This window comes from Anolis sagrei, chromosome 2 (genome assembly GCF_037176765.1).
Source record: "Anolis sagrei isolate rAnoSag1 chromosome 2, rAnoSag1.mat, whole genome shotgun sequence".
Taxonomy (NCBI): Eukaryota; Metazoa; Chordata; class Lepidosauria; order Squamata; family Dactyloidae; genus Anolis; species Anolis sagrei.
This window is the reverse complement of record NC_090022.1, coordinates 238,566,019-238,710,197: the sequence shown is the minus strand read 5'-3', so window position 1 is coordinate 238,710,197 and position 144,179 is coordinate 238,566,019. Positions and strand designations below refer to the sequence as shown.

At 39.1% G+C, this 144,179-nt stretch overlaps 2 long non-coding RNA genes across 3 annotated transcripts; both read right to left on the bottom strand.

The window, feature by feature from the left end:
• Positions 1 to 53,663: 53,663 nt before the first annotated feature.
• On the bottom strand, positions 53,664 to 70,582 carry LOC137096435 (uncharacterized). The gene is made up of 2 exons (XR_010909471.1): positions 70,121 to 70,582; positions 53,664 to 54,190 (listed from the first exon to the last, which is right to left on the bottom strand). It is a non-coding gene; the product is annotated as an uncharacterized lncRNA (long non-coding RNA).
• A 714-nt stretch (positions 70,583 to 71,296) lies between these two features.
• LOC132766437 (uncharacterized) lies at positions 71,297 to 122,116 on the bottom strand. 2 transcript variants are annotated; one of them, XR_010909321.1, is made up of 6 exons: positions 121,757 to 122,116; positions 119,143 to 119,294; positions 100,991 to 101,067; positions 81,825 to 82,042; positions 75,650 to 75,871; positions 71,297 to 72,519 (listed from the first exon to the last, which is right to left on the bottom strand). It is a non-coding gene; the product is annotated as an uncharacterized lncRNA (long non-coding RNA). The 2 variants fall into 2 exon arrangements; XR_009630477.2 differs by lacking the exon at positions 75,650 to 75,871.
• Positions 122,117 to 144,179: the final 22,063 nt, after the last annotated feature.

Genomic DNA, 144,179 nt, shown 5'->3' with positions numbered 1-144,179 from the left:
TTCTGATGGACCAGTTCCACAGCTTCCATGTGTTGGGCTGAAATTATGTAGGAGAGATATGGCTTAATTTTACACTCTCACTGAGAGCTCAGAGAAGTAGTGGGAATTGTGGTTTCAAAAAAAAAAATGTTCTAAACCCCATGCAGTTTAGAAGACTAAATGACCATTATCTGAAATTATGCAGAGATCCTAAACTACAGCAGTATCTGTGCTAGAGAAGCTGAGAAGAATTTATGGCTCAGCCTCCTTCCACACAGCTGAATAAAATCCCACATTATATACTTTGAACTAGGATATATGGCAGTGTGGACACAGATAACCCAGTTCAAAGCCGATATAGTGGGATTTTCTGTCTTGATATTCTGGGTTATATAGCTGTGTGAAAGGGCCCTCAGTGGCTTTTTGGAAATGCAATGAAGAGGTAGTATGGTTGAATCTTTATCCCACTCCCGGATTCATTCAGTTAGAATCATTTATTGGGAACAAGTGAACACAGAAATATTTTTCATATTTCATGGCTATTTGGACCTACCCTTTTTTTGTTTTATTTGGAGAGAGAAAGAGAAATCTTATGAGTGATCTTCTTTGAAAGTGCAGTAGGCTTTTTACTTTGTAGAGGTTAAAGAATCCCCACAAAAGTGGGGAAATTGTTAATAAAAATACTTTTTTATCCTTATAAAACCCAGCAATCTCAAGTTCGCCAGCATGACTATATGGTCAACTTTTGACAGGCATTGACCACAGAGTTTTCCTGGAAGATCTAGATTCTTAGAAAGAACATATTAATCAAAACTGCAAATAAGCAAATCCACAAAAGTTAAATACATGAATGTGGAGGGTTGACTATATGTCAAAGCAATTACAGATACATTACTCTTTTGGTATGTTTACTGCTTTTGCTGGACAAACTAATCAAGGCAATTGTACTTGTGTAACGTTGTTGTTAGAGTGTTAGATCTGGGTTCAAATCCCTATGAAGTCCACTACCTCCATTCATTTAGTTGCGCTTGCTTTGACTTGACTAAAAGGGTTGTTGCAAGAGTAAAAGCACAGGGGAAAAAACATATCAATCAAATCAGAAATTAGAAAAAAATGTTTTTGACAACAACTGGCAGCATCTCCAGCTGCACATGACCATTGGCAATTGTAATGGTCATGTGCAGAAAAGTAATTTTTCCCAAGTTTTGCTAACTCTAAACTTCTGAGAGGAAGTACATAATAATGTTTAAAGAACACAATGTCATTGCCACTCCACACAAATAAGATTCTACATTGTTCTACCATGATGTAAGTCTCATCAGCTGATAAAATGTAAGATATCTACTTACAAGGTTTCCTCTTTGTGTCCTACAGTTTTAAATATAGTTGGAGGTTTTTATTGTTCAGTGAGTAATGAGCTTCCATGCTCTGCTTCCGGAAAAAAACCTTTAATGGTTTCTGTTCATTCCATATGGCACTCTGATGAGCTTACACTCTGTCTTAAGTACTTGGGTATAGCAAAACAAGAACAAAGCTGAAACAAAGTGAGTCATATGTGTTTGTCTTTACTTTCACTGCATGAGATAATGTGGAGGTGTTAATTACAAGACTTCACTGAGTCTTGACTAATAACAGTGTGCAAACAAATGGATGTCAGCCTCAGCTTCAGAAAAGCTTCTACTAATAAGGTAAAACTAGCAATTAGAGCTGACAATGAAGCAATACTTTCCTTGAATATTCATGTATGAAGTTCTCCTTTGATTTGCCTCTGCCTGTCCAGATGGAAACTAAGAATAGGAACCCACAGTTGTTCACTTGAAATGATTTAAATATCATTTGGTGAGCTGGCACATTGGATTAATTCCCCCTTTGTGCAAATGCTGTGACCCTTGGCATCAAAGCAGACCTGTACTGTTCACAAGGATTTCCCAATCAGTGACCTTGGCATAAGAGAAACAAATTGAATTCCTGCAAGAAGAGAGACAGCAGTGACCAGATAAAATCACTGACTACATGTCTGAAGCACTATTGGTTTCATTTAAATTCTAGGTTGACACTGCATAGAATATAAAGAGCAATGCTAATGATGCCCCCACTAAATCTGTTTCACTTACACATAGCCTGTGTCTGCTTTCCCACCACACCTATCAGCTCAGGTTTTGATGGGCTACTGGACATTCACAAGTTGTATTGTCATGCTGAGTGAACCAGCATGGTGTAATGGTTTGAGGATAGGATGAGGACTCTGGAGACCAGGATGTAAAAAGTATTTATTTATTTACTACATTTAAGAGAACTCAAAGTGGTTTCCAACATTACAAAGCAAAATTCAATGCCGTACATACATGTGAAAACCAAAAGATAACAGCAAGACAATAACATGTAACTATAAATTAACCCAACCAAATTAAAACATAACATAAAAGAACATTTAGACATAAAGCATAAAAAATTAAACATATATAATATTTATATTAAAACCCACTGATAAACAATACGATTTAAAAACAGTTATTAAAATCACACAATTCAAAACTTATCAAATTTATCAAATTACTAATTTATCAAATTCATACTAGTTCAAAGGAATCTATTCTAGCTGTATTTAACAATTGTATTTAGTTCAGTATGTACAAACTGATATAGATGTGGGATAGATACAAAGATCAGGCAGCTGTATTGGTTGCAAACTGAATGTGTGAGAGAGCAAATAGAGCAGGAATGGGCAATTGGATGAGCAATTGGGTGGGGACAATTTCCCACCCCTAGTCCATGTCCTTGTGGGCTGCACTCCTCTCACACCCAAAAAATCTCAAGTTTTTTTCAAAGCCCTTTCCCAAATGGCAATCAGAAGTGATATCATTTCACTTCCTGTTGGCATTTTGAGAGGAAATCTAATGGAAATAGAGGTAATTGGGGGTGGCTGACCGTTTAGCACATTTAGGGGGCTTTCTGTATGTTTTTAGAGTGAACTTGACTAATAATTATGCTGATCCTCTCAACCAAAAGATCAAGGATTGGGAAGCTTTGGGGGATGATGAGGTGTTTTAGGAAGCCCAGAAGTGGGATTTGAGCTTGACAAATTCTGCATCAATAAAGTAGAGAAAAGGCTTAAGGAATTTTGAGAAGTTCATATTAAATTCATTCTACCACTTTGAACTTTATAATAAACCATGGTTTAGCATGGGGGAAGGACAGAGAGCAGATCGCCATTCAACACAATTGGCCTTACCCTTCTGCCATGCTGCTGAATTTTGCAGTGATGGGAAAAATGTAATTATAAATTGCTGCCATGTATTGAAATTGTGGTTAATATGGCAGAAGGTATTAATGAGAAAGAACAATCAAGCTAGGAGAAGCTGCAGTAGCTTGCTTTCGCTGGAGTACAATCTCACCTGCTCCTGTCTCCCATGTTGCTTGAATTGAACACAGTTACTTTTACACTTTGAACTTTTAGCAAGAGGAACTGGGACATTTTCCAAGCAGCTGAAAAAAGTGGCATGACAAAGGACTAATTGGGATTATCCCTGCTATATTAGGAGAACGGGAGGCTACAGCATACAAGGATGTCTAGGAACATACCTGTTGCCATATTTTATACAATTATATTCTGCTTTTCTGGTTTTAATTTGCCCAGTAAATGAGTTGAGCATTCCCAATCCAGACCTTTCTGTAGCTTGTTTTTAAATACCCCCTCTCCCTGAAGAAGTTTTTACGACTACACACAGCAAAATGCATTATCCCCTTTTCTGCTTTTTTTTTTTAAAAAAAACCTTTTGAGTATCATGGGAAGTGTCTACTTTTTGTGTTTTTTTCTGGGGCAATACTTTTCAAATTGATTTCCAAAATTCTGAAACAACACATAAATATGAGGTGATAATATAACCAAAGAATATCAGAACAGAGGAGCATTTTAAAAACCTCCTGCTAAACCTATCCACAAAATGAAACATACTGAAAAGTCTGGGCCTGTCACAGGAATGTTGATCCGCATAATAGATATTGGTTGTCATAGAACCAAGTAGATTTGCTGAATGTGGCACCTAAAATTTAGTCCTCCTCCAAATGAATGAACGCCAGCAGCGAATATTAAACTGAATGCAGATTTTTTTTAAAGGAATAGCTCTTCTGTTAATTATATCTTACAGCAGGTAAAAGCTGTCAAGGTAATGCATTACTATACTATTTGGAAAAACTACAGTTCTAATTAGATGAGCAAATAAATGTTCAGTTCAATTTATTAATATAGCTGTAGGCCTTGTTGCAATTTATCTCTCATTTCTGAGACCAATCCATCTCAGGCTGGAAATCATTGTGGTGAAGTAACAGGCTTTAATAATGGATACCAGCAGTGAATTATTCATGCAGGGGGAGAAAGCCTTGATGCTTTCCACTCACTCCTTTAATTAACTGTGAGATGCTGACGTGTGCCTAAGCTTTCTAGGCTTAGCTTCCTTGGAAATGTGATCTCTTGCAGCCACAAAGAATATTCTGTTTGTCAACAGCTTAATCCACACAACACATTCTTTATGAAACAGCTACTCTGCAGTAGTTGCCCCCCCCCCCCCCGCCTTGTATTCCAAATTTACTTGCTGCTGATAAGAATGTCTCATAAATGTGGTGTTTAATGCTATTCCAGTTTTACATTAAGATAGTATTGCTGATTGTATTAAGAAATAAAATAACATGGTAATAAGTATAACTTTGTTTTGATGTGTTGGCACAATTGAGCAGTACCAGAAACTCATGGTCTCCTTCTGTGTATAGAAATCATGGTGTCTGTAAGGCTTTCTCCAGATTTGTAAACTAGGGGAAAAGTTTAGAAATTTGTATCTCCCAAACTTGGAATATTGTGGCCTATTTAAACTATGATTTTGGAACAAGCCAGGTTCTTAAACTGTTTTTTTTTATGGCTTGATCAGAAGCAAACCATAGAATCACACTGGAAAACCCAAAGAGGCTCACAAACATCTTCAGGGTGTGGGGATATTTTTGGAGCATGAATACGCAAAACTGTGGGTATCAAATCCATGGATAAGAGGGTTGTATCATATAAGCAAATAAAATAAAATAATTAAAAATACTATATAGTACAAAAAAGTAAATAAAAGATTAGTGTAATGTTAACCACATATCTGAGGTTCTTTGGGTGGATCAAGTGATGCATTGTCATTTTGCATCCAGCCTCATGGACATAGCTGGACACTCTGCTCATTCTCTGCTCTCCAACTAAGTGACCACATTGATTAGGAAGTTATCGACAACAGATGAATCGTGAGGTAATAAGATGTTAAGTGGTAATGACCTTTCAGTGACTAGAAAACACTAGCACGTACCATATACAAGATGTCAACCAAAGTATTTCTAAATGAAACCCTAGATTCATTCCTAGTGTTCCCTTTGCAGCTATTTTCAAAGGATGGAAATCCCACCCTTCTAGTTATGGTAATTCAGTCTTGCATCTCTGTATTTCTTATGAGAAATCCGTCGACAAATCCATGCTTCAAACATTATGTTAAATTTGTTCATTTTTCCACCAACAAATTTATTGCAAGAAATACAGGTATTAATGTGTGCATGTGAAATAGACTCAGACAAATGCATTTTTCTAAGACTTTCTTCCCTGATGTAATGAATGACTTACTGCAGACACATTAGCTACATGCTTTGAAAATTGATCATCCTTTCATTTTCTGGCAAAGTGTCTGCATGACTCCTGTTTGTTTTCTAATACACAATTTTGTTGAAATAGAAATGTGGGTACTTTTATTACAGATGGCATGGGTTTCTATGAGTTTTTTTTTAGGCTGTATGGCCACGTTCCAGAATAATTCTCTCCTGACATTTCACCCACATCTATGGCAGGCAAACTCAGAGGTTGTGATGTCTGTTGGAAACTAGGACAAGTGAGGTTTATATATCTGTGGAATGTCCAGGGTGGGAGAAAGACAACAGGCCCACACCTAGTAAAACCCAGATCTTACCTAAGATCTGCCTCTTACCACGTGTTTAATTAATTCGGAACAAAGCAGGGAACCCCTGCTTTGTTCTAAATTAATTCGGTTTAACCGGAGGTGTCGTTTAGATGCCTCCAGTAAAACCGAGATAGTCCCTGGTTTTTTGGTCTGTCAGGATGGACCCCCAGACTCTCTGAGTTGTTAGTCTAACATTAAAACCAGCACACCACACTGGCTCACAGTTGTAAGATTCCATCCGAAAATGTAGCATTAAAGTTTTATTCGGGAAAAAATAGATCAACTGAAATGCCGGAGCTTGAAATGTATAATACTAATGCATTTCTGTGCTGATTTTAAACTTTTAAGATATGCAGGACTCCCATCTTTGCTACCATCACTAACACAAATATTACTAATAGTAGTAACAATAATGGCTTCACTTTGTTTTCCCCTCCCCTTCACATACTTATTTATTGTCTGGCTCCATTATACTAATATTGCTCGACCCATGGAGTGACTTGATTTTGAGTATTCTATCTATCATATTCCTGAAGGGCATCAGACAAGATATGACACCATAATATTAATTAAAGGGAAAACAAGATAGAAAATCTTGCTTCATAGGAAAAATGCTTGATCAAGATTCTCAACAGAAAGGCCTTTCATATTATCTGTTGTAGGTGTGATCCTGCTGTCACAAATGAACTGGCAGTGGCTCAGACGTTAAGTAATCATCATACAATCAGATAAAAAGTGATAATACAAACATGTTTAAACCAGCTTTTGGAGGACATTCAAGAAACAAGACAAAATACTAAACCCAGCTAAAGCAACAGATGGTCTAAAGCACACATGAAGAAAATATTCTATAAAATATCATGCATTTTCATGGTTTCCCTTGGCCTTTTTCTTCAAAAAGAAGGTCTCTGGAGATGGAGTGTGCCTAAGAACAGTGCGGGGAAGCAGAAGGACTGGAGTGGGAAGCAAAGGGAGGGAAAGGGGAGAAATTAATACTGATCAAGCAGCGTGCTAATGAAACATTTACACAAGCAGTTATGTGGTAGTAATAAAAAGGCATCTTTCATCCCACTCTTTCATTACTTAGCACAATCCTTAAGAGGATTAACTTTTGGGAGGCAAAAAAGAAAGGGAGAAAGAATGAGATATGGGGAGGGAGAAAGAGAGAGAAGAAGACAAATAAGAAGAATGTGCTTATCTGTTGAGGCTCAGCATTGGTAATGCTTAATAGATTGCCCTGGATTGAGGATTACTGCCTTGCATATTCTTTCAGGCGTTGCTACAGAACGGGATCTTTCCCCTCCCCTCCCTGCCCCATCTTGCTCTTCCAAACGAAGACTTTGTAATGAGATGACCAGTTTAGGTATATATTAATCCTATCTGCTGAGGTACAGCTCACATCTTTTCAAATGGAAAAAGTGTGTTTGTTTGTTTTTTGGGGGAGATGGGAACGATTTGATGGAAGATTGCACCAAGACATGAATTAATTCCTCAGATAATCTGGCAAAAGGCTGTTCAAAATGGTATGGGGATAAATGGCATGATGGCAACTTGCTGAAGTTTTCCATTCCACTGGGCACAATTCTCAAGATTGGATGCAGATAGTTACAATAATTCATTAAGTGCTGATTGAGAAGTGTTTATTTGTGGAACTGGTATAAAAGAGAATTCCTACCTTTTCCTGAGCCAACAATGTGGTGCTGCAGCTAAAAAAGCCAATGGGATTTTGGCCTGCATCAATAGGAGTATAGTGTCTAGTAGGGCTGGGCGGTTTTGTTTCGTTAATTCGTAATTCGTTAATAATTCGTTATTTTTTTCAATTACAAAATGATAACGAACCATTCTGGAGCAATTTTTTTAAAAAATGAATTTTTAAACACGTTTTGTAAATGCTTTGTATTTCGTTATTGTATTCGTTTCGTTATTGTTCTGAGGTCGTTTCGTTATTATTTCCGCATGTCTGGGGCAAGTTTTTTGTTTAATTAGTGAAAAAAAATTATAATATCACACCAACAGTCAACAACAGAGGGAGAGGGAAGCTTCAGAAGTTTTTGGAGGTTTTTTAGCGTATTTCGCGGTCGCGTCCGCCATTAACGAATCGATTCGTTATTGTTTCGGAAATCGATTCGTTAATGTTTTGTAATTTTTTTCACATTTACGAAATTTCATAAATATCGAACTTTTTAAAAGGAAAATTTTGTAATTATTTTAAATATCGAAACAAAAAAAAAACCCCAAATACAAATCGATTTTAGAAACAAATTTTTCCGTTGTTACCCAGGCCTAGTGTCTAGATCCAGGGAAGTCATGCTACCCCTCTATTCTGTCTTGTTCAGATCACACCTGGAATATTGTGTCCAATTCTGGGCACCACAATTGAAGAGAGATATTGACAAACTGGAATGTGTCCAGAGGAGGGCGACTAAAATGATCAAGGGATCTGGAGAACAAGCCCTATGAGGAGTGGCTTAAAGAGCTGAGCATGTTTATCCTGCAGAAGAGAAGACTGAGAGGAGACATGATAACCATGTATAAATAGGTGAGGGGAAGTCATAGGGAGGAGGGAGCAAGCTTGATTTCTGCTGCCCTGGAGACCAGGACGTGGAACAATGGCTTCAAACTACAGGAAAGGAGATTCCACCTGAACATTAGGAAGAACTTCCTGACTGTGAGAGCCATTCAGCAGTGGAATTCTCTACCCTGAAGTGTGATGGGGGCTCCTTCTATGGAGGCTTTTAAACAGAGGCTGGATGGCCATCTGTTGGGAGTGTTTTGAATGTGATTGTCCTGCTTCTTGGCAGGGGGGTTGGACTGGATGTCTCACAAGGTCTCTTCCAACTCTATGATTCCTGATGCTGGGATTGTGTGCTCCTCTGAGATAAGAGGATATACTGACAGCAGTTGTGCTGTTAGTAGGACCTCCTATGTTGCATAGGCTGTTGCTGGGGGACCAGGCTAAGCAATTACAGAATGGCAGAAGTAGTGGAGGGTGACAGGGACAGAGAATATGTCAGAGACAATAGCAGTGGCACCATATTGAATGTTAGTTTGTACTGCAATCAAGAAGCCAATGATAAACCTCATCTGAAGCCTTGGAAACCCTTACAATGAGACTGTCCAAAATGAAACAAAAGAAAATATTAGAAAATGATATTTACAAGTCAGAAGGCCCTCAACAAGCTTCTGGAGAAGAGCAGAGGACAGCTACTCATAGCGCTGCGACTAGTGACACAACCATGACTAGTGTTTTGTACTTAAATTGCCATTTCATACTATCAGGCTACCAGTGTTGTTCCTGTACAAGGATTTCTTGTTAAAGCCATACTCCAAATAGCCACACACAACATACACAGTACTCACTATATTCACATGCGAATGTTTTCCTACTTCCCAGAAATAGAAATGCCCTATGCATGCCTGAAACTGTGGATCATGACCATAATTACGAATTGATTCTCCCCCTACAAGGATAATAGCTGCCCTATTTTATATTGATATTTTAATAACAGTATCGTAATACGGCCTCTAAGGACATTAAAAAGGGAACAATTAATGACCCATTTTAAAACATACTGTTTTCCACCAAGATTTTACAAGACACTTTGCATTTTGATAGGTAAAGGTAAAGGTAGTCCCCTGACAATAAGTCCAGTCATGTCTGACTCTGGGGTGTGGTGCATTTTGATACCTTTATAGAAAATACATCATTTACTGCTCAATCATGTTCTACTTTCTGGTGAGTTCTTTAGTCCATCTTCTTAAATAAGCCTGGAGCAAATTCCCCATAAATAACCAATTCTTTTATTATAATTTCTAACAATATTTTCAGTTCTTTTCTTTGTGGGTAGAAGGGAAGAGGAAAAAGAAAAGTCTTGCCTCAAGGAAGACATGGAGTGAAGAACACTGAATATGTGCATGTGTGTGTATGTGTTTTATACTGATATGGGAGGTCTTTACTTAATGTTTTTATCTAGCAGCATTTTGAAAAACACTTTTAAGGCTCATGCATGATAAAAGTGCAGAATATTTTTCTAGGATTCCATTATTCCACAATATGGCTCAGGGGCCCTCAAACTAAGGCCCGGGGGCCAGATAAGGCCCTTCAAGGACATTTACCTGGCCCTCGCTCAGGGTCGACCTAAGTCTGAAATGACTTGAAAGCACACAACAACAACAACAACAACAACAACAACAACAACAACAACAACAACAACAATCCTATTGCATCAGCCAAAAGCAGGCCCACACTTCCCATTGAAATACTACTAATTTTTTGTTAAAATTGTTCTTCATTTTAATTATTGTATTGTTTTAAAGTGTTTTTTGCACTACAAATATGATATGTGCAGTGTGCATAGGAATTCATTCATGTATTTTTCAAATTATAATCTGGCCCTCCAACAGTTTGAAGGACTGTGACCTGGCCCTCTGTTTAAAAAGTTTGAGGATCCCTGATATAGCTTATCAAAATACAAAAAGGTCAACCAACATATTTTTTTTTAAAAAAACAACTCTCCTAAATCTTTCTACTTGTTCTATAGAAAAATATGATGGAATATTAATAACAAGATATGTTTCTATTTGGTAACAGTAAATTCAATTTGGCTGCTTAGGGGCATGCAAAGTGGGGACTAGGGTTAGGGTTACAAAAATACTTTCTTTTTGGTTGCATGTTGTTAATTTTTCATGTTTTGTAAGGCATTGAATTTTACCGTGAATATGCTGGAAACTACTTTGAGTCCCCCCGGGGGCGAGAAAAGCGGTATATAAATGAAGTAAATAAATAATTATAATAATAAAATAGTCAGTTGCTCATGTTCAGATTTAGCCACATATGTGTTTTAAAATACTTTGTTAAACCACTTTGGGTACTATCTTGGAAGCAAGCTGGCATACAAGATAACAAATAAATAAATAAATATGCCACTTTGCCAGTAAGATGCCACCCTTAGAGGGAACAGAGGAGTTTGGCTCAAAAGAAACCCTTTGAGGCTTGCCTGCTAGTAACCTGCCAACGTGACCCTTTAATGCAATCTTCTGTTGACCAGAATTATATATGGCAAATTATTTTGTTTGTTTGATTAATTTAAATCCTGCTTTTCTCTTGAAGCAGACTTAAAGCATCAATATGATGCAAAAATATCTGGGCGAGGAGAGAAATGCATATGAAGCATATAAATGGATGGATCAAAGAGAGCTATTACTCATGGATGTCATTTCATAATTGTACTACTTAAACTGAAAAGCTTGAAAACCAAATGATGAGCTGCAACCTGGCAAAGTATTTTGGTGACTTTCAAAGAAAGACTATTATGGGGCAGTGGGTAGGAAATAAATTTTGCTTTGGAGGGAAGAAGAAGGGGATAAAACCCTAAGCACAGAAAGCAGCAATGGAGAAGTTGCTCTATGTGACATTGCATTTCTAAGCAGTTTGAGATTAATACTCTTGCCTGCATGTCGTGCATTACAATTCCCAGCTCTTCAGCAAAGAAAAATAATGTGCTCAACTCATTCTTTATTGCATAAATGTTATACAGTGTAAATGAGAAGCTACACTGAAGCCTTCCTTCCTGCTAAAATACTAGTGTAAGGACAGAGAGATTGGCACATTTTTCTGCCTACGCCTCTTTGAAACAGCTCCATTCTTTATAGTATTTTTAAAGTGAAAATGAGAGACTACAGTTGTAGAAATATGTATGATTACTTGGTTGTGAATAGTTTGAATTGCATTTTCTTAAAAAAAAAAAAACAGGCAGCTGCCTTTCTTTTATCCAAAATCACAGAGGAAATAACCAGTGTGTCAGCAATTCACCACCCATTGCATAGCCATTAAAAAATCACCACCCAAGTCATACTGAAAGATACTGTGAAGTGCAAACCTAGGCAAACTTGATCAGAGCTAGCCAATCACAGCCTTCAGAGCTGGGAAAGTAGTGGATCTTTTTGGGAGGCAGAGGAATAACCTAGAGATTTGTCTCTTCAAAAGCTAAATATGGATAGGATGAAATAGAGTAAGTAGGGGAGTCAGAAATAACATCTGATGTCTAGTTCAGAGGAGGGGAATGGAGAAAATCTGAATTACTTGCTTAGAAAGAAAAGGATTGCTGTGTATGTGGAATCAGAGAATGCCCAGAATGGGGCTTCTTAAACCTTTTCCCACTCTTAACCCTGAGAAAATTTTACATGACCCCAACATTTAGTGACAATAAAGGCTTTCTAAACAGACTGATCTTCCTTTTTATGAAGTACAGCTAAAGCATTTTCTGCAGAGTCCATTGTAAATACTGCATATTGATGCTAACAGATCTTTATAAATGGATTGCACTATTGCAATTTTTTTGTGACCCCAACATTGAGCAAAGGGGCCCCCATTTCGAGTCAGGACCCACAGTTTTTGTCTGTTTTATTATGTATGTGATGCATTGTATTGCATATTTCTTTGAATATGCGGCATTGAATATTGCCATACTGTAAGCTGCTCTGAGTCCCCTTCTGGGTGATAGAGAATAGGATAGAAATATATTTAATAAATAAATAAAATAAATGTAAGAAGCAGTGCTCTAGATGGTTATTTTATTTGTTTTATAATAAATCTTTCAGGTTTATATTTTCTACAAATGTATCTAATTGCTTTCGTGTAAGAAGTGAGAGACAGAAATAATCATGCTTTACCACACTGAACCCACTGGTCAGTCGGCTTGTGCAGTAATCCATTTCTGTTTGTTTCTTCCATAACCCCCATATCTATTTTCCAGTGCCTCCTGAAAGCATGTGCACTGCAAAATAGGGATTTTGTTCAGCATCCGAAAAAAAAAATTCTTTTTGGCCCATTGGCAGCAACAGAATTGAGAAAGCATCTATTATTGGGGGCGGGGGGACTTCCCACAGGCTCCCCTTCCATATCCTTCATTAAGACCTGGATTTTAAAAAAGTATCAAAGTTACCACTCTTTCGGGATCCTTTCCCTTTGTAGAGGAGACCGGGTTTAATGCCTTTTAAAGCTGTTCTATTCTAGAGGAGAGGCTGGAAGCAGCTTGGGTTTGAGGCTCTTGCTGCACCTGGTCAATTTCCCCGAGAAAGGGGGGGGGGAGCTGGTTATCGGCTTCCGCTAGCTTTCATGTTGACCTGATTGTTGTACCGGGAGGGGGCTTCCTGTTTGGTTCTCCCAAAAGAAATGAAAGGAATGAAAGAATGAATGAAATGGGAGAAATGAATTCCGTGCACAACTCTACTGGTCAGCATTGCCATTTCGCCAATGTAGTCACCTTGAGGGTTGAATACCAGATTCAAGGAGTGATATTGAGGATAGATGGCTAAGGGGCTCAGCCACAGATGCCTCTAATCATCACTATTAAATCCTGAAACTGAGGATATATTAGACACATCAGTGAAGTTTTTTTCCCTTCTGCAAAAACTTGTTCTTTCACAGCCAGGGCCATATGCCTCTGTCTGATACAGATGCTACTTCCTCATTAGGAACTGTAGCATGTTTGTAGGAGAAAGTATTTCAGCTGTGTCTCTCTGGCAAAGAGACAACAATGTCATTTCAATGGAAGAAGTGACAGTCATGCTTGAGAGAGTTAACTGTTGTATGGATCAGACAGTCATTGATTAATTTGTTATACCTAGGCTGAAACGAGCATGCTTCAAGATGCAGAGTCAGGATGATGAAGTGGCCCAGGTTTTTTCAGTGCCAAATAATTCCTTTGGGGTAGAATGCCTTCTTCACATATCTCCTGGTCTATAAATGCAGCTGTTTTCATAGCACCAGGGATAGCCTATGGTCCTGCACTCCATTTAATGAATTAAAAAGCTGAAACAACAATAACACAATCATGTGGGAGTAGTTCAATCTCGAGTAAGGTTTTTTTTCTTAATGCTGGATAATATTGAACATCATGTGAGTAAGGGCTATGACAAAACACTATACGTAGCCATATAACCTGTGACATTTGAAGCATTCAGCACATGGTAATTGCACTGATAATTTTAGTAAGACTAGTTTCTTTTGGATTTGGCAATGAGAGTGGGGAATGAGGACATTGGCCCCTCCTAATAAGAATATTGCCACACTAAATGATTTTTTCTGGCAGTCCCCAAATTTCTAGAAGAGCAAAGAGTGAGCCCAAAAATTATTCATATCTAGAAGGCTTCCATTTGGTGTATTTGCCTTCCCTTCATAACTTCTGAACCATACAGGGAGACATTTTGCCTGAAGAGTAGAGTATAAATACTCAAAATAGCACAAGGATTAAAATGCCAATACAAATACATATATGCATTTTGTGGCAGTGTGTTTTAATGTATGCATTTATGCTATGTATTTTATGGTGATGTGATTTAACAACATTGTACCCCACATCAAGTCAAGGGGACAGACAGGTAAAAAAATAAGTAAATAAACAATAATTTTCTGCCCCTTTTCTTTAATTACTGAAACTGTATTTTTAATGCACAATTTACAACCTCATCACTTGATGGGACACTTGCAGCACAGCTGATCAATACAGCCCCATGCCACCCATCACATGACACAGGCTGACTTCTGATGGGGCTCAATTGGTGAACTGGGATGCAAGCATCCTAGGACGCTTGGCCCAGAACACAGGAGGCCTCCCGTGTTCCATAAGGGATTGCCCCGTAGGCCTGCCAAATTCACCACAGAGACCGGCGAATCAATCCGGGCGATGAGATCCTTAACTTTTTAACTGCTGGAACAGGCCTGTAGCCAGGATTTCGATTGGGGGGGGGGGGCTGAGTTTGTTTGGGGGGGGGTGAGTTTGTTTCGGGGGGGGCTGAGCCTGAGTAAAAGAGGGTCTACCCTAGCAAACCTTTTCTATCGTTACCCCAATACCCCCATGCATATAAGATATATTGAGTATGGTGATCAGATCATGATATGAATAAACATAACAGTTTAAATAATGCACCAGTAAGGCCTTTTCGCGAACCATCATGAGAATTTCGGGGGGGGGGGGTGAAGCCCCCCAAGCCCCCCCCCCCCCTCGGCTACATGCCTGTGCTGGAATATTAGGAATTTAGAGGATGGAGGAACATTTCATGGGGGAAGGACAATGTCATCTTTTACTCTCATTATAGCTATACCCATGAGCAGAGTTTCACAAGGGTTATCTGAACCATCCACATTAATTAACATCATCACCTTCTGAAACCTTCTCCCTTATCTTTTTTTCTGATTTCAGGAGGATAAGTGTCTGGAAGAACAGCAGCTAAAGAAATTCTAAGTAATTCAGCCACCCCAATCTGGCAGTTTTATGTGAAAAATATAATCATGGTTATTAAGCTTTCCAGTTCCAAAGATATATGACTACAATACTTCAGCAAAAGGTTTAGTTGGCACATGCAATGATGGATGTATTAAGGATGTATTAATCTACCAGGATGTACTAACCTAAGGCTGTGTGCCATTTTGGGTCCCAATCCTGGGAGAAAAGCAGGGTTCAAATAAATATAGTAATGATAATATCAACTGCACTTGCTCTGAAGCTCAATGTAATAGATTTAGGACTTGGTTTTAAGGGTCAGAGCTCTGAAGAATATAGCATATTCTGCGTAACTGTTTTTAATGCTTAATTTGCCATGCTACTAGAGGCTGCACCTTGTGGCATCAAAAGAGGTCTTAAACTTCATCCCAGGTTTTCGCCCTGGAATCCCAGGCATGGAAGAGTCCTGGGAAGTGTCAGTTGTAAGGCCTCAGTAGACTTCTCACTGGGAACATAAGCGGGAGGGTGCTGTTGTCTTTCTGTTTTTCTGTTGGGTGTTCCATACTCACCTGGTTGAACACTGTGGGGTTGCCAATGTAAAATAGCATATTTTCTGCCAGTTTAATACCATGCCATCTGCTCTCCTTCTACTGGTAGACAAAGCCCTTTTCCATACAGACAGGCTTTTGGTTATTAACTGGTTGGGGCAGAAGGGTCTTTTAACGCAAAGCTTTTGTACTTTAATCATTGTTTCTTTGTTTTCAATGCTTTTAAATTGCTTTAAATTAGCACTCTTTTTAACAAGACAGTTAATTTATTTGTTTTGAACCTTTTCTGATTGTGTTCTGTTTTAATCTATGTTGTGAGCCATCTAGGTTGGGTATTGGGAGAAAGGTAAGATAAACATTCAGTCTGTCTATCAATTGACCATATTGCCAGTCCCAATAGGATGATAGCATTAAAAAAATACTATTAAACTTACAGATACCTTAGGGAAACAGTGAGGAACATATAGTATGCCACTCTGTTGGACTCCAATGTATTAGCGCCGAGGAGCCTTGGTGGGTCCCGGATAGCCGGGCCGGCCGCCCCCCCCGGGGGGAGCCGGCCCCGGTGCGGAGAGCCGTCCGTCTCGGGAGCGGAGCGCGGCCGGAAGGGGGCCGCCTCTCTCCCGTAGCGCAACGCACGTTCGTAGACTATAGTTAGTGATTATATTTCCTGTAGACTTGTCAAATCTGGAAACTACTCCAGAACTTTCTTAAAAATTCATTCTGATACACCAACATAAGGTTATATGAGTGACCATCACTTATAAAAACATTGAAAAACACAGAAGGGACTTAAAAAGCCAAAAATATACATTACAACACATGCACAAAACCATATATATATGCAAACACACTTATACACAAATATATACATACATATATACACACACAAAACACATGTACACAGATTGGGCCACAGCAACACATAGCAGGGGAAGGCTAGTGTGTGTGTGTATGAATATGTGTGTGTGTGTGTGTGTGTGTGTGTGTGTGTGTGTATATATATATATATATATATATACACACACACACATATATATAGTTCATTTGTGGGACACACATAACTCAAAAACCACTGGACAAAATGACACAAAATTTGGCCACAAGACACCTAATAACCCAAGGAGTGACCATCACTCAAAAAATCACCAAAAACAGTGAAAAGAACCTCAAAATCCAAAGAAAGATAGAAGACAACACAGCACATGCATACAAATGAATTCCATGGACCTGCCCCCTCCTGTGTGAGGACGCAGCAAGCATAAGAGGCACTGCTGACCATCCTCCCTCTTCCATTCAGAGTAAGAGCTAGGAATGAACACACAATGGTGGGTCGGGCGAGGGGGAGAGCCTCATCTGCTGCTGGGGAAGGAAGGAAAGAAGGAGGGAAGAAGGAGAGAAGGAAAGAAAGAGAGGAAGAGAGAGAGAAGCAAAGAAGGAAAGAGAGAAGGAAGGATGTAGGCAAAGAGCAAAGGAAAGAAGGAAAGAAGGAAAGAAAAAGGTAGAGAAGGAAGAAAGGAGAGAAATTGGAAGGGAAAGAAAAAGGGGGTAAGAGGAAGAGAAGGAAGGAAAAAAAGAAGGAAAGAGGGAAGGAAGGAAGGAAAGAAAGAGAGAAAGAAAGAGGGAGGGAGGGAAGGTTGACCACAGCAACATGTGGCGGGTACAGCTAGTAAGTATATAAACCCGTCCCAATACATGGGCAAATATTTCCAAATTTCAGAATTTTCAACAATTTGATCCAGTGTCAATTTATCTTGAAGTAAGACCCTCAGATTTTCACAGGACTTTATTCCTGGGTAAAAACTTTATTCTTGAGTAAGAATGCATAGGGCTGCAGCCTGTTCATTTTTTTTTTCAAGGCATAGTCTTATAATTAACTTTTTGTTCAAATAGTGTTCAGTAACAAACTTGAAATGTTAAGCACTGATTGGTAAAATCAGGAAAATGAAAGGCAAACCTCTTTAATACATTATTTGAGCTGTGATAAATAGAAAAATGAAAGCGATCTGCAGGAAGCAAGAAATATGCAAGAGAGAAGTTATAGGTTTACCTCAGATTAAGTTCAATAATAAAATATGCCTGCTACTTCTCAACATAGAAGTAACTACCTTTTGTTGAAAGTTTCCTGTGACTCTCAGTGTGTTCCTAAAAGAGTTGGGAGTATTTTGTAGAACGTCTCAGTGACATGCAGTTTATATTGCTCCTTTACCTTCAGGCTGACCTCCAAGTTCAACGGGAAGGGAAAGCAGAAGACATGGGGTTATGTTGTTATATACTACACAAACATAGAAAAATAGAGAAGGTAAAAATGCCAAAGCAATGGAAAAATGGTATGACTATTTAAAAGATTATATGCTTCAGGATTACATCTATGAGAGAAATAAATTATAAATCAGTTTCAGAATGCAGATTAATGGCATTGAACTAGATTATATGTCAGTGTAGACCCATATAATGCAGTTCAATGCAGTTCAATCTGCATTATATATAATGCAGACTGAACTGCATTATATGAGTCTACACTGCCATATAATCCAGTTCAATGCATTATATGGCAGTGTTGATGGGGGCCAGAGCTGTGAGATGGATCACTGATCTACATGAGACTTCCTATAGAGTTGGCCTGATATAAGACAGAATGAGGCAACTGCCTCATATGAGAGATGATAGAGGCAAAAACTAAGGTTCCTCTGCTTGCGCCTGTCAGCCATTCAAGGTTGGATTAAGGCTTTTAGAAACCCAAAGCACTTAAAATATATATCTAATTCAAAATATAAACAAATAATAAACTGTAAAATAACTCCTCCGCCATCTCTACATTGGAGAAAAAAATGTTGCTAAATACCCTTACCTCTCATCAAAATGAATGCAAGGTTTAAAAGACTAATGGTTCGATTATTCCAGAAATGTCCTGTTGGAATAGATTGTACCCAAAGAGCCCCATAAGTGATGGTAGTACTAAACCCAAAAGGGCAATTATAGGGGATGGTTGCTTCAGCCATAAGGATGAAAGAGGAGGAGAAAGAGTTAATTTTTATAGCTTCAGAAGTCATCCGCCACTGAGTTCTTCATTATTGCATGAAGTGACAATTGCATCATCATCTGTGTGATTAGGAGATCAACCTATCCAACAAAAATACCCCTTAAATATATACCTATCAACAACAAAAAAGCCACATGATAAATTACTCCCACACCATGTTAATCTTTCTCAGTGGGAGAGTCTTGGACCACTACTAACACCAGAACAGAAGGAACGATGCACTTGATACAAGCAGCATCAGCTGCAAAGAAAGGGCACATCTTTATAATAACGCCCCAAGGGTGAAAATTGGTCAACTGGTGTCATCATTAATCTTGTAGTGCAGTCTAAAATGGCACAGTCATTTAGTCCAAGAAAACCTTGCTTAACAGCCAGAGTACATATTTGATTTTGATCCAGTGACAAATGTGTTTTGAAGGCTTCCTGGCTGGCCAATGACATATTAGATCATGTCTGTAAGGCAAGATTTACTATAAGAATAGTCAAGTAAGAGTTCACAGTATTCCTCCTCATTCCAATTTCTTTCTAGGAGTTGAAACAAAATATATAGACCTTTTAAAACAAAACTGTGAATCAATTGACGGCTGCTGCTGAAGATAGGATAAAAATATGTATTATTTAGTTTATATTTTATTGAATTTTCCCCATTTTAGGCACAGTATGTACAACTAGCAGAATCAACAATGAAAATGTTTTTATATTTATAACATTTACTAGGAATAATAAGATTCAAACAGAGTTAGGATTGATTATGTAAATATTTGATAATGTAAACACTCCCATTTTTGTCCAGATTTCTGCCACATTTCATGCAGTTCTCATTTAAACATGGATGAGCCACAATAATTCTATTTCTTCTAGTGAAAATATTTCTGTCTTTTCTTTTCCCATACGTTAGACTATTTAATTATAAATTAAATCTCTTCACTTTCCTAGATGCTCACAAAAAGATACACACAACAAAATGAATCTTTCAAAAATGGTGCTAGTGAATTCTGTACCATGATGGAAACAAAGTGCTGGATGCAGCTGACAATGCCTGGAGCAACACAGTTAGATTCAAAACAGCTAGATGTATGCATTCCACAGGATAGATGCAGTCTGGTAGTTGGTTCTAATTATATTATATTAATTAAAGGTTATAAAGACTGAAGGTGGTAGTAGCCATTTTGAGAATGGCACTGGTTAACCCGGAGCACAGATGGGAAAAGTATATCAAGGTGCCGGGAGGGGGGTACATGGAAGAGTTGTGAAGTTTTATTGCTATCAGACAACCACGACCACTTCTTGTATGTTTCTGGATAAAGGATGCTTAGCCTGTATTGAGAACCCGTGACTGCAAACATCGTGATCTTCATAATGAGTCACTAGAATATATTCAAAAGTCACAAAAGTTTTGAGTATAAGCTATATCACCTCGTAGTACTAATGGGGTCAATTCCCTACACAAGAATATTGCTGATGCAGTGTCCTTTCCAACTGACATTCTTCTCCAAATAACCATGTTACTATTTAAAGTGGAATTAATAGGAGGTGGAGGAGGAAAAAGAGGAGGAGGGCAGCGGTTCTCAGTCACCTCATAGATTACCCACCAAAAAGTCTTGGGAATTCTTCACTCAGAGACACTGAATACCACTCTCTGCCTTTCACTGGAAACAAATGGTCCTCTAAAAGTGTGGTTGCCTGCCCTTTGGCCACATCTCATAATGTGGGATGGCATGATATAAAATATACATAAGACATTTCACCACAGTGTCAACCTATGTAGCATATCCTGTGGTGTTGGGTGGGCAGCGGGGAAGAAAATGAGTCCGTAAACAGGAGCAAAAGTATCCTGCTACTGAACAAGTCATTCACTGTAGTTTATAACACTGCTTTAGCTGAAATATTTACTTTGTTGTGGGTTGCTAAGCATGGGTGCACAAAACTTGTGGAACTCATAAAATGCATTTGGGGAGCACTTTGAGCGATTGCATGGATAAGCAGTTTTCAGTAGCAAAAACTGAAACTAATTCTGTTAGCTTTAATAAAACCATCTGTTATAGTAACCGCCACTCTGTGGACTGAGCTGTAGATTTCTTTTTACATGCTTTCCAAATTTGATCAGGGATATGTGCATACTATGGTAAGCTTTGTGTGACATGACTGGCAATGTTATTTCTGGGACAGAAAGAACTTTAATGTTGGAGACACAGACGCTTCACAGAAGGTACCTGTCTTGTGAAGTTTGCACACTGCCTTATTCATGAACATCTTAAGAGTGACACCAGCTCAGCTTCAGCCAGCTATGACTTGAAAGACCATACTTTTGGAAAATAACATTATTTATGTTGCACATGAATAGGTACACTTTGTGTTTTAGTTTTGAAAGGCTTTTTCTGGTTATGCACCAACTGGAACATGGAGCATATGATATTCAAGCTACCATTATGCATAGTGGTTCAAAATATACCTTCAAAAATGTGGGACTTTCTTGTGAGCCCAACAGATGGTGTATTTATTCATCTGCTCCTAGGCTGAATGGAGAATACATGAAGACTGGAAACCTAAACCATGCACATATTTTAAACAAAGTCTGCAAAATGAACTATAACTGAAAAGAGCTGTCGAGGTGATGTAAATACCACAAAGCTGGAAAAAGTTACTTTTTTGAACTTTACTTCCAAGAATTCCTAGCCAGCATATTTTTCTTCAAAAAGGTAACTTTTTAAAGTTCTGGAATGCCACAATTTTACAAGAAACAACACAAAAGCTTTGAAAAAGTGAGTTATATGTAAAAGACTCAAATCTATCCGAATACATTTATCCACCAGATCTGGTTATACATTCAAAATCCTGGGTTTGAATGTCTATGTTAATTCACTGCCATTCTTATGATTCATGCATCTTCAAATCTATATTTATAACGGTTGGCTTTGTAGGGGTTTGCTAATGGCATGTCCTCTGCAGTGATAAAACTATGGCTGTGGGGACAAAACAAAAGGAGTTCAGTGACAAATAGTTTTATTATAATTTGTCAAAGTGCCATGGTTTAGCCTTGCTACAGGCAGACTGAGGCAGTTCCTTCAGGTAACAAATACTGAGGGGCAGTGTCAAGGTTTTGGAGAACATTTCTTAGTGTTATGTGTTTTGTTCTGTGCACTCTAAACTAGTCTGCTGCCTTCACATTTAAGCTCAGAAGTGAGGAATTACAATTGACAGTTACTTATAACTAGTTGGGTTTTTTTTTAAAGGCAACTCTCCAAGTTCTACTTCAGGTGCAGTGATGGATGCTGTCAAATCATCTATGTTGAAGAAAGATTTGTGTGTGTATGTGTTCATTTATTTGTGCTTTCAAGATCCCCACTAACATTGTGCCTCTAGGCATTTAGTAGAATTTTTTTAAAATCAAGAAATACTCAGATGTGGTTCTTTCCTCTGAAATTTAGCCTAGAGAAGCACCTGGTATTTATTGGTGGTCTCACATTCTGACAGCTTTGGTCAAGGCTTGTTATTCATCTTAGGCAAGTCCCAGGCTCAACCTGGAAACAGCTAGCCCTACAATCCTTGATCTGTCTGCTTGAAGATTCAGTGTGGTAGCTGCAGAAATTAGGAAGAACAAGCAAAGTGAAAGATCTGAAAATAGTATTAATTGACATATTTACTGGATTAATGCCTTTTCTGTGAATGGAAAGACACAAATGGGAAAAATTGTGTGAAAGGGTAAGAAATCTAAAGGAAATGAGCTGTAAAAATATGAGACAATTACATTCAATATATCCAAGAATTCTAGTTATTCAACTTGGATCTCATTGGGTCAAAGGAAATCTTTTTGCCCAGGTTACAAAGGTCAATGTTTAGATCTAATGAGATTTCAGGTCTTCTAAGGATTCCATGTGCCACTGAGATGTGCCTTTCATATATATTCCATGTCTTGTTTGTTTAATGAAATGGTGAGGGAGGTTAAATCACTGCCATTTTTGCAATGTAATTGAAACCACTGGAGGAGCAAGAATCCTTCTAAAAGCACACTGATTATTGTAGAGCTTCCTTTGCACAAGAACGCTATCTGGCACATATCAGCTCATCCTACTATCATTTTTAGGACATGTGTAGAGTCACCCTCTCTCTTTCTTTTGTTCTTCCTCCTTCTTCCTCCTCTTCCTCTTTCTTCTCCTGTTCCCCTTCCTTGCTTTTATCTTCCTCACTTCTAATTCCTTCCAGCTCTCCCCTCAGCTCCCCCCCCCCCCCCCCCCCCGCTCCTTCTCTTTCAGACCCTTCTCCTTTTCCCTCACATTGCTGGTGAGATCAGATAAAGTGCTACATGGAATTAGCAGCTCAGATAATAAACACTGCAAGTGAGTGTTTTATTGGCTCTGCATATGTTTCACTTCCAAGCAAGCTGCCACTGAAATCTAACACTCAAGCTTGTGTTTTAAAAAGAATCAAAGCACTCTATTTTCTATGTATGTTTTTAGGTGTAACTGTCTTTATTTCCCATCAGCATTTCAAATTTTGCTTAAATAAAAGCTTTTATATTGAAAGATATAACAGTGCAGATACTGCATGGAAACAATGATTCAGAGCTCACCTTGACCAAACATGACACATGGGAGACCAACAACAAATACCAGGTGCTTTTGGTGCTGTTGGATACATTTCAGAGGAAGAGGGGGCGGGTTAAAAATAAAGTTTTATCTTATTATTATAGTTTTAGAATTGTCAAAACCACATCTGATGATTCCTTATCCAAGAAAACCCTATGAAATTCATGGGGCTGTTATAAGTTGGTAGCTGACCTAAAGGCGGACCTCATCACAATAGAGAATGAATCCACTTTAAATCCAGTTGCTGCCTCCTGAAGAATTCTGGTGTTTGTAGTTTAGGAAGAAGCCTTTAACAGCCTCACTAAACTACAAACCCCAGAATTCTGCAGAAGGCAGAAACTGGATTTAAAGTGGATTCATTCTCTAGTGTGATGAGATATACACAGCACACATTTAGTGTATTATTGAAAGGATATGTGTCATCTGAAACTTCCAAGGCATTCTTTTATGAAGTGATATTTATTCACTGTTATCTTTATTACTGTTATCTTCCTCCCCAAGAGTTCAAGGCAGTTCACCTATGACTCTCTTCCTTCTATATTATCTTTTTGATAATGCAGGTCCAAGGGCAACTAGGCAGTTTCATGCAATTTAATCCCAAATCTCTGTCCACCACTTTATCTACCACACTGCCTAGTACATTTATCATAATTACCATTCCTTGCCATGCTATAATTTTTTCAGTGAAGGGCAATTACTATTCTTTTTCCAAAGAACCATTAAGAACTCAGGGTGGTGGTGTGTTGAATTATAACTCTTGAGAGACCATGGTTCAGATTCTTTCTTAGCCATGGAAACTAACTGGGTGACCTAGGACAAGTCACACTCTCTTAGCCTAGGAGAAAGGCAAGAACAAACCTCCTCTGACTAAGAAATCTTGCCAAGAAAACCATAGAAGAATGTTCACACAAGTCAGGGTTGACTTGAAGTTGTGCAACACAACAACCTATCACTTTGCCAGCACTGTCTACATTCATTCTATCCAGTCATGCATATTGTATATATACCTGAAAGTCCATCCTCCAGGAAATAAAGCCCGGCTGCTCATTGGAGGGAAGGATACTAGAGACAAAGTTGAAGTACTTTGGCCACATCATGAGGAGACAGGAAAGCCTAAAGAAAACAATTATGCTGGGGAAAGTGGAAGGCAAAAGGAAGAGGGGCCGACCAAGGGCAAGATGGATGGATGGCATCCTTGAAGTGACTGGACTGACCTTGAAGGAGCTGGGGGTGGTGACGGCCGACAGGGAGCTCTGGCATGGGCTGGTCCATGAGGTCACGAAGAGTCGGAGACGACTGAATGAATGAACAACAACAACAACCTGAAATTCTGGACAATACTTTATGCATCCTCTAAAATGAGCTATACTTTACAGAAGTTCATGCAAAATTAAATGAATTTATTTTTAATGTGCTACAGGAGTTTTTGTTGCTTTCCCTTTAGGTTTGTTATCAGAGGCACGTGAACCTGCAAGACCAGAATAAGGAATTTCATGACTACTACAGCAGTAGTGAATCCCAGATCTACAATTAATATGATGATGATATTCCAGACTCTGAAATGTGAGATTGAGGCTAACCTCTCCAAGCTTCTTTCAAATGACTACTGAACACAAATAACAATTGTCCCTCTATATTTCCTGTTTAGACTTTTGCAAAATTTGAATATTCACAGACGTTTTTAAAGTGTTCCCGATAGGACCTAGAGATTTCTAAGGAGATTGCCTTTATAGGACTCATTTGGTCCTCCAGTGTGTTTCTATAGCCGGCTTTCAGTCAACCACAGAGTCATGCAGCAATGTCTAGAAATTTCTAGAGAAGTCTTCTCTCAGGGGAAATAATAGCGATTTCTTTATTTGTGTGTGTGTTTTTTTACTTTCACAGGAGTCCTAATCCCAGCAAATGTGGAGGGCTGACTGTAGCTTCTTCTCAAGATCTTTCTGCACCCTTGCTGGACCACAGTACTGCCTGTTTGGCTTTACAGGTCGAAAGCTTCATATCAGTCATGGGAATGTGTTTTTCATAAAAATGCTTTTCAAAGAACCTTTAAATCTCATTTGTTCAATCTGATCTCCATTTCAAAAATTATACTGCTTAACTTGTTTGCACAGATTTAGAGTTCTTTTATGAAATGGTAAAAATATGAATCAATTTCCTGTTGCACAAATGAATAGTTACAGGGCTCAGAGTCTCACACTGTCAGAGATAAGTTCATTTTGTTTCAGCCCTAATAAATTCGTATTTGTTAGGATTTTCCCTTGTCTGCTCCTCAATTGTTTAATACCCACCATATTTTAGTCTGCCTGCATGTAAAACTATTTGTTCCATCTGAAAAAGCAACATAACCCATTGGAGAACAAATACATAGGATTAGCACATTATGAAGAATAAAGAGCAGCTTTCACCACTCTACGGTAACTGGTGTTTATCACATTTTTCCCCCACTCAGCTTCACTAACGCTGGAGAGATAAAGGAGACTGAATACATCTACCATAATAGAGTCTTTTACAACAGCAACAACTGGAGGAAGCATAAAAGATGATGCATGTCTTCCCATACTTCTTTTTCTTTTCTTTCTGGATTTAAAAAGAAGGAAGAAAGTGCTCACATCCCTCTTTTACAAATGTGAGTTAGGAGGTTTTTTTCCTGTCTGCTGTGTTAATGTATTCATAGAAAAAGCTGGTGCTAAGGGTGTCTCTCCAATTAAGACAAATGAGGCACATTGAATAAGTCCCCGAGGGCACAGTAGGGGTGCTGGCAAAATCGACTTTATTCTTTTCTGTCAGGGCTGAACAGGGAAACAAAAGCATGAAAATGCAACACATCCACTTACAGAATAATAAAGGCTGTTGTTTAAAGCGTGAAGAGTTTTGGCACCCTTCTGGGGCCATATGCAAATCAGTCTGTTCTCCAACCCTGGTACCAAACCATCGGTCTTAGAAATTAAAGTCATACTTGATCCGTTAAGAGCTGAAAAGAGACACACAGCCTGCAAGTCAATTAGATATGTATTAAGCAAATAAATGAGGACTAACTGATATTGGCTAAACTAAAATGCCTTCTTATAGGCTGTAAGTAATTCCAGTTTGATTGACAAATCTGGGCAGCATGTTATTAAGCATAAATAAAAGATGGGAAGGATCCTATTATTTTTAGAGTTATTTTCATACAAGTATAATCCCTCACTTCAAGCCAATCAACAAAGATCGCCCATGCTGTGCTCACAATTGTTTACCCAACAATCACAGTTCATAGGCTGAACTGTGGGACAGATATTCCATCAAAAATCCAGATCAAAGCCATGCTGAACTTTACAAATGAGCACCAGCACTTTGAATTGTGCTCAGAAACAGATGAGGGTCTAGTAGAACTCTTTAAGTACTGGTGGCATGTATTCTGACCATCTGCTTGCTGTTAGTAGTCTAGCAGCTTTGTTTTAAACTAATTAACATTGTTTCCATGTGATATTCAAAGGCATCTAAACTAGACTAAGCTTATGGAAAGCTATGGAGAACTATGATCAGCTAGCACAGTCCAGGAAGTTCTACAACCAGTAGCTCCTGGAGGGGCTCCAACTGTTAGTAAGAAACTAATATCACTTAGGTCTATTGGATAAAGTCTAAATATCTCAAAATGCACCAGATCCCAGTCTGATCTTGGAAGCAAATAAAAATACTGAACAAAGTCACAAGTCTCCAAAAAGGACTCCACTTTTTTCCATCTGGACTCATGCGGGCATTATGGATGGCCCTGACTATGTGAGAGCATTGGTCACTTGTTAAGAGAATTGTTCCTCTCACTTCTATTCCTTTTCAAGGCTAACTTCCCTATTATTCTCTATTCTTTTTTATTCTTTCCAAAACTAGTTGCTCTTCTGTTCCACAGGTCCAACTGTCCGAGCTGGATTACCTGCTACCAGCTATCTTCTCAAAGAAACCACAGCAGAGAAGTACTAAGTGTCATGATTGCCTCAGCTCATCTCTGCTATTCTTCACTGGAGAAGCAAGAGTTGTCTTGGAAGGGAGCAGTTTCAGCTCTAAATTTGAGTTGATAAAATAAGTTAAGGCAGATACCTTTATCCATCTTAATGGAGTACTTATGGAGTGTTATGTCATCCTGATTTTCCATCTATTGAAGCTATAAGAACCCTGCCCCATATCCAATCTGCAACCCAAAGACACATCCAACTAAAGGAAAAAGGATTCATCCTCATTCACCCCATCCCAACAACATAGAAATTGTCATGTTGAGTGTGTGGGAGGAGCAGCACTGTTTACAGAGTGAGTTTGGAGGGATTGCTTTGGGAGATGTAGTTACAGAGAGATAGCTACATCTCCTGATGCAGGATCTCAGTCATGGTGCATCTAGGCATGATACAAAATTCCTAGTTAGATCATTCTAACAGATGATATTTTGTATAGAATAATTTTTATATAGACTAAATTAGGTTAGTCCATACCAGAAACAAAAAATCTTGGGGCTGCTCCAAAATTTACTGGGACAAAGGATCAAAGGGACAAATAGTTGTCATTTATTATTTATTTATTTATTTATTAGATGCACTTATTGACCGCCATTCTCAGCCCTTACGCGCGACTCATGGCGGTGTACAGTACACATAAAAAGACAGTTACAGAGGCCAGTATCAACAACATATGACTATACAACAAACACAAACTACATAAAAATCCGCTTCGTCTCTTAGTAGAATCATAGCCAGTCTCATTTTCCTTATACCATTCCAGTTCTCATTACCGTAATGTTGTTGCTTAGCACTTAATTAAATGCCCTCTCGAACAGCCAGGTCTTAAGGCTTTTTCGAAAGGACATGAGGGAGGGCGCCTGTCTGATGTGTGCCGGGAGAGTGTTCCACAGCCGGGGGGCCACCACCGAGAAGGCCCTCTCCCTCGTCCCCGCCAGCCGTGCCTGTGATGCAGGCAGGATTGAGAGAAGGGCCTCCCCAGACGATCTCAAGGTCCTCGTGGGCTCGTAGGCCAAGATGCGGTCAGAAAGGTATTTTGGGCCGTTTAGGGCTTTGTAGGCCAAGACCAGCACCTTGAATTGGGTCCGGTAGCAAATCGGCAGCCAGTGAAGCTGGGACAACAAGGGCGTTGTGTGCTCCCTGCTACCCGCTCCAGTTAGCAACATGGCTGCCGCACGCTGGACCAGCTGAAGCTTCCGGGCCGTCTTCAAGGGCAGCCCCACGTAGAGAGCGTTGCAGTAATCCAGGCGGGATGTGACAAGAGCGTGTACCACCGTGGCCAAGTCAGACTTCCCGAGATACGGGCGCAGCTGGCGCACGAGCCTAAGCTGTGCAAATGCTCCCCTGGTCACCGCTGAAACCTGGGGATCCAGGCTCAACGATGAGTCCAGGGTCACACCCAAGCTGCGAACCTGCGCCTTCAAGGGGAGTGCGACCCCGTCCAGCACAGGCTGTAACCCTATATCCCGTTCGGCCTTGCGACTGACCAGGAGTACCTCTGTCTTGTCTGGATTTAGTTTCAGTTTGTTCGCCCTCATCCAGACCGTTACAGCGGCCAGGCACCGGTTCAGGACCTCGGCAGCCTCCTTAGTAGCAGGTGGGAAGGAGTGACAGAGTTGGACATCATCTGCGTACAGATGACACCGCACCCCGAAACTCCGGATGATCTCACCCAGCGGCTTCATGTAGATGTTAAACAGCATGGGGGACAGTATGGAACCCTGTGGCACCCCACAAGTCAAAGGTTGTGGTGCGGAACAGGAGTCCCCCAATGACACCTTCTGGGTGCGACCCTCCAGAAATGACCGGAGCCACCGCAAAGCAATGCCTCCAAGACCCATTTCCGCAAGGCGCCCCAGAAGGATACCGTGGTCGACGGTATCGAAGGCCGCTGAGAGGTCCAGGAGCACCAACAGGGACACACTCCCCCTGTCTAGCTCCCGGCGCAGATCATCCACTAAGGCGACCAAGACCGTCTCGGTACCATGCCCCGGTCTGAAACCAGACTGTGCCGGATCCAGATAATCCGTGTCTCTCAAGAATACCTGGAGTTGTGAGGCCACCACGCTTTCCATGACTTTGCCCAAAAAGGGGAGATTGGAAACAGGCCGAAAGTTGTCCAATTTAGTGGGGTCCAGTGATGGCTTCTTCAACAGCGGCTTTATAATAGCCTGTTTTAGGCTCGCTGGAATCTTGCCTTCCCGAAGGGAGGCATTCACCACCACTGTTACCCACTCGGCCAATCCCCCTCTGGCCTCTCTCAGAAGCCAGGATGGGCAGGGGTCTAGGATGGACGTGGTGGGCCTCATTCCTCCAAGTATCTTGTCCACATCCTCGGGTTTCACAAACTGAAAAGAATCCAACAAAATAGGACAAGCAGGTGCTCTCGTTACATCCACAGAGTCTGCATCTAACGCGGCGTCCAGCCCAGAATGGATCAAGGCGACTTTGTCTGCGAAGAACCGAGCAAATGCTTCACAGCGCGCGACCGAATTGTCAGGGCTCCCACCTGCAGAGGCGGGAGTTAAAAGACCTCTGACAATCCGAAACAGCTCCGCCGGACGGTTCTTTGCAGACGCAATAGTGGCCGCAAAGAAAGTTTTCTTTGCGGTCTTTATTGCCGCGGCATATGCCCTAAGAAAGGACACAAACCGTGCTCGGTTTGACTCGCTCGGTTCCGAACGCCACACGCTCTCTAGTTCCCTCTTCCTTCGCTTCATAGCTGCCAGCTCCTCAGTAAACCAAGGGGCTGGTTTAGCTCGGCTACTTGAGAGGGGACGTTCCGGAGCAATCATGTCAATAGCCCTGGTCATCTCCCCATTCCAGAGAGCCACCAAGGCTTCGACATGGTCACCTACCGAGGTGGCGGGAAAATCCCCAAGAGCCGTCAGGAAGCCATTCGGATCCATCAGTCTCCTGGGGCGGACCATCTTAATGGGTCCTCCACCTTTGCGGAGGTTAGGGGGCGCAGTGAGCCTAAATCTGATCAGGAAGTGGTCGGTCCATGGCAACGGAGAGATGGACAACTCCTCCACACCGCCACCCTGTTCCCATCCCTGGCAGAAAACCAAATCCAATGTGTGTCCAGCACAGTGGGTGGGGCCAGATATTTGTTGGGACAGCCCCATGGTTGCCATGGCAGACATGAAGTCCTGAGCCGCGCCTGTGAGGGTCGTCTCGGCATGGACGTTGAAGTCTCCCAGCACAAGAAGCCGTTGAGACTTCAATGCCAGGCTCGAGACCACCCCCGCTAGGTCAGGTAGGGAGACTGTAGTGCAGCGAGGTGGACGGTACACTACTAGAATCCCTATACTGTCCCGGTCACCCACCCTCAGGTAGACGCTTTCGAAATTTGCGGTCTGCGGGATGGGGCACCTGGTCAGATGGATGGAGTCCCTATAGACCACTGCGACCCCGCCTCCCCGCCCTCCGGATCTAGGTTGGTGCTGCACGGAGAAACCCGGAGGACAAAGCTGGGTCAGATTTACTCCTCCAGCTTCATCCAACCAGGTCTCCGTGATGCACGCCAGATCCGCCCGTTCATCCAGGATTAAGTCCTGGATCCAGGTCGTTTTTCCGTTGACAGATCTGGCGTTCAACAGCACCACCTTCAGACCGGAGGGTCCGCTCACCTGGTTACACCAATTTACCTTAGGAGACCGATTTGGAATTTTGATTATAGATAAGTGGTCCGAATTTGGCCGAATTTGAGGTCTCCTTTTCCCGCATCTCCTCCTTCCCACCACGACCTCTATGGGGGCCCCTCGGCTAGTGGAACACCTCCCCTCCTCCATGCCGCTATTTCTGGCTAAGGTCTTAATCACACTTTCACCAGCTGTTTGGGATGTTGGTGTTTTATCTTGCCAATTGTGCTGGCCTTCTTCATCCCCCCTCCTCCCCTCATTGTTTCCCACAGGTTCCAGCCCACTACCTCCCCTGCCCCTTCCACCAGATAATAGTGACAGAGACAGTAAGCATAGGAGGGTGGGGGACCACATGGATGGAAATGGACACTTCAGTAGATGAAGGGTACCAGAGGCAAGCGTTAGCCGCGAAATAGGATGGTCCTTGAGTACTAGAGTCTTAAAGTGCAAAGTGCAAGGTAAATTCCGCGGCTACCGAGTAATTCTTAAGGTGCAAGGTTTTTAAAGTGCAACAAGATATTAAAGTGCAACAGCCTCAACAGAAAATATTTGGCCCTCTATACTACTAAAGTGCGGCAGGAGGAGTTGGGAGGGGTAAAGTGCCACAGTTGGTAAAGTGCAAACAGTTGGCTACGGAACAGGCGCCACTAAGCGCTATATTATGGTCTTATTACCACATTAGCAGCAGAGGTAGGACGGATTATACCGTGCAATGTTCGCAAAATGTACACAGTGGTCAGGAGACTGGCAGTTAGTAAAGTGCTATGATTCAGATGTAAATAGCTGACGTTTGATGTAAATTGGCGGATGGACCTCCGGAGGTGGTCGACACGGTGGCGGTCAACTCAGATGGGGGGGGCCGCCACTTGGCCGGTGGTGAGGGCCAGATGGAAAGGCAGTAGGGCCCGGGCAGAATAGGCAAAGGTGGAAAGCCTAGTTGGCCCAGCGGCTGAAGGAGACAAACAAGTCCAGATGGTTAGGCCGCAGGCCGAAGCCACCCGGCAAGGGACCGTCTCTCTTCGGCTCGATTTGGCCAGTTGGCCCGTGGCCCAGCAGCTTGCTCCGGCCCCTGGAGGAATCCTCGCCGGCAACTGGGACAACAAGGGCTTTAGCTATGAATAGCTCAGCAGATGGAAGAGCTGGCGCGTTGGTAAGAAGGCCCTATGGAAAGTAGTCCAGGGCAGCCAAGCTGGATGGAAGGATTCAGGACCCTGTGGCAGGAGCAGCAGCAGTCTGAGACTAGGCCAAGGCAGGTGCAACACAGCTTTATAGTCCCTCCCTCCTTGGAGGATTGCTGAGTCGCACCCAGTTGGAAAGGGCCTGGGGCTTCTCCTACTCACAAGTAGTCCAGGGCAGCCAAGCTGGATGGAAGGATTCAGGACCCTGTGGCAGGAGCAGCAGCAGTCTGAGACTAGGCCAAGGCAGGTGCAACACAGCTTTATAGTCCCTCCCTCCTTGGAGGATTGCTGAGTCGCACCCAGTTGGAAAGGGCCTGGGGCTTCTCCTACTCACAAGTAGTCCAGGGCAGCCAAGCTGGATGGGAGGATTCAGGACCCTGTGGCAGGAGCAGCAGCAGTCTGAGACTAGGCCAAGGCAGGTGCAACACAGCTTTATAGTCCCTCCCTCCTTGGAGGATTGCTGAGTCGCACCCAGTTGGAAAGGGCCTGGGGCTTCTCCTACTCGCAAGTAGTCCAGGGCAGTCACTTGAGAATATAAAATTCAGCCCTTTTTTGGATATGTCATATGCTGGAAAGGGCATGGACTACTCATGTCAACATATGTATCAAAATATAAGTGAAGCTAAATCATGCCATTCTTCCTAAATAAGTTATTAAATCACTTTTACACTCAAATAGGTATTTGAATTTGTTTTGAACCCATAACTTGAAATGGATTAAAATGTCATTGCAATCTTTAAAAATGATGTATTTCATTAGATAGCTAGGTTCTGATTTGAAGATCAGTGTCAGAGATGCAGACTAGATAATTTTACATATGCATTTGCAAATGTCTCATGCATCCCTAACTCAGCAGAATGCATTTTCTTCAACAAGACAAACCAGCACTGCGACCTCTGTGACCCTTAATATCTGCCCATGGTTTTCTTTCTTTCTTTTCTTGTGATTCACATGCTAATATTCCTTGCAGAAGTCATTAGTTTTGGGGGTACTTTCAGTGTGATCTGGGTTCATGGCCCTTCCCAGCAGGTTTTCCTCCTTCCATTCATTCAGTTGGCTGTTTGGGGTTTTGTGGCTGTCAATGTTAACACCATTTCATGGTCAAGACTACCTACTGTTGATGTTCTGTGTTTTAATCTCCCATCCTCCTCTCCCTACATGACAAGCAACCATGACTGTGCTGTGATCTGCTGGTGTGGATCTCTCCCAAGGCACTCTTGCTCTCCTGCTGTTTTGCAGTTTGTGCTATATTGAGTACCAAGAATAAATCCCATCATCCTTGCTGGTTTTCTTTGTCCAAGGCTGGGGTAAAGGGCACACTGGCTATGGAAATTCAAGTGGCCTCTACTGTGTGACCAGATTCTTAATGCATAACATAATCACCACATCACTCTCCATTGTCCCCCTCACCTCTAGGAGATATCTGAAAAAGCTACATGTAGATGGTCAAATCCTCCCCAGGATCACTCCTACCATGAGGTAGAATAACAACCACCTCACATGGAGATATTGGGCCCAGAAGTAACAGTCACACAGCTGTTGCTATTGACCAGTGTCTTGTGTTAGAGGACAATAGCCTGGTCCTGATCAGCAAAATGTATTATCTTCTGTCAAGTTTGGGTGAAATGGATTTTCTATCCGCAACAGTGAAAGAAGGCAGCACTCCAGTTATCTTCTTCAGGGAGGACGAGTGTAGGCAAGGAGGAATGCCTCATGTGACCAATGGAACACACTTTTGCCATCTGTGCTTTATAGAGTGCTGAAATGTCAGGGAGAACTGTTTCATTTTTGAGGAAATATTTGATTATGATGTGCTTTAAGATCCAATATCATGTAGGTTTGACTAACCTATGCTCACTATCTATTTTGGATTACAACTCTCATCAGTCATAGAGGTGATAGTAATTGCAGTGTAAAACGTCTGGGAAGCATCAGGTTGGAAAAGGCTTATGCATGCTGTGCCAGAAGAGAGAGTAGACCCCTTGAGTGAACTGCAGAAATACATAGGTTATGCTTGTATGTGAATAACAGCTAGGCATATTATAAAACACTATTTGATGAGAACCATAAAAGTGGTTCACAAGATGGTTTTATGATGTAACCGAAACACCCACATATACACACAGGCTTATTATTCACAGCCTTGGATTATGTATCTGCAGAGGATTCACAGGCTTTTCAAAAGGCTAACATGTCAAAAGCCTCTTTGCCTCAAGCTTTCCTCCTTTTTTTGTACAAGTCTGCTGGCAAGAGATAACATGGAGCAAAGAGGGAAATAGTATGCATGAGAAGGAGTGTGGTGGAGGAAAGATGGAAAAGATGTTGAAGATGTTTTTTTCAGGTGTGATTTCAAGGCTGGAAGACTTCCAAGATGACTCAGAAAACACAAATCACCACGTTTCCCCTCTATTCACAAACTACACAATGAACAGATCTGGGCCACGCATATACACACAAACACAGAACCCACTGGTGATAGTATTAACTGAGCACAACTAGTGCTAGAAAGACACACTCCTACTCATTATTAGTGGTGTATTGACAGCCGAGGCATCTGAGGGGAACAAGTTCAGAAAAAAGAAGTGAAAGCACCTCCCTCCCTCCCCCCTCCCTCTTGCTTTCCATTCCATTCCACTCCCTCCATTCCATACTCTTGGAACCATACAACCCCCCACCCCCCACAGATACCTGACAATGTGAATAATATTGTGATTATACTTGGGCTAAAAGTGTATCATAAAATTGCACTGGAGGACCTAAAGAGGCCTAGAAACATTTTGGGATTGTGTATCTGTTGTTGTTGTTATTTTTATTTACCGATTAGGGCCAGTTGATCACTGCGGGAATTGCATTGTAGTGCACATATACAACAGGAGGTCTTAGCATCCTATCCTAACATGGAAATAGCCCTGTATTTGTAATGCTTTAAGGCTAACTCTGGATTCATCTTTTTAAGAGTCTATAGAATTGCAGTTTTAACTGCCTTATAGTCCCAATATGAGAGACAGACAGGGCCATTCACTTCCAGGTTAGGGTTGCATGGGGAATAGTTGTGTTCTAATGAGTTTTCTGTTGGATCTGCGGCTTGAAAATAAACAAGTTCATTTAGTAAAATAGCAATTAATGTTAAGGGGATTATTTCTGCCTATGGGGCTTTGAGGGATTCTGAAAGATAATCTAAACAATTTGTTTTCTTAAAACAATATCATTTTAGAAAGTACATTTATGTTTAATAGGTTGAAGACTTGCAATTTGAAGTAAATAATACAATAATATGAAACGTGGGAGACCCAACACTGCTCTTATGATGGTATAAATAATGCATGATTTCATGATTACATTTTAATGTAATCTCCCATTTTTGAGCTGCGAGTCAGGCTACTGTGGAATCTCATCTATGTTTTATACATTATTCCTCCCAAATATTCTTTAATTTCGCAGCCAGAGGTTTATGAAGAAAACTTTTATGCTTAATTTTTTTCAAATTAGCCTTCTGTAATATGAATATGGAACAGGAGAAAACTAAAAAAAAATGAGTTTAGCCCAGACTACCTCCTTGAAAGCAATCTTAGTGAAATTTGCTAGGCTACAATCATATACTGGTATTACATGAGAGCAAACATCCTCAAACCCATTCAGATATACAAAGGATTGCAGTGCTAGATTGGTTTAGGGCTATTCCAGAGTGACTAATTTATAAATAATCTATCCAGTGTTTCCCAAATGTTGCTGGACTACAACTCCTATCAACCTCCTCCACCACAGTTAATAATGATAAATTATGGAGATTGTTGTCTAGGAGCCCCTGGGTCAGGGCCTGGAAAAGTAACTTTCGGAGACCACAATTCTGGAAACCTTAATTCAAAACACTTTCAAACTTGGATTTGAGCCCAAAGACTAGGAATGCACAATTATGCATGAATGAGTGACATTTCTATTTTCTTGCTGAACACAGCTGATCTCCATGATTTAAACATCTTCCTCACATATGTAGAAAACATGTTTTGAAACATTTAGTTGTTCTCCATTATCTCACACTGATGAACCCTTTTGATGTTTATAATAACATAACTATATCTTTCCTCTTCTGATCCTTTAGATTCCATCATAAACCAAGTTCAATCAGTCATTAGAGTCCACTAGAGAAGACTGTGTCACGAGATGCCTATTGTGCATATGGCAATCATATGACTTCTGTGGTTTGCAAACATACAAAACTGAAGATCTGATGGAGTGGGGAGAGCAACTGAACCACATGATAAACATATCAAGTGATAATAACTGCCACATGAGACAACTGAAAACAGTTCCCATTTAGTTACCACAACATATCATATTGACAGCCATAAACTCTTTATATTCTACTGTTATTCCTATGCAGCATTTTTTAAAGACAACATTTGACTTATAATATTCTAGATGTTATGCACATTAGCGTTTAATTTTTCATACCTCCCTAAAATGAATGTTATTTTAATCATTGGTGGGTTTTTGCAGACAGAGCTATTAGTGCAATGGCATCTGAGCTCAGTTTTTGTTAGGCAAGTCAGGGTAATGTCATGAGTGAAAATGACATGTTTTGATAGCCATTTGTTTAGAAGATTAGTTCTACTTACAAAAAAGCTTTTTATAAGTACAGACTAGTTGGGATAGATTTAAATGTTGTGTGTTGATTTAATGAATCAACTGTAGCTTGATCTAGCCAAGAGGAATCTAGCAGTCACCGTTTTGGAACAAGAGTTAGGGTGCATCTACACTATAGAATTAATGCAGTTTGACACCACTTTGACTGTCATGGCTAAATGCTATGGAATCATGAAAGTTGTAGTTTGGTGAGGCATCAACATTCTTTGGCAAATAAGACTAAAAACCTAATGAAGCTACTACTTCCATTATTCCATATTATTGGGTTGTTGTAGGTTTTCGGGTTGTATGGCCATGTTCTAGAAGCATCTGTTGTAGGTTTTTCGGGTTGTATGGTCATGTTCTAGAAGCATCTAGAAGCATCTGTGGCAAACATCCTCTGAGGATGTTTGCCACAGATACAGGCAAAATGTCAGGAGATCATGCTTCTAGAACATGGCCATACAACCTGAAAAACATAGAACAACTCAGAGATTCCAGCCATGAAAGCCTGAAAATTTGAAAATTCCATATAATTGATTGCATTAATTTTGCACCCTGCATTACCACTTCATCACATGGGGCTTGGGCTTTGTCCTATGACACTGCCAGAATGGAGACCATCACATGACACAGGGCTACTTCTGGTGGGAATCTGTCCTGGCTTCATCCTGGAAACATCTAAAGTCAGAGTCCTGAGAACATGGTTGGCTACCTGTGTTCTCATTAAATAAGCTGGGGAAAGCCAGGCAGTGGTGGTTTCTCCTGAGTGATGGGGAAGGGGGCTATGTGGGGCAGTTCCCTACAGTTTTCCCCACTGCCAGCCAGATTTGCCCTGTTGCCTCATGGATGCTCTCACTGTTTCTCAGCTTGAGGACCTCAATGTGATGAAGCCCCTAATCACAGAATGTAACTGAAACACTGAAATACATGTGATTTACAATAGCCTGGCTACAATTAATTTTATTATTGATTTCAGTGGGTTCCTTCCAAGTGTAAGGCTGAATGAATCCCACTCCATTATGTCTTTCATTGTTGTCCTGTGATGAAGCCACACACACAAACATGCCCACAAAATGCATGCAAGCAGTTGCCAGCAAGTATTTATAGAGTTTGGCTCCAAAACTAAAACAGCCATAGCTGAATTGCTCCCAAACAGAACATTGATTCTCAATTGTTAGTGCCTATTACCATTCAGTTAAAATTGCTTCTGGGCTGTAGCAAAAAAGAAGGTTCTTTTAAATAAATGCAATAATACTTCAGGACAATACCTTGTCAAACACTACTCTGTTTTCTGTGGTTTGGGACAAAGCCAAGGTAAAATTTAGATTCCTTTGGTTTTCATAAAGGCGCTCTACAACAAACAAAACTAACTCTATAAAAGCAGCTTGACAATGCAACAATTGTGTAGAGTTCAGCAAGCCTATAAAATATTACATTTGACAAAATTAAAGCTGCTGAAAGTACATTCTGCCAGCAGCTCAGATAATTATAAGGGAAGGCAGTTCGTAATGAATTCTTTTACACAGAATTCAGATCTCGGACTGAATGTTGCCCATTATTACAGTTCAAAGGCAACTATCTCTGGAATTGTTCTTTTAATGTTTGCTCGATGGTTTTAGTTGTTCTTTTCTTGTAGGCGCACAATTGTTGTCTTGATCATTGCGATAAAAAGAGCTACATTGCAGCTTTGTAGTGCATCCAGTTGGCTTGGTAATGTGTTCTTTGAAGAATTGCAAAGTAGGGGAACAAAGGCGAAGGAAATCGAGGGCCCAGAGCTGTTTGTTCAGGGCTGTGGGAATCTTACACAGCCCAATGAAACCAAGACACTCTCCATTACAGCCACATTCATACGTGATTCCCTGCCCTTTTGTGTCTTTCCCCCCTGACATGCTTTAAAGGATACAGCTTCTTTTGTAAACTCTCCTAGTAAGATTCTCAGTGCTTGATAATTCTCTTCAGGTTATATCCCTTGAAAAACTAATTCAGAGTCACAATTGTTTCCACAATAACAATGCCATTGACTTATGAAAAGGCTAAAACTTGTTTCTGTTTGGCTTCACAACTGTGAAGGATTAATTGGCACGATTGTTTTAATAAAGCTTAGCAATACATTAAAGTCTGGGTTCAGATGTGTGAGAGGGCCAATTACATGTCCATTGACTTTAGAACCAAGAAAAATTAGAGCCACAATTTGTATTACATTGAACACACTGCACAACTAGGAACATTACCTTTTTGGACCACAGCTTCCAGAACTCCCCCAGTCAACATGAAAGGTTTTCTTAAAAAAAAAAAAACCTACAGCCACCATAATCTCCTGGCTAACTGCACCAGTAACTATGCTGTCTGGAGGAGTTTAAGAAATGTAGTCCAAAAATTGACTTCCCGAGCTCTGATACATAGTCTATTGCTATTCCCAGTTACAGGTTACTATGCATTGCCACCATGTAAAAATGTTTCTGGCTCATGATGAATGTAATATGAGAATCACTGAAACTAAAACATGGAGGATGATTTATTGAGGATGACTTATTGAATCCAGTAGAGGTTCTGCACAGTAACACCCTTTGTTATTATAATGTTTCCTTTGATTAGTACATTCATTTATCTAAGGCCCCCCCTCCCACCGTTTTGGCACTATTAGGTCATAAGAAGAATTATATGCAAGACCCAACACATTCAAATTTTACAGAACCTTATAAATAGTGTGCCATTAAATGTTATTAACTTTGCTGGAAACCTGCCATGAATAAAACATGTTAGCAGTTTTATTTTGTTGCTTGATGTGTGTGGTGCAGTTGCTTCATTACTAAGATAACCAATCATGTTACCATTTAATGTGTAAGCCAAGAGTGCCTAGAAGAAACCTGGGAAATATTAGGACTTTAATTTTTAGCTTAGAGGATGGCGTGCATGAAAAGTATTCCTCTGTTATTTTATTTATTACAGACCTTAAACTTGAAACCCCATTTTTATTTACAATCATAAACAGCCATTCAAATTGCTTATGATCAGAACTTGGGAAAATAGTCCTTAAAAGTAATTTTACCAAATTGCTTTTGATAACCATTTTGGATGGCTATTGATGCTTGTCATTAAAAACAAGTTGATGTTCATGCTGGCTAGGGGATTCTGGAAGTGGGAATCCTACTTTTTCCAAATTTGATTTAAACTATGCCTTGATAGAACACTTAGTAATCTTCTGGTGACTGCTAGACAATATTAGCAGGGCTGATGACAGCAGGCTACAACTCAGTAGAGCACATTGGTCTTTGAATTGTATCAGGAAACAGACAACAGCCTATTGAGCTGCAGCTACAAGGGAGTTGTGTGTTACCTGTAGCCAGCTCAGCTATTGATTTGTCTGCAACCCTTTGGACCAGTTGAAGTTTCTGAATATTCTTCAAAGGCAGCCCAATGCAAGTTTGCTGGGTTTTTTAAAAGTGGGACAAAAATTCCCAGGACCCAACAGCAAGACCACATACTGATCTGTCAGCACTGGGAAATGGTCCCCCACTGTCCTCACACATTCCTTTGAAGCAGATCAAGATGGAGGGGGGATGGGGGACATCCAGCTGAATGTTTTTGTATTACAATTTGTTGATCTGTGTTGTTTTGGTTGCTTTTATTTCTATGTATATTGTATATTGTATTTTTGTTCTAAGCTGTCCTGAGACCCTTTTGGGAGAGGGGGTAGGAAACAAAGAGATTATTATTATTATCATCATCATCATCATCATCATCATCATCATCATTATCATTATTATTAGAAACACAACAAGATGAGTCCACAGCAGACAAGATCACTCTGCTGGCTGTTGTATTGGATCACACGTCGGACACTTCCCAAGTGTCTAGGACAGTGTGATGTATCGGCGAATGATGCGTGCAGATCCCAGTAAGTGGCATTCTGCAGCTGGCAGATGGCAATTTTGTCAGCGCCAATTGTGTCTAAGTGCAGGCCAAGGTCCTTGACCATTGACCTTGCAAAGGCATTCGACACAGTGAATTGCAGTACCCTCTGGACCATCCTCCAGAAAATCAGGTGCCCTAACAAATTTGTGAACATCCTGCGGCTCCTCCATGATGACATGATGGCAACAGTCTTGGACAGCAATGTCTCCCAAAGTGACCCATTTAAGGTAGAATCAGGTATCAAACAAGGATGTGTTATTGCCCCAACTTTATTCTCCAGCCAACCCCAACCGAGACCGCCTTCCACCTGGAAACCAATGCGCTCACTGTGGGAGAAGATGCAGGTCAAGAATAGGGCTCCACAGCCACCTACAGATCCACAAGAATACTGATCATGGAAGACTATCCTACTCATCCAACGAGGGATCGCCTAAGTGAGGCCAAGGTCTTTAGGCACTGCACCCAGTGTGCCGATCACCACTGGGACCACCTTGAATGGCTTGTGCCAGAGTCTTTGCAGTTCAATCTTTAAATCTTCATATCATGTCAGCTTTTCCAGTTGTTTCTCTTCAATCCTGCTGTCACCTGGGATTGCGACATCGACAATCCATACTATGTTTCTTAACACGATTGTGAGGTCAGGAGCATTGTGCTCCAGAACTCTGTCTGAATTTGGAAGTCCCAGAGGAGTTTGATGTGTTCATTCTCTGTGACTTTTTCCGGCTTGTGATCCCACCAGTTCTTTGTTGCAGGCAGATGGTGATTTCCATGACTGCATGGATATACAGTCATGTGTAAGCGCACATTTTGGGGTGGAATTGGGTTCTAAGCTCACCTTTAAAACACATTCTTTTCAGCTGTTAACCTTATTCCATTCGCGCTTTCCCCAAACGTCATTAAGTCCAGCACCCTTTTATCCTGGTTACTTCCAGGTTTTATTGCATGTGTATAAGGGCCTTTAACCTGCAGTATATGAGTATACACTGACCATATAATGCAGTTCAATCTGCATTATCATGGCAGTGTAGATGCAGCCTCAGTGATTGCCCCAGTGCTCTTGATCTCCTTTCCAGAAAAGTTAGAGGGCACTGTCCCTCCTCTCTTTTCAATGACACGTAAATACTAGGGCTGTCCAAACACGGAAAAATTTGTTTCTAAACTCGATTCGTTTTTAGGGGTTTTTTGCATTTCGTTATTTAAAAGAATTCCGAAATTTTCCTTAAAAAAAGTTCGATATTTACGAAATTTTGGAAATCATAAAACAATTATGAAACAATTATGAAACAATTATGAATCGATTCGTTAATGGCGCCGCGATCGCGCAATACGCTAAAAAAACTTCTGAAGCTTCCCTCTCCCTCTGTTGTTGACTGTTGGTGTGATAATTATATTTTTTTTTCACTGAGAAAACAAACAGCAACCCTAAAACTTGCACCAGACATGCGGAAATAATAATGAAACATTTATGAATCAATAACGAATCAATAACGAATCAATAACGAAACAATTACGAAACAATTACAAAACGAATTGGAAAAATTCGTTTCGTTTTTTAGTTGCTCCTGAATGGTTCAATATCGCTTCATTATAAAAAAATAACGAATTTTTAACAAATTACGAAATTACTAAACGAAACCGCCCAGCCTTAGTAAATACTTTTCTATTCTGATAGGCATTTAATGCCTAAACAATGTGCTGGATCTTGCTAATTATTGTGCTGGTATGTTTGTTTATGGATGTTTGTTTTATGGTTATTTAATCTCATTTTTACTTTTGTATCTTGTAAACTGTTTGAGTCCCAAACTGGAGAAAAGCCAGGATGATGATGATAGTTTTTGTCAGCTTCTGCTTTTGGTGACCCTATGAGTGACAAACTACAAGGCGCCCTCATTCATCAACAGATCCCGAAAAGCTAAAAAGTCCATGGATTCTTTGACTGAGTCTTACTTTTTTCCTCCTGCTTTCCACTTTACCAAGCATTCTCATATTTTCCAATTAGTCATGTCACCTCATGATACAAGGTGTGATAGCCAATGTTTCGTCATTTTGGTTTAAAATGAAAGTTTATGCTTGATTTGCTCTCACACCCATTTCTTTGTCTTTATGGATCAGAAGTATCTGCAGAACTCTCAGGCAACATAATTTAACTGAGTTGATTGTCTTCCTGTCAGCTTTCTTTACATCCATACAAAGGAACTGGGTAAACCTTTCCTATGCAATTCTATATTTCTACACTCTAGAAGAGGTACAAAAGTAACAATTTTTACACAGTTGACATATTGAAGATTTAAATATGGAGATATCAAGTGAAGCATGTATTCTGTTTTGCAGAAATCAAGCCTTATTTCCTTCATTAACCATACATTTCTCTTCTACAACAATGATTATGTGAGCTAATAAGGCTCCGTTGTTTCTGAGAGGGAGAAATTCCATGAAATGGTGCCAACTGACATTCTCAGTTCACTTAATCATCTGCATGGTCAAAAGATAATGGTACCCCCCCCCCCCCAAATACTACATCAGCTAGGGCTCAGAAGGCGAGTGGACTATATGTAGCAGGTACTTACCTAAGGATATTTGGAGATCACAATGTAACTATGAATCAAACTATACAAGCTTATTAATTTGTTCATATACAGAAATCTCTTCATGAGAAATTTAGTTGATGGTCCCAATTAGAGTAATCCCACTGAATCAGTGGGATTTCCCTTAGTATCATCCAGTGGCGCAGTGGGTTAAACCCCTGTGCCGGCAGGACTGAAGAGTGACAGGTTGCAGGTTTGAATCTGGAGAGAGCGCGGATGAACTCCCTATATCAGCTCCAGCTCCTCATGCGGGGACATGAGAGAAGCCTCCCACAAGGATGGTAAAAACATCAAAACATCCGGGCGTCCCCTGGGCAAGGTCCTTGCAGACGGCTAATTCTCTCACACCAGAAGCGTCTTGCAGTTTCTCAAGTCACTCCTGACATGACAAAAAAAATGTAACAACTGCTTCAATTGTTTTCTTCTTCTGTTCTGGTTTGAGCTAACAATGGGATGTAGGCTATAAAGGGCACACGTAAGAATAGAACAAATGTGCGCTATACAGTCCAATAGTTGTCTACTAAGAAAAAAACTCCATGTGACTTATCATTGGGTAAATGTGTGTAGGACTTCAGCTAAGCAGGATAGTTCCAATTAACACCCAGTGAATCTAAGGGTCCCTAGGACATCCTCCCTGGAATCATTGCAATGTTAGTTATGATATTTTTGGGTATTGTTAATTTAATAGTTGATGTGTTTTACATCCATTGAAACAGTTCATACATTTCTACTAAATTACTCATATTTATAAAGTGAGACCTTTGGGTCTGTGGGGGTATGTTCCTGGCCAGACTGGGCATGCATGACTAGGCATGCATCATTTCCAGTCCCAGCATACCACAGAGTTGTGTTGAAGAACTTAGAGTGGTAGTCTCTCTAGGAATCTGCTAGTTCCTCTAACACAATACTATAGGACTTCCAGGTGAAGTATATTATGGAATTGCCTGGAGGACCTAGTGCAGTGCTTCTCAACCTGTGGGTCCCCAGATGTTTTGGCCTTAAACTCCCAGAAATCCTAACAGCTGGTAAACTGGCTGTGATTTCTGGGAATTGTAGGCCAAAACACCTGAGGACCCACAGGTTGAGAACCACTGACCTAGTGGATTTCTTGAAAGGCTATATTTCTCCCAGGCACAGGAATAAAGTCATGGCTATGGGTTCTGCTGTTATAGGGGTCTTACTGTAGTTAGTGTTCTTATAATCTTAATCATGTATTTTCAGGGCTGGTCCAAAATATTTTTTTCTGATTGAGGAGAAAATAATGCCTCATTCCCAAATCAAGATGCACAATATATAAAACTGTGCAAGTCAATTTGGCAAATAGAGCAGAAAATCACCTGCATTCCTGCTGGCCATGAATTAAGTAACTCACCATTTACTTCCCTTTCTTGATGTCCAGAATTTGCTATCTGAGGCTGCCTCACCTTGCCTAACAGTAGAGCTGGCTCTTGGTACTATGCTAGTACTGTATTTAAATTGACTGCATCTTGTGAACTGCTTTGAGCATACTGAATTGGTGGAAAAATCTGGAGTATAAAAATATCCTCATTAGGTTTACAACTGTGAGAAAGACAATGTGTACTTGATGAAAATAAATGCACATATAGATGAGGGCACATAAATATCTGGATCAAGATGATACTCTTCAAACTACTGCCACTGTATGGCATAAACTGCATTCTGGTTTTTTTTAAAATTCTAGGATAAAATAACCTTCAAAATAGGAATCATAATTGGATAATTATAATAGCTGTACATTGGCAGTATAGCAGAGGAAATAATCAGTGACCTTATTAGCAACATTGATCTTTGAAATAATGTTAGAAAGAGAACATATTTTGTTGCTTCAAACCCAATATACATTTTATTATGATTTGTATAAAAAAAGAAAACAAGCTAAACAAAGATAGTGTCACAAATCCAAACTGACACTTAGCATAACCCGTGGCTATGAAAAAGCCTTTTCAAAAAAGCATTAGAATAAGCTAATTTCATTTCTCCCAGCTGCCTGTCTTTCAGTTCTTTATCCTTGCTATCAGGTTGGAATAAAATTCATCTCTCACAGTAGAAGTAATGAGCAGGCAATGACTTACCAACCAAAGAGACCAAGCTGAGGCAGAATTAGAATACAATTTTAATGAGACGGAACAGAGAAAGTGGAAGTGTTACTCATTTGACAGACTTGGCAAAATACCCAACATTATTTCAAATGCTTTTTCCTCTCTGTAGAGAAACTGTCATGCATATATATGTCATGCAAAGCATATGCAATGCTATGCTTTTAGAAGTATATTGTTAATGTGAGATAAGTTAAAAATAAATTGTTCAGGAAGATGCTTTGTGGTAAATGTGACTGTAATTAAACCATACTCTGGGATTCAGTAGATCAAACTTCCCACACATTTGTTGGAATAAATTTCTCATCCATAAACAGGCATTGTGCATGCTGGCTGGGGACAATGGATATTATTGAGTATAGGATGTCTGAAGGGTAGAAAGCTGGGAAAGCATCAGATAGCTATATGAAGATATGCAGCTTTTTGTAAGCCCCAAATAGAATGGGCCTATTGAATTAATTCAACATACTTAAGCATTCATTTACTATGTACTCATTCATTTAGTAGGCCTTCTCAACCCAATACTAACAACTGGACTTAGGTATAAAACAACATTGAGCATTTTCTTCAAAAAGCAAGAAACATGACTTTTCCTAACGATTAAGCAGAACATCTTACCATAAGACTTATTTGATAGTGGAATAGACTGACTTGTATGGTGATGAACCATATCTCAGGATTTATCTTGTTGTATGCTGTATGCTGTATTTCTGCATGGCAGGGAGTGCTTGCAGTCTCTTCCAACTTTACAATTCTGTGATTACTTAGGAGATTCCAAATAGTACAATCAAGAAACACGCTTTGTACAACCATGCTGAATGTTTTTTTTTTTCCAGGTTTGATGAAGAACAGAATTAAAATTGGGCTTTTCCCACCTTTTCACGAATGATTTGCAAATTCCTGATGTAGTAGAAATAAATAATCCTCTACTCCCAAATGATTATAGGATGTAGTTCTGTTGGAAGTCATTCCTTGTGGGTCCTACTGACATAAAATGGGTCCCCAGATCCTCCAGGATTGGCTATCCCTACTTCAGTAGCCATTTAATTGTCTCTTGGGCTGTCATATACTTACTTAGGCAATCCCTCAGAGTCTGAGGATGATGGTCCCCCAAGTGATGTGTCTTGGTGGTGGGTACATAGGTGGCTGTGGAGCCCTATTCTTGACTTGCATGTTCTCCCGGAGTGAGGGCATTGGTTTCCAGGTAGAAGGTGGTCCCGGTCGGGGTTGGCTTGATGCACCTTTCTCTTGGCACGTTTCTATCTTTCACCCTTCATTTGTGCCTCTTCAAATTCTACAGCACTGCTGCTCACAGCTGATCTCCAGTTATAGCACTCAAGAGCCAGGGCTTCCCAATTCTCAATGTCTATGCCACAGTTTCTAAGATTGGCTTTGAGCCCATCTTTAAATCTCTTTTCCTGTCTGCCAACATTCCGTTTTCCGTTCTTGAGTTCGGAGTAGAGCAACTGCTTTGGGAGACAGTGATCGCTACATCCCTGAATATTCCAGTCTGGGGTGCAAATTGTCCAGCCCTGTAAATGATGTTGAATTGGTTCTACCATTGGCCCTAAAGGGTATAGCCAATGTTCTTCTCAATTCCAATGATCTACAACCACTTTCCAAATCTCAATCCACTATTCGCTGTTATGTGAACATAGCATTTTGGTCACCTGTTTTGCTTTCTTCTTTAAGTCATGCTTTGTGTCTATTGGATTTTACTCTATTCATGGCACGTATTGTTTAATTCATTGAAACAGTATAGCATCTCCACAATTTGCTTTTAAAACTTATAAGTCATTTTAACCCATGTCCCAAAGAGCTTTTTCTTTTCTGATTTTTTTTATTTTACAGAAAGCTACCACTTGACTTTTATGTTTGTTAGTAGCTTCTTTATTAGAAGAAATAACTACAAAGTAGAGGTGCTGGTTTGCTTTTATGTTAAAAGAAGAAATGCATTTCCCTCACTCATTTCCCTGTTTAGCTTGTCCCAGGAACATGCTTAAAATAAATTGTTTATTATATGCCACCAAGTCCCAGAAAGGATTATCTTTATTTATAGTGACATGATTAGCTAAACCGGTCTACTTTATAGCAGGATATCACTTGAGAAGTTAGCTCAGCACTGTAGGTTATCGCGAGGAATGGTGTGTGCATTTTAATTAGGGCCACACTGAGCTCAAACTCAAGTACCAGCAAATAAGACCACATGCTGTATACTAGAGAAATTAGAGATTAGAACAGTTACTTTCTGTACTATAACTCCCACTATTCTCCAGACAATTGACATGCTTAAAAGAGCACCCTAAAGCTACAGCCCTCAAATTAACTTTTACTCAAATCTGGAAGAAACCACATCTACCCTTCAATAAGCAATTGTTGTACTAAATCTGTTTCTTGTATTTTTATGTAGACTTGCCTTTCTTTCTATTGGTGTGTGCGCCTTTAAGTCATTTGTTGATTTCTAATGGCCCTGTGAATATCTCAGCTGTGGAATATCTCAGAGCATGCACTGTATTCAACTCTAATGCCTAAATGCTGGGCCTTGCATTTAAGCCCATCATGAAATTCTATTTATGGTACTAGTTAATTGCAGTGACTCATTAGATATTTGCAGCATATGCACATGACATGATGCAGAAGATTATCATCTGAGGATTGAGGCACATATCAGCAGTTCCCTAACAATGAATGGAAATGCTCCTCATCTCATGACATCATCTCATACTCACCAAACCAGTTTGCAATTATTGTTAAGTTGTCCTTTTCTATATGTGGGGGAAACTCATTTTTAGGCTGCAGAAAACACTTTCTTACAGTGTTGAAGTGGTGTGGTAAGTAAAAAAGTGCTGCTGCAGAGGGTTTGAGAGAATACATATTACTGTCATAGGCATCACTTCTTTTTGCTTCACTTCCTCATTCCCAACTATTCCTCATTTCACTTCTGGTGAACAGCTGGAGAGGACCTTCAGCTGCATACCTATAACTTCCCATCTCCATGCAGTTCACTTTCTGTTTGATTTTTTTTTTTCAAAATTTCAGTTAACCGCTCAGTTTTGCAGGTAACTCTTGGCACTTATATAGATTTCCTTTGTTGAGTAATCATTTCCTCATTGAGAACTGGGAATTGCAAAATGCATTTTTATTGTGCGCACACACACAATGTGTTTGAAGAGACAATGCTTATGTACTCAAAAAATGAGGAGGCAATTTACTGCCCAACTGAAAACTCCAAAGAGATGAAGCCACAAAAAGACAAGGTCTTATGAGAATGAATCAGATCTTGCAGTTGTGCAATTCTTCCAGTAAATTAAAAAAAAATGGTGCACAATTGCAGACATGGACAATGAAGGGCAGTGCATGGGTTGGGAAGAGTTAAGGTCGAGCTGATGTGCTGGACTGAAAGCATGACCAGTTTTTTGAAAGCACTTTTAGCCAGATCATGTGACAGGATGAATGGCTCTCCTGGCATATTCCAGCTCTCTGTAAGGATAGGCTAGCAATCCTGGTACATGATTTTAGGTCCTTGTGTTCTCAGCAATTCCAGAGTATTTCCCCATGTTTTCATTAATACTGACAGCCTTCTGTGCCTGAAAGGCCACATAAGACTCCAGATGAAACAAACATGGTACTTGGGCTGAATGTCTTCAGCTCTTGTACAATTCCCTGTATTCAAGTATATGATATGATGAGAACATATTCTAAAATAAAACTTAGATGATGGAAATGGATCAGGAGTTGAACTGACAGACATTAATTATTATAGTTTTAATTGGTTTTTATATGGATTTTTATTATGTGATGTTTTTAATTGACATATATATGTATGTTTATGGCATCTAATTGTTGCCAATCTGTATGCCACCCTGAGTCACCTTTGGGCTGAAAAGAGCAGTATAAAAATGCTGCAAATAAATAAATAAATTTAGATAATAATAATAATAATAATAATAATAATAATACTTTATTTGTATCCTGCCCTAGATGGTTATATACCACCACTGGATACCACTGGATTTTGTTCACCTTGTGCTTTCTTTAGTTGAAAATTTCCACAGGTTATTTATTTCTGCCAGTTGTTTCCATCAAGTAACACTTCTCTGATTTGCTAAGCCATCTGTATTTGTGCTGAGATACCTATAACAGGTGTCACTTTTAAAGAAAACCGTAAATCCATAAGTGTTATTCCAGACCTTAGAGGGTTATTTTACTTCTGAAGGGTGTTAAGAAAAGTTTTATGGGGATCTCTTATCCCTCCAACATCTTAAAATAAATTCAGGTATTTTGTGAATATGTATAGACATTTGGAATCATAATGGATTGGATTAAAAGCAATTTAACTGAACTTAGATCACATTGGAATTAATATGTCTTCCTGAGTAATGACTAATTTTTACTGTTAAATGTAATAGGACTAGAGCACAACTAACCTAGCTTTGACCTCATTTTTAGAGGGTTCCATATGGCTACTTACTCTTTCCCAAGCTTTTGAAACTACAGTGTATGTCGGGGTTGGACAACAAACAGTTCTTAAAAGAGGTACTATCTTATCATGGGGTTTGGGAGCTGCTGATGATATAATGCAGTGGTTCTCAACCTATGGATCCCCAGGTGTTTTGGCCTACAATTCCTATAAATCCCAACCAGTTTATCAACTGCTAGGATTTCTGGGATTTGAAGGCCAAAACATCTTGGGACCCACAGGTTGAGAACCACTGGCTTAATGCTATAATCACTGTTAATCTTAAAAATATCCTGCTAGGCCACTTGGACACAAGTGAGATCAGCATACTTTGTTTATGGACTGACAAAGCCAGGCATGTTGAATAAGCACATTTATAGTGCTTATTCAAAACCTCTTCCTTGAAACCTCCTTAGAAGTTGCACTTTATGACAAAGATCTGGTGTTGAAATATTTTTATTTCTTATTTCGGTTGCTTCTACTCCGCCCTTCTCACCCTGAGGGGGACTTAATAGCCCTTCTCTTAATAAGAACAGATTTCGGATATGAATCTACAAACCTGGTGTTCCTGCACTCATAGGTAGGTAGTTAGTTATACATGCCGTAAGTTTACTTATTTCAGTAGGACTGAGCCCAAACTATATGGTCTGTTTAGATATCTGGTATAGGGGGGAAACTGAAATATTGAGAAGGGGAAAGGTAAAATATTCCCATCTTTTGCTACTTTTCTGCCATGAATTGAGACAGGTTACCATGACACGCACTTTGCCAGGATGTCTGAATAAGGACTGCAGCCCATGTTTGGGATTCTGATAAGGAAATGTAAAGGACCTAGTTTATCCATTCCTTTCTTAATTAATGTTTCCTCTGAGATATGTTTATCAGAGTTGTTAAAGGTAGTGCATTAAAAACTTCTTTAATTTTTTAAAGAGGTGTTTATTGAACTCTCTTACGTCTGTCCTTTCCTTTCCCCAAAAGCAATTTTTATTACATTATGAAAACCAGTGCTTTGAAGCATGAAAGTCTGTGCACTGAGTCAATACTATAGTTTATGTCTACTAAAGTGGACCCTAATTGTTCTCCCAATTGTCTATAATAAGGCAAATTTTGGAAGTGCTAAATATAAAACCATTAAGGAATCTCATTACATACTTACAAAGTCTGGTGTCTTTTTTAATGCCTGGGAGGAGTTTTCTTTTTAATGCTGCAGTTATATATAATCCCCAGTCTTTCTGATAGGTTGGAGATATATTTTGAGACACAGAGGCCATATGCTGAGGTACAGTGTCAACTGTGAAAAATACACAGATATGTAATTACTCTGTTTTTCCCCTCTTCTTGGAAGATACATAAATGCAAATAAATGCTGGTAGAGAAAAGGATTTGCATTCACTTCCATGTAGTTTAATGACAGTGTTTCAGGTGTATCTACACAGCTGTAACAGACTTTCAAGTATGTAGGTTGATGTTATTGTTATATTGTTATATTTATTCATGTCCCATCTTTTTCTCAACTTGAAGCTCACTCAGCTTACAACAGGTAAAACAAACACAGCTAAACATTCAAAGGATACCTTGAACTGGTGCTTGGCCGCTGTGTCGGACTGGATGAGAGCTAACAAATTGAAATTAAATCCAGACAAGACAGAGGTCCTACTGGTCAGTCGCAAGGCCGAACAGGACATAGAGTTACAGCCTGTGTTAGATGGGGTTACACTCCCCCTGAAGATGCAGGTTCGCAGCATGGGAGTGATCCTGGACTCATCGCTGAGCCTGGAACCCCAGGTCTCGGCGGTGGCCGGGAGAGCTTTTGCACAATTAAAACTTGTGCGCCAGCTGCGCCTGTACCTTGGGAAGTCTGATCTGGCCACAGTGATCCACATTCTTGTTACATTCCGAATAGATTACTGCAATGCGCTCTACATGGGGTTGCCTTTGAAAACTGTTCGGAAACTTCAGTTAGTCCAACAGGCGGCAGCTAGATTAATCACCGGAGCGTCATACAGGGAACATAGCATCCCTCTGTTATGTCAGCTCCACTGGCTGCCGATCCAGTTCTGAGCAGAATTCAAAGTGCTGGTTTCGACCTATAAAACCCTATACGGCTCCAGCCCAGCGTACCTGCCCGAACGTATCTCTTTCTATGCCCCACCTCGGAGTTTAAGATCGTCTGGGGAGGATCTGCTCTTGGCCCCGCCTCTATCACAAGTGAGGCTGGTAGGGATGAAGGACAGGACATTTCCCCAGGGAAATTAGGTCATCAGCATCTCCTTCAGAAAGAAGCTGAAAACATGGATATGGGACCAGGCTTTTGGGTAATCTGGCAGACAAGGTAATGACGATCACAATTTGGAAAGGACTATGGTAATGCTGAATGGACTTATGGATTTTAGAACTCGGTGAACGTTTGGTCACTAGATTGGTTTTCTAGTTGTTATTGTAGTAATTGATTGTTTTTAACTATTGTGGCTATTGCGGTTATGTATTTTATCTGTTGAATTGTTGGCATCGAATTGTGCCTGTTGTAAGCCACCCTGAGTCCTCCCTTGGGGGTTGAGAAGGGTGGGGTAGAAGTGCCCGAAATAAATAAATAAATAAAGAAAGAATATAAAAGTTAAAAAGCAATTTAACCATGGTAAAATTAAAACCAGTTAAAAACAAATATGTTTAAACAACAAATACAAGTCCAACACAATATAAGAGACCTGTTTAACTGAAAACAATACTTTTTCAAAGACCTGCCAGAATAAAAAAAGGGTTTTAACTATTCAATGAAAGATTAGAAGGACAGTGTCAGTCCAGGCTTTCTAGGAAGGGAGTTCCAGAGGATGGCAGCAGCCTTGGTGAAAATCTTCTCCTGTGTTCTCTTCAGATGTATCTGGGAGGTTCATGAGGCAGATAGAAGGAACTCCCTAGAAGACCTCAAACATTAGCAGGTTTATATGGAGGATAACATTTTCCACTAACCTGGACCTAAGCTGTATATGGCTTTATAGGCACTTTGAATCTTCCTGGAAATCGATGGGCACTCAATGCAGCTGTTGCAGCAAGGTTGGTGTGTACTCTCTGTATGATCCAAAATTAACAATTTAGCTACAGATCTTTGGGCTATCTGAAATTTGTGAACAATTCATAGGGCGTTCCATGAATTGTGAGTAACATTGATCTACAACTGAATGAACAAAACAGGATCTTCCAGAAAAATCTGGTTTAATCTACTGTGTTGTGATTTTCCTTAACCGTATCCTAAAAAAATATTCTTAGTTACTCAGAAGTTCAGCTAAGAATATTCTGTTGAGAATTTTCCCTTATTTCTTGCAAATTTTGAATAGTTCAGTAATGTGTTAGCATGTCACCAGCCACTGCATTAATATTATCCATCAGAAACAGTGCAAACATAGATAGCACCATGAAGGTCTGGAACCCTGCCTAGAGGAGAGCTTAGACCTATGGTCTTACTTCCAGGAAGAAGAAGACAAAGACTTGAATGAGAGGCAAAAGCTCTATGTCCTTACCAAACCACAAAACACAGGATTACAAAGGAAATGGAGCCATGGCAGCTAAAGTGGAGTAATACTACTATAATTATGTATTGTGGTCCCCTAGTACCCTTCAAAGGCATTGAATTCTTACTGTCATTCATATCGCATAAAGATGATGGTTCAGGAAATCAGCTTTTCATTAGAATTAAATTACCAAGTAGAATAGGAAAAAGGAAATCTTCAATAAACAGAAAAGTGAAAAGATGCTATTTGTACTAACATTATTTTTTGTCACTTAAATGCATTGTTTTACATCAGCTTACCATTTTGCGCCATTTATTTCTAGTAAGTCACTTTCAACATTACATATCACCTTTCCAGGAAAACGATTAAAAATGTCCTGTGACAGGAGACCTCATAGAGCTTAAAACCAAGTCACCAGGGCAGAAGAAAAGCGCCGTTCTCAGGTTTTGTAAAATCATATCAATCTGACAAGCTAAGGTCATTGAAGTTCAGTTCTGAAATGTTCTCATCCCTTAGGAGAATGGGACATTATTAATATTTTTGTAGAGAAGAGCTCATGAGTGATGCAGTCTCTCTCAATGATGAAATGAAAAGGGTATTCCACTGTGTACTGTGAAATATATATCTTCCACATAGTTGGTTGGGGATCAACTGCCAGTTTCTTCACGGTGTGAGCTCCTGATTGAAGTGCCAGCTGCGTTCCCGGGATTGAAAGAGACCTTGAAAATGGCAAAGCAAGGCCTAGAATATCGAGCTGACAAAACAAAACTGACAAGAGCAGCAATAGCTATTCTTTCTGAGTACTCATCATAGGAAATGTCACTGGAAAAGAGAATGAAAAAGAAGAAAGAAGGGGAGGGAAGTAGAGTAAGGTTTTTTTAAAAAAATAAAATCAATGACTTATATAGGATTGCTTATTTTCTTTACACATTATTAAGGGTATAAACATTCAGTTGCATTTTTATATTTTGGAAACCATCATTCAGAAATATTAAAATGACATTTCCCCCATTTTTGTCACCTAAATACAGTAAGAGTCATTTTCTTTACGGATGACACAAATGTTCTTCATACAGTGTATATTCTTGCTACGATACTCCTCCAAGAAAGACTTTCTTAAGCCTATTGATTATCTTTTGGACTGTCTATCTCGGAGCAATGTTTTCTAAGTCCCTTGTATGTTTATTTTAGGAGGAATCTCTTTTCGTGTAATTTTAATCCATTGTTCCATGTCTTAGTTTCTAGAGCAGTGGTTCCAAACCTTTTTTTTTTACTAGGAAGCCCTTGTCAAGGGATGGAGCCCCTGGTGGCCCAGTGGGTTAAACCCCTGTGCCGGCAGGACTGGAGACTGACAGGTCACAGGTTTGAATCTGGGGAGAGGCAGATGAGCTCCCTCTATCAGTTCCAGCTCTCCATGCGGGGACATGAGAGAAGCCTCCCACAAGGATGGCAAAACATCAATACATCCGGGCATCTCCTGGGCAACGTCCTTGCAGATGACCAATTATCTCATACCAGAAACGACTTGCAGTTTCTCAAGTCGCTCCTGACACAACAAAAACAATCCAACTTGACCAGGGACCACTTTGACAGGGGTCACTCTCCAACATTCGTACCAAAAGGGTTACGAATCAGATTTTGGTCAACTTTAGATTTATTTTGGTTATTTGGGGTGCTGATTCAGAAAACTGCATTGGATAGACCACATCAGCTCTAGTTTCTATTACAGAACATATGCCATCCAGTAGTCGCCATCTGCTTGCCCACAGAAAGCCATATTTAATAAGCCTCGGCACTATAAGAGGGTTTCATGAGACCAGTCACTCTTGTTGCAACGGTGTAATAATGGTGAGGCCACGGACCATATTTTACTTCTTGTGGACCATTGATAGTCCATGGACCACAGGTTGGGAACCACTGCTCTAGAGCAACAGAAAAAAGCCTGTTCCCTCCTAAATGTGACATCCATTCAAATATTTAAACACAGGAGTCATGTCTCCTCTCAACCTTCTTTTCTCCAACCTAAACAAACCCAACTCCCTAAGCTGCTCCTTATAGAGTTTGGCTTCCAAACCTTTAATCATTTTGGTCGCCCTTCTCTAAACATGTTCCTTCTTGGAATTGTGGTGCCCCAGAGAGGTTGAGTGTGTGTGTATTTTCAACTAATTTATGACTGCAGGTAAGTTATCATAGGTTTTTCTTGGCAAGATTCAGTGCAAGGGTTGACTCTGCCTTCCTCTGATGCTGAGAGCGTACAATATTTTGCCTTGTCTAAAGCCACTCAGTGGGTCTCCATGACTGAGCAGGGATTCAAATCCAGGTCTACCTAGTCCTAGGGCCCTTCCACACAGCTCTCTATCCCATAATATCAAGGCAGAAAATCCCACAATATCTGCTTTGAACTGGGTTATTTGAATCCATACTCAGATAATGTGGAATTTTATTATTTATTTATTTATTTCCGTCACTTTTACCCCACCCTTCTCACCCCCAAGGGGGGACTCAGGGCGGCTTACAGAGGAAGGCACAATTCGATGCCTTTATCACATATACATACATATATAAAAGCAATTAAAACAGTTACAAATTAAATTAAATCATCAATACAAAACAGTGCAAAAACAGTAGTAGGCTAATCCTGAGCTCAGCGTTCGGAGTTCCGTAAATCCATTCCGTCTCGACAAATTCCAGCTCGTCATCAAATCTTTCACTGCCAGAATGTCCAAATGCCTGGTCCCATATCCAGGTTTTCAACTTTTTCCTAAATGAAAGAAGGGACGTTGCCGATCTAATCTCCCCGGGGAGTGAATTCCACAGGCGGGGGGCCACCAACGAGAAGGCCCTGCTCCTCGTCCCCGCCAATCTCATTTGTGATAGAGGCGGGGTCGAGAGCAGCGCCTCCCCAGAGGATCTTAGGTTCCGAGGTGGGACGTAGAGGGAGATCCGTTCGGACAGATACACTGGGCCCACAGTGTATCTGTCCGAACGGATTTTCTGCCTTGATACTCTGGAAATATAGGGCTGTGTGGAAGGGCCATTAGTTCAATTCTAAAACCACCACACTAGATCTTTCTAAACTGTATGTCAGGACACACTAGTGTGGCACTTGGAGTGTACAGGTGTGTCTCATAAAAATGCTCACACCCTCCTCTGTCCCCACAAACACACGTTGCCTGACAGCTGCTTGAAGAAAGCATGATAGTGGCTGCAGCAACAGCAGAAACCACTTGGGCTGCACAGAGCCCAAGCCTTTGCCAACCTCTTTCTCCTTCTTGTCCTTGTTTCTCTGCCTTGCCTCTGATGCTAGAAGCACAATGGTGACCCCAGCGAGGAAGAAGAGAATAAGGAGCAGTAGGGGCTCATGGGGGGGGGGGGGAGGAGTAGGGGCTCATGGGTGGGGGGCTGTTGGGAAGTGAAGCACATCATTGGAAGAGACCCTCAAAGGGCACCTCATCCAACCCCCTTCAGCCAAACAGGAACATACAGTTAAAGCCCTCCTAACAAAGTCATCTAGCCTTAGTTTAAAAACCTCCAGAGAGGATAAATCTCTACAGAAGAGAAGTGTTGGGACTATTCAAGTGTAGGTACTGTTATAATGGTTAGAATTTGTGTAATGTGATGTTTGAGTTGCAATAATTAATAATAAAATTCATAAATTTCTAATTAAGAAAAGAGAATCTGTTGACAGTGATGTTTTTGATGAACTGCATGGAGTAGTTATAGAGGAAACTACACAACGATAAACTGTAGTATGTAAGAAGTGTACAGGAAAAAAACCTGAACCTCATTTATACAGTAAAGCTTATATGAAACACACACACACACACACACACACACACACAAATAATATGTATTATAAGAAAATGTTTATAAAGGGTTAGTTCAATCTCTGGTTTGCTAGCAAAATTGAACTACTATGTCGCAAAAGGATGCATACCTCAAAAGCGTGTTACCAACAAGGAAAGTTTTAAAAAACTGCACTACTTGATGATTTCATTGTTTTAAAACAGCTCACAAAAATGAGCCTTACAATACCATCTGAACTAAGGTTGATGTTCATTCTTCAAAGTGGTAATGAGAAATATAGATTGTTACACTGTTGTATTTTTATATTATATGATATATTCTTTCAAATGCTTTAACTTATTTTTTTCTAACATTCAGGGCTATACATTTATGGCTTTTTTCATTTCATTTTTTAAAATGACATCAAAAATACTGAAGTGTCAATTGGCATCCCCGGTGACTTCATTTCCAGTATTTGACATGGGCAAAATGATCATACTGTTCAGGGTTTATCTCCCCTACTGTGTCTCAGCTGGAAGGTCTAAATCAAAACTGCATCAAGCACAGACTAGAGGCTGATTACAATAAAATTGTAGATGTAGGTTTGACTTTAAAATCCTAGACTGGTATTGCAGGGTTTTTAAATTAAAACAACAAAGTGCAAATAATAGCATTCATTCAATTTTAGCCCAATAAAAATGAAAAACAGTAGAAAGTGAAACAGATATGAACATTCGAGTGTCACCAAGAAAAAAGTTTTAATTTGGTATAAATAATTCAGATAATGCAGAGGAGGATTATTAAATCAGTATATAAAAGTGTCATGAGAAATATAATTAATGTTATTCTAGATCTCTTAATAACAGAGTCAGTGAGAATCAAACATTTATAACAACCAAAGGCTCTGAGTGGTAGGAGGATACAATTCCTTGTATTTTTAAGTCTCCCGATCTTTAATATCATATAAAAGAGTAAACAAGGGAAATTATAATTATAATTAAATTTTACACATAGCCGAAGTGTTATAATTTCACAGTTGTACAGGTTAAGTATCCCTTATCTGGAATTCCAAAATCTCTAACATTCTCAAATACTCCAAACTCTGACTTTGTCCCCAAAAGTGATTTAGATAGTGACACATTTGCTTTCTGGTGGTTCAGTGGACACATAATTTAATTGATGAGAACCACCACTCCTCTTAACGTTCACCCAGCAACAGCAAACCAGGAAATCCCAGTTGGATGCCCCCACAAGGGTCTTCCTCCAGGGGCAAACCAAGAATGGGCAACTTGGAAGTCCCTGAACAGACTCAGAAGTGGAGTGGACAGATCAAAAGACAACCTGGCAAAATGGCACTACCTAAAAGAATCCTCCAGCTTGTGCGACTGTGGAGCAGAACAGGCAACTCCGCATCTGTATTCTTGTCTGCAATGTCCTGCCTCATGTACAGAGGAAGAGTTGTTGGAGGCTACAGACAATGCAGTTGCTGTTGCCCATTTTTGGTCAAAAGGAGCTACTTGTGTTCCTTCTATCTGATCAGTTTTATACTAATTTATGCAATGCTTTTGATATGAAATAAATAAAAAATTGATTGATGCACTTAAAAAAACACGTGTATAGAATTCCCTTCAGACTATGTATATAATAAGATGGATATGAAATATAAATTAATGTTGTGTTTAGACTTGGATCCCATCTCTAAGATATCTCATTATGCACATAAATGCAAATGCAGCTCATCCAAAATATGGAGGAAAGAAAACTGAAATTCAATACACTCCTGATTTTAAGCATTTCAGGTTAGGGACACTCAACTTGTGTTACAATGGTACTTTTCCCTTGCAAGATTTAACACTCAAGAGCAAAATAACCAATGTTCAAGCATATTCCCCCACCCAGGTTCAATTAGCACTGTTTTGTACTGTACTCTTTGAATTGTTTAATTTTCTAATATATTTCTAATATGCTAAATTGTTCAACAAATATTAAGGCTGTAAAAATTATTCCTCTTGTTGAAGTCTGCCAGTTTTGCATGTCAAAGCTCAGTGGTAGTTAGACTGCATGCCAGTCCCCAGGAGTTTAGGCACATCGAGATTATCCTAACTTCTAGTTTGCTTGTATATTTGCTCACAGCAGCTGTCTTCCTGCATCACATAGCCCTTTTCTTTGTTGTCTGGACTCACATCTGTTTTCACACTCCTCTCTCTCTTCCTGCCTGCCTTCCAGGAAGCATGTATGATAAGAGTTCTCTTTGGTGAGCTGCACCAACTCTCTGGGCAGTATTCTTTATTTTTTCACCTTTCATCTAGAAGATGAACCTCTATTGATTATGCACAAGGATTTGTGAGTAAAACTGTTCAGATACCTTATGAAGTTTGATTACTTCCTCTGCTAGATATTGTGTTAAGGTGGAATGGACTGGTGAGCTCTTCAAACTTCTGCCTAGTGTATCAGATACTCTGAAAGGTCAACGTCAAGCACTCATATTCCAATACTTCTTTGTTTTAAATTGAAATGGCTCGAAATAGTTAACTGATTTTCATCTGTATACCAGCCTGTGATCTTGTAAGGGCTGTTAATGGGGTTTTTTTTTTCCTTTGGGAGTAAGATGTCAGGGTCTGCACTTAAGTAAGGAGCATGGCCAAAGCTGCCAGTGAGCAGGGGCATGCCATACTCTCTTTCTCCCTGAAAAATATCACTACTCTGATCCCAAGGAGGAATACAGAAATCTTAAGGTCACTCTGACTTTTTCTTAAGACCAGGGAAAGTACGATACTGATGCCAGTATGCTTCCTTCCTTCCTTCTCTCTCTCTCTCTTCTCTCTCTCTCTCTCCCTCCCCCCCTTCCCTCTAACACATCAATGCAATTTTATTTCAACATGCTCCAAATTATATGGAAAGCATGCCACAAGGTTAGTAAAACTGCTTTATGGTTTAGTCTTAACTTTGATCTGTAACTTTGAGCTATCCAAGGTACTGGACAATCTCACTCTAAAATGCTGCGATAAGGACTCAGAGGAGTAAAGTATCTCTCCCACCTTATGTGCTTAATGAGTTATGAAACAGAGTGCTTCTATTCGGATTCTACATCCAAGAAATGGCGGCAACTCCCTTCCCACCCCCAAATCAAACTTCTATTGTGGAGTGATTTTTTCCCCCTGGGGAAATATATATTTATAAATATATTCATTTTTTCTTCTTGTCTGCAGTACTTTGTTTTAGGTTGCTGGGTCATATCTCATTCCTTCCTTCCACTCTTCCTCCCTTCCTCCTCCCCCTCCCCCATTCCCTCTAACACATCAATGCAATTTTTTTTCAACATGTTCCAAATTACATTGAAAGCAGCCTGAAAAAACAGACATTTGAGAGGGGGGGGGGGGGAGGGGGAGGCAAGGATGATTTACCAGATTTACATGGAATCCAGTGCTACTCAGTACAGTGGCTCTGGATTTTTCTTTCTTCTGCACTTCCTCTCCTTCAAAAGCTTCTGGCCCTTTGTGTAGATAGAACTAAGTTCCCTGCTTTGTGTCAGGTTTTTATTAGAACAGAATCTAAAGCACCTGAGGGTGGGGGAAGAGCACATGGTGGGAATGGGAATTTGGGAATGAAATGGGGGAGGTCTTTCTCAACTAACAGGCCCTTTAGACAATTTTAACCACTCTCCCTCATCCTTAGCAAGGCGGAATTCTTCAAAATGGCTCTTCTAATCAATGCCATCTGGTTATAATGGGAGGATTTATGGGCTACTTCCAATCAAATGAGGATTGTATATCCATTTTGGACCCACAGAAATTGTATCCTTCAACATAAGCCCATTTTCACTAAGGGCACAAGGTAGCCACTGTTATATGATCCCTGGCTCCTTACTCCCCTTCAAACATCAAAAGAATCCTTAAAACTTAACTATTCCTTTCATTCCCGAACACTCTCCTTGTCTTATAAGGCCACTTCATAAATGCATAAATTACAGGGCACAGACGTTGCCTTTCATTAGTGGATTGCGCTAGAGAAGGGCCTTTTATTTTCATTGAAAGAAGGCTTGAAATTGCTTGCTTACTGAAGAGGAGAAGACACCACCGTTTTCAACACACAGGAAATGTATTTGGAAAATTTATCTTGGTGAGAACTCCTAAAAGCTGCTAAAACATATTGCTTTTGGTTCATGATCATAAAATATGGGTAAGATGCACCACTACTATATTCATTCATTCATTCATTCATTCATTCACTTATTTCCTCTCTCCCCAGTTTTAAAATAGCATTCTATGCATTTTAGAAGTTTGCAAAGAATCAGAAAGTCCCAGTAAATGGAAATTTGTCAGTCCTAGAGGAGGAGAGCTTCACAAAAGAAGTCCAACAAACTTTGTTTGAAATGAGGGATACATTTAAAAGATGAATTTGTTTATCTATTTACTTAAAACATTATTCCATCCTTCTCACCCTGAAGGGGACTCAGGGTGGAGCACAACATAGAACTCTCATGACACTGTAAAACCTTAGCAAATTCTGTTTGTTCCAGCATTCAGTGCCAGAACATAAAATAAACTATAACTATACACAAACACTAAAATCAGTTATGAAATGGCAGTGGGATACAAGAATCAAGTTGTTGTTGTTGTTGTTGTTTTTATGGCTAAAGACCTTGTAAAACTACAACTCCCATGATTCCATAGCACTCAGCAGCTAAAGTGATATCAAAAGTGATATCCACCTTTAATTCTACAGTGTACATAAACTCCTACAGTGTACATGAACTACTAACCTCATCACTCCTAACCAGCTTAACCAATGAGGAGGAATGATTGAGTTGGAATTTAATGACATTTGGAAGACCAGATCTTCTCTACTTCCATTTCTTTCACATTCACGAGGAATAGGGAAGATTTTGGTTGTGGGAACAAAAGGAACAAAATATCTTGTAGCATGATATTGACTACCGATTGACTATTTGGCACAGACTGAATTCTGGTCTGCTTATTCATTTGCATCTAATAAAGTGAACTGAGATCCATGGCAGTTTATAACAAACAGAACTTGCTAAGGTTTCACAGTGTCATGAAACTGCTGTTTTTGCTGCAACAGATTATAGCATAATAACCCTTCATCAAATTTGTTCAAAATGAATTTTCAGTCCCTTTGGGTTTTAACCCACTTGTACATGATTTTTTCTCTAGCTGCCAAGCTAAATAATTTTTTAGTCATCAATCAACCTTCAGGGTATATTTAGCTATTTGGATACACTGTATTGAGTTGTAATCATTTCATATAACTTTGTTAGATTACAGCACATTACAGATCAATTCATGGATATACAACACAGTTTTGCACACTTATCATGTCATTCTACACAAAGTTAGTGTGATTTTCACATACAAAAAAACCCTAAACCTCATTATTAGGATCAACTATTCAGGCAAATGAGTAATATAAGATGGTTGCATGAATTGGACTTGGCAGAAAAGGAGTTGCAGAAACACAGGCATTTAATATGCCCAAATCTGAAAACTGTAAGGGTAAATGACATATTACATATAAATAGTTTAGATTAACTTTAAGATTATGTTAACTGATACTGACATATTGCTTAAGAATCTCTTCAGTTTAGAAGATAAGTAAAAGTAGAGTCACAAAAGGAAAAGTCAAGTTCTCATAGTTTTCATATCTAGTAGAGTCTTCCATATCCAACATTAAATAAATACATAAATAAATACATAAATAAATACATAAATAAATACATAAATACATAAATAATAAATGGATTGGCAGAATGTTGGATAAGCAAAATTGTTGGATAATAAGGAGGGATTAAGGAAAAGCCTATTAAACGTTAAATTATGTTATGACTTTACAAATTAAGCTCCAAAACATCATGTTTTACAACAAATCAACAGAAAAAGCAGTTCAATACATGGTAACGTTATGTAGTAATTACTGTATTTACAAATTTAGTACCAAAACATTACAACGTATTGAAACAGCTGTGGATCCGGGCAGGAGGCAGACGGCATTGGATAATACAGACCGTTGGATGAGCGAAGGTTGGATAAGTTAGACTCTACTGTAAATACTAAGATCATCATAAGACTGTTTAGAATCTATTTGGCTGGAGATAAGAAATCCAATGGATCAATCTTTAAGTAGGCAGTATTCCATTCTGTATTTGATCAGATGTTCCACCATGAATTTATTTTAGTAAAGAGTCTATGTTGTCAACATGGTAATTCTCCTTTTTTCTTATTTTGTTTTGTTATTCCTGTCTCATCACACAATACAAATAAAAAAGAATGATAAAAAGAGTAAAGAAGAACCAAACTCACAGATATCTGAAAAATGCAATGGAGCCTGCATCCACATTCTAGATTGGTATGCAAATATTCATTGAATGAAGAATAATCAGTGTGTGTCCAAAAGGGAATGAATTCTTACCACAACAATACTGAGCACATTCAGTTTGCAAATATTTGAAATAACTAATTCAGATGGGATCAAATGTCCTTTAAAAAAACTGGGCTCTCAGCCTTTCCCATTATCCTTGAGGTTTGTAGTTAATTAATTACTTCTATTAATTTATTCATTTGATGAATTTCTTCCCATACCCCAAAGGGTTGATTTCCAAAAGGATAAAAACAAATATGAAATAACATGATCATTAAAATAATTCACATAACAACAATATCCACCTTTAAAAATAAAATCACCCACAGGGGGGAAAGTCCTAACCCAGCACTGGGAAATTAACCAACTACGATTGGTTAATTAATTATTGTGGGACACTATTAACTTCAAAGTCAATAGTCTTCTGATGTTTTTCTAAGTGGTTACATGTTGATTTTAACTCTACTGCTATAGACATACAGATATAGCACAATGCACTGGTTTGACTTTTGATCTAGGACTGTAAGAAATGATTATTTGAATCCTCTCTTTACCATGGAAATTACTATGTGATCTTTGTTAAGACATATGGGCCTCATCACACTAGAGGAAAAATTCCACTTAAAATCCGTCTTTTGCCTCCTGCAGAATTCTGAGGTTTGTAGTTTAGGGAGGAGCCTTTAACAGTCTCATTATACTACAAACCCCAGAATTCTGCAGGAGACAGAAACCGGATTTTAAGTGGATTTTTTCTCTAGTGTGATGAGGCCTTATATATTCTCTCATCCCTGGTGAAATGCAATGGTAAACCTTCTCTGAACAAATCTTACCAAGAAAACCTCATGATAGATTCACCTTAGGGTCTTCTAACAAGAACTTGATGTAAAGAGCAACAAAGACACATTTATTTAAAGCACAGAGGTTCCACTGTGATGGAAATCACACCAAATCAGTCAATATTTCTCATATTAGACTTTATATTACACTTAAAAGATGCTTAATATGGCTTCCCCTATGATTCATTAAATATGTGCGTAGTGTAATTTGCACCTATAACAAAAACTAAAGGCAGCGCGGGGGGGGGGGGGGGATACAGGGGACAGGTGGGATGGGACCAAGGCTGGGTATGCTTGCTCTGCCTATTCATTATTTTAGGGTCACTGCAGAGAACCAACTAATAGATTCATTTCTTTCCTTGCCCTAGACTGAGCAAAAGCTATTATATACAAATTGGGGATTTATAGATATAAGTTAATAATGGTGAGTGGGTCAGATTTGAACATTGACCCTGCAGTCCTCTTGATTAATGTAAATTAGACAGAAATCCCCAAACAATGCTTCAGGATAATTTAATTTATTTTGAGGAGTCTCCTTATGAATGTAATACTATATCCAAAGAAGCATGTCAAATAATTGGTAAATGGTTGTAGATGAGAAGGTTACAGCTCAATGAAATAGCAGAGGGAAAGGCAGATTAATATTGCTTCTATGGAAACTCGACAACCACCATACTGATATCGTTGTCAGTACTTTGTCCATGTAATGATGGTGAATTTCTATAGCATAGATCTTGATGTGTCCAGCTAAATTTGGCATACAGATTAGATAGTTTTAGAATTGTGAGCTTCATGGAGCCCATGGAGCCACAAAAGGCTAGACACTATAGAGGTCTGCACTCAAGAAGTGATTAAGCAGAAAACTTGAATAGGGATGGTGTGTTGATGGAAACTGCATGTTTAGCTGTAGCCATCAGATACAAAATTCAAGAACCATTTTTGTTTACTTCTTGTGCCATTCATTTGGCCCAAGGTTTGTAAATTTCATTATGCAGAAATAGGCTATTTTTTGCCCTATGTCTGCATTAAAAATAACTTTCTCCCTTTGCTTTTTAACATACACAGAACCACAGCCAATTACTCCAGAAAGTTCAAAGAAAATTGCAGTGTGTCCTCAAGCACAAGGGAAATAAACTCTGGCAGTCCTTGCTTCGAGAGAAGCATCTTTCACATGATTCATTATTCAAGAAAAACTATTAATTATTTAGAAAAGTTTACATATGAAACCTAACACTGGGATTTCAAAATACTTCCAAGTTGACTAGAATTTTAGAAGGTGATATGGTGTTGGTTCAACCGCACACTTCTAATTAGATATGTAGATGTCTATCTAACAAGAAACACTCATAATGCAAGAGCGGATAGGATAGCAATGGTGTGTGTATATAAATTAGAAATTGTTTAATTAAAAATGGTAATTACATAATGTGACTTTATAACTATAAAGAACTTTGATGGAAAGGTATTTGAAAGATGTGTATTTATGTTTGCTTAAATTGAGTAGAAACATATTTTATATTAATTATTTATTTGGCTTCTCTCTTTCATTTCTCTCAAAATGGGACTCAAAGTGACTTACATAAAACTGTTAGACCAATATAAGCTAAAATGTTTTTTTTTAAGCATGAAGGAATCAATCCATTTAATCAATACTTTAGGACATTGTTTAATTAATTATCCAATTACAATTATGCTTCAGATCAGGTGGTTTCATCTGCAATTGCTACAAGCACATGCTGAGGGGTATTTTGCTCTTATTTTTATTAATAGTCACTGATTTTGTCAATTTTTCTGGTATTTTAGTTACCATATTGAGGCCTGGTTTGGTATAGGCAGCGCTCCATGGAGGTGATACCATGAGGTGCTGTATTGGGTGGTATCTGAATTTTTTCTTTAAAGTCAAGTCAAATGCTCCAATCTTTATTTCAGCAATATGAAATGTAAATGTATTTTATGTTTACAATATAAGTATACAACTATCACTTCTAATAAAGCAGATATTAAAAAGGAATGTTGTAATTTTTTCCAAAAAACAAAACAAAGTCCACTTCTGCAATATTTTTCTTGCAACTTGTTGGAAATACACCCTTGACTGAAAATACATGCAATGAGATTAGAGTTGTTGAAAACAGGCCCAGTGTCATGGCCCTATCCTATTACTCATGTTTGTGTACTTTATTTAGCAGAGACTGGAAATATCACAGTAGATTTAATGCATCATGGCCAATCCATTGAATGCTTTGCTTTTATTCATGTAACAAAGTTAGCTTCATTCTATAACTTAAATACAACTTGTTCTTTTCAATAAAATGATATAATGCGAATGAGCTTGCCATTCATTTTATTTTTGCTTATTCACTGGTAGAGATGAAAAAAGGATGAAAGATTATTTCCCCCTTTTTATTTATTTTATTTCAAGGATTGTCTTATAATTCACTATGAATCTCTCTCTGCATTGCTGCTTCAAACTCCCTGTATTAGTTGGACAGCCTCAGACATGAAAGAGAGGCCAGGTCAAGAAACAGCAGATTTAGGAGGAAGATGACAGAATCAGCCAAAGAGCATGTGCATGTATAAAGGAGGAGAAGGATCAGTGGGACAGTATGATAGAAGAAAGTGGTGAGTGAAACACTAGACCTACAAGAAAAACAGGAGCAGAGGGAATCTATAATTAAGTATAGTTAGTTATAGATTCCTAGAGTTGGAAGAGATCACAAGGGCCATCCAGTCCAATCCATTTTTCCATGCAGGAACACACAAGCAAAGCTCTTTTGGCAGATGGCCATTTAGCCTTTGCGTGAAAGCCTCCAGAGAAGAAGACTCTAACAGTTAGTTAATTAGTTATTTAGTTAGTTAAGTGTACTTAGAGCCCTCTCCCATCCTTACCCTCCTCACACCAACAAATCTGATGGAAATATCATTTTAATTGCTGGCAGAATTGACTTCCTTTTCTCCATGCTACTAATGCCTCATTTAGTAGGTTGGGAAGGAAGAAACACTTGTGACCAAGTAAGAATCATGACCATGAAACAGTGACAGTTGATGAGATCTAAGTAAAGGTTCTTCATTAATGACTGCTACTCAATCATGATATGGCACTATTGCCAAAACTGTAACTATCCCCTCAAACCTACTTTAACGAGCATCAGTTGCTTTCAGGGAAGGGCCATTCTGTCATCAATTGGAGTGCAGGGGAATGACATTTAAGGTCTGGGGTGAGACGGTCAAGCCAGGAGAGGTTACTTTAGTTATAGGACTTATCTTATGAGGCAGGCAAGTAAGCAACTCCATATCAAAGATACCATGTGCACCCCACTACTGGTTTGCTTCCCCACCTTCCATGATTCACTAACTATCGAGGGTAAAACTCTCCTTCCCCTGAGAAATCCAACACCTTCTCCCTTTGGGCCAATCATTCTGCACTATTCTTCTTTCCTATTCACTTGTAGAGTTTAAAAAACACTTTAAAATATTTTTTGGGGGGTGGGAAGACCTCTTTTGCAAAGCCTACAGAAAGGTGGGATTGAGTGAGGTTTAATAAGAAGTCAGGAAATCAGGAAAAGAGAGGCCTGGTAGAGGAGACACAAATATTATGATTGCAGACAGACGTGATTCTGATTGTTTTTGAATCAATTTCCTGTTAATAAGTTTCCATTTGATGATTACTGTGAGGCAACAGTCTGGTATGATAAAGTCCTAAGTAGCAGCTACAGAATTCTGTCTATTGCTAACAATCATATCTATTTCCCTTCCTTCCCATAAGTGTTCCTCAGGACACCTCCACCTGAAAAATTAAAACACAATACAGTAAAACATTAAAAAAATGGAATTAAACTATCCACAAGATATAAACATTATATAAAACATACTATTTACATGATAACATACATGAAAGCTTCAAAGAGTACCATCAGGTCAGCTTCTCTTAGAAGTTCTTTCATAATAATAACAACAACAATAACAACAACAACATTCTACTGATAGAAGGAAAGCATAGAGAGAGCTATTCTAGTCTCCCCAGGAAGGAGTTTGAGAGCCATTAAGCCACTTTTTCTTATATCTGTCAACCATGCCTTTGAACGCGATGGAGGGAAGGTTCTTGTGACAGATACCCCCTTACCCCTCAAGATCCCTTCTTGGATCTAGTAGATAGGTCTCAAGGTGATCCCCTAGTGGATGCATTATTCTCTTGGCTCACTGTGGTAAGCATAACCAGACTCACTATTGAAACTTAGCAGGAACAGTCAGTCACAGTTGTAAAAAAAGGTTGAAGTTTATTAATACGTTAATATATAATTAGATTATACATTAACCCCTGAACTATTTAATAATTCACATCTCCTCTAAACCATGTGTAGATATCTCCCCACCTCCTCAACATCCTGGGTGATTATCCTGTCTCTATTACATATTTTCCCTATCTCAGCAACATCTTTACCCTATCTGCCTTCTGTCAGAGATAAATCTCAGTTTTGTATCTTTTCTTCACTAAAGTCCCTCTTCCTTCACAGTTCTTCCCTGAGCTGTGATTGACTGGCACCAACCAGGATTATGTAGTTTCTCTTTTCCCAGGTTTGTCCTGTGGATTTCAGCGACTTGGCAGATTTTCTGAGGCACACTGAAGTTTCACTACCTACTCTCTTTTTGTGCAAAAAAACCCCCCATCACTATGGAGATTGTGTTCAAATTATATTGTTAGTCCTGACTACAGTAGACCTGTTGAATTAATGGGATTGTCCATGTATTGATTTACAATCAACATCTGATTAGATGGGTTCACTCTAGTTGAAACCAACCAACCAGATGGAAGCCAAGTTTATGCCAAAGCATGCATTGCTAGGTTGGTGTTAAGGTTGTGTATGGAGTGGTTAACTACACTTATCGAAAGCAATATTAATATAGGCACTGGAACACATTATTTAATAATTCCTACTGACATTAATGTAAATGAATTAAGGATTAATGCAACAAATTCGATTATTTGTACCACCACTCCAAACTCAATTATGTAAGCATATCTAAGTGACTTGCATCCCACTTATCCCTTGTATAAACATATGGGAGTTATATATTCTGGGTTTATGCCTATGTGCTCTGTTTTTGAACTTTCTTTCATGTGTGACTTAAGGTAGATAATACAAAGAATGCAGTTACAATCTGTGCATATTTAGCTGAGTGATCAGAAGCTGGCACAAGAAGAGGAGTGGAAAGCCTTTGAAATAAGGGTAAATAAAATTGCTGTTCTGGTCAGCAGGAAAGCAAATTGTTCCTGGTTATAAAAAAATCAAGAAAGCATTTATCTGGCCAGGTGCCACTGCAGAGCTCTTAAATGGGATTAGCCATAGTTGCTATGAATATAAAACTGTAGCTTTCCTTTATTTATGGCTGGCTGAACAGCTGTGAACGGGTTAGTCACAGACATCAAATTGGGCTGGGGGTTGAATGCTTGCCACAAGTTTGTTTTACTCTGCTGTAGAAACCTTTACAACATAGCATACAGAAAAGAGTTAAAACATGTTTCTAAGACTTCCAAAATCATAATTTCCTCCCTCTCTGCATACATGTTATAAAGAGTGTGTTTCTGAGTGAGTGTGTGAAAGAAAAAGAGAGTGAAAGAAAGAAAGAAAGAAAGAGAGAGAGAGAGAGATTAGTCAGTTTATGACATTGCATTTCACTGCCGCAATATACTCAAGCATGACACAGGATCAAAAACCCATTTGAAGCGAGCTGCAGTAATGAAGTTGTTATTTCTTACCTCTCTCTCCTCTCTCTCTCTCTCTCTCGCTATGGATTGATGTGGAGAAGGACGGATTATAATACAACAGCAAATGGACATACAACAGAATTAAAAACATGAACATCAGTTAAAAATACATAATTGAAAGAGCATAACACCAGTTTAAAAACATACATGTTAACAACAATCAATTATTTAAAAATTGTGATTTAAAAACCATCTGGATAGGCCTGCTGGAAGAGATTGGTCTTTAATGATGTTTTAAAAGCATATCCAGCTGTTGAATCTCTTCTAGCGGGTCCTTCAACAATTTGGGTTTGACTATGAAAAATCTTCTGGTTAACAGTTGTCAATTTGGTCCTAGTTAACTGAAGCACAAGTTCCCCAGAAGACCTGGGCATATGGGTAGATTTTATGGTACAAGGATATCCTATAGATAACCCAGACACAAACTAGTCAATATCATCATCATAGGCTATCACTCATGTCAGATAATAATAATAATAATAATAATAATAATACTTACTCGCCTCTCTCTGTGACTCAAGGCAGGTTACAACACAATTAAAAAACATGAACATCACAAAAATTCAACCAGTATACATATTTCTATAAAATATTACAATTGCATTTCTATAAAATACTTATTAAACTACGCAAAACAGACATAAAGGACATGAGTTTAAGACTCATAGTTAAAAACTGTCTGAATAGGCCTGCTGGAAGAGATGTGTCTTTCGATGGTTTTTAAATCAGGATGCCATGTTTTGAACTAATTGGAGCTTCTGAACTTAGTAGAGAGTTAGTCTTTCATTTCGATATGGTTTCTTGATAGGCAAAAATGAGTATAGTCATGTGTTTTTGCCTAGTATTCTATGGTGTCCAGAATTAACAACATTTGTATTAGTTTAATTTTAGAACAGGGTGTAGAAACATAAGCTCTGTCTTGATGGATCACTCTGGAATTCTGTTTCTAATGTTGCCCAATCAGATACTTTTGAAAGTTTTCTTGCATTGTGTAAAAGTGTTTTTAATACGATGGTCAGGATTTAGAAAGATACATGTTCTTTTTAAGTGTACTATTTAGCAATATGTAAGAACCACCAATAACCTTGCTCATAAGTATAAAAATCTTAATATACAACTTATTGTAGTTAACAAAAATATCTTTCATGAAATTGGAATTGGCTATTGTCAAATAAAAAGCATTTGCAATATTTTTCACCGTATAAACCCATACATAATGTGTTTGAAAAAATCTCATTGGGCTCAATTAAACTTTAAGTAAAGCTACTTATTTTAGTGATGTCCAGATTAACCATAGGAAGGCAATACATTCATTGTAAATTCAAAGAAATGGAAAAATTCTCCCCTCGCCCCTCACACACACACAACTGTTTCAGCAGAATGCAAATAAATGAGCTGGCTGAGCAATATTTTCAAGGAAAGTTAAAGTTCTCCATGTGCACACACATGCGTGCTCATATCCTCTTTGTTGTAATTTCAGCAGCCCTACATTCTCAACATCAAACAGAGGTTAAGTACTCTGTTATTTAAACAAGATGGAGGTATTTGATAATGACCAAGTAAGGAAACTGAAGGGGGAAGCATGTTGAATGGGAATGGAAATCCTATCAGCAACCTAAAAGCAACAGCCCATAAATCTCCTAGAATAAAAATATCACTGTCACAACATAGTAATTCATCTTCACATTTTATGTGTCCCACTTTGGAGGACAACTATGCCTACAGATATTATTTCACCTTTTTTAATTGTGCTATTTGAGACAGTTATTTTATATGAGACAGATTTAATTATCTCCATTAAGTTATGTTATATGTCATGCACAGCAAGCATTTCACAAGTACATTGAAGGTATGAGACTTATTACTAGGAGACAGGGGATTTTCATCAAACCAGCCAGGTTGTACTACTGTGACATTTTTTCCCTCATGCCATAAAAAGACTCTCCTGTTTGTGTCATGTCTGGTATGTATTATTGATTAAAGGAGAGGATAAAGAGTTTTAAACAATTAAATTGGATCTTCTAAATATTCTTGTTTTTTATAAAATGAGAACATTCTCTATACTTACCTGAATTCAGGTAGAGATTACAGGTATGCAAGAGTTGGTTTTTGCTTACAGGACCAGTCTATAATAATAATAATAATAATAATAATAATAATAATAATAATAATAATATATTTATAACCTACCCTATCTTCCCAAATGGACTCTGTGCAGTTTACAGACAAAAGTAACAAAGTGGCAAACATCCATTACCAAAACAAACAAACAACAACAACAAATCTGAAGAAGGGCGATGGCAAGGCTCTCCTGGGCCCGCAGCAGCCTGGAGGAGGGTGTTGGTGTCGTGGTGGCCTCTTATCTTGGATTCTCTCATTTTTCTATTTTTCTGCCGAAGAAAAAATGCAAAATAGTAAGCCAACCAAGTTATTTTGGATCATAAGATAGAAACAAAACACCACTCCCCATTCCTAGCAGTAAAAAAACAAACCAATAACAACCATTGAAATAATTATTTACAATCTTTTCATGACAGTCTGCTACAGTCTGCTACCCAATGCAGCTGCTCTGCTCTGTCTCATGGTACAGTTGGCCCTGTTTATTTCACCATTTCTGGCTACATCGGGACCATCACATGTGAAAAAGTTGTAGCTTGCCTGATTACTCAACCTCATCCCAGCCTTGTCTGACAAAATAAAATAAAACAGCAGGAGATGTGTTGGAATGCTGCTGAACATCCAGGATAGAAAGGGAAGAATAATGTCTTGACCATGGCCATTTAGCCCGAAAAAACCTACAACAACCCAGTGATTCCGGCCATGAAAGCCTTCAACAATATATTGAAGAATAATGTGTTTTTCTCCTCCATACTACTCACATATATTTTGGGATTCAGTACAACTTCCAGAATTGGAGAACCTACATGCATTGAACTATAAAACATGACAGGATGGATTGTGGAGTTTCCAGGGACAGAGGGAAAGGCGAGCAGTTTGAATTTTCTGTTGATATCCTTCTGGTGCTTGAAAAATGACTAGCGAATGAACTGAGTAAATTATTAACTCACTAGATTTTTTTGGTGGTACGATGTAATAACGAAATTAATCTCATATCTTAGTGAGTTGCTTGGTTTCTGAAATTGGAACATTAGTTAGAAACTGTTGCTCAAAAGCAGTGCTCTTCTTCTGGCCAATGCAGTAAGATAAAAAGGCCTAAAGGCAAAAAAGGATTAGGACAAGAGGAAATGGATCATGCATCCCTGTTCCTGGGCAGCAGAACTCAGCAGGAGACATGTTGGAAAGCTGCTGAAGATCCAGGATAGAAATTGAAGAATAATTCTTGTCTTTTTCTCCTCCATATTGTTCCCCTACCTCATGTCAACTGAAAAGTTAATCCTGTCTCACAATGGCCAATGGAAAGTAATTCTGGAATTTGTTAACATTTAGAAGAATGTATAATTTCCTCTCCTGCTTTAACATCATTCTTGATTAACCTGTAGTAAACCAGTAAATGTAGGTACAAACAAACAGGGCACATGCTGGGAAAAAGCTTAATGATAAACTTTAATCTTTTTGTTGTTGAAGGTTTCCATGGTCGGAAACCTGGGTTGCTGTGAGTTTTCAGGGCTGTACGGCCATGTTCCAGAAACATTATTTCCTGATGTTTTGCTCACATCTATCAGGCATCCTCTGAGGTTGCTGAGGTCTATTAGAAACTAGGCAAGTGAGGTTTATATATCTGTGGAGTGTCCAGGGTGGGAGAAAGAACTCTTGTTTGTTGGAGGCAAGTGTGAATGTTGCAATTGGCCTTCTTGATTAGCATTTAATGGCTTTGCAGCTTCAAAGACTGGCTGATTCCTGCCTGGGGGAATCCTTTGTTGAGAGGTGTTATGTGGCCCTGATTGTTTCATGTGAGGAAATCCAATGTTGTTTGAGTGTTCCTTTTTATTTACTGTCCTGATTTTAGAGGGTTTTTTAAATACTGGTACCCAGATTTTGTTCATTCTGTGGATGCCTGCCATAGCTGTGGGCGAAATGTCAGGAGATAATGCTTCTGGAACAAGGCCATACAGCCCAGAAAAATCAGAGCAACCTTACAAATCTTTTTGTTGTTAAAATATGAACCAATCTTTATGATAGCTGTGTCTGTGTTTTCAGATGTACTGTAGTCCCATTGTCACTCTGTAACAATTGTATTATGGGCTTTGTAGTATATTGGAAGAAATTCCAGGTTGGGAAAAGATAATATGGCAAAAAAGGAAAACAATTTTGAAGGTACCAATATAAAAATGTGCCTACTGGGCCAGTGGCAGCAACCTCCATTTCCTTGCACATTCCATGACGAAATGAAATGATAACCTTGTTATAGGTTCTGATGGTAATGGACTGATTCCTCAATTTCTAGCATTTGACATTATTAAATTAAGTTTCAAACCTAACAATCCTAGCTCTGTTTCCAATATTGTCTTGAGACCTGAGCAACTTTTTCTAGTAATGAAGCAATTATGAAAGCATTTCTTAATTTCCACTGGAACTCTGCTAATGAAGAATACATTTTTCCAACTGGCAACTTGTGGCCAAGAAGAAAGGAGGTTGCTGGGCATCCATTTTTCTACACCCATACTCATTTTAGTGAAAATACAAAGGAAAATGTAAAACACTCCTATGACCTTGTCACACGGATTTATCCACCATTTTCTTTCTATTTTTGCATGCTGGTGAAACGGAATTCCATGGAGACCATCCCATGACACATGGCAACTTCCGGTGGCCACCGATGGAAATCCATCTTGCCAGGATGCTACAAGGGAGAGAATACTCAGTTCTCAGAAGTTGGGTGTTATCTGACTCCTGATTTTTTTTCCCTAGATACTTATTTATTTTGATACATCCCAACAATCAACAAAATTTTGCCGTACAGGACTTATTTCAATATACATTCAATATACAAAAGTAAGCATTCCTTAAATGACCTACTGTACCTTCCTTAGTTATGTATCACCCAACAAACCCCCCTCCCCCCCCTTCCCCCACCCCCCCCTGGAACAGCAATTCTAAATCTTGTCATTGCATCAATTTAACTGTGTGGAAAGCCTGGTTCAAAATGTTGTATCTATCGTCTCCGTCTATTTTGTCTATTAACACCCTAAAAAATGAACCTAGCACAAATCATACAATTTTCTAGTTAAACTTTTAAATGGGGTATATGAATATTTGCTCCAGTAATTTGTCTAAAGTGTGGACTAAGGCTAAGTGTGGACTTAATCCAAACACCTTTATTTTATTTATAAATGAAATTCAAGGCACCCCTTCTTGTTGAAACCATGATTTTCCCAGTAAAATAACACATTTTACTGTGATCATAGTTTTTCTTTTGCGTTCCTAAACAGCATGAAACTCAAAATTCTTGGAAGGAAAAATCTTGCAAGCAATGATAGCAAACCAAAAAAAGGCAGCAATTTAGTAATTCAAGCAGCCTAAGCACATGCATACTAATACATTGCCCAAGGACTTGCTGACCTTCAGAATCTCTGTTTGGTTAAGTATTCTATAAATGTCTATTGGATGAGACTGTATTCATTGGATGGGTTTGTGTCCACATTTTTTTCTCCTCCCTTCTGAAAAAGAAGGTTCCTTCTATAAAGGCAATAAAGAAATCTTTGTCCATTAAGATGGTCTTGTATATTTAAGAGGGAATACAAATCTGTTTGACTCTGTGGGAAGGTGTTTGACTGTTGAAGTCTGTAAAGAGAGACAAATGTTAAAGGTAAATGCCATCTGACTGAGTGATTATTAAATTGGTGTAGCGTTTTGATGGGTAAGCTTTTGTCATGACAGTTCTTAGAGCAACAGCCCAAGGATAAACTACAAATGCAGGTGTGGATCTATGAAAAACATCCACCCAAAACAAACAATTCAAGCAATTGTCACTCCCACTAGAAGCAGTCTTGTTATAAAAATTAATGGGTCTCAATTATTCAAGACCAAAGCAAGAAAAAACTTGATTTTTTATTAATTAATTTCATTTTTCCTATCTTTTTCCCAGCATGAGAAATGAGGGAGATCACAATGTAAATTAAAATAATACACAAACATGTTTACTTTGGGTTACAAAGTAGCATATAATAAATGACTGCTGTTTTGAAACCAGGTTGTTGTAGTTTTTTTGGGCTGTATGGCGATGTTTTAGAAGCATTCTCTCCTGATGTTTCACCTACACCTATGGCAGGCATCCTCAGAGGTTGTGAGGTCTGTTGGAAACTAGGAAAATTGGTTGTCAAAGGCTTTCATGGCTTTACTACCTCTGAGGATGCTTGCCATAGATGCAGGCTAAATGTCAGGAGAGAATGCCTCTAAAACATGGCCATATAACCCCCCCAAAAAAACCTACAACAACCTAGGAAAATTGGGTTTATATATCTGTGGAAAGTCTAGGGTGGGAGAAAGAACTCTTGTCTGTTGGAACTAGGTGTGAATGTTTCAATTGGCTACCTTGATTAGCGTATGATGGCCTGACAGTTTTAGGTGTGGTTTGTTACTGCCTGGGGGAAAATCCTTTGTTGAGAAGTGATTAGGTGTTCCTGATTGTTTCTTGTCTAGAATTCCCATGTGTTTGAGTTTTGTTCTTTATTTACCGTTATAATTTTAGAATTTTTTAATACTGGCAGCCAGATTTTGTTTATTTTCATGGTTTCTTCCTTTCTGTTGAAATTGTCCACATGCTTGTGGATTTCAATGGCTTCTCTGTGTAGCCTGACACGGTAATTGTTAGAATGGTCCAGCATTTCTGTGTTCTCAAATAATATGCTGTGTCCAGCTTAGTTCATCAGGTGCTCTGCTATGGCTGACTTCTCTGGTTGAAGTAATCTGTAGTGCCGCTTATGTTCCTTCATTCATGTTTGGGCGCTGCATTTGGTGGTCCCTGTGTAGACTTGTCCACAGTTGCGGTAGACTCCTGCAGAGGTGAGAGAATCCTTCTTGTCCTTTGCTGGACATAGCAGTTGTTGGATTTTCTTAGTGGGTTTGTAGATAGTTTGTATGTTGCATTTCCTCATCAGCTTCCCTATGCGGTCAGTGGTTCCCTTGATGTATGGCAAGAACACTTTTCCTCTGGGTGGATCTTTGACTTTATTCTTGTGGCTTTTTCTTAGTCTTGTAGCTTTTCCGATGTCTGAGGTGGAGTATCCATTGGCCTGTAAAGCCCAGTTTAGGTGGTTCATTTTGTCTTGGAGGAGGTGGGATTCGCAGATTCTTTTTGCATGGTCTGCCAGGGCTTTAATGGAACATCTCAATGGGGAAAGCCTTTGACAATACAGATGTTTCAAAAATCTGTTTCTCTTCCAGCTGCTCTGAAAATTCAAAAGTTTAACAGGGGTGTCTACTGAAGTTATAGTGGCAAACTGTGTCATAATGCCTGCAAATTAAAAAGTCCTGAAATTTCAACTCCCATGAGTGCTGGTTCTGTTTCATCTCTGGTTATACATAATGAGGAAGGCAGAATTAGGCTGGTGGAGGATGGCTTTTGCCTTGGGAGAAGCAATGCCATATCTATTATATTGGACCAGCATCTCCCTTTGTCTGCACATAAAACACTATCCAAGCACCAGATCTACTTTTTTTCTAGTTCTGAGATTATGTGCGGAAATTTCGTTCTTGTCTATATTCAGTTGTCATGCTTAGATGGCCTGGAAAATAATATAGAAAAAGAAACACACACATTCGATCTTCACAGATGCAGTTACCTAAATTGCTTTACATTAAAGCACAAAGCACAGCTTGTATAAAGCAACTTTCGACACAACAATTACTCCAAAATGGGGGACTGATATTCTTGTCCTCACACCTCAAAACTATTATCTTGAAGTTCTCTTGCTCAAAGACTCCTCATTCTCTGTCAGTCATGCAACCAGCTATGTCAACATCATTGTGGTTTTGCCTACCCTTTTTTATTGCCATTGGCAGAATCTACTCTGAGAATTTGGATGGATGGGTTAAAAAAAGGACACATTAAATGTCTAGTGGGAACAACAGGTTGGGAAAAGAGATAAGTCACACACCCTTTACAAGTCCTATAAATGTATACAATACGGGTTTACAGCAGTGATCCAGGTCTAAATTCAGCTGAATCTCATCAATGTTGAAACCATTTAATTAAGGTAAATTATATCAGTATTAATTTACTACTCAACTACTGAATGAGAGTTTGTTTTGGATTTAGAATTTAGAATTGTGTAGTCCCCTAGAAATTATGAGACTACAATCCTAATCAGCTCTAGCCACATAGCCAGCAACATGTGTAGAGCCATATGAGTCCCACTCTTGATTTAAGCTACAGGCAGCATGGACTGCCTTTCTTGTCAGCTTATTTCTTAGTTTCATTAACATTTTGATGAAAGTCATTTCTTGGAGATCCTGATTGAATACGGTTCTCAGGTTTTCCTGGAAAATGAGAGGGAATGTACATCCCAAATTTCCTTGATGTTGTCTGACAGTTATCAGTCATTTGAAATATCATCTAACATGAACTTTTGTTTCTGAACAAAAAATCATGCATACCTTAGTATATTTTTATTTTGTTTCATTTAGATTTATTGTAATGTATCATGGCAATATGTTCCTTATATGTCCATATTTGTGGTGTCCCAATGTAAGAAGTGAACTGTCATTAACATGAGAAGTTTTCAAGGTTACATTATATGTTTTATAACTTAGAAAAGGACATCAAGCTTGGTTTCACTACTGATAAGTTATTGATCTCACTGTTGAACTATATTTTATAGCATGATAGTCTTTTTATAAAGGACCTGAGTATCTGTCAAATGAAATCGATACCAATCCCTTTTCAACAAAACACCATTTTCTTCTCTCCTACACTGCTGCTTTGCCACCTGCAGCACATTTCTAGGAGTCATCCATCCAGCTTCCTCCAGAGTACTGATGGGTCTTCTAGTTCACAGGAAAAAAATAAGGAGTAAATTATTTGGGAATCTGCAGGACATAGGTTTGCTGAATGCTCAGCAAGGAACAGTTTCTTAAGAAAGTGTTTTGCAGGTGTCTGAGTTGCCTTCTGTTTTGAGGATTTTCAGAAGAGTAGTCATGTTGTCTACTACAGGAGAAATAGCCAGGGGTTTTGTAACACTTTAAGGTCTTTCACATTTATTATAACAGGTTGTTTATTGTAGACAAAAAATCACTTCGAGCATAAATACAGTACTGTCATATGTGGGAAGTATCACCTAAATGATGAGGATCCATGCTGGCTCTATTGGAAGCCAACACATTATGTGTAGATCCCACGTCGGGAGGGAAACATTGTACAAAGCTTCCACTCCACTTGTGGATGAGGTTCAGCTGGAAGCCCAGCAATGTTGTGGGATGGGCAATGAAAAAGCATTCTAGGACACTTACCAAGCCCCATCTAATGAGATGGTTAGTTAGGTTTTAGTTGAGTTGTCCTTAGTGTTTTAGCAATGTTGTGTTAGTTTAGTGTAGAGGAGCTTAGTGTGATTTTTGCTAGACATATATGTAGTTCTTTGGTGCACACAGCTGTTGCTTGAGTTCAACCAACCCCAATTAGGAATACATATTCAAATGTGTCCACATAAAATAGGACTTCATTTACCTAGCTTGAATGAAAATCCATCTTTGCCTCCCTCTCCCCAATCCCTCGTGGACATAATTTTATTTATGTATTTATTTATTTAGAATAATTTTACCCTGCTCTTCAGCCACAGAGGCACAGAGCAACTTACAGCTTACAAAATGTTAATTTTCCCTCAGGCTTACAATCTATAATGGACATTATGTGACAGAAAATGGGGGACAGGTGAGGTCCCAAAGTTTTATTTCCTATATCTATATTATAATATCAAAACCAGTGGAAGAAATGTGCATATATGCATATGCGGGTGGGGGTGGAATGGGGAAGGCTGGTGAACACCATATGTTGCTATTCTGAATTTTACATACAGATTTCCAGCTTGCCAGATGGAGGAAAGTGATCTTTTTGTGCAAAACACATGTGGAATTCTCTAACAAAGCTCTCAGCAATTATAACTTGTCTATATAGATAAAAAATATCCATCTGACTCTTATCAGATCTAGCATGGGTAAATTTTGCTAAATGCTGAGAGATTGTGGGGCATTATTGATAAAATGACTTGAATGCTATCTATTTATTGATGAGTTGCTATTTTTGAGGGGATAAATGAAACAGGCAATCACTAATTCTGTATAGTGGGAGGAGAAGTTTTCTCACTCCCACCCTCAGTTTTATAAAAGTTCTGCATGAGTAATGTGTGCGTGTGTGTGTTTTCCTTTGCATTGCCAATTGACTTATGGTAACACCATGAATTTTATAGGTTTTCCTTAGGCAAGAAATACTCAGGAGTATTTTTGCTAGTTTAGCATACAGATTTACCAGTCCCCTATTCAAGTATTACCTGGGACTGAGTAATACATAGCAACCAAGACCAGACAGTATCTGGTGCCTTTGAGGTATTTAGGTCCACATCATTAAATAAAACAGTCCATATAGTAACAGATCCTTTCCCTTTGTTTGCATGAATGTGCTTATCTGATAGAATTCAATCACAATAGCTAGTTTTCCTTCACCATAAATCCTGGTGCCAGCAAGTTGATGGATGCATTTTGATAGATAATGTAAACTGAAGCTTTTCAATAGATAAACTCATCAGTCAAAACCTACTGACACTGGATGCTCCAAGAAGAATTTTAAAAGGCTCCCATTCAGTGTATCAGAAATTCTTTCCAGGCAGCTTAAGAAAACACTAGCAGAGATACCTTTTATCAGGAGCTGGGGGAGGACACGTGAAGGTGAAATTTAGCTGAAAACTCCAACAAGAGCTATATTCACAGTTCTATCCTTAATGCGTTGTTTCTCTTCCCAGAGAATCCTGGCAGCCAGCCAGTTTATAGAAACAACAATCAAAGGCAGATCTTCTCTCCATACACAAAATAAGGATAGATTGTTTACTCAAATAGCTTTGTTCACTGAAGTATATCAGCCATAAAGACCAAAAATGCATTTGGGGATAGCTTGTTATTTCATGACTATTGCTATATTCAAACCATTTTTGCCAAGCTGTCCATAGCCCTGCTTTGGATCTCTAAACCATCCTGGGTGGACTTTGCTGATGAATTGACATATTAGGTTGTATGTCTGTTTATGTTTATAGATATAGGAAAATGTCCAAAGGATTGTGGGCATGACAAAGCATGTGTGTGTGTAAGTATATCCACACACAAACAGAGAAAATTACTGTCCCAATTTTACTATCTAAAATCAGGAAAGTAAATAAAGAACAACACTCTGAAAACAGGGGAATTCCAGACATGAAACAATCAGGGCCAGCAAACACCTCCCAACAAAGGATTCTCCCAGGTGTAAGGATTTGCAATGTTTATCAAAGTGATTAAATGCATCATTCACACTTGCCTCGAACAGAAAGGAGTTCTTTTTCCCACCCTGGACCTTCCACAGATATATAAACCTCCCTTGCTTAGTTTACAATATACCTTGCAACCTGTGAGGAGGCCTGCCATACATATGGGCGAAACATCAGGAGAGAATGCTTCTGGAACATGGCCATGCAACCCAGAAAACTCACAGCAACCCAGCGATAAGGGTGCTAACAATGAGTATTTCTAATAAACAGCTTTGGAAAATGCATACCCAGGCGACATATACACCGGTGGCCATATAATTCTGACATGAACATATCATGTTCCTGTTGTTGTTATCTTCCTTCAAGTCATAAGGAGAATCCACAATGGGGTTTCTTTTGTAATTTTTGTTTATGGGGAGCTTTCTTTGAACCATGCTCTCTAGAGTCCTATTCTCAAACCACTACATCACAGAGCTTCTCGTGTTTCTGACCAGCTTGTTAATACCTGAGGTGGGAATAGAGAAGACAAAATAGAGAAAATAGAAGAAAATGTTTTAGAAAAGTTAAAAGATTTGAAAATTTTCCTAAGCAAAACAGCATTGCATGAGAAATACATGCCTATTTGGGGGTGGGGGTGGGGGGGGGGTGTTGTTCAACTAGTTATTCTAGCAAACAAGAAAGAAAACAGTGCACAACTTTTAAAAACACCCAGAAGCTAGTGTGCCTTTCTGTTATATACATGTGCATATGACAGGGCTGCATAACATGCTTGAGAGAGCTTTGAATGGCTGAGGTGGTAAACAGTTTATAGATTCCAGTTTTGCAAACTTCTTTCCATTGACATGGTTCCCAAGACCATGGAATTCCATGTGCTTCGTCTGCCCCTAATTAAACTCCCTTTACATTGGCTTTAACACCTACAATTACTTGTCACAGGCAGTAATTTTAGAGGTTAAACACAGCACTGCTGTGTGCCCAAAAGGCAGTCAAAGATGTAAGACAAACAGACTTCACACTGGAAGAATGCCTCTCAGTCAGCGGACTCTGCCTCAGGGAGAACTGTCTCTAAAATCTGCTTTGTTTGCATGGCAGCATTTTGTAAACAAGGCTTTGATAATGACACAGTCATATTGAATTGAGGCTGTGTGACTGAATGGCTATTGAACTTCTAAGTTATGATTCAGCACACCACCATGAGAACAGAGCACAAAAAACATTAAACACGACCAGATGGTAGTTCAAAGCCCATCAGATATACAGATTCCTTTTTCTTCTCTACAAAAGATTGGCAAGGCTTCATATCTGGGATACAAGGGAAGGGGGGAAGAGCCCATTAAGATAAATGGAGCTGATTTGGCTTTTGTCTTGCTCAGCTATTCCAGGGAAGTAATCCGAATGGGTCAAATTGCAAACAGGCCCAGATCAAAGGATTACTACAGCAGTAGCAGGTCAAAGAGATTCAAGCCATGTCAACTGGATCAACATGAGATCCTGAACTGCAAGGGAGATGACTTTTAAAAAGACATTTGACAGAGGTAATTAGATGGAATGATGTTTCTCTTTTGCTACAGGTAAAAATGCAATACAAAATAAAACAGAAAACCTTCAACAATTAATTGGCCAATTTATCCAAATTCATTTCTTCTGTAAGCCAGCTGGAAAAGTACAGTTTTGAGGGCTCCAGATTCTCTGCAGAGCAGGGAAAAATTCAGCACATGCTGTTATCTGCCGCTAAGGCAGTGGTTCTCAACCTACCTAATGCCACAACCCCCTTAATACAGTTCCTCATGTTGTGGTGACCCCCAACCACACAATTATTTTTGTTGCTCCTTCATAACTGTAATTTTGTAACTGTTATGAATCATAATGTAAACATCTGATATGTAGAATGCATTTTCATTTACTGCACCAAATTTTACACAAATATGCCCACATTTGAATACCGGTTGGGTTTTAGATGTTTACATGAATTCTTTTGTTTAATCTTTTTATCTATAAAATACGTTGTTTTGAATTGTTTTAAACTGGTTTTATTTGTACATCTTGTAATATAGAACAGAACATGAATATGGTGTACAGTGTGGTGTAGTAATTTGAATTCTAGACTATGACTCTGGAGTCCAGGGTTTGAACCCCCTCTTAGCCACTGAAACCAAGTGGGTGACTTTGGGTAAGTCACACTCTCTCAATTTCAGAGGAAGTCAATGGGAAAACTCTTCTGTACAAACCTTGCGATATAGTCACCTTAGGGCTGCCATAGGTCAGGAACAACTTGAAGGCACACAACAATAGCCAATTCGAGTCTCTTTTAAGAGAGGAAAACAGGCAATAATAATAATAATAATAATAATAATAATAATAATAATAATAATACTCCTGATCTCACAATACCCCTGACTTCACGATCATGCAATCCTAGGTGACAGCAAAATTGACAGGAAGCAGCAGGAAAAGCTCACACGATATGAGGATTTAAAGATAGAACTGTAAAGACTCTGGCACAAGCCAGTAAAGGTGGTCCCAGTGGTGAGCAGCACACTGGGTGCAGTGCCTAAAGACTTTGGCCTGCACTTAAAAACAACCAGGGCAGACAAAATTACCATCTGTCAGCTGCAAAAGGCTTCCCTACTCGGATCTGCATGCATTATTCCCCGATATATCATATAGTCCTAGACACTTGGGAAGTGTCTGATGTGTGATCAAATACAAATGCTAGCATAGTGATCTTGCTTGCTGTGTACTATTTTTTTCATCATCATCATCATCATCATCACTTTATTTCTTAATTAGTCGCTCTCCACCAAAGTGCTCCGAGCGACTTACAATTTAAAATAGCTTATACACAATATAAAACATTCAATATAAAAACATTCAACATAAAAACATTCAACATAAAAACATTCAACATAAAAACATTCAGCAGTGACTATGGCAAAATTTGATCCGATTACTTAAATGCACAACCAAACAGCCAAGTCTTGAGCGCCTTTACAAAAGGTCGCAACTCCGACATTGCTCTAATATATGGAGGCAATGAGTTCCACAGAATTGGAGCATAGATCGAAAAAGCTCTACACCTTGTAGCTTCCAAATGTGCCTGCCTAGGACCCGGTATGTATAGGAGATTTTCCTGGGTGGATCGAGGTGACCACTGATGGGGAAAAGGAATGAGGCGGTCCCTAAGATATAAAGGTCCTTGGCCATTTTGAGCTCTAAACTATTTTTTTGTGTATCAAATAACAATGACAACATCAAAAACAACAATAATGTACTGAATAAATAAATAAACAAACCCATTCTGTTCATTGGGCTTATCCCTAGGTAAAAGAGAAGGTGAGAGCGGCAGGCTAAATATAGCTACTTAAATCCAGGGAACTAAACAATGGCTAATTTATGGTGGCTTCAGCTAGATTCTACCAAAATGGTTTGGCAAGAGAACATCTATTTACATTGACTGTGGCTCTGCATATATCCTGTAAAATGGCCTCTTTAGCTTTCTAGCAACAGTCAAGCCACTCAGTGAACCAATCCTCCCAGGTCCATCATTAGACATGCTTGATTCCCCCACACATGAAGGCCTGTTTGGGATTCAGGTTGTGCGCCTGCTTTTTCCGTTTACAGTGAACAGAAGCTTTTGGCTCTGGAGGTTTACACTGGCGGCCACTGGCCCACTTTCCTATGAATAAGCAGCTTTTAATAAGCAATGAACAATTTTGCTCAGCTGCAAACATCCCCCTCGCCCCTCCCACGTCTTGGGTTAGATGGAATGAAATGCCAGCACTATTCATGATGCTGAATGTATCAAAGCCCTTGATGATTTCCAACACACAAACTGCAGTAATACCAGAGCGGGGAAGGGGAAAGGATGCGGCGGGGGGAGGAAACCTGCCTCAGTGCTGCTCTCTACACTGTGTTTCTATTCATGGATAAATCAGCAAATGTTACAAATGCCTTGACTGAGTAATGAATGGGTTCTGGGTTAGTTACTGCACTGACAGCAGGTTTTACATTCTATTGAGCCAGGCAAGGGAGAAGGTGAATAGGGTAGAATTACAGGAAAGGATTAATGAAGGGTTTCTTGCTGAACATACTGCTGCAATGTTCTCTAAGTCACTATACCAAGCAGTCACTGGTTTTTCCTCATTTTTCTTTTTGGCCTTAAATTCCACACTTTAATAGCTTAAAATAGGCTCACCTTAAACAAACTCGCTTTGGAAAATGTGTATGTGAACCACTTCATTGGTTTCAACAGAATTGCTTGTCCAAATGCTGCTTTTTTTCTGAAGCAATTTTTGTGCTCGGAAATGCATTACAAGGAACATTGGTTGCCGCTACAGTACAATGATGTATAAATACGACAAGTACTGTTTTAATCAGTGTGGAACCATGACAGTTAATATACTCTGCATATAGTGGCTCTCTTCCTCTGTTTCCTCCAATGCTTATTTGTTCCTTAGGAGTCATAATTAAAATCCATCTGTTTAACCTTTTTATATTGTCTTCATCTATTATCATTTTGGAATTTTAAGAGTCTGCTTGCAACAATGGCTTTTCCGATATAAGATGTGACAGGACATGGATTGATGGATATGGGTTTACTGAGATTATACTATTTCTGTCAGTCATCAGTAAAACTAGTATGCTATAGCTGACAGCCAGAATAGTATAGTAGTCTAAAATTTCCAAATTTGGATTCTGGGAATCCCAGATTTGAATCCCTGCTCAGTTAAGGATATCCACTTGGGATAACCTTGATTTAAAGCAGTGATTCCCAACCCTTTTCATGACCAGGGACCACTTGACCAGGGACCACTTTGACCAAGGACCACTTTGACTAGGGATAACTCTCCAACATGAGTATCAAAGGGGTTACAAATCTGTTTTTTGTTAACTTTTTATTCAGTTTGGTTATTTTGGTTGCAGATTCAGAAAACTGCATTGGATAGACCATATCAGCTCTAGTTTCTGATACAGAACATATGCTATCCAGTAATTGCCATCTGCTCACCCACAAAAAAAAAAAAAAACATATCCAATAACCTAGAGCTGAAGATCCCAAGATTCCATAGCATTGAAACATGATAGTTAAAATGTTGTCAAACCACATTAATTCTACAATATAGATGTACCCTTGGAGACACATCCATTTGAGATATAAAAGAAGGGCCTTTTCACTGATACACTGAAATCACTTACTGAGGGAGGCTAAGTTGGCTTCCTCACTGTTCTTTTTATTGCCATGTAAAATTATTTTATTCATGCATGCTTGTGGCAACTGTCTAATTCTCTTTCACTCCTAAATTTTGTTTAGATTTTTTTAAATTTTGCCTTTACTTTTATTCTATATTAATATTCAAACTTATTTTGCATTTTAATTATGTTTTTCATTCAGTATTAATGAGAGGCACACTGAGCCCTATGCTTGAGAGGAAGGAGGGAGATAATATAAATGATCATGAAAAGAGAAACTGCACTTGTCAGACAGGGGCCCTTGAACAAAAGCAATGGGTCCACTTGTTGTCGTTCAGCCTATGATTGTGCCTAATACTCATGTTAATGTGGACATAGGTCATGGGAATTCTGGGCCTGTGTGCCATCATGAGATTTTAAGTCCTGAAAATGAGCAGTCTGTGAACAGTCGGTGAAGGTCACATTCCAAATGGTGCAGAGGAGCTGTTCTCTAGAGGAAAGAGTTCAGAGGCTAAAATCCTAAGTGCAGAAAATAATGAGTTGCAAAATAATGAGCTGGTTGATAGGAGACTTCATTTTGACCAACTTTGGGCAGCTCAACAGAACCTCCAAAGGTCACAGTGCTTCTTACAGAAGAAACCCACAGCACAAACTCATGGGAGGAGGCATGACTTCATGTCTTTATTAGAGAGGCTAGGAGCATTTCCTAGCCAGTCTGGTCAATGTTGGTCATTGAGACAACAGCTCTTGGCAAGTCCAACTCAAGGGAATTCTAGTTCCATGCCTTGTTCATGTTTCGTGCTTCCAGGTTGGAAGGATTGTTCCTGGATTTTTGTATGGATTTTATGCTGTTCTGAACTCTTGTTGTTCATTGTATTCTTGTGCTGGATTACCTGTGCTTTTGAGATTCTTGATTACTCCTGTACCTTGAACCTTGTATTTGTATGGACTTTGAAGTTTTTACAATTTTTGCTGAAATGCTTTTTATATAACCCTCAATAAACTGCTTTGCTGATTTATCTTGGAATAGAGTGTGGTGGTTAAGTATAGAGCTGTTTCCTGGCCTGGAGGGCAACGTTACTATTCAAAGATGTGTTACCTAAAGAGACCTATTTTGATATAGTAAATCAGCTTTTAAAATTATGTTGCTAAAATGCAAACTACATTAAAGTAACTCTAGCTGCTTTGTATATCCAGATATGAATTGTTTTAGATCTTGAGTTACAGTTAGATTTTCAAAAAATATTGTGAAAGGAAGTTGTACCAACAATATAGCAAGTCACAATTATGTTCTTTTTACACCTTGCTTCTGGGGATGAGGATGGGATGACAGTGGGGGGGGGGGGGGGACGACGACGACGACGACGACGGGGGACTATCTCCTAATAATGGGATACATTAAAACAAGTTCTGTTGATTTAACTAAACACCCAGCAAAATATATAGCAAATAAAGTACTTCATTTGTGCAAGGATAATTATTCCCTTGTGTTTTCCATCAGTATGTAATAAGAATTCTTTATTCTTTTCATATACAGCCTTTTGTATCCATGGATTGTTTATATGTAATGGGATTTGAGCATCCACAGATTTTGGTATCTACGGGGCTTGTGGTGGTTCTGAAACCAAACCTTAGTGGATACCAAGGACCCATTGTATTTTTTTAACAATTTAAAACTTGATCCTAGGAAGAGATTGGTCAAATTAAGTCCATTGGTTCAGAAAGATTTAGGTGAGTCTAACCCTGGAAAACATCAACATGTAAAATAGAATATTCATTTATTTGCTTATAGTTTGGGTCAATATGCTAATGTGTTTCCAAATTAAATAGAAAAAATAAACAAAAAAACAAAGCTTCACCACAAACTCATCATTTTAAGTGAAAGCTGTGTCATCTGAGAGCATCACTACAAATTGCAAATAAGATATTTGTTAGAAATGTTTGGTTTTAATTACCAGTTACAAAAAAGCTGGAAATCAGTTGATGTGGATGGAAATCTTTTGTTGTAGGGCTTTTAAAACACTGACAGCACCAATTGAGTTTTGCTGAGCTCATTTGCTCTGCATCTCGGCTTGTAAATTAATCATTGCTGGCAACATCAATTTAGTTGTAATTAATCATACAGGGAGGAGCAAAGAAATTGCACTGATGTGAGTCATATTAACAACATTATCTGATTGCTCTCAGTGTAATTTACTAGTAGCCTGATGTGCTGTACACATGGCTTCTGTTGGTGTTCTGGCACACAAGGAACTGTGTAGCACATAAAATTCAAGAGAAGGAATAATATATAGCCGGAGTGAAGAAGCATCCATGTTACTCACTGCCTTGTCCTTTTGTTTCATTCTTTACATGGAAAACAATGTGTAGATTGGGGTTTATTTTGGGGTAAAATAAAAAGCAATATAAATAATCTGCACATTTTCCCATTCTGGATGAAAAGGATTCCTGAATGCAGCAATACTCAGTACTGGAGAGTTTTTTTATCCTTCTATCCTCCCACCCTCAACAGTGGCAATAGCAAAAAGCATTGTATTGATTTGTGCTCTTGTAAAAAAAAAATCCTTTCCTTTGGTTGATCTTGTTGGCTAGTTTTGTACAACAAAATATGATGTCATATATTCCCAGCATATCTGGAAAAGACTGAGTTTGGGAAATCTGCTATAGATACATATAAAACCAAGAGACAACATGTTCTTCTCATTGTGTGATGACCCCAAGTTTCCCGCATCACTCCATTTCAAGTGACATACATGCCACGCTTCAGCATTAAGAATCATTTCATCAGTTCAAGATTAGCAAAGTATGATCCCTATGGCCCTATTGGATGATTTATTTTTAAAGATAGTTTTCATTCCAAAATGCCTCACTATGTCCTTTGGAGAGACACAAAGGATTTTTTAAATCACACTTGAAGCTCCCCTGTGCCATACAGGGAGTTAAATAATATTTTGCAATTTTTTTCAAAAACAATTTTTGGCCTAAAATAATGATGATGATGATGATGATGATGATGATGATGATGATGATGATGATTTCTTGCTCTTCACAGCTCAAAGCAAGTTACAACATTGCTAAAACATACAGACACATATCAAAACCTATTTTCACAATATATATATTAAAATACACAAAACAAAGATTAAACATAAGATGCAAGTTTAAAATTTCATCGTTAAAACTGTCTGAGTATGCCTGCTAGAAGAGATGGGTCTTCACTTTTGTCTTAAATTGTAACAGCTGATTTAGCTGTCAGAGCTCTTCCAGCAGGTGGTTACACAGTCTTGAGGCAGTTAATGAAAAGGTCCTCTGCGTGATGGTTTCCAGTAGGATTCTGGCAGGCTAGAGAAGATGCTCCCCAGAAAACCTCAGTGTCTGGGGTGGACTGTACAGGAGAAGATGATCCTGTAGGTAACCTGGACCCAAACTATGTAAGACTTTAAAGTATACTTTGTACTTTTCCTAGAAACTAATTGGCAGCAAGTGGAGTGACTTTTAGGTAGGTGTGATAGGTTCACTCCTGGATATTCCCGTAACCAATCTGGCTGCCGTATTTTGAACCAACTGGAGTTTCCAAACTTGGTACAAAGATAGCTCAATGTAACATGCATTGCAGAAGTCAAACCTTGAGGTTACCAACACATGCACTACCATCTTAAGTTCCTCCAGATCTAGGAAGGATCACAGCTGGTGTATTGCTGAGGCTGGTAGTAAGCATGTCTGATTGTCATGTCTACCTGGGTTGACATTTGGAGAGACAGATCCAGGAGGACTCCAAAGGTGAAAACACAGCCTTTCAAGGGGAGTGTAACCTCATTCAGGACTGGTCGACAAACCTCCATTCCCAGATTAGGACCCTTGATGACAGGCACCTCTGTTTTCTCTGTATTGAGTTTTAATTTGTTTTTCCTCATCCAGCCCATTATCTCCTTCAGGCATTAATTCAAAGGAGACACACTATCCTTAGCTGAGGCTATTTTTGAAGGCATGGAGAAATATATTTGGGTGTTATCAGCATACTGATAACACCCCACCCTGTGCCTCCAGATGATCTCTCCCAGTGACTTCATGTAAATACTAAAGAGCTTTGGAGATAGAATGGCACCTTGTGGGATACTCCAAAGAATGTGAGTGGTGAATTTCTAACAATAGCCCAGAAGAAGCCTTTCTTGAAATTCTCTCTTGGTCCTAAAATGACTCAGGAAAGTTTCCAAACAAAGTGAAAATGTCCTGAGTTCCCTAAAGGGCACCTGGGTTAAGACAATGATTTCCATTTGGCAGAAGTGGTACAGCCTTCCAACGTTTCTTGTGGGACAGATGTGGTCCTTGAAGCTTCCATAATTGCATATTAGAGATGTCAGCAGGCTGGAAGAAGCAAAGACCACCAGCACTGGAGTGATGTTCCTCCACCATCAACTTGACTAGACTGGCCATGTTGCCTCAATGCCCGATCATCATCTTCCAAAGCAGTAACTCACTCCTAAGTGAAAAATGAAAAACATAAGTTTGGTGGACAGGAAAAGAGATTTGAAGATGGGCTTAAAGCCAACATGAAAAACTGTGGCATAGACACTGAGAACTGGGAAGCTCTAGCCTTCAAGTGTTCTAATTGGAGGTCAGCTGTTACAAACAGTGCCGTGGAATTCAAAGAGGCATGAATGGAGGGGAAAAAGGAGCAATACGTCAAGAGGAAGGTGCATCAAAACCAACCTTGACTGGGGCCGCCTTCTATCTGGAAATCGATGTCTTCACTGCAAAAGAATATGTGGGTCAAGAATAGGCCTCCACAGTCACCCACAAACCCAACTGCTAAGAACCTAGGCTTGGAAGGCCATCCTACTTGGACACGAGTGGTGACCAATGATGATGATTGCTTGTTGTAGTCTAAAGAAACCTTGTTGTACTTCTTGGTTTCAAACACTTCCCTATTATTGAGGCAACTAAATCTCAAAACAACAGGTCAATCTCAGCTGGTACATTTGCCATAATCTGGTAAATAGTACCTATACCTAGCTGAAAAGAATTGGTCCATAACAACCCTCCAGTGAAATATCTTGGGTAATGTTGTTGCATTTGATATTAACCATTTAAAATTGGTGTATGTGTATTGTGCATGTCAAACAAGATACAGCTTCTGACATGAAGCCAATATTTTTTTATGAAATCACTTTACAAATATATCCTGGGAGTGATTCAATCCACCCATTTTCTATTAGGATGCCATTACAGGAAGAACAAGCTTTTTATAATACAAAGTAGTGTCATTTTAAGACTGTTCAAGCAGAGTGCATACAATCATTACAGAAACATTCATTTTGAATTATGCTGTATCACCACATGATTCATCAATCTGATCCCATTCTATATTGCTGCAATAGTAATAAGACTATATTATCAACAGTGACTGTACTTGATTATGAATGACAAACAGGTACTTCACTGCTGAGATTTTGGAGGTAGTGGTGGGGGTATCTTAGTGACCCTTACTTAGTATAGTGGAGAAATGAAAATTCACAGCACAAGTGCCTTGGTTCTCTAAGTGAGCATCTAAGGGCAGTGAGAATAATAGGTATCAACAAAGGAAGCAGCAGATGTCCTGGTTTAATTTGAATGAAAGAGTTTCATGATTGACAGAAGGGCCAGCCAATCACCAATGTGCAAATTTCATACATAAGCCACATAAGATTTCCTAGAATTCAGCCTCTAAAAAAGGATCCAAAATGTATATATATGTGTGCATATATAGTTGTGCATATATAGTTGAACCTTGGCTGCAGAATGAACTCAAATATTAGCTGGGGATAGAATTTAATATTCAACTTAGTATTTTAATAAGCAGAAAATGAAATGAATGGAAAAAAAATGAAAAAATAGTGGCATAGTAAAACAAAGAAAGCACTCAAAGAATCTAGCATCATAACCTGAAAAAAGAAAATCCCAGGTATTCAGCTGTCTTCTTCCTACATTCAAACTTACAAATGAGGCTGATATTGAATATTTTATGAATATTTACATGCACAAATGATGAAAAGGAACCAAGAAGCAAACACCGTGCTTTGTACTGTGCTTATGAATTAGTTACTTACATTTTGTTTAGTTTTGTTAGAATTACTGAGCGTATATATGGCTTCATTTCCAAGCTTAGGCTTTTTTTCAAGAGACAAAAGCAATTGCTTTTAGGAGTATAGGGTCATCTAAATGCAGAAATTAGTTTCATTTGTGAACCATAATGCATGCACTGATGCTGAAGTTTACTTTATTTGCATTTAACTTTGCAATAAAATATATAATTTAAAATTTTGTAATGTGTCAGGTGGTGCTGGGACATCATAAGAACAGTTCCCTGTGATGCTATGGAAATGTAACTTCCTTAGAAGAAAATCTTTGCTGAGAAGTAGACCAAATATTCACCTGAAAAATACATTTCCAAGACAATTTAAAAGTATATGTTTTAAAAATGAACTTTAAGCAGAACTGGTGCTTTGACTAGTATGTTTAATTAGTTCATTTCGTCCTTTATTCTACGTAGCAAGTCCTTTTTGTCTGTACAGTTGAGTCATCTTTTTCCTTTTGAGATTAGCATCCACTTTGATCATTCTGTCTTGGGGACATTTTAAAAATCTACATCTAGAAAAGTTCACAGAAAACCCTTGGAGCATAGTTGGACTCCATGGAATTTGTGGGTGTTATGATGTAGGTGAGTGATGATTCAGTTGGCTTCCAACGTGGGTTGGCTAGATCACAAGTTATGGATGGAATGTTTAAACACAGCTCCAATGTATTTAACAAGTACCTCTATTAAAGACATGAATGAGAAAACTTTGCCACTTCCCAGATGTTTTAATGACAAGTTCCTTCAGTGTAACACAATATTATGGTAAGGGAATATGAGGTTATAGTTCAAAAGATCTGGAAGATTAAAATTCCATGTCAGTCTCAGATAAAATTGTTTAATTTGTAGCAAGCTTGTCTAAAACCTGCTACCTCAATCTGCATATTTGTTGTGGTGTGAAGGTTAACGTCAACTCCAAGGAATAGCATATTTAATTGTACCATGTGCATTATAAAAGCTATGACCTATAGAGCCCTATATGGTTCCGATCCAGCTTACTTGTCTGAACGTATCTCCTTCTATGACCCACCTCGGAGTTTAAGATCATCAGGGGAGGCCCTGCTCTCTATCCCACCACCCTCACAAGTGCGATTGTTTGTTTTGTTGTTGGCATCTAATGGTTGCTACCCTGAGGGGTGGGGGTTGAGAAGGATGGGATATAAATATTTGAAATAAATAATAATAACTGTATCGTGATTATTGCCAATAATTGGCATATATAATGCTTGGCACAACAAAAAAAATCCAACAAATGTTTTCAAGAACCATTTATGGTGAGGATTTAGACATGGTAGTATACAATGTCTAATGCCAGTTTTGTTCTACACCATTTTCAGCACCAAATTAAAACTATTCCTTTTGCCCAGACATTTTAAAGAAAATCTGTCTTATATTTTGTACTGCATACTTAAAAGAAGTTGGGAAGTATTCAAATAATAATCTATCAATCCAAGTCATCAAAGTATATTCTTGCTGGACTTCAACCTTGTGTATCTTTTTGTATCTTACTCCACATTTAGAAGTAGCCATATGGCTACATGACTATTGGGGTATGAAATAGCTCTAAGCTGTCCAATCCACCAAACATTCTGTTATGAGATTTCAAGTTTCCTGGTACTAACAGAAATGATGCTGCTCTCTATCTATAGAGCTTTGTGTGGGTTGAAATTAACTATGTCATCCTATTCTCCTTTTATGGCTTAATTTCACATCAAGTGACACATCTGAACTTCATCAGATAGGGCGAGAGGAAAGTGGAAGGAACCCTCTCAATACATTCTCTTTTGTTTTTCCCTATTTTGGGGGGTGGACAGTCACTCCATGTACTTACCCATCTTTCCCCCATTTTCTCCCATCTGAAACGTGTTTGGAGTCAGGTAACACCTGACTCCTAAAGATGGGCTTCAGGATTAATTTAAATGTTCTTAGGAAATGGAGCCCCACGAATTTCCACCAGTAGTGCCCTCACATTATGTGATGGCCTCTATAGGCTCCTCTGGAGAGCTGTTTCTTAAATGCATGGAAATGGAGACTGAAGAACGACTGATAAGGTCCATAGTATGCAACTCAAACTTATTCTAAAGCAAGCCTTTCCAGTCCTGACCTGGACAGCATCAGTAGACATGGATAGACGAGACTGAACCATTTCCTCCTCTGGCTTTCAAATTTACACAACACTCTGTGGGAGTTTTTGTTTAGCTTTGTTTTGAGAAGAAAACTTCATCCAAAAATGGATGACTACATCTTTTCATGCTCTCTGCTATTCTCAAGAGACTGGATACACAAGCAGATAGAACATTTCACAGAGCAAACTTAGGGACCAACCATAGGGACTGGTTATCTGTAGAGAAGGAAACACTAACCAGGTCTGAATTAAGCAGATACTCCTTTTACTGACTCAGTCACTGCATGTATTTGGAGTGGTCAGGGTTATGTGCAATCTGGAGAAATCTGAGGCTGTTGTAATTCTTTGCTTTGACTTAATTTCACTAAATGTTGTGACTTAGATATACTCTGTGGTCACTTTAGGAAGGGCTGAGGAAAAAGCAAGTAAGGGAGAGAAAACATCTGGTATGTGGACTCTGTATGGTTTAACTATTATAAACAGCATTGTTACCAGTACTAATTACTGCATTGGTTAGCATTCATTTTCATTAATGTGTTATAGAAAATTTTATTTCCAGAGCAGATCACAGGAAAATGGTTTTTATCTTTAAAAATTGCCCTCTCCCATCCCCTGATGAACTGTAATTCCCAAGAAACCACCAGGCAGCCACTATACAGTTGAATGTCTCCATCTCCTGAATGTATGAAAGGCACAGGAGCCTTGTGGGGAGAAATTTGGTAAAGCAAAGGAGTCATGAGGATATACAGAACACCTTGGGCTAACCTGTTGTGGCTTCCATGTGAAGAATCTAATAAAGCCCAACCTAGTGTTTCCTTTCTATACAGCAACTTTGAAACTAGAGTTTTTGAGTAGGGAATTAGCCATATGTATGTGCTGTTTCATGACCATATACTAGGCTTGTAGAACAAGCAAATATTTAGCAAAGTATGTTAATATAGTTATCTGGATTTGGGGAATTAGAATTTCTCAACATTAAGAGTAAGAGGAATGTATAGTCCCGGTGTCAGTTAAGGGTGGAAAATATTAGGAGAGGGAAATAATGAATAAGCACTATAAGATAAAGAGAAAGGTCAATGAGAAAAAAAATTGGGGAGGGATGAAAAGGAACAATCTTGTGTAGTGGGATCAAGCAGTTTCTAATGCTGGTGAAGCAAACTGAACAATTACTGTGTTGAAAGACAAGACATCAGCATAAAAAAGAATAGTCATTGGGTAATGATAGAAGAAGAAAAAACTGCACTTAGATGGGAGAAGTTGAGTACTTTCACGTGTTTTGGACAAACAATTGCATATTTCAGATGGGAACAAAAGATAGGCCATGTATTCCAATAATAGTTATTCCTATTAAATGGAATATATTTGCACTGTTTGTTTGATACAACAGAAATGTGACTGTTCCATTTACCCAAAATACTAGATGTTCCTTAAATGTATAAAGTCTGTCTGAGTTTCAGTTGATCTTTACATGATATGACGCAGTTTACTGAAGGAGGAAGAATAAACCAGTAGAAACTGCCAGATCAACACACAGTTGAGCTGACAGCTGTTCCACAGAATCTTGGCTATAATATGACAGTTTCCAACATGTCACACATAATTCAGACTCAGACATTCTCAGTAATTCTCATTATTGCTTTTTTCCGCCTAGTATACTTTGGTTTGTATTTCTTTTCCTAAAAAGCTCAGCTCTTATTGAATTTGAGCTGAAAAAATAATACACAGTGTATTTCTCCACATCTCCCAAGAAGGTTACTAGATGAATGTTGAAAAAAACACTAGCGGCTTGTGTACACAGCCATTTGAATCTGTGACAGGAACAACCAAATGATGTTCTGGTGGAAAACAGGCATGTATTCATAAAGCTTATATAGATCATAAGACTACATTACTCATACATTCCCAGAATAGTTTGAGATTGCATTCCGAACAAATGCTTCCTGCAATATCATAGTTACCTGTAAATGAATCTTATTAAATGATTCAGATTGAGTCAATTGTGTGAAACTTTGAAATTAGCTGAACCTATATTGGTTTTTGACACCACACCGTAGCAAAGCTGCAATTCACTGTATCTCAAGACAAGCAATTATCTCCTTGTTCTACCTTTTTGTCAAATCAATTGTCCAGGTCAAATAAGGTAATATATTGGCACAAACCTCACTGTATATTAAATTGGAAAACAAAAGTAAATCTTATAGGTCCTGTTCTGCAGCCTAGGACCACCATCCAAAAGGACATTCCCCTGTAGATATCTGCCTACTGGGCTTAACTTTCTAAGTACAATATAACCTTCTTATAGCAATATAGACTTTTAATCTTTTCCATATGGAAGATAGTTATTAAAATTACCTCTATAATATAGATAAAAAATAACAGTGCTGACTAGTATTGCCAGTATTTTATGCCACATCTTCAGGGTGTATATCTGTCTCTAAGTGGGAGTGGGTGGGGAGAAACTAATAGGTTTCCAGATTATCAAGGTGTAACCCATATTAACAAATTCATATCACTCTTGTAATCTTTTGCTCTATTACACAAACAGATGACATCAAGTGCAACCCAACCCTTGTTATGATCTGTACTTTTATTTCATAATGTCTTATTTTGTCTCTTGACAGACTCTTGATTATTTCCATATTTTTCTAGATTGGTTTAATGTCCCTAAAGGCTTTCCCTACTCTGTACATCATTTTGTCTTCCTTCTTTTGTCTCTTGCTGCTAACAGATAGAAGACTGTCAACATTGCAGTGAAATGCTGCAAGATAGACTAGATTTCTCAGAAATGATTGTTACAGGTTTTGACTGTAATTACATATTCTGCTCATGAAATCTTCTTTGAAACACTGCTATACAATGGAAATGCTAAAAACATTCAGTGTGTTTAAGAAACTCAACATGCAGCAGCTTTAGAAGATCAGTGTAAGCTTTGGGATAGTGTTCTTTTTCAAGACATTTTTGGCAAATTTGCTATATCTGAAAAGGCATGTTCTCTCCCTATTAATCTTCATATCTTTTTTTAGTGGAGCTTAAAGTGCCAATGTACACTGTTCAAGAAATGAAAAACCATGGTGAAATGCTAGCTGCTGATACAATACATCTCAATTTGGTGCTTTCTTTTTATCGTGAACATAGAAATGAAGAAAAAGATATAGTTTATTGTGGCTATAACTTTACCGTAACCTGGAACACAGAAATGTAAAACTCCAGCTGGAAGACCTTTAGAGACATGAAATCAGTCCTAATGCTAAAGACCCAAGACCTAATCTGTCAAGGTCTAGTGGGTCTGGAGCAGTGAGGAAAGCTGCTTCTGTCTTTAGCAAGATCAGCAGTAACTAACTAGTATGGTCTAGGACAGGCAAGATGCTGCTTACATAGACAGTAAGAAAAGGTCAAGAGAGACAATAGCAAATAATATAACTTACCAGTGGTTCTCAACCTGGGGTCCCCAAATGTCTTTGGCCTACAACTCCCAGAAATCCCAGCCAGTTTACCAGTTGTTAGGATTTCTGGGAGTTGAAGGTCAAAAACATCTGGGGACCCCAGGTTGAGAACCACTGACGTAAGCTAAACAGAAGATCAGATTCCAAAGAGAAGGGAATGGAGCAGATAGTTAGCCAAGTAGGGCCCAACTGGACCTATTAGGGGTAGTGGTGGAATGAGCAACCCCCCTGCCCTTGGACAGTCAACAGTACACTTTGAAGCTGGGTTTTTGAAGACATGTTCAAGTCAAATCAGTCTTGAGGATCATCTGACTTATGGGTGATTCCCATTGCAACCTTGATGGCAACTCAGAGGAACAGCTTTCAATCCAGCCTTTCTCAATTTGATGCCCTGTAGATGTATCACACCACTCAACCTTTGTCATTTGCACCTGTGTCCTCTATAATGAGTTTAATTTGGAAAGCACATTTATAACACCCCAAAACTGAAATGACTTAATATCAACTTTCGGTTTTCATTTTTGGGTTTTGAAGATTGGGCTGGAAAGGTCTATGTTCCACACAATGCAAAATATCCACTCTTAATGCTGAAAAAATAAGCGTTGGCAACATCACACCAGGATAAAATGATTGTTAGTTCATGCATGGCTGATGGAACACACTTGCCTACTTCTGCACTAAATCATACAAGTTCTCGTCCCCCAAAAAAGGGTAGAAAGCAGACCGAAAAGGATATACTTGTTTATGCATCCTATTCAGGAATACTTGGATTTGGACTGCCATCACATGCTCAACCATCTTATTCTAAGAAATACAACATTAGACTGACAAATATTAATTAACTAACAATTATTAAGATAATATTATTGTCTCAGATATGTTCTTGGGTTAGAGATTAGTGCTATCTGATGATTGAGTTTGATGATACACTTGAGATCAGTCAATATTAATAATTATCTAAAAGAGGTGTACAAAATGCCAAAAATGTGTTTAGTTTGTAATTACGAAATATAGATGAACCCAGATTTCTTTCTTAATGAGTCTGTTTAATTTCTATTACGAAGTTGGGAAAATTTTGTTAGTATTTCATTTTGTTATTCAGCTCATTCGCGCCAATGGGAAAATGTCTGTGTCTCCTCTCTCCCTTATTTTATGGCTCTCTGGATGAAACTTGCTACAATTGTAGCACACATTTACCACTGCAAGCCTCCAAAGTTTCAGAATGTTTTACTCATCCACTGATCTTTGGGAATATTTTGAAGTTTTTATGAAGTTTTTAAAAAATCTACAAGTCTGAACTTTGTATAATTTTAGTTTTCAACCAATAATAAGATTTGTAATATGGGAAATGAAAGCAAAAAAGGGGTAGTAGTTGAGTTGCAGTTGGTACTTGTTAGTTCTATAATTTACTCCAAAATATGATAAAGGAAAGGAACAGGTTGGTTGGTACTAGACTAGAATTCTCAATTGACTCCAAAATATTAGTTAATATGGCCCTGCAGTAGCACTCTGGCAACTTGGGATTTTCCTCCCTGAAAAGAGAATAAACAAGCACTGCACGTTGTAAAATTATACTTTTGAACCACTAATATATTTTTAATATGGGAAAGAAAAGCAAAGAAAGAAGTTGGGACTTGCAGTTGGTACTTGGTAGTATTACAATTGTCCCAAAATATGGCAAAGGAAAGAAACAGGTTAATTGGTAGAATAGAATTAAAATAAAATTAAAATAGACTAGAAAATAAAGAAAGCCGTTTGTAGAATTTTAAATTAAAGAAATCAAAAGGGGGGAAATCAAAAGGAGAAATGGACCCCCCCCCCCAAATGAATCCAAAATGAACCCCCCCCCCACCCACACACACTCACTCACTCACTCACTCACTCACTCACTCACAAATGATCCTAAAGGGATTCCAAGCTGTTTGAGCAGTAAACTGCAGTCTGGCTGCTGCCAAAATGATCCTAAAAGGAATCCTAAGGTGCTAGGCAAACTAAAAACAAAAAGCTACTGCATGGCACATGCCAAAGTTTTCAAGAACAGAGAAATTGAGCTCCTGCATTACCCTCTATCTACCTCCCAGCTTGCACAATGGCAACAGAGGTAATGTGGCTCCTGCATTTAAGGCAATAACCAGGGCTCTACCTCCTCTCTTCCTCTCTCCCTCAGCTCTGATAGTCTTAGGAGAATATGTGACAACCTTTTGGCTGTGCCTCCCTTGTTGTTTGCTTGCACTGAAAAACAAGTTGACTTATGCAGACTAACAAAAATTGATGACCTTCTTATGAAAACTTCATAAATTTTTATTTGTGTACATGGGGGCAGCTCTAGCTTGGTAAATCAGGTCATAAGTACAGATTCACCAAAACATTTACAACTTATGACCCACATCCTATTTTTTGCACAGCTCTATTATCTAATAGGAGATAGATAACCACTTTCAATGACAATGGAATTAGTGATGCATTCAGAGCTTGGATTAAAACTTCTGTAATCTTGTCAGCAGAATGGCCACCGGCTATATTAGCTGGAGATTCTTGTAGTTCTGAGAATTAAGGTTTTCCACCTCTGCATTGTTAACTCACCTCTACCATCCAATGATCCTCCATACAGTCACCAACTGGCCAAGAAGAACATGGATAAAGTGTGCAGCTTTTAGGGCCTTAAAGAAAAAAAATATTTTATCTTACTTTTTAAGCTTACATTTCAGACACTGTTATTTCATCACCAACATTGAAAGAAATGTGAGTCTAGAGATATAAAATGTCTCCCCATCTATATTATCTAAGACTATCTTGTGTTCTAAATGTATTATGAATGTTTCATACCAAATTAGAAGTTCATCAATTTGGAATTTGTCACAGTTCTGATTTCTTCTTGCACGCCACCTGTGAAATGGTGGTAGTTGAACTTTACTAGCAATAAAATTATGAATGTGATATTACAATGCCCCCAGGGCAGGTATTACTGTCAAATATTTAATTATATTTAACATGCATCCAAATTGCCCGTGAGTTGCAAAAGCATGCAAAAAGCTGACCAAAACCCACTAGTTCACTTTAACTTTAAAGCAGAAGTATTTTTAATTTCAGTACATGTTTGTTTATTAAAGGTCTCCATGGCTCAAGTATTTTAGAGAGCTGCTGTAAGAAATTTTATTATATAATTATACATCCCCGTTAAAGAAGGTGCAAAACGAAAATATCAACAGTTGTGCTCACTGGCAAAAGCATAGAACCTCTTAAAAGAACAATATGTGCAGGAATTCTGGCTTCAAATTTCTAAAAGCAAAGAAAAATATATTTTCTTTAGAATCATTTCTTGTCTAACTGCAGAACTTCTAACTTCTTTTTAATCCTGCCATCAGAAGATACAGACCACCAGTGAAAACACTTCCAAAAGACTTACAAAGTCCTTCTACCATAGGAATTTTCTATAAACACTATTGTGGGAAAAGAGATGAGTTTTTCAGAGGAGGAGGGAGGAGGGAGTCAGGTGCTAGGCCTTACCCTGGGGCTTGTCTCCACCCACTCGGCAGCAACCTCATCCTCTTTGACGAGTCTGCTGCTTGCTACCTCAGAGGCCCAGCCTGGCAGTGCCATCAACTTGCCCAAGGGACCTCCAAGGTGGTGAACAGCAGACTTGGCGAAGTGGACAAGGCTGCTGCTGAGTGGGGACGCTCCGCCCACTCGGCAGCGGCCTCGTCCTCTTTGCCGAGTCTGCTGCTTGCTGTCTCGGAGGCCCCTTGGGCTCTGTTGACAGCACTGCTAGGCTGGGCTGAGTTCTCAAACCAAGCCTCAGCCCAGCCTGGCAGTGCCATCAATGGCGCCCAAGAGGCCTCTGAGGTGGTGAGCTGCAGACTCAACGAAGAGGATGAGGCCGCTGCCGAGTGGGCAGAGTGTCCTTACTTTGCAGGTTTTCACTTATCGCAGGTGGTCCTGGAACGGATAACCCACGATAAATGAGGGAATACTGTATTTGGGAAATTGCAGTCTAAACAATAGCTTTGCCACGTTCTACCTATGAGATTCATGTCTGACTTGACAACTGAGGTCAATGATTGTAGTTTAAGGCTTCTCTTACTGGCATATCTCCCAATATAGCCTTTTTTGCTAAGTGACAGAAACTGAAACCATTTAAGTAAATACAACAGGGCACATCTTTCCCAACTGCTTTCTAGATAATGGAAAACTTTTAAACTCACAATGTAAAGTAAGAACCAAGTGGAATAAAATTCTTTATTTTAGACTATTGTGGCATCTCACTATTACAAAAAGCGGAATGGAGCTACTAATCCATCTTTAAAATAAATGATACAACTGTTACAATAAAGAGGTTTTAGGTCAAACAAATAGTTTGACAGATTGCAACAACTGGCAGGGAGCAGCACAAGCTTCAATGTGAATCGGAGGAGAGTTGATAGCTGACAAAAATGAATGGCAGGTGGGTTTTTCTTCTGATTTTTTCTGGTAAGAAAGAGAATCTCTAATATCCTTCATCAGCTTGTTGAATAGTTGGTGTGCTGGAAGGAAAATGGTTCTACTCAACCTTAGCACCTCTCATCAGAGTACCATAACACAGAGATACATGCCAAATCAAACATGCCTGAGACATTTGAATTGGCACCTTTGGTGCAAATAATTTTGCTAGAGCCAGATTTATGTACTCAGCAGAATTTAATTTCCAATATGACCTGCAAAGTGAGTGGTAATATGGTACTTCTGTATACATCATAAACAAATGAACAAGAAAGAATGCTCATTCTCTGTATTCTTCACTGGAAAATAGGGGTGTCTTCTACTGTTTCCTAGAGCAATAGTTTTCAAACTTGGTCCTCCAGATGTTAGGTGCCTCCTAGATTGACTATCTTGTCTGTATATAATGAGAGTTGTAGTCTCAAACCACCTGGATCATAACCCTGCAACATTTCTCAGATGAAAGGTAGGATACATGTGTCCATGCAACATCAAAGTGTTATCAAGATAGCTTATTAATGAAAAAGAACATAGAACTAGGAGAAGTTGGAGCACTTTGAGCACATGTAAGATTTCACTCATTTCCTCTTGTTTCTCCTTTGCTAATTGAATGCAAACTAATGTTACACTGTGAATTTAGTTTGTATCAATGGAAGCACACTGAAGACACAGAGGGAAAGTGGGTGGAGGAGAGAAACACTGGAACATTTGTAAAACAACTGAAAATGTGGGATAGCAAAAGATTAATCAGGATTGCCCCTGTCAAACTAGAACAGCTGGAAGGTATGCTAGATAACCAAGTGTCAGAATAGCCAGGAGGGCTTTTGCATAATTAAAACTTGCACATCAACTGCGCCTATTCCTTGAGAAGCCAGATCTTGCCATGGTGGTACATACATTAGTTACATCCCATCTGGATTACTGTAATGTGCTCTATGTGGGGCTGCCTCTGAAGAGTTCTCAGAGGTCCAAAGAACTGCAGTCAGGTGGCTACAGGGAACTGACAGTTGTCTTGCTGCAGCAGCTCCACTGGATGCCGATCTGTTTCCGGGCACAATTCAAAGTGTTGGTTATGACCTTTATAGCCCTAGATGGTTCAGGTCCAGGCTATTTGGCCAACTGCATATCTTTGTACAAACCTGCCCAGGCCCTGAGATCTTCAGGAGAGGCCCTTCTCTTGGTCCCACCTCCATCTCAAACATGATTAGTGGGAATGAGAGAGAGGGTCTTCTCACTGGCTGCCCCTCGACTCTGGAACTCCCTGCCCAGGGAAGCCAAAATGGTCCCCTCCTTGCTGTCCTTTCTGTAGCAGGCTAAAACCTTTTTATTCAGACAGGCTTTAAAAGATGAAGGTTCTTAAGATCAATTCAGGGGATGCTGTGGTTTTTAACTTTTTAACTTTGAATTTGTTTTAATTATTTTTAAAAGGGATTTTTAATACTGTTTATATTAAATCCTGTTTTAATGTGTGTATATTTTAAATTATTATGCTGGTGATTTTTTGTTAAGTCATTTTGAGTCTCCTTTCAGGGAGCTAAAGTGGTGTAAAGGATCTCCGCCAATGGTAATGAAGCTGCCACCAAAGTGTAAAGAGACACTACCAACTAGTGAGGAAGCGCCTAGGTTTAGGAGAGAGAGGAGCCGCTGATTCGTAAAAGGCTCTGGTATTAAAGGCTCTGTTTGTGTGGTGAGGTAATTTTGGTAGAGTGGGTGCACAGAACGTAAAATTAATGGAGATGAGGCAGTTTTAAAAACCAAAGAGAACAAGTTTATTTTTAAACAAAGCGTATGGTTGCAGTATGAAGATGTTAAGCTTGGCAAATACTTGATGGTTACTAGGCCTGTCAGTTTCGTTTCGTTAATTCGTTATTTCGTATTAAAATCGTTATTTTTTGCATATCCGAAGCGATATCAAAACATATTTTTAAACCCGGAAGGGTTTAAAAATATCGAAGCAGCAGCCCCATGTATTTTACGAGCTGAAGCTCCGCTCGTTAATGGCATGGAGGCTGCTGCTGAGCGCGCCATCCGGCTCTGGCTCCTCCTCTTCCTCCGGAGCCCATTGGATGGCGCGCGCGCGCGCTCACAAGCGGCCTCCACGCGCCATCCGGCTCTGGCTCCTGCGCCCCCCTCCTCCTCCTCCTCCTCCTCTTCCTCCCAGCTGGGAGGAAGAGGAGGAGGAGGAGGAGGAGGAGGAGGGGGGCGCAGGAGCCGGAGCCCATTGGATGGCGCGCGCGGGCTCACAAGCGGCCTCCGCGCGCCATCCGGCTCTGGCTCCTGCGCCCCCCTCCTCCTCCTCCTCCTCCTCCTCTTCCTCCCAGCTGGGAGGAAGAGGAGGAGGAGGAGGAGGAGGAGGGGGGCGCAGGAGCCGGAGCCCATTGGATGGCGCGCGCGGGCTCACAAGCGGCCTCCGCGCGCCATCCGGCTCTGGCTCCTGCGCCCCCCTCCTCCTCCTCCTCCTCCTCCTCCTCTTCCTCCGGAGCCCATTGGATGGCGCACGCGCGCTCACAAGCGGCCTCCGCGCGCCATCCGGCTTGTGTGACTTTTCAGGGCTGTATGACCATGTTCCAGAAGCATTCTCTCCTGACATTTTGCCCACATCTATGGCAGGCATCCTCAGAGGTCTGTTGGAAACTAGGCAAATGGTGAGTTATATATCATCTAATATTATCTATGGAATGTCCAGGGTGGGAGAAAGCCATTCAATGCTAATCAAGGTGACCATTACTGCAACATTCACACTTAGCCTGTTTGATCAAGAAAAATTTTTTTTCTAAAATGTTTTGTAAATAATAACGAAAATTCGTAAATAACAAAACATTTTTTTGGAAAGTTTTGTAAATATTTTAAATATCGAAACAAAAAAACACCCCAATTAAGAATCGAATTTAGAAACAAATTTTTTCTTGATCAAACAGGCCTAATGGTTACATGTAACTTGGTTGCGATACAATTCAGACTTTCGATGTTACCACTTATGAACTCTTGCTGTGGTGAAGCGCTTTATTAACCAGTGTTCCCTGCAGTGAATAGTCTCTCTGTTTGATCTATACTTGATCAAATCACAGATCTCCAGTCTTTCCCCGACTAGCGATCCTAACAAGCCTCTGTTAGTTCTTTCTAACTAAAGCAACTAACAAGGTTTTCCCCTTCAGCTTCCTAGCTGAAGAAATCTCTACTATTCACGAACACTAAAACCTGACTCTTCACTTCTTCACTCCTCAGAGTCTAAAAAATGACTCTGCTGCTCTCTCAGAGTCTTCCCCCTGACTGACTCTAACTGTCACTTTTTAAAACCTTTACTCTCTAAGCTCCTCCCACCTCCTCTTCTGCCTCGTTTCCATGGTAACACATTTCTCACAGCTAGGCCGCTCCAGCCTTAGGGCAACCAATGCAAACATAAATACAGTTATAAGCATATTATTATAAACACTTCTGTACAGGGGTAATAATAATAATAATAACAACCAAATTTAGAGAGCTCATTCCTAACGGTTGGTGAAGTGTGGTCTTGCAGATGTTGTTGAACTCCAGCCCCCTTCAGCTTTCCTCACTAAAGACTATACTGTCTAAAGCTTAAGGTGGGTACAGTCCAACTTTATCCACTTCTACCATGCATTATTTCTCCAAGCCAGGGCCAATCTAGGAGGAAAGCAATCAGAAAATAAACAGACTTCAAAAGTAAAGACATGCATTTTGTCCTTCTGGTTCACACTATCAAACTTTTTATGTCTCTAAAGATGTTAATATTTCATGCTTTCATTCAATGATGTCTGTCTTTTAGTTGCTAGATTTCTTTTAATTATTTTTAGCCAACATTTTTTAAAATTACTGCTATATTGACCATTGTATGTGGCATTCCTTTGGTGAAAAGTAAGTTTAAAATGCCGCTTGAGTAGCATCTTCACTGTAGAATTAATGTGGTTTGACACCACTTGGCTCAATGCTATGGAATCCTGAATGTTGTAGTTTGGCAAGGCACAATTCTTAGGCAGAAAAAGCTAAAAGATATTATAAAACCACAACTCCTATGATTCTATAACAGAGGTGTCAAACTTGGACCTCCAACTCCCAGATGCCCTAGCCAGCTCGTCCAAGGACCAGGAATTCTGGAAACTGAAGTCCAAAACACCTGGAGGGTCACAAGTTTGACACCACTGTTCTATAGCATTGAGCCGAGGCAGTTAAAATAGCACCACACTCCATTGATTCTACAGTGTAGATGTACCTTCTATTAATCAGTCAAGGAAAAATGAATACTGAATAAGAGAGATTACAGAGGAAAGAACTATACTGAAGATGCAACCATCCTGAACAGTCCTTCTACCTCTAGGTAAGCTTGCATATCATTCTGCATTAGTTTTGCTGTTCTAGAGACAATAGTAGTGATACCACAGCATTGCTTGTCAATGTATGAGTTGTAAAAACTGCCATTAAATCTCAGGTGACAGTGCCTGGGGAGAAGCCCACTGTGATATCTGCAGGAGGTATGAAAATGAAAAGAGCTTGGGGGTTTAAAAAAAATCCCATTTACCTTTACTGCCAGATCATAACAGATGGTAAGATCTAAAGGAAGGCATGCATTAAGGATTTAAAAGCAAGCTGTTTATTCTTCAGGGTTTCAAAGATCCCGTGCAGCAGAAAACCTTTCCACTGAAGTCTATTGAAACTGTACAACAATAATGTTTGACAAAAATAAAACAAATCTATAGCACAGGTAACATGCAGAACACTGATAACAGAAAAGCGTGGGCAGGTTCCTTTAAAGTCAGTGAGATGGCTACAAAGGCTATGCAGAATGGTATTAAAAATACAACAGGTGAATTATGCGAAGGAAAGTAAAGCTGAAATATAAAACAACACCTGGCACGTAAGCCAATAAGCCAGATGGAAAAACTAGATCATTCCGTATTTGATGGCTATTCACCCCAAGAGAGTGTTATCTGGAATCTTTCACTATTGAATTGTTCAAGAAGCAACGTTGGTTGGTCAAAATGCCTAACAGTTTGGAACTGAAGTATGCCCAACCAAAAATATAGCTGCAGTTTCTATACACTTGGAAGATCCCCTAATATGCAGAAGAAATCAGTAAATTAAAAGGAAATATCTTTACTTTCAAAATTTTGAGATATTGATAACAAAATTCTGGTGTTATTTATCTTATTGTCTGGAGGAAAACATTTGGAGAAGTTCAAAATTCTAGTGCCTATTTTTGTTGAAGCATTTTATTCGATGTAGGAAAGAATCTGCTCCCTAAGTATAGATGTGATAAAATCCTCTGTTTCTCAGCTTCTTGCTGTATCTACTGCAGGGTAAATAGTATATAGGCAATCAGATACTTGTGCCTTGTGTCTGTGGAGGTTTTTTTGTGTCAAGAGTGACTTGAGAAACTGCAAGTCACTTCTGGTGTGAGAGAATTGGAAAACTGTCAGGACGTTGCCCAGGAGATGCCTGGATGTTTGATGTTTTATCATCCTTGTGGGAGGCTTCTCTCATGTCTCATAAGGAGCTGGAACTGACAGAAGGAGCTCAACCCGCTCTACCCAGATTTGAACTGCTAACCTCTTGGTCAGCAGTCCTGCTGGCACAAGGGTTTAACCCCTTGCACCACCAGGGGCTCCATGGAGCTGGTGGTAGGGGACAAAGGAAAACAAGAGATGCAGGATTTGCTTGAGTTAGTAAGAGTTTACACTGTTCTGGAAGCAACGTTTGTACAAATTACACTTTTAGACATGTTTAGTGAGAGATTTGAGGAGATAGGCTGAGAAAGGGAGAAAATAATAGATTTTCAGGAGTTCCAGAAAATGGCAAAAAGAGTAATAGCGGAAAACAGATCTGGGGTGGAAGTGGTGGTGATAGCAGGCTCTAATTATTGTCACTCACGTTAAAAGACTTACAGCTAGGTTTAAAAAATAAAAGCCCTCATGATGTTAGTAGAATATTCTGATTTTAGTAGAATATTCTAATATACTTTCTAAATTACCTGATTTGGCAAGGAAAATCCCAATTATACATCATTTGCCCCACACTTCAAAATGTTCCACTTTTTCTTTGCTCTTCTCACTTTACCCGTTTCTCCAAATGCAGCAGACTGAATTCAAAAGGGAAAAGGTTTTTGCATTAAATTAACTCACTAGTAAGGCAAAAAGAAGAGAGGGAGGAATTTTGCTCTTTTCAGTAAGTTTTGGCAGACCCAAATGACTGCAACCCTTCCTAGCCTATGCGTTCTACTTCATGAACAACATTTGCTGTCTTGGCCACACTCTGATGTTGCTTGGGCAAGCATCATCTGTAAAATCTTGGAGGGTAAATCCCAATGTGATTGGATAATCATCCTCTTGTTTATTATTTTCCTTTGGTAAGCTATCCTGGAAACATGTGCTGAAAGGAAATAAAGGTGATGAAAGCAACAATGCAATAATGTCAGTGATATAGTAGTATATTTAATAGTATATTTAATGACCCATTTAATTAATGACCCAAGCAGTTACTATACTCCCATCTCAAGAATGGAAAATGGAATGTTGGTGGACAGTAAAAGAAATTTAAAGATGGGCTTAAGACTAATCTTAAAAACTGTGGCATAAACACTGAGAACTGGGAAGCCCTGACACTTGAGCACTCTAGCTGGAAGTCAGCTGTGACCAGCAGTGCTGTGGAATTTGAAGAGGGCGAAAGGGAGAAACATGCCAAGAGGAAGGGCAAAAGGGAGAAACATGCCAAGAGGAAGGTATGTCAAACCAACTCTGACCGGAACCGCCTTCCATCTGGAAACCGATGCCCTAGCTGTGGAAGAATATGTGGGGCTCTATAGTCAACTACTGACAAGACCCTACACTTGGAAGCTGGTCTGAGTCCCTCTATGGAGGTAGAGAAGATCGGGATACAAAAGTTTTAAATAAATAAATAAATAAATCATACTCGGATAATGAGGAATCACCTAACTTAACTTACTAACTTACTTTGCATGTTTAATTAATATTCTGCCATTTCCCTCACATGGAATCTTGAGGCAGCTTATGACATGGTTGAATTTTATTTATATACATTTATTTACTTGTGTCCTAACCCTCATTTCTTCTGACATAGGCAGCTATTTTGACTTACCCATAACTACTGTATACATGTAGTCATCCTGCATCTCTCTCTCTCTCTCTTTCTTTTACTTTAATCCCATCCTTCAGCCAAAAAGGCCCCTGAGCAGCTTACAAATCATTACTTTGACAGGTAGTGTCCTAATGTCAGGCTTCTTGTTGGTGGTGAATATGCATGATTTATTACTTTATTTATTTTATCCCACCTTTCTGCCAGGGCTTAAGGCACCTAACAGCAAATATGACACAATATAAATGAAAAGCAGAGCTTATACATGTTGATGAGAATATAAAAATAAAAAAAACAATTACTTCTTTTGTGTCATAATGCATAACTATATTTAAAAACTACACAATCCTCCAAAATCCCACTCACACCATTCCCAGATGATGGAGAGAAAAAGCAAAATACAGCTAAAACTCAGATAATACAATAGTTTTCCCCAACAATAAGTTAGCTGTTAATGTTAAAACAGCTCCAATTCAACCACTATATATATTTTTAAATGACTATAAAGATACAATCTACTACTCATACCATTAGTAGACTTGTAGAAGTAGTCATGCAAATAATAGCAATATAATAATGTGGCTGCAGCCCTAGACACAATATATTTCTCTTGATTGTTGTGTTGATGAGAAGTGGCAGAGGGAACTGGCAGGCATTCTGTGGACTTGTTTCAGTATATAGTTCCGCACTGGACTATGGTGAGAAATGTCGACTGATCTGTCACTATGCCACACAAGAAATGTGTCATCCTGAAATACATAATATCTTTGTTGGTGGAGATCCCATATGACTGAGGAGCTAACTTGTGAGTAGTAACTAAGCACTTGAAAACTAGACCCATATGGGCTGGGCTACCTGCCATTTTTTCATTGCCCTTGGAACAATGTGTGAAGAAGCCACTGCTGGAAAATGTTTCCCACACACAGTTAAAGGCAAGTGTGATTCAAAATTTAGTAAGGATACTAAGGGAGATAATGGAGAATTCTGGGGAAAAATGTCTTGCCATTATTCATCAATGTATTTGACAGGTTTTGTGTTTATTTCTCACAGCACGGATTAAGCATAGTAATTGAAAATGTCCATGGCTTCACTCTGCTAATGCAGTTGCATTGTACCTTCAAATTTGGCTAAAACATGATTAAATTATCAGCCGCAGCAGTATTTCAATGCTACTTGGAGTGCAGTACTTTAATCCATAATGTAATGCAAATCCTTGTCATATTTTGTTGTTGTTGAAAGAAGGAGAGAAAGGAGGAGGGGGGACTATATCTCCTAAGGCAATTGCTGCTTCTACACATGCCAAAGCCTCTCCCATTCATCTACCCAAACCTGGCGCCAGTTGAAATATTAGGTTTAGAAATCTGTGACAAAAAATGTGTCAGATGTAATATAGATTAGCATAGAAAGAGAAAGACTTCCTTCCAACACAGCAGAGATAGCAGCACTCACAAAACTGCATGTAAGACATTTGAGAATTATTAGTTCTGTATTTTGTGTTTGGCCAATGAGGAAAATGGAAGTATGAAAAAAATAGCAATTTTATGCTAAACTATATATGTGTTATCAAGAAATTCCAGCAGAGTTTGAAAAACACATCCATTAACGTAGCAAAAAATTAGAAAGAACAGCTATTAGAGATTTTCCATCTGCCGGATTACAAATAATAGCAATATGGTTGCTGAAAGCCCACTTCACAATAAGCAGGATCCAGGCAGGAGCTTCTACTGCTGGGGGATAAGTAGAATCCAGCAGAGGACGATTGCTTCTCTTCAGTACATCCCCTCCTATGCCCCCCACAACTGGCCTGGAGCGAATCTGAACTGTACAATTATAGCAGTTTGATCCCATACCTTCTCATTGACTCCTAGGATATGTAGTACCTAGTATTTTCTGCTAAAGAGCTCAGAACCACTCCCCTGAGCATACTAAATGCCTCTCCAAACTACAAATAGAAGGATTCCATAGGATTGAGCCATGGCGGTGAAAATGGAATCAAACTGATTGTCCAAAGTGGATAGACCCTGGAAAGCTGGGAGGATAACTTTTTCAGTAGCATAAAGGGTTGTAGGGGGAGATGAATTTTTTTCCTGTGGCTATCAACACAACAATACATTAAGAAAATTGATATTAGTGCATCAAAACAGAAAACAACAATACAAGCCACCAAGCAATGTGTGTACATGTTCATTTGTTCAGTCACTTTGTGACCTCATGGACCAGCCCAGGCCTGTCAGCGGTCGCCACCCCCAGCTTCTTCAAGGTCAAGTCATTCACTTCAAGGATAACATCCATCCATCTTGCCCTTGGTGGACCTGTCTTCCCTTTTCCTTCCATTTCCCCCAGCATCATTATCTTCTCCAAGTTATCCCGATTTCTCATTATGTGGCCAAAGTACCTCATCTTTGTCTTTAACATCCTTCCCTCCAGCCTTCACAATCACTCTGCGCAAAAATTACACTGATCTGTAATTATTAAGGTCCAGAGGATCCAGGGAGAGGTTTTTTTAAAGCAGTGGTCTAACTATTGCTTCTTTTAAACAAGATGGAATGTTTCCCTCCCTTAGGGATGCATTAATAATTTGTTGTATTGAAAATCAAATTGCATCTCCTCCTTGGACAACCATTCAAGAAGGACGGGGATCAAGAAAGCAGGTTGTCATCCTTACTTGCCCCACCAGCTTGTCCAAATCAATAGTACTCAAAAATTGAACTGATCCAGTGTAATCCTACTCACAGAGTTTCTGGACACCTTGTTGTTGGCCTCTGCTGCAATGACAGATTCTAAGCCTGCTCTTATGTGAGAGGTTTTATCTGTGAAATGGTTGTTAAAAGCATCACAGTGAACTACTGAAGGATCTAGCAAAGGGTTTGGATGAGAGGGCACCTGAGTTAAGCCTCTCACCACTCTCAGCTTAGCTGGATATGAATCTGTAGACACAATGCATGGAGAAAAGAAAGTTTTCTTTGCTGCACGTATTGCCACCTTATAGGAGCAAAGGTGCCCTCTATACTACATCTCTTTGCATAAAAGTTGAGTTTCCTGCCATCAGTGCTCTAGTTGTCATCATTCCCATTTCATTTCCCTAGGGGTCTGTGTATACCAAGGAGCCCGATTTGCATTGGGTTGGAGAGGAGATTTGGGAATGATCATTTTGATTCCATTTGCTAGCCAGGGATTCTACCGGACCACTCATGATGCCAGCCATGGAACCCTTTAAAGTCTCCTGGAATCTTAAAGGATCCATTTAACCTTTGAGGGCAGACCATATTAATAGGTCCTCCATCTCTGCAGGGGTAAATTATAGCTGTGAGACTAACTCTGCCCAGAAAATGATCTGTCCATGAAAAAACCAGATGTATTGGTTACCTCTGCCCACAGATCCATATGTAATGAGCTGAAAACTGCATCAAGTATGTGACCTGCTGAATGTGTTGGTCCAGAAACCAATCAGGATAGACCTATATTTGTCATGGATACCATGAACTCCAGAGGTTCACCTGACAAACTGCCTGTTGGCATGTTGAAGCCAACCAGAAGCAAAAGTCTGGGTGACTCCAACAACACATCCGTGACCACTTTCATGAGCTTGGTCAGGGATTATGTTAGGCAGCTGGGTGGATGGTACACTAACAGAATCTCTAATCTACCTTTGAGTGTGTGTATCTGAGTTTGAAAACCAATGTGATTCAGCTCCCTAATCTTGTCAGGTTAATATGGTCTTTATAAACCACAGCTACCCCCCTCCCCACCTGCTCATTGACATAGTATCTGGAAGGGCCTGAGTCCAGATTGGCCTGTTATCATCCCCCAGCCATGTTTCAGTGAAACATGCCAGTGAGGCACGACTATTGTGTAAGAATACCTGGCATTCATCACTATGAATGAGACTTTTCATACACTTTGTGGAGTGCCAGTATATGCTTTATTACAGGGATAGAAATAATGTAGCCCTCCAACTGAAGTGCACCGGCCAGAATTTCTCAGCATTGGCATTTCTTGCTAGAACCGCTAGGAGTTAATAGTCCAACAGCATTTGGAGGACTGCATGATTCCCAGAGGACTGCATGATTCACCTGTCTATTGCTGTCTTTTGCAATAGTGTCAAACCTTGCTCACTGTGAGTGAGGTCAAAGGATAAAGACTTTTACTGGTCCATCAATGCCTGGGAAAGGGGAAGTTCTAAACTTGTGATTGTGTTCCTTTTGGTTGGTACACAGTTTGTTATTTTAATAAATTTTATTGTTTGGCCATATTTCAAGCATGTGTACAATGGAGAGGTTGCTACCCAGACATCCTGGGTTTGTGGGTTTTTCCTGACCAGATAATTGAATTAAAACCTAATATAAAGGAAGAATATAGCTACACCTGGCCCAGATAAATGTGACTAATCAAATAGTTACCTATTTACTTACTACACCCTGTTAGCAGATTTATGCAGTGTTATTGTTGCCAACTTGCTAAGCCATCTAGATTCAGTTGGAAGCTTTCTGAACAACCTATCATGATCCAGCAGTCTAAATGTGTACATAAAAAGGGGAGTTTTCAATTGACTGCAATAGCAAGAAAAATGTATTTGCTCTTTGACCCATTATAGTGTTCAAGGAAGTGTAATGGATAATATGACCTGAATTCAGAAGCATAGTTTACACAAATTCATGCACCCTTTGCCTTTGTTCATTAAATGATTTCCAAAGCACTTTTTTTCATGTCAGGAGTGACTTGAGAAACTGCAAGTCACTTCTGGTATGAGAGAATTGGCCGTCTGCAAGGACATTGCTCAGGGGACGCCCGGATGTTTTGGTGTTTTACCATCCTTGTGGGAAGCTTCTCTCATGTCCCCGCATGGAGAGACAGAGCTGACAGAGGGAGCTCATCCATGGTCTACCCGGATTTGAACCTGCAAACTGTCGGTCTTCAATCCTGCTGGCACAAGGGTTTAACCCATTGCGCCACCGGGAGTTCCTCCAAAGCACTGATACAACTGCTTGGCAGTGCATTTCTCAACATCTGAGCTCCACCTGCTACAAGAGTGATCTATATTAACTAGAGAAAAAACCTTAGTTCATCCATGAATTTAGTAAATACTAGCTTTGGCTCAGGTTTCTGTTTCAGAATCTACATTTCCTACCTGTAAAATGAAGTAGCCTGAACAACTCCCAGGAAGAGATTATTTTTAGAATCTTTCATCCTGAAAACAAGCTTCCATAGATTGGAATTTCCTATATAAAGACACATTTGTGAAGTTAGAAGTTTTGAATCCCATTCTGGGGATGTAGAGGGGTATAAATCAAATCAAATAAATAAATCGATGATAAAAGATGTGTATGTCTCAAATATTAAGTGTAATGATCAAACTGATTTCTCCAAAGAATCAATTTTACAGAAAAATAACCAATTGCAGTCGCCATAAGTGATGGTTTATCTGTTTTCCACCTTTGTTTTCCCACAGAAGTACATTTCACATAAAGAAATGTAAGATTACAAAGACCCTTAGCTTCTTCATCCACTGACAACCTTTTTTCCCTTTTCTGATAGCGAGGGTTTATTCTGCCATTCCTTGTTCTGGAGACCATTCACAATAAATCTACTCATTGACCACAACTAATTCACATTAGATTTAGGCTGCATTTATTTATTTCTTTGTAAAATTGACCTTTTGTTTGAATGGGCACTTTTTCCTCTTTCTATTTGAGACACACACCAGGGAATGCAATCAGGAGATTCCTATTGATTGTTCTAAAGCAATTTCGTGCTGGTCATGGCTGTACTGGATTTGCAATCATTCTGAAGAGAGGTGTTATTGACTGCACCTAGTAATTACCACACTCACCTCGGAGCCTGCAATGTGCTCCTTGTCTAGGTTACTATAGTGAGAGCCCTTCTTTCTTCTAATCACAGCCAAGGTTAGCACTGTATATTGGCAGCCAGCATTCTCCAACCTTTTCCAGATCTAAGGTGTACCTTTAACCTCAGTTTATAACAATACCTGCTTTTTTTTCTTCTTAAAGAAGCATACAACCAGGCACATCAAACAGACTCTATAGAAGAGACATGGCTCAAAATGCTGAGAAGATAGTGGTTTATTGGCAGAAATTCCCAAAATCTTTTGTCCTACATATACTCTCAAAGCCTTCACTACCTAAATCTCATTGCTTAAAATCGTTATAACATTTGCCCACAGCATATGTACTGCCTTAGAATCAAGCTACAGAACTTTCTGAACTAGGAACTCTTACTGGAAAAAAACAAACCTGTAATAATATCGTCTGAAAGAATGCTTGAGATTACACATAGGACAAAGCCATTTGAACTTTTCTATCCATACAAAACCATCTTTTGAGCATTTTGAAATGAGTGTACTATGTTTTTCTAAAAAAAACTATCCATAATCATCTTTTTTTTGTCTCTTTCCTCCTCTTCTGCTTAAAGAAAGCAGCTACAGTGTTGCTAATGTGACTGCCCAACATTAAGGTTGATCATAGGTAAAGGTAAAAGTTTTCCCCTGACATTAAGTCCAGTTGTGTCCAATTCTGGGGGTTAGTGCTTATCTCCATTTATAAGCTGAAGAGCCGGCGTTGTCCGTAGACACCTCTAAGATCATGTGGCCAGCATGACTGCATGGAGTACTGTTATCTTCCTGCCAGAGCGGTACCTATTGATCTACTCACATTTGCATGTTTTCAAACTGCTAGGTTGGCAGAAGCTGGGACGGACAGCAGAAGCTCACGCCGCTCCCCAGATTCCAACCTACAACCTTTCAGTCAACAAGTTTAGCAGCTCAACAGTTTAACCCTGCAGGCTCTAAAGTTGATCATAACCATGGCATACATGCCAAGTATGACCTTTCAATATAGTGTTCTTCCAAGCTCCAAACCACTTAAGATGTCAACAGATTATATCTAGGCCAAAACAGTCTTATCCCTCCTCCCACCACCGCACAGGGTACGGTAATGCTTTTGGGCTGAGGAGGAAGCAAGTATAAAGCTTGAGTCCACTAGACCTGGGGAGGACTTCTTTTATGTTGTGTTTGTAGAAAATCACCTCAGTGGCTGGACATTGGTCGCTTTGGGACTGTTACTCCAGCTGGTGGCGAGAGAGTCAGCTGGAAGACTGGGTAGTAGTAACAGGGTTAACCAGAACCATCTGTTTAGCTACAAGGTGGAGCAGAGTGCTGCTGGACTAGCCAACCAATCAGCCTGATCAACTAGAAGACACTCATTGACTATGTGTTAAGTGTTGTTTTATTAATGTCTTATCATTTGTCTTTTTCCTTTTCTGCTTCAGGTTGTATGTTTGTCCTTGTAATGTTATTTTAAATCAATGTATATGGAAACTGGGGCAGCAATACAAGTCATACAGGGCAGAGGAAGATATGGCAATGGCAGGGACACATGTCCTTATAGATAGAGGAAGGAGAGGAAGGTGTTTAATACCCATCTCACCTTCCAGTCACCCTGCCAGCCTGGGGAACTTGGAGAGTGAGAGCCAGACCACCTGCAATAACTCACTTTGCTCTTAAGTAATGTCGGGACAGTGAAAAATAAGACTCATATAATCTATGATCTCATTGAAGATGAGGGAACTGACCTGGCATTCTTTACTGAAACTTGGCTAGGAGATGATAGTGCTCCAACCTGGGCCAAGGCCCTTCCAGCCAGGTACTGCATCAGTGAGCAGGTGAGGGTAGGTAGGGGGAGAGGGTAGCTGTATTCTATAAAGACTGCCTTAACCTGACCAGATTACCTGTTAGGGAGCTGGATCACATTGAGTATGTGTATCTGAGTCTGAAAACCAGGGATAGATTAGGGATTCTGTTAGTGTACTGTCCAGGGATTCTGCCTCGCAGACTCCCCGACCAAGCTCACAGAACTGGTCTCGGAGGTATTGCTGGAGTCACCCAGACTTTTGCTTCTGGTTGACTTCAACATACTACTGGAGGCCAGGTTGCCAGGTACAGCTCAAGAGTTCATGGTATCATGAGAAACACGGGCCTATCCCAATTGGTTTCTGGACCTACGCATTCGGCAGGTTATAGACTTGTGTGATCAATGCAAAAAATCAATACTCATTACTAAATTAAGGGGGGGGGGGAATAATCTCTAAGTGTTTTTAAAACATCGTTAGGGTCCATATCATAACTAAAATGATTTAATGAAATTTTTGTTACTTTTTCATTAAGTAATTGCACAAGGGGGGGGGGGATTCCAGGACACCTGTCTCCCTTCTTTTTTAGAGCTATAGGGATGAAACTTCCTACTATGGTAGAACACAGCTCCTACTGTTACTCCATCCCCCAAGTTTCAGAACATTCCACTCATGCACTGATTTTGGGGAATTTTAATTTTTTATGAACAACATCAAAAAAAAAAAACCTGCATGAGCTATCTCCTTGAATTTGTATTGTCAATGATATTACATTTTCCCAGAAGTCCCTGGGGTGATAAAGTCCAACCCCCCTCTGCCAGACAGGAAAAGCACAGTCAAACCATCCCCAAAAGATGCCCATCCAGTCTTTGAAATAACAACAACAACAATAATAATAGGAAACCTACTAGGTAAACTTTGGAGTTACTGCTCTCAACTTTGCCTACCTCACAGGGTTGATTCAACTCTCAACAAGCCCTTTCATCTCATAATCACTTAAGTAAGCAGGATTTTGGGAAATGTAATTTGGGAAGGTGAGGAACCCTGTGGAAGAGAATTCAAAGGGTTCCTGGATTTTAATAATTACAGACCAGTATCTAGCTTTCTTTTTTTGGGCAAAGTGATTGAGAAGATAGTTGCCCTCCAACTCCAGGCAGTTTGGATTACACACACATCTTTGATCCATTTCAAACTGGCTTCAGAGCAGGATATGGTGTTGAGACTTCTATGGTCACCTTCATGGATGTTCCCCATCTCAACACCAACAAGGAGAGTGTGCCCCGTTGATGCTTCTAGACCTCTCAGCGGCTTTTGATACCATCGACTATGATATCTTTCTGAAGTGCCTGGAGGGGCTGGAAATTAGAGGCACTGTGTTTCAGAGATTCTGGTTGCACCATTCAGGCAGGTTCCAGATGGTGATGCTTGAGGATAACTACTCCTCAAAAAGGAGCTGTTACGTGGCATCTCACAAGGTGCCATTTTATCTCCAATGCTTTCTTTTTAATATTTACAGGAAACCGCTGGGAGAGATCATCCGGAGCCATGGGGCAGGATGTTATCAGTATGCTGGTGATATCCAAATATATTTCTCCACGCCTTCAAAAACAACCTCAGCTAAGGATACTGTGTGTCTTCTCAATGAATTCCTGGAGGAGGTAATGGCCTGGATATGAAAAACAAAAACAAAAAACAAATTGAAACTGAAGGCCTCTCTCTTCCAGCAGGCCTACCCTGCCAGCTTTAAGTATAAATTTTAAACTCAGTCCTGTTTTTAATCTCTGTTCTGTGTATTTTAGTATGTATTTTATAGAAATATGTTTTAATATTTGTGGAATTGTTACATATATGTGTTCTAATTGTTCTGTAACTTGCCTGGAGCCACGAGAAAAGGCAGGTAAGAATTATAATTATTTTTATTATTATTATTTGAAACATAACAAGATGAGTCCACAGCAGACAAGATGATGATGATGATGATGATGATGATTATTGATATTTTCCAGTTTTTCTCAAACTGTGTTCCTCTGGGTGTTTTGGACTTCAGCTGCCACAATTCCTATCCACTGGTAAGATGGCTGGGATTTCTGGGAGCTGAAGTCCAAAACACTTGGAAGAGCACACTTTGAGAAACAATAGAATCTATTCTAATGTACCTTAGCTTTCTTTTTATCCAAATAATATAATAGTGTGAATTTCTTTTCTGCTTTTAACACAGATACAACAAACTTTGAAATGCAATTTGAAGTCTAATCATCAACATGCCTTTCTATTATCTGTACACTGTATCTGCAGGATAAATGTTATTTATTTTAAAGTAACAAAGGCATTTAACAACACAAAATTTTCTATATGTATTTATATGTGAACATCTATCTATCTCTACCTATCATAATCATTTTTCTGTCTAATAAAAAAGGTCTCCAACTTCCACTTATTAAATTCCCTGTCTGGTGGGCAGGTACCAGCCTTGTTAATCTGATTTTCACCAACTTTACAGAATGATTAACCCTTTGACAGAGTCTTGTCATCTGTGACCTAAATAGAGACTGTATAATTAAGGAAGAATAGCTAAAGCCCTGTCAGATCTGGCTGAGACATTCTTCCTCTACACACATTAGATTTAGGAAGAATGCTATAGGACGAAACAGTTTGGTTGTTTTTTTATTTTAATATACTGAGCTGAAAAAAGAGGTAATCAGACATGTCAGTGTAGTTAATAAATGCAAAGCAAGTCACATAACAGAGCTAATGTAGGGTAGTGGTTTGTGTGTCTAGATGCCTTGTCAGCTATGGAAACTCCCAGGTGACCTTGAGTACCATATATCTAGAACACCCAGATATATGAATATGTGTGTGTGTGTGTGTGTGTGTGTAATGTTCATTTGTGGGATTAACATAACTCAAAAACCACTGAGTGAATTGACACCATATTTGGACACAATACACCTATCAGGCCAATGAGTGACCATCACTCATAAAACACTGGAAAACATAGTGGAAGAGACTTATATAGCCAAAAAAAACCCCCCAAAAATGTTACAATGCATGCACATAACCACATATATACACATATAGACAAATATATATACACACACATATACACATATATACACACACAAAAAAACATTTACACAGACTGGGCCACAGCAATGCATGGCAGAGGACGGCATATATATCTCCTAAAATCAAAAATAGGGAACACTTCTGGTTCCAAGCGTTTTGGATAAGCATCACACAGTCTGTAAAGAGTTGTTTTTTAATGGAACTGAATGTGTGCAATGAAGAGTACTGAAGCCCTGGAATATGTGCTGCTGATGAGGACAAACTAGATCTGTTCTGGCCCTGTAGGTTCTTACATTTTCTTGACGAGTCAATTAAAAGAGGAGATAAAAGCAAACTGAAATATGTCCAACTTTCATCTCTCTGCTAGTACATTGCAAAGCCATATATGCACAGCACAACACTCCTAGTATAACACAACCTTATTTATTTGAATGACATGTAAGATAGCACAACACCTCTGACTAATCAGACATTTAGAAAAGCAAGAATCTACTGGAGAAAGCAGTACACTGACAGGAAGCTACATAGGGGGTTCATAATGAGCTGGGATAACAAGGACTTTGGAATAAAATAATCAACATTTAGATAACAGCTTCACTATAGTGGCATATCACAGGTGCTTCTAGACAGAATGCCTCCCCTCCATCCCACCCCCCAAATTCCTCCCAGCAAACATCTAGCTGTAAATGCTGCTGTATGCTGTAGGCTGTAATGAGTACTTATAGGCCTATCATAGGTTGAACATGAAACTGTGCTCATGTCATTAAAAACTCAACTAGGCAGAAAGCTCAGAATGGAGCTGTTGACAAAAGGAGAGCAGGGAGCTTTGTAGCTTATCCTTAATTAGGTGTTGGCACTGGTTCTTGTCAAACGAAGGGGAAAGAGGGTCTGCTGAAACACTCGGGTGCAAATACACAGCACAAGTCACACAGCTGGAAGGAATACAAAGTGCATTCAAGCTGGCATTGAAAGGGATTTAGGTAAGCACTCAAGGTAACAAAAATAAAAAGAGAGAAGGACTGATAGCAATGGAAGCTTTGGATGAATTGCAGCGGTGCATACCTTTATTACAGCTTATCAGTCTCTAGCCAGCAACAAACCAACTTTCCGAGTGCATTTCTCTTCTTGGTGTTCCAGATTAAAGGTCAAAGGAAGTCAGATTTATATGTTCTCTCCCGCTCGGTGCAGCTCACTTCTTGCTTCATTGGTATGCTAAGGATGAAATCTTCCACTCTGTGGATACAAAGGCCTTCCCCCCTGTCAAAGCGCTTCTATTTTCCCCCAAACAATTATTTGCTACAAAGAGGTTACAAACAATGTGATATTAAAAGGTCACCACAGTAGTTCTGGCATAAATACACATGTGGTCACATGACAGACCTAATTCCTCTTTAGCTGTAAATACAATTACTCTCTACAGTCATTCACTATCTTCAAACTGCTAATATGTGGATTTTATTAAAAGGTTGCCCATGTGTACTCTGAAACATATACAAAGGCTGTGTGTTTTCACAGTGTGCGTCATCTGTGCCCATTTAAGCTACCATATGGTAGGGAGTTTTTTATCAGGAAGAAAAATAAAAGAGTATATGTCTGTGTTTGTGTAGATATAAGCATAGCCATATATAAAAAGAACATGATAAGAAAAAAAAATCCCTACACATTACAGCTTACATTACCCATCTACTTAGGCAGGAAACAGCATATGTTCTTCTTCTGTGGAAATGCATTACTTACGAGTGGGAAAAATACAATTGAGACAAAATGTAGAGATGTGATATTAAACATGTGTTCAACAAAAACACCTTTCAGACTAGTAATGAAAGCCGATGTTTATGATATTATTAATACAGGAAGCTGGAATATGTCACTGAACAAGATGCATATCCTGTAATTGCTTCCCTCTTCTGTTTTTAAAAAAAATCATTTTGTATGGCAGGAATTACCTATTGCCTGTTTGAAAATCAAATCTGTTTTATATAAAGGGCTCATATAGCCTTCTTTTCATTTTGCCTCATAGCCTTCATTGATTCAAAGGAGAAGAGGGATTCTTGGAAATTTAGTTAATATATGGTGGAAGCTCCTTATAGCACTGTGATTGAGTGGTGTGTGTGTTTCTTGCCAAGGTTACTCAAACTTCTATTTCATTTTGCTTTGCAACTAACCAAAGCTACCTCCATTTTTCATTCCCTTCCTGGAAAGATTCAGTTACGTCTAGAAGGCGGTGTAAACATCAACTGATGAGCACTTTTAAGTATATTCTTGTTCAGTCTAAACTGCCTCACCTCCCCCCCCCCCCCTCCTTTTCAGCAGTCGAGTAGAGATTCAAGGCGGCTTGTCTGTGCTCCAGCTCATTCCGCCTGCAGCACTGAGTGGTTGGCAGGCAGCCAACCAATCTCCATTTCCCAACGAAGCCCTGATTCCATCTGCTCCAAGAGTGCAATATATTCCACTTCAGGTCAAAAGCAGGGAGCCAACAGTATTAACTTTACACTAATCTGTAAAGACATTTTCACTAGCCTAGATAGGCTAATGTTACATAGAGCTTTAAAAGCTGGGAGGATAACAAAAAGCAATAATTGTTGGAGAAATATGTTGCATGTAGACTCTAGCATACATGACAATCTGCGGAGAAATGAATTAAAAAAGCAGAGAGCACGCCACACATGGGCAATTAAAATATTAATATGGATTGGATCAGGAAGCAACATCAACCAAAGACTAAACATGCCACTAAAAGTAGCAAAGAATCCAGCACATTTTAGTAGCCACCTTCAATCTGAGAAAGGTGGGATAGAAGTATTGTTAATAAATAATAGTGAGGTATTTGAAAGTAAAATGCTGATGAACATGTTTGTAGAGTTATAACCACTCCTCAATAACCGTGTACTTTTATTTTCCATATATAGCAGACTTACAATCAATTGTTCTGAATTATGACATATGGTTTATCTGGATTTTTACAAAAAGATCTAAGGAATTACTCAAGCAATACTGTAAATTGGTGAATGCACACAATACAAATTCAATTTTTGCAATAAAAGCCAGACCTCTTTTTCAACATTTTGCACCCCCATCTTATCTTGTCAAAAACTAATTTAAAATTTATGGCTTTAAGCACATCAGGTACCATTAAGAATTGCATTTCTGGAAATGTGAATGTAAAATGTGAAATTTAAGCAGTCTTAATCCCCCCCCCCCCCCAGCAAAAAGGGAGAAGTAGGGATGAAAAGACACAGGAAATTAGCTACACAAACATCAATATTGTTACATACTCAGTTTGTTCTGTGTGGCTTGACTCAGCTGTTACGGAAGTAAGAAGACATATAAACAATTGTGTAATAGAGTTGCTGTTAGACTACATGGATATATAATGCTCTGAGAATGAAGATGCAGTCATCTCAGAACATCAATGATTAATGCATGATTTGTTTACATTGGGAGAAAGTTATTTTCACCAGTTTGGCTTCCTTGTTGTCTTGTTTGGGTACACGTTAATTATTCAAAGCTTAATGGTCTGACAGATCTTTGTTTTAATTATGTCCCCTAAAATGTAGATTTCTGTTAACCAATGTTAGGAGTCTATATTCTGCATTGGCTTCAACAGAGTACTTCAAGAGTGCTGAATATGTATGTGTTTGTTAAATATACATGGAGTTTCAATTGAAATCAAGAAAAAGATGGTTTACAAGATTTTGATCTGAGCAGAAAGCCCTGTAGCAAGTTTATATAGAGGACATTGACTTCTATCCATTCAGTCTTTCTGAATGCTTTATGTTCTAATCATGGTACTAAGCATCTGTCCCTGACAAGCAGCCTGTTCAGTCTAGCAGATAACAAATGTGGTTTGATGGCCACTGGGCCGGTCATTTTGCCTGTTCTCCAAGTTATAGTATATTCCTCTGATTATGCAGGCAGCTAGAAAGGGATCACAAAGCTGTAATAGCCTCAGTTATGAAACATCTTCACCTGTTATCCAAAGCTGAGTTGAATCATCGGAAATTGGAACACTGGCTGTTTTCATGCCAGATTAATTTGAGCTGATACTGCTGTTCACTTAACACAGATGGATAGGTGTGTAGGACAGTGCTTTAAACAGAGATGACGCCCCAATGAATATTTGCTGGCATGTGTACTGCAGGAAGCCAGGTTGAAGAATGAGCAATCACTGAAAGCTAAAGGGGAGGGAAGGATGGAGGTGACAACACAGGAGACTGACATTCTGCCATGTGTTATCCATGACCACAATTAATTACATGCTAGATGGCTTTCTACATCTAATGTCTCTAGTCCTCAAACTGCTGGGGCAATAGAGGCTAGACTGGAACAAATAGGAAGTAGTACTGTCGAAAGAGAACCAGCATTTTAAAATTCCCCTTTCCTCCCTCTTTATTCACTGCAAGCACATCTGCAAATGCAAAGTGACTTCTATGCCTTTGCTGTAGTGTGAGAAATATTACCCACACATTAAGCCTGGCCAGCAATTCACTTCGTAGGGAGTCAGTCATGGCACTAAAATTTAATCGTCTTCTTTCATTTTCACCACAGTGTGCTTTGCAATCAAGTATAAATTACAACATTCTGCTTACTTTTGACTAAGTAACAGATGTTTCAGCATTTGATTTAGAAATAATATGTGCCTGACATAGGAAACAAGTCTTGCAGTTGCAATTTATCATCTGGAGGATAGTGTTTCAGCAGAAAATAACTTCATTCATGAGCATTTTTTTTCTCACTCCCTGACCTCTAATTGTGGCTTGAATATGTGTTTCTGATATTTGGATGGACATGCAAGTGATGTCTGGGCTGTCCTAATTGCAAGGAATGGGAGAAGGAAAGAGAAATTGGTAATGGTGGGAGGGTGAAAAGAACAAATTTAGAGGGGAAAAAAATAGAGGAAAAAAAAGCAGACCCATGAGGTGGGTCTGCTTGGTGAATTCTAAAAGAGATGAGACTGGCTTCTGGGAATATGTATACCTCCATACCCATGAGACTGGTATCTATGGAACCAGCTTATCCATGTCTGAGAAAATATGTCCTCTCCTGGCATTCTTTAGGTCCTCCAGTGCACCACTCTGGTATACTAGGTCCAGAAGTCCTTCATTTCAATAAGCTTTGCTATTATCCAAGTATCTCAAATACTTACCTGACATCTATGAATGTACCCCTTGTGAATATGGGGGTCATACTGTATAAGGAAGTTGGTAAGTCCGATTTGCAGTTTCCCTCTTATTTAAATTTTTGTTTTCTTAAATTGTTCTGTTTGGATGAACGCTCACTGAAGAACACTACAAATTTTAACTCTTCCTGTTCTGAAGTCTTAAAGCTAGATATTTTTCACCTCTGTAGACCAGGGGTCCACAAACCTTTTCAACGGAGAGCCAGGTCACAGTCCCTTAAACTGTTGGAGGGCTGGATTATAATTTGGAAAAAAAAAACATGAATGAATTCCTATGCATGCTGCACATATCTTATTTGTAGTGCAAAAAACACTTAAATGCAATACAATAATTAAAATGAAGAACAATTTTAACAGATATAGACTTATTAGTATTTCAATGGGAAGTGTGGGTCTGCTTTTGTCTGATGAGATAGGATTGTTGTTGTTGTTGTGTGCTTTCAAGTCACTTCAGACTTAGGCTGACCCTGAGCAAGGGCCAGGTAAATGACCTTGGAGGGCCGTATCCAGCCCCCGAGCCTTAGTTTGAGGACCCCTGCTGTAGACAATACCTGAGTTCAAAGTATAATAAACTGCTGGAAGCTGGAAGAGGAGAGGAAGGATAAATCTTACCTGCCTCAGTAGATTCAGGCAAAGCAAACTGCTGCAAGCTCTCCTAACTTGTATGTTCTTCCTCTGATGTTTGATTTGTGAAAAGTTGTGCTCCAAAGAGCAGATGATAGAGGGCGAATTGTCAAAACACATGACAAATCTGGAGGTCAGTGAGGGAAACCATCGCCCTGTACCCTGCATCACCTGCATTGCCTTCTTACCCATCCCATGGGGTAAGCCCCACTCACTCTGTTCTCTTCTATAAGAACACAGCAAGTCTCCTATGTTCTCTGAATGCTGCCAGGAAACTGGATGCATGGAGTCCTGCTGGAAATAGCCCTGAATCATCTGATGGGCTCTGGCAGGCTCTGCCCTTCTAGTGTCCTGGAAGCATCCTAGGACACTGAAAAACCTCAATGTGATGAGGTCCTAAGTTTCTTTTAAACCCTTCTCTAGCTTAGATCAATTCAGATTGAGAAGGATCTCCACCCAAACCCCAGGCCACAATTTATTCATCTTTAATTCAGGATGGCACAGTAGCAATGGTGGTAGATAGGAAGTGAGCAAATCATACCAAGAAAGCCTTGTGATAAGGTCACCATAGTTCAGAAACTACTGAAAGGCACACAGCCACAATAACAACAAAATATTTAAGGATGAAATCTGGAAAATATTTGATTGCTTTCCTTCTTGTCAGCTTATCAGTTTTGGAAGAGGCCCCTAGTGGGGCAGTGAGTTAAACCCTTGTGCCGGCAGGACTGAAGACGGACAGGTCGCAGGTTGGAATCCGGGGAGAGTGTGGATGAGCTCACTCTATCAGCTCCAGCTCCCCATTGCAGGGACATGAGAGAAGCATCCCACAAGGATGGTAAAACATCAAAACATCCGGGCGTCCCCTGGGCAATGTCCTTGCAGATGGCCAATTCTTTCACACCAGAAGCGACTTGCAGTTTCTCAAGTCGCTCCTGACATCACAAAATAAAAATCAGTTCTGGAGAGTGCATTGTTTAACAAAGACATCCATATTGTAGAAAGGTGTGTGAATGCTTTTGTTCAAACCCATGTGATGTAGGAACTACAACTAGTGGGTTTTCAGCTGTGATCACAGGATCTGTGGCACCATTTCAGATGATAGTGTTGGGGACAGTTATGATAATAGTTCAATGGGTGCAGAAAGGGATTATTCTCAGCTATACTACCAACTTCGTAATGAAGCAATATATTTAAGAGCTCTTGATAATTTTATCTTCATGTCTGCTAATAGATAAGACTCCATATTCTTTTCATTGATTGATCTGAAAACAGTGAACGATATGAACGGCTTTGAATATAGTGTTCATAGTGATACTTTGCTGAGTTACCCAAGTGCTGTAGTTCATACACTGTAGTTCATACATAGCAGTGCATGAGAACTTTCTAGCAGAAAATTCTAAGTACCTCACCAAACTATCAATCCCAAGACTGTTTAAGAAGATGTCAAGATAGTTAAGGTGGCATTGTACTATTATGTATATGGAGTAATACACACACATTCATGTTTAATGTTGCTTTGTCTATGCATTGAAAAAACGTTTCAAGGAGAACATTTGACTTGAAAATAAAAAAGTTAATCATAAAAAAGAAAAGTATATGTACACAGCCACCTTGTTTCTTACAGTGCTTCCAAAAAGCATAGTGTTTTAGTTATGCAAAATGCAAATACATTTTCCCAAATTGCTTCCATAACAGCAAGCAGAAAAGCTTTTCAAAACTTCTTGTTTAACAGAGCAAGCTCTTAGTTGTGAAATGTGTGATATGACCTCTAACATAGAATGAGATAGCGTCTTCCCCACCACCATCCTGAAAATGACAACTAATTAAAAATGAGATTGTTAGTCTTGACAGTTGCCAGGGAAAAAGAGAAAAACTCACTGACAGCCCTTAAAATGAGTTTCTGCTTTAAAAAAAATGGAATTCAGGTGGGATTTACTTCTTAGTGGGCTTGTTCTTATTTTTTGAAAAATTGAAGAATTAGGTTGAGTGTAGCAATTCTGTTATTTCCAAACCACCGTCCAAAACATTGAAGGAAAGCGTACCATGTTGTTAATGAACTTGAGTATAAGTTACATATACAGAAATGTATATTAGGCAAACTTGTGATATCCGCAATCCCATAATATTTTAAACATCCATATCAAACTGTTTTTCTCATTATTCAAATCACCTTCATCAAATTATTGGTACAGTCATTATATTAATTATCTGACTGGATTTTTTTATATCTGTTCTCCTGAACTATAACGTTGATTTTTCCTACAGATTTACCACTCATGCCTACCCATTATTGGTGCTTTCCCCTTGACGGACCCTCCTCAACATATCCACGAGTCATACCAAAATCCATAATGTTGACCCCAAAACCTGTCCTTGTCATATATATGAGACTGGCGTATTCATGAATACATATGGTAGTTGGGGGAAGGCTATTATGCTAGAAGCAAGACCCATTGAATTCAAATGAACATATCTAAATATGTGTAAGATTGCATTGTCTTCACCACAGCTTCCACTGGTCTTTGTTGGGCTGAAAAATGGAAAACAGTATTTGTTACATGGCTGTGAAGCTTTCCTAGATATTACTTGCCTTGCCTCAATCAATGAATAGACCTTTTTTTCCTGAGGCCAATGGTAGTTGTAAACTCTCTGTGTTTCAATCTGTAGAGGTAATGCCATAAGTAGTCTCAAGGTGCTGAACCTATTTGGGATACAGGATTCTACATCTTGCAGAGCTCCTTTAAATTTAATCTAAAACTCATAGAAAATTCATTACACACTGATACTTTCATTCTTCAGTCAAGTTCTAGTTAACTTCCTGTTTTTTTAGAAGGGGAGGGGGGAATCTTTTCAGGACCTAAAATGTCCCAAAGAGATCTAGTAGAATAATGAAATATTCCACCTCTCCTGCTCAAAATCATGGACATATATTTGGCCTTTTTTAAAAAAGTGGGTTTTTTCCTAATCTGGTGCCTCCAAAAAGCCTTATGGGGATTCATGTTGCTGTGGCCATTTTCCCTACTTTTGAAATCTAGGGTGGAAAGAATGCACCAAAGTGGTACAATATTAAAGAGGTTCTCAAACTTTTTCAGCTATGGAGCTCTTTTTGAAGCAGAAGTTTCTTATGGAGCTCCAAGAAATGTTTTTATATTATATTGTTATACTACATTATATTATATTATATATACAAAAGGAAAGAAAGAATAATACAATATTCAGTTTTATATACAGTTTTAACCAGCATAAACTAAACAATATTTCAGTGGAAGACCACACGGGACATCCAGTCTAACCCCCTCCTGCCATACAGGAAAAGGACTATCAAAGTACCCCTAACAGATTTTCACCCAGCCTTTGTAATAATACTGATGATGATGATGATGATGATAGCAGAAACTCCAGAGACTATCCAGTCCAACCTCCTTCTGCCATGCAGGAAAAACATAATCAAGGCACCCCAACAGATGACCATCCACCCTTTGTAATAATAATAATAATAATAATAATAGAAACCCCAGAGGCTATCCACCCCCTTTGTGCCATGCAGAAAAAACACAATCAAAGCACACCCTGAGTGGTGGGAGAGAAATAGGGTTTTGGAAGCAAAGAAGGCAGGGAGAGTCTGGGCAGAGAGAAAAAGAGGGAGAAAGAATCTGTCCCCTGGGAGGACGTTGCTGCTGCTGCTTCTGGCAGCTCAAAATTATAATTTCACTGCATTTCTTAGGAGGAAGAAAGAGGAGGTGGCAGAAAGCAGCATGGTACTGTGGAGCCTCTCATCATCTGTGGAGTCCCAAGGGTTCTGTAGAGCATAGTTTGGGAAACCCTGATACAGAGCACTGCTTCTTAAATTATGGGTCCTGCGATGATGCTAGCTAATTGTAAAGGTTGTACACCAATTGTACAGGGCTGCCACCAATTAGCGAGGTCTGCACGCACCAGTTGTACAATTATGCTAGTTGCGAAGGTGCTGCAATTCCAACAACAGACAGGGTATAGGGTTTTTAACCTTAAAGAACCCACCCACTGTCACCAACTGTAATGTCTGTTCTTAAATTCTGCTATCAGTTATGCAGGTGTGGATGATTATAGATGTAATTCAGGTAACTGCCACCAACGTGAGGTATTGCCGATGAGAACTGGCTCCCCAGACGCAGATAAATGGAGATGACACGGTCTTCAAACAAAAGTTAATAAGTTTATTTTGTACAAAGCGTATGGTTGCAGGCTGTTGGTTAACTTGGAATAACTTAGAGAACTTTGAATGTAACTTGGTTTGCAATACAGTTCACACTTCTGGATGATACAACTTGTAATTGACTTTTACTGTGGTGAAGCACTTTCATAAACAATGGTTCCTGAGGTGAATAGCCTTCTTATTTGATCCTTTCTTGATCAAATCCTAGACCCCTAGTTCTTTCCTAACTAGTAATCTAAACAAGCATCCCTTAGTCCTCTCTGACTAATGAAACTAATTAGGTCTCCCCCTTCAGCCTTCCTAGACTGAAGAAACCTCTGGCTATTCACACACACTGCTTCTCCACTCTCTACTCTCTCTCTCAACTGCTAACTCCCAACTCCTAATTCCAACTCAACTGCTTCTTTTTAAAACACAGCTAACATTCTCTTGCTAGGCTCCACCCACCTCTCCTTCTCCTGCCTGGTCTCCTTGGCAACCTCCTGTGGATACAACCAGTTAGCTCTAGCTTTCAGCTACTGTTACCAAAACAAATATATTCTAACAGTTAAACATATACACAGTATCAATAACTTCTGTACAGGTCCCAACCACAATGAGCTAAGGAGTCTCCTTAGCTCATTGTTAGGGTCACAAAATAATTGGCAATAGTAAAATATTTCTGAATGCCACCTAGACATTTACATGAATCTGTTAGCAACAACATGCAGTGTTTACAGTGGATTCTGCAGAAAATGATTCAACTGTACTCCACAAAACATAAAATCAATCTGTTTAGTGATTCCAATTTTTATATTTATTTTATATATCTATATACCTGGACTCACTTAAAAATTCTTGGGTAGAAACTAAGGGATCATGAGTGGAAAAGTCATATGAAGCACTGATATTGAGAATGCTTGGATTTTGAAATGGATTGAAAATTTCCTCCCTTCCAAGAGAGACCAGGATGGCCCCAACACTGCTTGCCTTCCCAAGCAGGTAAAGACATTTGAGGGAGGATGAGGGGCATGCTGCTGAGGACATTGTGGGTGGAATTCTGGGAAGGGGGTTGTGAGTTTTAAACATAATTTTAATTGTATTTATTACATTGTAACTGTATGTAAACTTCATATTTACACAGTACTATTTAACTGTGTGTTTTAAAAATTGTATTTGTCTTGTTTTAAACTGTGATCAGATTGTGTGGTTATTAACTGCCTTGAGAGGTAGCTAACAGGGAGAAAGGCGGGGTATAAAAAGATAAAAATGTCACTGTCCTAACAGCCAATGATATATGAATGTGCTCTTTTAAGCAGCATGCGGTCACAAATGTTTCTTGTGACAAATGGGGCAAACTTAAACATCTTTAACAAAATTGGAAAAAAGATAATACATATCCTGTTTTTTTTGTAAAAAAATTGATCTTGGAAGGTAGGAAGGGTCACCCTTGGTTAGCACTTGGATCAGAGACTTCCAACAAATACCAAGTGCTGTTCATTTTTTGGTGCTGGCTATCAACCTGGGGCTGTAGGCTATCTTTCAGTGGAAGAAATTGGCCAGAGTATCCACCTAATACTTATAAACTCAGTTTTCCTGGCCTAAGCTAACCCTACAAAATTCATGTGGTTGTAATAAGTTGACTTGAAGACATACAGTCTCACATACTGGAAAATCTAGTTTTGATTATTTCTGTAGCACACACCAGAGACCTAAACTGGTTGTCCAGTTGTTTCAAATCAACATGTAGCAGTTCTCTGTTTCTGTAGTTCCTCATCATGTAACACTTCATTTATCTCCTCAATACTCCTTCTTCAGGGCCACCTTAAGACATTGCTGCATGAAGCAGAATATCACATGGTATTTTCCTACTAAACCACTCACTCTGCTATATCTATTTCTAATTCTCCCCCTCCTTCTTAACAGGTTCAAACCACACTTGAAGAGAATAGAACAATGATGATGGATGATGGCAGCTGTTAAGACATTACTCAGCCAGGCTCAAAGTTGGAATAAATCATGGCTCAAAATTGGATAGATTTTGCCACAAAAGTAATAGTTTAGAGTGGAACAGCAGTTTCTTATTTTAGAGAAGAGGGGGTTAGTAGAATCCTTTGGTTATTGACTATGTTACCAGCAAGGCAGTAATTGGAAAGGGTGAGTTAATTGTCTGTTGACTACGATGACTTATACAAGAATTAGTATTTTTAAACTCGTATATCTACCAATGACTATAAAATGGTCCTGCTTATATTGAAATCATCAGCATCACTTGACAGATGTGTCCTTGACTCTCACCTCCCACCCTCAATATCCACATGAGATATGGAATCTCCTTGTACTTATGCCTTATACCTAAGCATTTTGAACCAAGTATGACCTGTGTCCAAAAAAGTATAAGTACTAACAACATTGTGGATAAAGTATAAGCACAATGTTGTTGGTATGTGGAAGAATAGTGCCTTTTCATATAGTACTGAGTGTTTAAATTGGTTAATTTATTATGCCTTCCAAATTCTCAGTTTGAGATGTGTGAATTAATTTTATGTAATATTTTGATACTTCCATCCATTTTACCATATATGCAATTTTATATTATCCCACTGTATCAAATAATTTCAAAATAAAATAAATAAAATAAAATAAATATTGGTTATTATTTTGCATTATTTTGAGGCGTTTGTATTTACTTATGGGCATTGAATATTTGCTTTTGTGTGTGTATAAAACACCCTGAGTCCCCTCAGAGAGAGAGGGCACTCTATAAATAAAGTTTTATCATTATTATAATTATATGGGAATTGATTTTTGACTATTTGGAGAAAATGGATCAATTTAAGATAGATTTTTAATGTTACAAGAAGACTGAATGAGCATTGAGAAAGCCATAGCTCATCATTTTAAGTTGACACCATGACCTTTTGGCATTGTCCCTTGATTATCCAAGTGAGAAACATACCAAGATTCTTCTTAGAGTATTGACATAAATCCATTTGACTCTGTCTTAGAAACGAATTCATTCTTTCTATCCCATCACACCATCATGGGTGATGCCTGGTTCAATAATAGTAATTCTGAAAAAGCTTGTGGAGTCTTAGTGGACAACAGCATGATACAGCAGCCTAAAAAGCCCCTGGGATTTTGGGCTGCACCAAAAGGAGTATAGTGTCTAGACTGAGGGAAGTAATGGTGCTTATTTATTGATTTATTGATTTATTGGTCAGACCTCATCTGGAATGCTGTGTCCAGTTCTGGGCACCACAATTCAAGAGGGATATTGACAAGCTGGAACGTGTCCAGAAGAGGGCAACTAAAATGATCAAAGGTCTGGAGACCATGCCCTATCAGGAATAGCTTAAAGAGTTGGGTATGTTTAGCCTATTCATGGAACATTAGAAAGAATTTGACCTTTCAACAGTGGAACTCTCTGCCTCGGAATGTGGTTGAAGCTCCTTCCTTGGAGGCTTTTAAACAGAGGCTAGATGACCATTTGTCAGGGTTGTTTTGATTGTGTTTTTCTTGCATGGTGGGGGGTTGGACTAGATGACCCATGTGGTATCTTCCAATTCTATTATTCTATGATTATTTGATTCTATATTCTTACACTAGTGTGAAATAGTAAGACCTCATGAAATGAGAAAAGGATCATTTTAGAGGCTTATGTTTTTATTTAGAATTGCCTTGATATGGAGAACACTCCATAATGCAATCTGGAATTTCTGGGAAATGGGACAGTATCTTCATTTTTGTTTTTGAGTTTAGCAGTACCTACTTTACAGTCTAACTACCTAAAGTGGATATTACCAAATCCTGTATGAACCTCAATGCTAAGGAGAGTCAGCTCTGGTTAGTAACTGGATGAGAAACTGCCAATGACTACCAGATGCTATAGCTATATTTCTGAGGAAGAAACTGACAAAACCACACCTGAGTATTCTTTGTTGAAGAAAAGAAAACCTATGAAATTCATGGGGTCGCCATAAGTTGAGTGGTGTCTTGAAGGACTACAATACCCATTTTAAAGCCTCTAGTAGGAAGGATTAGTTCTACCCCCATATAATCATTTGTGTTTCAGCCTTCATAACTTCTAGTGTGTGAATAAAATCTTATTTTTCCTCCACCTCTGTTAGAATGTTATTTACATATTTAATGAGATGAGGAATTGAAGCACACAAGGAGGTAAGAAAAACTGTACTAGATCAGAACAAGGATGTATCTAGTCCAGCATTCTGTTTCATGGTGGCCAATATGCAGGCTGGGACACATGGCCAAATCTTTTTTACAATGGCAGCCAGAATCATCTTTGCTAAATTTTGGAAACACAAGTTAATTCCCTCAAAGACACATTGGTTAGATAAAATAATGGAAATTAAAGATTTGGAACAAAGACATTCTTGTTAAAGAAGGCTATTGGGAGTGGAATGAAAATGACAGACTGGATGGCCTTTAAGGATTACATAAACAAGGATGTTAAATAAAAAGAATTGTGATTAATGGACCATAAGATGGAGGAAAAAGACTTTTGAAATGTGTTATAATTGTTTGAGGACAGAAGGAGTAAGAACAGAAGTCTATCATCCCCTTCCCTATTTTTTTGTTTTCTTTTTGATTTTTGTAATTGTGTGTATAATTCATATATTGTATTTTATAGTGCGTTAGTATGTTATTCTATGTTATTTTTTTTTATGAAACTCTTTAATAAAAATTACCTTAAAAAAGAAAGAAAGAAATGCAATCCACATTGTTGTAGGTTGGAGTAAAGAAGTAAAACATTCTGAGAGGCTCTAAGGTTAAAGCCTAAGATAGCAGAATTCAAATACATGTTTTTCAGCACGTTATATTTTGTTGATATTTTGTAAGTGTTATGGAACATTCCCTGAAACTTTAATTGATAACAATTAAAGGATGAAGAGTGTTGTCCTCTCATTGCCCTCTCCACCTGCTCACTCTCTAGAGTTGATCTTCTGGGTCTTTAGCTTATAGTTCACTGTCTGAGATGGGTCCCCAGCTGCCACATCCACCTGTTCAAAGCTATCCTCTAAGAGACATTATGTATGCACTGTACAAGCTCTCCCTACTCCCATTACACTCAAATCCTCACTTAATAATCTAGAGTGGTATCATTAGCATTTAAGGAATGTTTATACAGTGATCGGGAGAAAATAGTTCAATGTCAATTTTTTAAACTTTTGCCTGAAAAAAATTCAATTAGGCAATCGACTAGTATTTGAGAATAACATTTTATAGAAAATTATTGTGTGTTCTGTAGCCACAGATGTCAACATTCTGTCACAGATACCTGCCTCTAAACCCTGTGGCCCTCATATATTTTGGACTACAACACCCCTCCATTCCTGACCATTTACTCTGCAGAACATGACTGTGAAAGTTGTACTCTGAAACATATGGAGGATACCATATGCTTCAATTAATGCAAAGTTGACTTGTTACTGTTGTTGAACTTCAGGTCAACTCTTTTTTCATTCTGATAGGATGAAAATATAAGCACACTATATATTTCTGATTTCTTTAGGAAATAAAGGAAAGGTGGATATTCAGATCCATGCAAAACAGCACAGTTCTCAGGCTCTTATTACAATTAAACCTTTTCCTAGAAAATAATGCATGAACATGCCAAAGGTGGTCTCATGATCATTCTTAGAATGCTATACAGGGAAGATATCATCTGCTATACATTAAAAATATTCTCTGTCACTTCCAAGTTAGTGCTTGGAAAGGAAGTGTTACTAATGAATAGGAAAATGGAAAGAAGCCTTTTCCTTAAGATAGGAAATTTTTATTTAATATAAAATCAAGCATTGGCTTGAGTGTCGGACTGTGGCTTTGGAGACCAAGGTTCGAAACCCACTGGGTGACCCTGGACAAGTAACATTCTCTCAGTCTCAGCTGAAGGTGCTGATACCAGGGGTGTGCAGGTATTCATTTTGCCTTGGGAAGTTCAGCTAATTTGGTATTCAGAATAGCTGAAATGGATTGGGGAGGGCCACCCGAAGCCCTAAGTCAAAATGGGTCATGAATAACCAAATCTTTTCTTCATATGTTCCCCCAATGGTGGTAGTATCCCTCCGTGATATTGTAAATAAACCTATCTTAATTAATAATTTTTTTTAAAAAAGAAAACAAATAGCCAAATTTTTCAGCTAATGGGGGCTAAGACACACTAGCAGCATTCTACCTCCTTTATCTCCTTTTTCCTTCTTTGATTCATAGGTTTTGGCTCCTTTTCTTCCTTTTTTCTTCATTTCTTTAGGAGACGAAGCTGTGTGCTTCCCAGCCTCCTTCCCAAAGCTCTTCCCCCCAGTAGAGTGCATGATGATAGTTGATTTTTTTTCTCTGTAACTCAAGTTTCTTTCTCAGCCAATCAGTGCTCATTGTGCTCATTCACTGATTGACTGAGAATGGACACAACCAGCAGCAATCTCTGATTGGCTGAGAATGGACACAACCAGCAGTGACTACAATTCCCAGAAGCCTCTTGTTGTTATGGAAAAACCTTTTTCTAAATTCCCCAAAATCAGTGGATTGGTGAAATATTCTGAAAGCCCCCTGCCCCTGGGTGTTTACCTCAGGCTCTCTTCATTTTCCATGTCCTCTTGACAAAAGGACACAGAGGCCTGTCGCATCCTTATGCCAAACAAATGGGAGAGGAAGGCACGCTGCAGCTGAGATTGGTCCGGAGGGCTCTCAGCGACCGTGTGTCTCACTCTCCTCCCTGCATAAGAATGGTGTGAACATCCTTATGCTGGCAGGACAGCTCGAGGAAGGCACACAGTAGCTGAGAGCCCTCCAGACCACTCTCAGCCATAGCCTGTCTTGTCCTCCTCTCGGCATAATGCCAAGAAGAAAGCTTGAGGAACGGGGAGGGGGAGGATGGGGAGAAGGATCGGGGAGGAGCTGGATAGTCGCTACCTGTCCCGCTTTCCTTCCAGGCACAAGGATGGGGTGAGCAGCCCTGTCTTTATGCCGGGAGGACAACCTGAGGATAGACCAGGACCTCCCTCTCCCAAATCCACCCCACCCAGCATATCCTCAGCCCTCCTCCCTCCTGGCCAAACCCTCCCAGCCAGGCCCACAATGCAGCCCAAGGCAAAAAAGTTTGCCCATGCCTGCTCTAAAGTTTCCCCATTGTCTCCAATGGTCCAATTTTTTCCAGAATGAAAATGGCACATACTTCGCCGTTTCAGCAGCACCTCAGAAAACAGACTGTGGGGGCAGCCAAAAGAAGATCTGGAAATGGTAATGTTCTGGGCTGTTATAGCACACTCCTAAGTGATACCACTTCCTTGCAAAGAAAACTTTCTGCCTTAGGGTCACCATAAGTCAGAAATATTTCAAGGCACACAACTACAAACAGGAATTCTATGATAAATTTAGCAACAAACTCAGAGTGTGAAAATGACACATTACAAACCATTGCATTATTTGTAATATGTTACATTTTCATATTATTTGTCCTCCCATGTACAAGCCTGTTTCATAGCTTGGCATTTGCACAAAATGGTGATGTAGTCCTGACAGTATAATTGGGATTGCTAGACATTGCTAGAGCATTTAACTCCTTTGGAAATAATATATTACTTGTCCATTTTCTTTGCATCTACGATTATATTCTCATGGTCTCATCTAGTAAGGCTATATCGGGAGTGTTTTTGTTTCTTCTCTCAAGTTGTGGAATTCTTTCTCATGAGAGGCTAGATTAGTCCCACTCTGGTCTCCTTGACAATTAATATATTAACACTATGTTAAAAGGAAAAACAGGGTGCAGGGAACATCATATGAACATAATCTTTACTCTTCTCCTGCATTCCTTATTGTACAACATGGTTTTCTACTGGGTTCCTTTGCCACCTGTTTCAGCTTCAGACTGAAAGATGGAATTGTGTTTCCAACCTGCCAGTGACAACTCTCTTAAAATATTTTTAAAAATCATTCTAATTCTTTCCCTAGCTGGAGTGAGTAAAATAAATCAAATGTCAATACATTCAGTTTAGAGAATCTATTTAAGGCAGTTGTTGCTACCACCTAACAGGATAAAAATGGAACTAGGTTAGCCACTCTAGAGGGAAATTGTGGAAATGACTTGTCGCTAAGAGGATGTGACCCTGTGCATAATTCATAATCATTAGTCTAAGTGACACTTCTGCAGCATATGCACCAATGCCTACCAATACGGCAGGTTGAGGTCTAAATGGCCTACTCAGCAGCAGTCGTTCTGTGATCAGGTTTCCCTGAAAGGCAACACTGAATGCTGCATCTGCCATGTGTGCTTCTCTCTCTTAAAGAATAAAGATGCTGGTTCAGCTTCATCGTCTTGGCAATTTAAGTGTTGCTTAAGTGATTCCTTAAAACTGCATAAAAGCAATATAGCTGGAGAGATGGTCTTGCTCGCTGTACTACTCGGTGCATACATCTGCATGATTTTTCTGAGCTAATTCAAATTTAATGCATTGATAATTCCACTTCGGCAGAAACCACCCAGCAGTAATCCAAAGGTTACTAGGCGATATTCCAGCTCCTATAATACTTTTAGAGCAGTATAAAGCAAGAGGCAGGATTATAACAGACTGAATTAGAAGGCTTGGACCATCAGTTTTCTGTTCTCTTGGCAACCTTAACTGTAGCAACAGCGTAATATTGTAAATGAAATAAGGCAGAATGAGAAAGTGTGGTTTAATTTTTTTGAAAAAAAAGAAAGAATTTCTGTTGAATGCAAAGTAAGCAATGGAGATATTGGAAACCAGTTAGAAAGGATAGTGTAGAGGAAAAATGATTTGCAGATGTTAACATAAGATCCTCCTTTAATTAAAATTGTCATATTTGGTGATTTCCTTCTTGTGAAAAAAATGATGTGTATTTCTTGAGTCATGTAATATGTTTAAGATAGGTAAGTCATGGATTCTACTGAAAGAAAGTCATTTATCTATTTAGAGGTGATCTCTCTTCATAGACTCTTGAGTATTTCATATAGTCTTGGTTCTTAAAAACAGATGGGTTTACCCTCTAGTTGCAACCAAGTATTTATTTTATTATTTATTTATTTAGGACATTTATACCCTGTCCTTCTCAACCTCCGAGGAGGGACTCAGGATGGCTTCCAAATCAGCAACAATTAAATGGCAACACAATATAAACACATAATAAAATACAGCCATATACATTAACATAATTATAAATATACATTAAAAATAGTTCGCCAGATTAAAATTGTCATCCAAATCAGGCCAAATGTGGTCAAATAAAATCTTTCCTTCACCAGTAAAATCAGTCTACTCTGTGAACGCTTGATCCCATAACCAGGATTTAAGTTTCTTACAGAAAGTCAGAAGGGATGGGACAGATCTAATTTCATAAGGAAGGGAGATCCACAGCTGAGGGGCCACCATTGGAGAAGGCCCTGTCTCTCATCCCCACCAAACACACCTGCGATGGCGGTGGGACCAAGAGCAGGGCCTCCCCAGATAATCTTAAAGTCCTTGATGGTTTGTAGAGGGAGATATGTTCGGACAGGAAAACTGGAACAGAACTGTTTAAGGCTTTATAGGTTAGAACCAGCACTTTGAATTGTGCTAGGAAGCTAATAGGCAGCCAGTGGAGCTGGTGTAGCAGGAGTCGTATGCTCCCTGTACCCCGCTCCCATGAGCAACTTGACTGCCGAGCATTGGATCAACTGAAGCTTCCAGGCAGTCTTCAGAGGCAACCCCACATAGAGTGCGTTGAAGTAGTGGACCACCACATGTACAATAATACATTATGACCTCTTATCCATTGACTTTATATCCACAGTTTCACGTATACATCTTCCATAAAATTTCATGCCGGAAGTATTTGTGCACTTCTCTAGATCTTCCAGTGCTATTCTATAGTATTCTCCAAGCATACCTAAGAATACCACTGAATGACTTAGAGAAGTCCATAAATGAAAGTGTTTGTGGGCCTCTCTACGTCCTCTAGTGCTGTGCTTTGGTATGCTTCCATCCCAAGTATAGACAAAATAATATTATTATTACTTGCAGTTTTAGGTATCCATGTGAGGTCTTGGGATATATCAGGCTTTATCAGACTAGAGCCCATCTTCTGCAGATATAGGAGCTGTACTCTTTTATTTGTTCAGTCTTGATTTACTATCAGATCTTATAATTTGTCCTTTTGCCAGTCCGGTTTATTTGCAGAACTCTTTTCTAGCATTGCATTTCAAATATGTTGTTTCTTTTTCTATCAAATTTCTTCTACTTTCACAACCATCCACAGAAATTAGGACTATGATGGCTTGGACAGTTCTGACTTTGGTATTCAACAATATGTCTTTCACTTCAGGATCTTGTCTTGGTCCTTCACAGCTGCCCTCTGAATTCTTGACTGCTGTCACATCCTCTGTATACTATAAAACTACAAAGAATAACAATATATAAGCTATAAACTTAATGAGTTACAGGTATATACTAATGACTTAATTGATCCATCATTATGTCAGAAATACTACTAAGTTTCTTTCTGGATCTCAAACTGGCTTCTTTTACTGTTTGGGTGGTAAAGCATAGCTACCTACATGCACATGAAATGTAAGAAGATTAAAATGTATTAGAAGGGATTGGAAAGCTTGTTCAAAACTGGTGAATTTCAACTCCCCCCCCCCCCCTCTTATTCTATTTCTCCCCATTTCTTCTTGACATTATTATAGAAAAAATACAGTGGTAAAATTACTCAACAAATATTTTTGGTATATACAGACTTATTCCCAAAGCTAAAAAATAATTCACCACCTCCCCCCCCCCTTTACAGATGCCCTGAATCTGAGCTCTTTACAAATCTGATATTAATTACATGTCAGACATACTGTGTTAGTGGAAAAAAGAGACATTTTGCTGAATGACTTGTGAATGTCAAGGATGACTTATTACCTTTAGCAAGTTTAAAAGGAAAGCTAATATGATTTCTTATAGTAAAGCCCCCTATGACAGCTGTTCCATAGAGTCAATTACACTGCTGTGAGCTTTACAACAGACTTATTTTTCACACTCACAGGGAACAGAGAACATGATGAACAAACATCTCCATAGTGATCAAGTGCTGAATCTGCACCCCCTCCAACTCTTTTTTTCCCAGGCTTGGGAAAGAGTGTGCGTAATAAACCAAAGGGAGAGCAGAACATCCCTTTTCTATGCATAGATGTTTCCTTTCTACATGGTTTGAACAAGGCCTATTGAGATTTACTTTGTTAGTATGAATTATTATATACCATTATGTCCTGGGAATACAATAGCATACAAATACTGCCTGAAATTCCCCGTTGAAGTCTACCTTTAATAACTGTGTGGATACTTAGCTATGTAGCAGAGATGCTGAGGAACCTTTTTAGTTCCTTAGCATTTTAGTTAATTAAAAAGATACAAAACAGGACACCAGAAAGCACATCCCAATGCATATTGGCCTGTGCATTAGTACCTCCTAGCCAGGACCCTGATGTGTATAGAGTCTTATTCTACTCAGATGTTGATTTCATTGTGTATTGGGTCCTATCAGGCCTGTCATGAATTGGGTCCCATATACACTGGTCACTTTGTTGGCTCCACTATGTAGTAACATAACAACTGCCCCTTGTTTAATACATATTTTGGAAAACTGGTCAATTCTGCTTCCAGCAGACATACATCTTTTCAATCATATCCTCTAGCAGCCCCAAAAGACTCTCAATGGTACAGAGGATCTTCTTATTTATTTATTTATTTATTTACGATTTTTCTATCCTGCCTTTCTCAAGCCCGAAGGCAACACAAGGTGGCTTACAAATTGGCAGCAATTCAGTGCTATAACAATTCACAAGATACAATAAAAACATTTAAAACAACATTATAAAAACCATATAAAGACCCTTTAAAACATGTAATAACCAATGTCTTCCTGTTAATCACATTTTCCAGTAGCATTCCTGTCTGCATGCACTCAAAAGGCATGGCTGCCAAATGTGAATTCTATCCAGGTAACCACTGTTTTTTCTTCACATATTCTCCCACAAGTCTCTTGAGCAGGGAAACAACCATCACAACTTTTGTCCTCCCATTTTGGAAGCTGAGGATTTGGAATGAGTTTACCACACATCCAAGGACTATCCCCTGTGGCATCACACAGCCATAAAACCCACAATATCAAGGCAGATAATCCACAATATCTGCTTTGAACTGGGTTATGAGTCCACACTGCCATATAATCCAGTTCAATGTGGATTTTATACAGCTGTGTGGAAAGGGCCTCAGCTGAGACATTTGTAATTGGGAGCAGTTGTAAAGGGTAGAACTGTAAATGATGGAGGACATATTACCAGTAATTTGCCCAACAGGTTTGGTACTGAAATTGGTGTTTCCCATTTCATATGCTATTTTATAGGTTCCCACAGACACCTCACAACAAGAACATCAAACAGGCAGGACACAATTCTTTACTTGTGGATTTTGTGGGTTCTTTGCTTACCAGATCTGAAATCCATGCTTTCATTACGTTCTTCCTCTTTATCAGCTTTCCCATGGACCTGCTTTATTCTTCCAACTAATTCTGATATTTGTGTTATGAGAACATGTCCTTCACCTGCCATGTTACTTTGCAATTTTTCACAAATTCAGTAAGAAGTGGCAATGATTAATTGGTATGGGAAATCTGATCTCTGGAATTACATATGACATTTAGACTCATACTTGAAAATGGAAATGTTTCATTAGTACAGCATGCACCCTTTGGACAGTTCTTTTGGTAGCTTTTTCCTCTCTGTATTCTGAGAAGGGACAAATCTAACTTCTTCTGAAATCTATGTTTCTATGATCTATGACGTTATACAAAATTACGGCTGGAATTGTGTTGGGGAGTTATGAATGTGTAAACACTGTATTTCTGGTGCTTTATAGTGAAACCTATCCCAATCCTAAGTACAAAGAAAGGAATATGTGTAATGACAATTCGGGATGGCTATGGTATGTGATTTATGGAGCATGGGATTTTAATGTTTATACTATTATGATTTTATGCTTGTATGAATGTTTAAATTTTATGTGTGTGTTATGTTTAATGGTTTTAATTAATTTTAAGTTCATAGTTATATGTAATAATTATTATGATTTATTTGTGCACAGTATGTTGACATTGAATTATTGTCATTAGTACGTTGTAAACCACCATGAGTCCACCCAGGGGTGAGAAAGGCGGTATATAAATACAGTAAATAAATAAATTAACAACAACAATAATAATCCCTCAACCTGCAACTACTGGGATGAAGACATTGCAATGGGTAGTAGTCTAGTCCCATGTCTCTCAGAAGCAGTGTTCCTACCCACTCCCATGAGTGATCCCAGGTGCAACAGGCAGAATTTTTGCATGATGTCATTGATGTAAAGCATTATTTTCTTTGCAAGGCTAGCAAATTGAACTCAAGCTATGCTAGAAACTGTTTTTAAAAATCCAAAGAGGTTTCAGAAATAAATGCTGGTTCTTCAGTAAGC